This window comes from Lynx canadensis, chromosome A2 (assembly GCF_007474595.2).
Source record: "Lynx canadensis isolate LIC74 chromosome A2, mLynCan4.pri.v2, whole genome shotgun sequence".
In the NCBI taxonomy this organism is placed as follows: Eukaryota; Metazoa; Chordata; class Mammalia; order Carnivora; family Felidae; genus Lynx; species Lynx canadensis.
This window is the reverse complement of record NC_044304.2, coordinates 52,379,491-52,493,145: the sequence shown is the minus strand read 5'-3', so window position 1 is coordinate 52,493,145 and position 113,655 is coordinate 52,379,491. Positions and strand designations below refer to the sequence as shown.

The 113,655-nt window shown below is 46.4% G+C and overlaps 1 protein-coding gene and 1 long non-coding RNA gene across 3 annotated transcripts; one reads left to right on the top strand and one right to left on the bottom strand.

The window, feature by feature from the left end:
* Positions 1-779: 779 nt before the first annotated feature.
* Positions 780-79,691, bottom strand: HRH1 (histamine receptor H1). Of its 2 annotated transcripts, none has more exons than XM_030307409.1 (2): positions 79,602-79,691; positions 780-3,715 (listed from the first exon to the last, which is right to left on the bottom strand). In XM_030307409.1, exon 2 carries the CDS (start codon positions 3,678-3,680, stop codon positions 2,217-2,219), a length of 1,464 nt encoding a protein of 487 aa, XP_030163269.1. In that variant the 5' UTR covers positions 3,681-3,715; positions 79,602-79,691; the 3' UTR covers positions 780-2,216. The 2 variants fall into 2 exon arrangements, with proteins under 2 accessions (XP_030163269.1, XP_030163270.1); XM_030307410.1 differs by lacking the exon at positions 79,602-79,691 and adding an exon at positions 78,728-78,967.
* On the top strand, positions 78,927-87,825 carry LOC115508556. The gene is made up of 3 exons (XR_003967037.1): positions 78,927-79,158; positions 85,672-85,879; positions 87,021-87,825. It is a non-coding gene; the product is annotated as an uncharacterized LOC115508556 (long non-coding RNA).
* Positions 87,826-113,655: the final 25,830 nt, after the last annotated feature.

Below are 113,655 nucleotides of genomic sequence, written 5' to 3'. Positions count from 1 at the left end.
TCCTACTTCTCCTTTTCTGTCTGCCCATTCCTCAGTTTCTTTCTGTGCCTCAGTTTGCCTAGTTGTAAAAATACAGAAGTTTCCCTCATGAGATCCGTGTAAAGGCTAAATTAGATAACAGTGGTAAAGCATGGGGCCTGGCATATGATATGCACAGTATGTTTTAAAACTACATATGAGTCCCCACCATGTACCAGATGCTCTGCATGCACCATAAACACTGTATTCAATAATGCATGGGCCTGGCTTTTTGTGTTCTGACAAGTTATATTGACCATTTCTTCTTATCAGACTCAGATGCAGGTCTCTTTGACCCAAAGTCAGAGCTTATAACCACTTCTCTTCACTAGTTGCCTCAACCATTCATCAACACGAATAATGGGCACTTAGCCATTTGTCTGTGGGAGGTGATCTTTTTAAAGCTCCTTCATTATGAGGGATCTTGGGGAGCAAGCTGAGGGATCTTGGGGAGCAAGTCTCTCACAGGTCTTCTGGGAAAGGCTTTTTGACCTAGAAACAGACCAGCTACAGCTTTCAAAACCAGGATAAAAGTCTCATTAGCTCCCCCAATTTTGACCAAGAAGAGCTTTGGGGGATGCCAAGCAGACAGTGAGGCTTGTTATAAAAAGTTCTTTCCTAAAGACATTTACACATGTGACCAGAAACCAAAGAGCAATCCTGTATCATATCTTATAATATTTGACAGCATGTTTCAATACATCTTCTCAGTCCAAGAGACTCAGAAAGGGAGAATTAAATAAATCAAACTCATAACAAGGTAGTTTCAAATATCATATTTTAGGCAGGTAAAAATCTGTCATTTTCAACATCATGCGAACAGGAACACAGGACACAAAATACCAGCTTGTACACGCACTCCATTTGGCTACATACATTACAGTTTAGCATTAAGTTTTAAAATATAAATCACAACCAGATTGCAATGTAAACACCAAAGAAAACTGTATGTTCCATGCCTTTGCTAGTTTTTACTAAAGAGGTGTGAGTATAAAAGAACATGATGACTTTTCTTCAACGAATACAGCAGAACTCACAAATAAAAATGCACACTGTCCCCTCAAAGTATCACCTTCTGCCGCCTCAGGAATATTCTATGCCAGCTTTTCCTTCTCTCAGCATATCCTTTTGAGAATTGCCACCACTCTTAGGAATAGTTGTGCGTGCATGTGTGTGTGTGTGTGTGTGTGTGTGTGTGTGTGCGCACATGCACATACTTAACAGGACAAATTTTTGCCTTTTGGAGAAAACGTGTTACAATGAGCCAGAACCCCACAGGGTTCTCATTCTAACTCTCTCACATTACCAGCTGTGTGATGTTGGGCACTTTATGTCACCTTGCTACATCACAATTTGCTCTTCTAGTAACACCATCCACCTGCTATGGAGTGTCATGGAGCTTAAGGAGGATAAGCCTGGCCCAGCACTCAAGAGATATAGTTTTCTTCTCCCCATTCCCTTTTTTTATGCTTTCATTGTGCAACCATTAAAAACATGCCTTTTCTTTTTCTTTTGAAGGCAGCTTTTATCATTATTCTGTTAATAGCCAAAAGGAATTTGGGGTTGCAAACAAGGAAATGTACAAGCTGAAAAATTTCCTATCAACTCTAAGATGTGCATGAGTGAGAAATAATAAAGCAGAATTTCCAAGGTGGTTCAGACACTGGTTCTGGAGAAAGCTGTAGGAGAGGCTCAGAGGAGAGGTGTTCTGAGAAGTGACAGTCACAATGGAATAGCTGTCATGCCTATCAAGGTGATCCCTGGAAGGGGACAGCATCCATCTGCATATGCGAGGTCTCTGCACAGTCATATAACTCCATTCCAGGAAGGCTTGAGAGTTCTAATTCTCCAGTAAAACTCTACCTACGTGTCCCTTCAGTTTCCAATTAATTCAAGTCTGAAAGCTTGAATGACAGTGAGAGTCTGAGGCTCCCACATTTCCTGAGGAGCAGGAGAACTCATCCAGGTCTGATTCTCTTGGAAATATCCTGCTTTCTACTCAGAGTACAATCTCTCTGTTGACCACCAACATGTGCTATTCTGCCAATGGGTCTAAGAACCTTCCAAGCTACCTAGTCCTTAAGACTATTCTTTTGACTCTGGAAAGCCCAGGTGCCTGGCAACTCACAGGCCTCATCCTCCATTTTCTTCAGGGACAGCCTAAGTGTCACTTTGGTTGCATCCCCTTGTAGCCTCCCTTAAGAGCGAATGTGGAGAATTTTCTTGAATGTCTTCTTGAAGTTTTCATTGCACAAGGGGTAAATGAGGGGGTTCAGCGTGGAGTTGATATAGCCAAGCCAGATGGTGAACATATGCACATGCTCATTGCAACAGCTTTTGCAGAAGGCAATGACCATGAAGAAGATAAAGTAAGGAATCCAGCAAAGGATGAAGGCCGCCATAATAAAACCCAATTGTTTAGCAGCCTTCCGTTCTCGGTTCATGTGCAACCCAGACACGTACTGTCTGGAATGTGAGCGGAGCCTCTTCCAAGTGTACTTGATGTAATCCAGTCCTGTGCTAGACCCACTTCTAGGTTTGCTTTTCCCTGATGCTGACTCTGGGGGTGTGTCTGAGTCTGTCCGGGAAAAGGATTGGCTATCACCTAGGATTTGATCCTCTGATATCTCATTGGCCACACGCATTCTCAGGCTCTGTTCATCTATCTCCAGCTGGCCCTGGCTCTGGTTGATAGCTACATAACTCCTGCCACTCCCCTCTGCCTCAGTCTGCATCTGCACAATGTTAAGTGGAAAGCAGTGGAGTTTGTCCATTTCTTTGTCCTCTTCTTGGCTGAAGACACCTGGGCATTTCATCTCCTCTGAGTCTTGGGATGGTGGCTTCATGACAGGCTCACCACTGGCATCTTTTGATTTCCTTTTCAGAACCTCCCAGGGAGACTCCTTCCCTGGTTTCTTGGCCCCCACCTTGGGGTTCTCTGGCTTCAGCTTAATTTCAGAGAAGGAAGGGAGGGATCCATTGATGAGCTCTCGGTGCTGACAGTGCTGCCGTACAGCCTTGTAGATCTTGGCATAGAACCAGAGCATGAGCAAGGTGGGCAGGTAGAAGTTGATGATGGCGGTCATGATCTTGAACCAGGTGACATCATAGAAGTCTGTTTCACACTTGTCTTCCCGGTGTCCCGAGGCCGGTGACATAAAGTGATGCCATCCCAGAATTGGAATAACCCACAGGAAGGAGAGAAACCAGGCCCCCAAGATGGTGGCTGATGCTCGGGTCTTGGTACGATACTTAAGATATCGGAGGGGCTGCTGGACAGAGCGATAGCGATCGATGCACAAGATGAAGACACTGAAAATTGATGCGGTGCTGGCCACATAGTCCATGGAAAGCCAAAAGAGGCAGAGAGGGTGGCCCAGGGACCACCTGGACATGAGGAGGTAGAGGATGCTCATGGGCATGACAACAGCTCCCACGATCAGGTCTGCCACAGAGAGGCTGACAATGTACAGGTTCCCCACAGTGTGTAGCTTCCGCTCACTCCGTACAGCGTAGAGGACCAACAGGTTGAGTCCCACGGTGACCAAGGAGATGGCACTCAGGAACACCACCAGGGGCATCAGTTGGGGGTTGGCTATGGTGGTCTTATTCCCCTCGCACATCTTGTCTTCTACGACACAGGAAGAATTGGGAAGGGTCATTGGCACAAGAGCAGCCTCCAGCTGGGGCTCCCTCCCTAGGAAGAAAGACACAAGGATTAAGGCCAGAGGCTTGGAGATCGGTAGAGTCACTTTGGTACCATCAAGTTGATCTAAATGGGGTTGTATGCTGTTGGGAGCAGTAGATACAGCCTATGGTCCAAATCCCCTTCCTTCCTTAGTCATTCATTTCTTCACTCATTCAATGACTATTTAGTGAATTCCTGGCATTGTTCTGGGTGTTGGGAGTATAGCAGTGAACAAAACAAAAATCTCTGCCCCCATGGAGTTTACATTCTAGCGAAGGAGTTGGGCAAAAGCAATGCAAAGTTTGTGTAGGTCCCATGTGGCATGTGTTCTGGGAAGGTGGGCTGCATTATGACTGGTCTGAGCTGGATACGGCACTCTAGTTCCTCTTTGCCAGTGGCTGGTCTAGGATTGGGCACAAGACACAACTGTGGCCAAGAAAGTAGATGGGGAAGTCTCATGGCAAAGCCAGGGTTCTAGAAATTTCTTTCTCTCTGACAAATGATCAAAACAAAGAAAAGTTTTGCTTCTTGCCCCCTTCTCCCTATAGGAGGTGATGCTTGGGGCTTATGGCAGTCATCTTGGGGCCATCAGGGAAAACCAAGAAAACCACTGTGATGCCAACCCAGAGTCCTATTATCACTGAGCTGCTGAACTAACCCTGGAATCTTCTTCCTTCATACTGGTTATTAATGGGAAACAATGAAATGTCTTCTTTGCTTAAGTCACTGTTGGAGTTTTTACTTGCAGCCAAAAGCGTCTCTAACTGATACGGGGGAGGTTACAAGGGTACCCAAAGCATGGAATAAATCTACACATCCCTTTAGACTAATGGTTCTCAAAAGGGAAGGGAGTTATGTTGTTTGATAAAGCATATTTTATCTTTTTTTTACTTATTTTGTTTTTATATTTGAAAAAAAATTCATTGTATAAACTGTGCAAAGTAATATGTAACAACACTTTCTTTGCTAGTAAGGCTACACTGAAAACACATTGTATACTGTTATTGATGATCCTTAATTGGGGTGGGAGGTGGAAGCAGGGAATTAAAACTTCTGGAAGAGGTTGTGAGATTTTGATATTCATCAAAAAGTAGTATGATTCTGAAGAAAATTTAGAAACCCTAATAGAGTGTAAATATCTCTCAGTAACTTAGCAAAAACAGACTACTGTAACATTAAGACAAAGCCAGACAAATTCTTTTCTTTTTTTTTTTTTTTAAATTTTTTTTTCAACGTTTATTTATTTTTGGGACAGAGAGAGCCAGACAAATTCTTGAGAAGAAAGCTAAATTTGTATGATATTTTTAAAAATAAAAAGCAAGACCTTAAGGCATTTGATCCTTGTGGAAGGAACCCTTGAGTTACTTTGTTGGAAAAGCACCATCTGGGTAGCACCAATTTTGCCCCAGCTCTGCCACTAATACTCAGAGTGGTCTCTCAGCCTGCAATTTCTCACGGGTCAAATGTGAAAGATGGCACAGGTGATCGCTACAGGCTTTTTCCAAGTACCCTGTTTAGAGGCTTGCTTTGGGTACTTTTCTATATTCTCCTCCAGCTCTGAACTGCCCGCCAGAGCAACCCTCCACCTTCTTTGAATGTGCCTCTTCTGAACAGCATCATCTTCTATTGTGCCCCAGTCCTGCTCTCTGCTCCTGTCACTCTCCGCTGTCAGCCTGAGAGCCTTCCCCACTCAACCCCGTCCACCCCAGCCATCAGCTCTGTGAGGATAATAACCCCCAAATCGACCGCATCAGCCTGTACCTTTCTCCACTTCTACATCCCAGACCCAGGACCTTGCAGTTTCACCTTCAGTTCTGCCCAAGTTCACACCCCCTGGAATAGTCCGCAGCCACCTCAAGGAGGAAAGAGGCTAAGGAAGTTCATCTCAGATTTTCAGTTTTGATTGGGAGGAAGCAGGAAGCTGTTCCCTAAAACATTCCCACAGCTTGGTATTCTCAAGGTAGCTCCAACCACCCTCTGTTACAGAGATGTTTCTCTTTTCTCCTTGTTACCTTGAGGAAAGTTCTCTCTTATTTCTCTCTCTGCCTCATTGCACACAGAGGGGAACCAAGAATTTCTTTTCACTATGTGTACACTATTTGTCATTCAATAATTGTATTTGACAGAAAATGATTTGTTTTTATATAAAAATCATTACTTTTTACCTTTTGACTAAAAAAGGAAAAAAAAATTTTGAGAGAGAGAGAGAGAAAGAGAGAGAGCAGGGAAGGAACAGAGGAAGAGGGAGAGAGAATCCCAAGAAGGCTCCATGTTCAGCATGGACTCTAATGTGGGGCTCGATCCCACAACCCTGGGACCATGACCTAAGCCAAAATCAAAAGTCTGCCACTTAACTGATGGAGCCACCCAGGCACCCCGAAAAGAAATTAGTGTTGCATATTAAGTGTTTAGGGGTGAAATCTACTGAGGTCTGCAGCTTACTTTGAAATGAATCAAAAAAACAAGTTGGATGGATAGCTGGTTAGAAGAACGGATAAATGAACAGACATATAATCAAGCAAAAAGAGCAAAATGTTAATTTGTAACCTAGGTGGTAGATATATAGGTGTTCACTGTACATTGCTTCCAACTTTTCTATCAATATTTTGAGTGAGAAAATGTTGGGGAAAATTAATATCACATATGTATTTATATAAATAATATATGTAAATATATAAATATATATATAAATTTACACACATATAAATTAATATCACATATATATTTATATAAATAATATATATAAATATATATAAATTTATATATATTTATCTTCCTATCTCTGTAAGCACAGTTCTTTATCACATGTTCTCCTTTGTAGCTTGGACATGTTATTTTGCTTAGACATAAAAGCCAAAGATAAATGCATATTTGGTAAAGGGATGAGTCAGTGAGTGAGGGGCAGGGTGCTACGAATCATTCAACAGATATCTACTGGTGAAAAGTTCCTTTCGGCTCAGTGATCTGCTTCAGAAGTAAGAAAATCCACTTTGTTCTCTGAAACCATGGAATTGAGCAGGATTCCTGGAAAGGCAAATGGAGCACCCACCTGCTGAATACATACCTATCTTGGCACCTGCCTCCCCTGAAGAATGCGGGGTGGGGGTGAGGGTGTCAGGGAGAGGAGGAAGCCTGAGGGAAGCCTAAAAAGTGGGTCCCACAGGGTGGGCACCCAGAGGGTAGAAGGAGCAGCCACATCAACAATGACCTCCTGTCTCACTCAGGGCTGGCTATGTAATTTTCAGGGCCCAGGGCAAAATTTAAAATTAAAAAATTATTAAGAACTTCAAGATGGCAACAGCAGAACATGAAACCGAGATGGGGGCCCTCCTGAGCACAGGGCCTGTGTGGCTGCCTGGGTCACAGGCTCGTATGCCATTCCTGGTCTCCATTCCTCTTACCCAATCCCTGAACATGCCCTACTCGGTGAGATAACTAATGTAAGGTGCTTTCCCTTCCCTCGGACATCTGCATTTTGAAAAACTGATGGTTGAATGGTTTTCTCTCTATAAATGCCAAAGGGACATCAGGCTGAGAGCGGGAAGTATCCGGGGACGTGGATCCTCATTGCACCTAATGCTACACAGGAGGCCATCCATGCTCCCTTCAGGCTGCCCAGACCCCATTGGGTTCTGAGATGCCCCTCTCTGGGATCAAGGCCAAGCCTACAGAGATGGTGCAGGCTAGAGGGTGTGCTCTGGGGGACAGGGAATAGAGGCTGGAGGAGGCACTGTGGACAGGGCAATTGGGGGAGAAAGGTGGGCACCTGTAGCTTCCTTATAGCACTATGTCCCTAAAGAAGCGGGTGATGGAAGGAGAAAGTTCTCACCCGGGCTCTGCCACTTGATGGGCTGTGCAGAGCTTGGGTCAACAGCCACGTCTCCAATTACCTTCCCTGTAAAGTAGGGAAAGCATCATTACCTCCCTGGGCTGTTGGGAGGGTCATTGAGACAGTGGGGTGGGAAAGCTCTGACAATTCCCAGGTGATGAGGACTGGGGGATCAGCAGAAATGAATCCCTTCTCTCTAAGAGGCTTGTGTGCACGAGCAAGCCATTAATTTTGAATTAAGGGAATGGCTCCATTCCAAAACCATTAGCTGCAGTGGGACTTTCTCCAGAAAGATTACAAACAGTGTAATCTAATCAGGCCCATGTGCCAGCAAATAAACAAAGGTAGTCAACGTTCCTTCCACATCCTGGGAATGTTGACGAGAGCAGCTACGATGGTAAGGAGCCAAGCTCTGGGCTTTTCAGATATCAGTTATTAAATGCCTGCCACAAGCACATAGGGAGGGCATGTGATGATCACCAAGGTAGACACGAGGAAATAGCTCAGGCTCAGAGAGGCAAGGCAACCTACTCAGGGTCACACAGCTAGGAAGAGACTGGCGATGTCAAGATTCAAACCTTAGTCATTTCTCAACCTTTGTCCTGTTGACATTTTGAGCTGGATAATTCTTTGCTGTGAAGGACTGTCCTGTGCGTTGTTGGATGTTTAGCAGCATCCCTGGCCTCTACTCACTAGATGCCAGTAGCACCCTCTCATCCATTCCCAGTTATGACAGATCAAAGTATCTCTAGACATTGCCAGATATCCATTGGGAGGCAAAATGGTCCTTAGTTGAGAACTAACTGAAGAATAAGCACCTCGAACTGCCAAAGAATACAGCTCTCCGCTGAAAGCAATGCAATGAATTGCCTTGATATAGTAAGCCCCCCATCATGGGAGGTATGCAAGAAGAGGTGTCCTGGACCTCACTCCAAATCAGAAATACTCCTTTCTCAGTGGCAACTATTTACCTAAGTAGAACTTGCAGATATTGGTTTTAGATAAAAAGAGACCAATAGGTAGGGATCTCTGCTAATGGGAAGGGAAGGCAAGAGGAATTGGTGGGTTTGGAGAGATGCTAGACATTAAATGAGGCTCCCAGTGGCCTCACCTTCCCACTTTTCTAGCCATTTCAGCAATGCTGATTCACAGAAGGCATGGAGCTCACTTGGATGGAAGAATTGGCCAGTGGTTAAGAACCTGAACTTTGTAAACCAGCTAATCTCTGCTCTAATCTTGTTTCTGCTCTAATTAGCTGGGCCAGATATTTCACTGCACCAAGTCTCCATTTTCCTCATCTCTAAAATAGGGTGGAAGCACCTAGTACAGTGCCTGACATATAGGACATACTCAACTAATAGTAGCTGTTGTGTTTTCTTCCATTTCTGGGTAACACAATGATCCCAGAGCTGGCCCAGTCTGACTCAGAGGAATCATCTTTGACCTTGTTTTTCACTGTGGCAAAACCTGTCAATGGTCTTCCATAATTATTTCTCCTCTATTTAGTAACAGACTTCTATTTTTTAGCTGAATACACAGCTGCCTGGAGTATAGACTACATTTTCCAGACTCCTTTGTATCTAGGTATGGTCACGTGACTAAGTTCCGATGAAATGGAAACAGAAGTGTAGTTTGCAACTTACAAAAAGCAGCCCTAAAGGGAGGATGTATTCTTTTCTTTGGCCCTTCATTCTTCCAGCTGGCCAGAATGTTGATAGGATGAACAGGGCTTAAGCAGCCTTGTTGGGACCATGAGGAAGAATCAAAAAACGAGAACATTGAAGCAGCAATTTGGATGGAGCTGAGGTCTCTGATGACTATAAGAGCTGCCAAATAAGTCAGGGCTCTCCACTTCTGGGTAGCATAGGTTTCCTATCACACACAGCCGAACTGAATCTTAACTGATACACTACCCCTGACTTCAAGGAGTTCGTCAATTAACGTGAGAATAAAGACAAAAGATAAATGAACAGTATCAAAAATTTAAAAAAAATTTTTGAAACATTAAAAATTCTAGAATGTAACTGGGACAAAAATGATGACTAAGGTAAGATCAAAGCAGCTGACAGGACAGAGGAAGGAGAAACAGCCACTCTCAAGGTGGAGTATGGATGCCAAGAAGAACACTGGAGAAGGAGTGTTCTGTGAGCTGGGCTTTGAAGGATGAGTAGAAGTTCTCCAGGAGGAAGGCAGAAGAATTTAAGGATGAAGAGAAGAAAGAATGAAAGTACAGAGCTGAGTTCGAGGAATTGGGAGGGAATTGCTGGAATGGCGAGTCTTTACATCTCTATGCCTTTGCTTGTGCTGTTTCCCCCCTCTGGGGCACCATTTGCCTTAAAGCACCCCCTTTGGTGTCCCCACATCGCTTCTAACACTTCCCTTTACATCACCTAGCTTACTATTCTTTCTTTAGCTGATTCTCCCTAACTAAACAGGGAGCATGTCTAGAACATGGAAAGCGTCCACTATTTCTGTTTCTAAAGTGAGACACCGGTCACCATCAAGGGTATGCCTCATCCTTCATGGCGGGGGCAACACCTTTTCACTCACTGCCATTCTCCCATGCTGGCACCAGGCCGGCACATAACAGATCTCAAAAGAAGTCTGTTGGATGGACTCTGGAAAACCACATGGATAAGAGCCAGCAAGAGACACAGGAAGGAGGATCTAACTACAGAAGACATGGGCATATTTTTCATGAGGATGTCTAGACCAACACAAATTTGAGGTAAGATTTATGCTAATTGATGAATATTGATACCTTTCATGTAACTTTTCTACTTTTTGCTGGAAACTTTTTTTTTAAATGTTTTTATTTATTTTTGAAGGAGAGAGAGAGAGAAAGAGACAGAGCATGAGCTGGGGAGGAGCAGAGACAGAGGGAGACACAGATTCCAAAGCAGGTCCAGGCTCTGAGCTGCCAGTACAGAGCCCGATGCGGGCTCAAACTCATGAACTGTGAGATCACGACCTGAGCTGAAGCTGGACACTCAACCGGCTGAGCCACCCAGGCGCCCCTGGAAACTTTATTATTAGAAATTTCTCTCATGCTAATCCAAAAGATGAGTACAGATTCACACACAAGGATGCTTACTGCAACATCATTTATGATAGCCAGTATGAGGAAATAAATCTAACATTTGGAAATGAAATACATTATGGGATAGCTACAGAATAGGATACCATGCGGTCATTGATAATCACATTTATGGAGCACCATTAGTTATACGGAAAAATGCTTATAATGAAATTAAATTTATAACAGATGTTGTTTGTGCAGGATGATTCTATTATCAGGTTTAGAATGAGGGTGAGTCTCTATTACGTTATGTTAACAATGGTTTCCTCTGGGTGGGAGGTGATGTTGATTATTCCTGGCATTTCCCCAGATATCAACAATGAGAGCATCTTAGTTTTGTAACAGGGAAAAAAGCAGGAGCGAACTGCATTTATTTTTCAAAACAAAATAAAATAGAGGTATTCCACTGGAAAAAAATGTTTTCAAAGGAAACTCTTCCACATTCTTAACACAGCTTTTATTTTCTTTAGTGAAAAGTGAGAGTTTGGGATTCCTTTCTTGATGGATTCTAAAGTGCCTCACCCACCACTCCCCATTCCCAACTGTTCTACTTGCTGGGAACCCTTGGCGCTGGATGCTTATTTTAGTCAAGTAAGTCTGAATATTAATTTATTTGCTCTAATTACACAAGAGAGGTGCCATGCATGAAGTACCCCAAGTGCAGCAGATTCTCATCGAATCTGGCCAAGGCATAATTTCCATAAAACACCCAGACTTGGGTGTCAATGCTACTGACACATGGTGCAGAAAGCAGACTGCAAATAGCAAAATCCTGTTATGAACTCAGTGCTGCAGGAACATGTCTGACTTCGAATCGAGGGCAGTGCTGGGTTAAGTTAGTCTCTGGGTAAGATGCAAGAGGCAGATGAGAGCACCCCTGAAGAGTTTTCTGGGGGTGCAGGCATATATTCAAATGTCTCACAGAGTCAGGGAGGGAAAGTTAATAAGAATGGGGGACTAGGGGCACCTGGGTGGCTCAGTCGGTTAAGTGTCTGACTTCAGCTCAGGTCATGATCTCACGGTCTGTGAGTTCAAGCCCCACGTCGGACTCTGTCCTGAGAGCTCAGAGCCTGCAGCCTACTTCTGATTGTGTCTCCCTCTCTCTCTGCCCCTTCCCTGTTTGCTCTCAGTCAGTCTCTCTCTCTCTCTCTCTCTCTCAAAAATAATAAACAATAAAAAATTAAAAAAAAATAAGAACGGGGACTGTGTGTGGAGCAAGAGGGAGTGGCGGGGACTGGGGCACCCTGGAGGGTATATTCTTTGCTCAGATGCCACCAACTGCTGTAAACCCAGATCTGCCTATTTTTAAAATGAAGCATAAAAGCTGGATTTGTACACAAAATCTTTTAGTTTTAAAATGCCAACTATTCAATTGTTTTATTTGTTTTCTTGAGCACTTGAATGCAGGTCAAGCAAAAACAAATTCTGAGGGCGTGACCTGTGTGAGCCCCGAGCTGGAAATGTCAAGCTAGTTCATAGGGAATCCAGAATGCCAAATATAAGATAATGACCCTAGAAATGACCCTGGAATAGACTCCTTGTGGGGGTATTTGCCCAGCTCACCAGCTTCCTTCTCTGAGGACCATCATCCACCTAGGGGTGGGCCCCTGGCAGGGTAAATCTGATCCTTAGACATGTGTTTGGACTAGGGGATGTCCTCTGACCCAGAAGGGCCAAGTCCCATTCTCTCTTCCGGAAAACTGGGACTGGGGTTGTACAGCCAAGAGAGTCTGTTGGTCTCATGAACTGAAGTGACAAGAAAGTGGGGGCCACGGCTGCCACTGAGGAGTGGTGTTGCTCATCTGCAGGCATGCTGAAGTAGAGGAAGGGAGAGAAGAAGGCAGGGGACAAATGAAATGGCTCCAGTGCTGCAATAACTGACCTCTCCATGCACAATAATGAATCTAGACCTTTCCCTCACACCACACACAAAAACTAACTCACACTGACATTAGTCCTAAATGTAACAGCTAAACCTCTTAAAACTATCAGAAGAAATCATAAGAGAAAATGAAGCTTCGAGACCTAGAGTTAGCCGAAGATTCTTAGATACAACACCAGAGGTACAACCCATACAGAGAAAAATTGCTAAGTTAGACTTCATCAAAATTTAAAACTCTTATGTTTCAAAAGGCACCACTAAGAAAGGAAAAAGCTACAGAATGGGAGAAAATATTTGTACATCATATATCTGATAGATTGTATGTCTGATGTATCCAGAATATTTGGAGAATTCTTCCAACTCAATAAGACAAATAACCCAATTTAAAAATGGGCAAAGGATCTGAATAGACAGTTCACCGAAGAAGGTACAGGAGTGGTTCAGAAGCTTGTGGAAAGATGCTCCACACCACTGGTCATCAGGGAAATGCAAATCAAAATCACAATGAGACACCACTTCACGTCTACTGGATGACTATACTTTTAAAAGACAGATAATAATGACAAGACTGTGGAGAAATTAGGATCCTCATATACTGCTGGTGGGAATGTAAAATGGTGCATCCACTGTGGAAAAGTCTGGTAGTTTCTCAAACAGTTAAACATAGTTATCATAATAACCAGTGGTTCCACACCGAGATATCTACTCAAGAGATCCACACACAGATTTGCATGTGACTATTTCTAGCATTATTAATAATAGCCGAAAAATAGAAACAACCCAGATTTTCATCAACTGGTGAATGGATAATCAAAAGACGGTATAGCCATGCAATGGAATGTTAGTTGTCAATTAAAAAAAAAAAAAAACCCAAGTACGGATGCATGCTATAGCAAGGATAAATTGCAAAACCAAAATGATAACTCCTAAAGAAGGTAGACACAAAAGGCAACACACTGTATGATTCCACTCACGTAAAAAGTCCACAATAGGATATCCATAGAGACAGAAAGTAGATTAGTGGTTGCCTGAAACTAGAGGTGGAAACAGGAAGGAATCTTTGAGAGTCATGGCAATGCCCTAAAATTGAATTCTGATGATGATTGTATAACTCTGGAAATTTACTAACAATAATTGAATTGTATGATTTACTTAGAATGGGTGAAATTCATAGTATGTAAATTATATCTCAAAAAAGTTGATTAAAAAAAATTCAGTAGTTCAAGCAAGGGGCTGTCTAGGTTTCCATATCTCTGTCTGTTTTAAAAACCTATCTTCATACACTAGTATTGCTCCCTGAAAATACCTACCAGGCACTAGGATTTTTTTTAAGGGGAGTAAAGAATGTTAGGCAAATAAGGATGAAACTAAGGTGGATCCTAACGGACCACTAGAGTTGGGCCACGGTTTTGACTCTGAGCTTCCCAGGAGCCAGAACAAAGAAGAAAACAGGATCAATTACAAGATTCTAGTGTCGTTTGCACGAAAGCAAAATAGTTGCTTAACAGAAAGCTTTAGCTGGAACTGAGTTTTAGATAAAATAAATCTCGTGGTTTCTTGTGGAAGGGGCACAATGTTACACATAACTTCTTAATCCTTAGAAGTGGAATGGACGTGACTGAGCGACATCACCCGTCTCCTCCTGTGCCTCTGTGATCTTCTCTCATTGATAACTTGGCTTAAGACTTTGGGAGGTTGGACTTGTTTGTCTCTGCTTCCCATGCCCTACCCCTGGTGGGACAGGCTGGGACACTGAAATGAGGCCAGGGATGGGACAATGAAGGATGATTACCACTAAATGGTAAACAGAAGGAGTATAAAAATCTCAGCTCCATTCTCTCTTACTCTCTGGCCTTGAAAAGCAATGAACAAAAAGAAAAGTAAGATTTCAAAGGCTTCCTACATACCAGCATTGGGCTAGGAGGGTTTCCATGTTGCTTCACTGAATCCTCACACTGACTTTATGATAAAGGGATCATTTTTTTTCTTCCATTTTAATGGTGTGGAAACAGAGATTTCTGGAGTTTATGGGGCTTGGTGTCCTGCACTAAGGTCCAAAAATGACTGAAGACCAAGTAAGCTAAAGGCCCAGGTGATACCCACCTTCTAGGATATTTGAGTGGGCTTCAGACCTCCTGCTCTAGCTCACTCACCTTTTCACTCTAGTAAGAAAGAGAGAAGTGAATAGACACTTTAAATAAAGATTTCATGGAATTGGAACTATGAACATCTGTGCTAACATTAGACAAAGACACTGCACACACCACCGGGCCCAGCATACACACATGTATCATTTCAGGACATGATGAATAATGTTTTATTTTTGTTCCAAATCCCTGGAGATTAAGCCTTGAGAAAGGCACTTTCGATGATCAAAGTTATCCAGTCTGTTCTCTTCTTGAGAGAGAGAAAAAAAGAAGTATTTATGATATTGAGGTAAATAAAAGAGCTGGCAGAAGAGAAAGGAGAAGTAGATGAGATGTTTATAAGAGAGTGCTCCTAGGTAATTGGGAGTTTCTTTAATGTCTGTCTCCTTCAGTCAAGTGACCTCACTGCAGCAGTCATCCCAGGACCACACCTGGGGCTCCTCAGCGCCACCTGCTGGCCAAGCCCCCTACTGGTGCTGGGGCCAGGCTTGTGTCTAGCTAGACTGAGGTATGTGTGTATGGGGGCATTGGTGAGAGTGAACCATTCTGGCTGCTCGTTCCATTCTCATATGCATTCATTTATTCATCCATCCACCCACCCATCCACCTACCCACCCATCCATCCTCCCTTCCTTCCACCGATCCATCCATCCAAAAAATCCTTATTGAGGCATCAGGTACAGAAGTTATTACAGGTAAAGAATAGACACAACCCCAGCCCTCATGAAGCTTATGGCCTATATCAGTGGTTCTCAACCCTGGGTACCTGGAGACTTCTTAAAACATACTGACACATCTGGTTCAGGGGGGATTGAGTACAGGTACTTTTCCCTATTTTTCTGCCAAATACAATGAAAAACCCTGAACATTATACTTAAAACAAACATAAGACAAGTCTAAAAGGTGGAGAGGCAAAGGCAGACCAGTTAGGAATCCCAAGACCCAAAGAATGACACAGTGATGAGTTCCCTGGGCTCTTGTTTGGCCCTATATATCTGAGACTTCGAGCTAAAAAGACAGGAAAGGGGCAGCCTAGCAAAATAGAAAACTTCTAAATGAAAACTGCTCTATTTGCAGCCAAACACCACAGAAAACACTAGAGCCGCGTTCCCATCCTGGCTAGCAGAGGCTGGGTGGAGCCAAGATGTCCCCCCTTGCCAGGCTACAAAGTAACCTGACCTTCCTGCTGGAGTGGTGGTCCTACAGTCCCTCGGAGGGACTTTCATCCTCCTCAGGCAGAGACAGGCCCTGTACCCCATCCCTCCAGAGTCAGTGGAGGCCACATGCAGAACAGTAAGGAGGCACCTCTACCCCTCCCAGCCAGGGAGTTATTCCTGGAGGCCTGGTAGGGAGCCAGAACTTCCCCTGCCTCAAAAGTAATGAAGAACCCTCCCTCTTCAGATGTCACAGAAGCTGAGCAGGGAACCTGGACTTCTACCCCCACCTGGAAGTAATGAGGCAGTACACCCTCCTCCCACTGCCCCCTGCTTCCCCTGCCAAAGAGGTGTCTCATAAAACAGAAAACTTAATATGATCCAGAGTCTCAAATGCACCCCTAAAATGCATGCATTTTAGTTGAAAATCATTTCTCATATGGAAAACTGGGAAGAGTTCATATCGAATTTTTTTTTAAAGCAATCATGATACCACTGCCAAGATGACAGGGATGCTAGGATGAGCCGACAAACATTTTAAAGTAACCATCATAAAAATGCTTCAATGTGCAAATGGGACCATGCTTGCAACACATGAAAAAATAGAAAATCTTGGCAAAGAAACAGAAGAAGAAGGAAAAAAAAGAACCAAATGGAAATTTTAGAACTGAAAAATCTGGTAACTGAAATAAAAACTCAATGGTTGGGCTCAACATCAGGATGGAGGCAACAGAGGAAAGAATCAGTAATTGAAAGACATAGAAACGACCCAATCTGAACATCAGAAGGAAAACAGTCTAGAAGAAAAAAAAAAAAAAAAAAGAACAGAGCCCCAGGGATCTGTGGGACTGTATAACAAAAGACCTAACATTCATGTAGTCATAGTCCTGGAAGTTGACAAGAAAAAGAGTGGGGATGAAAAGGTACCTGAAGAAATAGTGGCTGAAAACTCCCTACATTTGGTAAGAGACATAAACCTACAGAATCAAGAAGCTGGGTGAACCTCAAACAGGATAACCCTCTCTCAAAACCCACACCAGGACACACAGTTATTAAACTTTGGAAAACTAAAGGAAAAAGTCTTAAAAGCAGCCAGAGAAAAACACCTTACCATGAGAAAGACAGTAGATTTCTCACCAGAAAATATGGAGATGCAAAGGAAGTGATACAATATTTTCAGATGCCAAAGGAAAAGAAATGTCAACTCAGAATCTCACGCTCGGCGACAATACCCTTACGGAATGACAGGAAATCAATACATTTCCAAAAGAAGAACTTGTATAAGTTCTTCCAAAAGAAGAACTTGTATGCTAAAAACTACAGAATGCTGATGAAAGAAATAAAGGATCTAAATAAATGGGGAGATACGCAGTGCTCACGGATTAGAAGATTCAGCATAGCAAATGTGTCAACTCTCCCCAAATCAATGTACAGATTTAATGGCATTCCTATCCAAATCTCAGCAAGATGCCTTGTAGATACAGAGGAGACCATTCTAAAATTTATAGGGAAAGACAAAGGAACTGGAATAGGTAAAATTATTTTTTAAAAGAAGAATAAAATGGGAGCAATCAGACTACCTGATTTTAAGATGGATTATATAGCTACAATAATCAAGACCATAGCATTGGTGGAGGGGTAGACACAGACCAATGGAACAGAATAGAGAACCAAGAAACACACCTGCACAAATATGCCCAGGAGATTTTTGACACAGGTGCAAAATCAATTTACCTGGAGAAAAGGTGTGTTCAACAGATGGAGTTAGACCAGTTGGATATCCATAGGCAAAAAAGAAAATGGACCCTCACTCGGAACCTCATACTTCATAAGAAAATGAACCCAAAGTGGTTCACAGACTTAAATGTAAAACATGAAACCATAAACCTTTTAGAAAAATTTATTAGAGGAAATCTTCAAGGTCCAGGGCTAAGCAAAGAGTTCTTAGACTTGACACCAAAAGCGTGACCCATAAAGAGAAAAACTGATGAACTGGATGGATCTCTCCTTCTGTGATTTACCTACTCCCATTATAATCTTTGCTGCATCAATGTGTTTTTTGTACCATCATTTACTTGATGTATATTTTTAACAGATCCACTTTTTTTTTAAAGCTCAAGTTTATTTTACTACCATATATGAAAAGCCAGTCTTCTGGTTTTTTGGTTTTTTTTCTTGCCATTTACCAGAAGCTTTATATTAAAATAAATAGGATGACAACAAAACAATGTGATTAAATTCTAGCCAGATATTTTGAGGAAGGTTCTTCATTAAAAAAATAGATGAATACTTGCAATATAAGTATTAAAGATCTACCTGCACTAAATTGAGACTCTCCTGCAAGTAATCAGAAGAAATGAAAACCAACGTGACTCAATATTAATCAACGCCGTGACGGTGTGCAATTTATAGTCACTTCAGGTACCACCTAAAATGTGGCAAGCACTGTTTTAAATCTCATCACACCATCATTACGCTCCTAAATGCCTTTAAGGAAAAGTCCAAATTCTTTAGGCTGCTGGCATGATGTTGTATACTTCAATAATAATGAAACCACTGTCCCCAGACACCCCAAATTCTTTCAGCCTTCAAGCTCTACACATGTTATTCCCTCCTTGTGGAAGAGGATGTACCTTCAGAATGGGGACCTCATTTTCGTACACTATTCTCTCCTTCGGGGCCTACCTCAGAGCCTGCCTGCAACAACCAGGTGAGGAGGATGAAAAGGAGAAAGAGAGGGATGGAAAGGTCGTTAAAGAAGATGGGAAGAAAAGAACAGAAGGGAGGAAGACAGGAAGGAAGAAAAGGATGGAGGAAGGAAGGAAGATGATGAACTTCTCTTTTCAAAGTTTGTTTGTTTGTTTACGTAATCTCTACACCCAGTGTGGGGCTTGAACCCATGACCCTGAGATCGAGAGTCACATTCTCTTCTGACTGAGTCAGCCAGGCACCGCTGAACTTCTATTTATCATACAAAACTCATGTTAAAATTTCCTTCCTCTTTGAAGCTTTCCTATATCCTTTAGCCACATGTAAACATTTCTTCCTGCGGATTCCCACAGTATTGTTTCCTTATCTCCATTAAGGCATTTAATGTTCTGTATTCTAATGGATGGACGGATGGATGGATGGATGAGTGAGAGAGTGAGTGAATGAATGAATTAATTAATTAATTAACTAATTAATTAATTCAGGTATCCTTCGCTTAGACTTTGATCCTTATAAGGGCAGGGACAATATGATATTCACCTATTATTCCAGTACCTAGCCCATAGGTTCTTAACTGTGGCTGCACACTGGAATCCCACAGGGAGACTTAACAAACCAAAAACCACTAATGTCTGGTTCCCACCCTCACAAATGATTCTGATTTTGATTGGCGTGTGGTCTGAGTATCAGTATTTTTGAAAACTCTTCAGATGCAGCCAAGACTATGAACCATTGCCTAATCCAAAGCTGAATGGCAAGAGGAGCTGAGTAAATGATGAATGAGTGAATGGATGAATTCTTTTTAACACATCACAATCCTGACCTAATGTGACCATTTTCAGGGCTTCTTGTTATGCTAATTCATTAATATATTCAGGAACTATTAATTAAGCAATGATGCGGTACCAGGTGTTATGCTAGGCCAAGCTGCTGGAGATGGAAACATGAGTAAGGCTCCCACTTCTCCCCCTGTTCCAATGTGCCTTTGGGAAGGCTGGATCTGTGTCCTTGTTCATCCAAGAACTTTCTGTCCTGCTGGTTAATTGGTCAGTACCAACAGCAATCATCTCCCCAGTGACTGACTGCAAACCTTACATGTGGCTGCTTTCTTCTGCAAATGTAAGGACAGACTCTATAAATTCCCAGAGAGAAACTTCCTGGAGGGTATGTGTGAGTCAACAGACCAAAAAGAAAGTGGTCCTGTCTAGATGTCTCCAAGCACTGCAGAAGTGACAGGCGAGTCTCTCAGGTGAAACCCTGTCCTACTCAAATAAACTTCCTTCCCGGTATGTAGTTACACAAAGAAAATCCAAGGCCCTAGGGTAGGGTATTAAAATCTGAACTACCCCACAGTTAAAGGGAATTTCCTTCCCAACTGCTGGCCTCTCATACTTAGAGCTGCCTTAAGATTTGCACCACAGATTGCTAAAAAGCAGAGATAATGGCCATTTGGGCCACTGCTGCTCTGGTTCAGACGTAGATAATATCTCTGCTCAACTGTTTAACAGCTTCCTAAATAGTCATCCTGATTCTGATCTGGGTCCCCTCAACCCATCCTACATGCAGAAGCCACATAATCTTTCTAAAAACCACACATCCAATCACCTCTTTCTCCCAATGAAACTCTAATGGCTTTGCCAGGCCACAAATAGGACACACAGGATAACCCCCACCTCCCCATTTGGCAACCCAAATGCAACTGGGCTGTCTTGTGTCCAGTCTATCCATGGTACTACATTCAGAAGAGATTCAAGTCCAACATCCAGGAAGAAAACAGCTGGAAAATAACTTAAACATTTACCAAAGATTCTAAGAGAGGTAAAATCAAAAACAAAAACAAAAACAAAACAAAACAACTCCCACAGCACCTCTTCTCCCATCCATTACCCTACTGTGCCACTTCCTGTGTCAGCTGCTTGCCAGCAAATCTCCCTTTCTCCCCTCAAAAACCGTAGCTTGCATTTGTTCCCTCTTCGCATTTTTTCTACCTTCCACACACCAATCTTTCCGACCTAGCTGAAGGGCACCTTGCACTTCTAATATAAATCCACTTTGCTTTCTTGGTGCCTTGTCTTCTTTGCCCATTACTCCGATCAGCACCACAGAAGCCCCAAAGAGAAGTACTCAAAACCATAGTCTACTCTGGAAACCGAGGGAGAGGGCCAGGCAGTGTGGCGCATTGCATGTTAAAACCTTTGACCTCACACAAGAGCCTTTTCCAAGGGGACCCAACTTCCCTCTTCGATACTCCACTTTGTCTCCACAGGCCTGGCTCTCGCACACCCTCATACCTTTGCAAATGCTGTTCTCTCTGCCTGGGCTGCCTGTTCCTCTCTTCTCCGCCTGGCAATACACTCAATTAATGCTTTACAACCAGCTCTGATGTCACTTCCTTTAAGGCTGAGTTCTACTAGACGGGGCTCCTTGGCTTCCTTCCCTAGGTTTTTTCTGAACTTTGTACAGACCTCTGTTGTAACCCTTGTCAAGCTGGGTTGTAATACCTTAATTACTGATCAGACTTTTTCATTAGACCGTGGGTGCCAAATTTAAGTCTGAGTCATCTCTGTGCCCTCAGCCCCAAGAACCAGGGAGCTGCTCAAGAAACAGTTACTGAATGCTCTAGAAATATGCTCCAGCTATGAGTGCTACAGAAAAGCATTTCCCTGTGTCCTCCCCTCTGCTCATTAGCCCGGGAGCACTTGTCACAGTGGGGCTTGAGAGGTCTGCCCTGGCACTCACAGGGCTATGCCTGCGTGCCCTCCCTTGTCTGGCCAGCCCTCCAAAGGGTAGTCTGTCCCTCTCTCTGACCCTGCCAGGCCTGGTTCTCACCTAGCCAAAAATAAAAGGAGCTAAAGGCAGCCCAGCAATTAGGCATGAGAATGAAATAAAGGCATCCAGACTTGAAGAAGTAAAACCTCTCTGTTTGCAGATGACAAGATCTTACATACACAAAATCCCAAGGATTCTATAAGAAAACGATCAAAGCTAATAAACGATTTTAGGGGGCCTATGTCTTCAATCTGGGATGGGAAGGGCCCTACTGCCACTGGATCCACCTTCCTGTGTCATTTGCCATCACACCTTCCTTTCCATGGCTCTTTGCACCAGCACATGGAGTGTCCTGTTCAAGGCTGCCTGCTTTGCCCTCAGGGCGCTGTATCTGGGCAGTGCCTTTGTCTGGAATGTTTCTCTCCCACCATTGCCTTATTTGTAAACCCTAGAAATAAGAGCTACATCTATTGAGGTTAAGTGTTCATCATGTATAATCTCACAGAAACCCCATCAGGAAGGAACTATCATTATCACCCACATTTTTCATATGAAACTCTGTTCCTGTTCCTTGCCCAGACTCCATGGTTCCATGGCCCAGCTGGGCTTTGAATCCAGGGCTTCCAGACTCCAACATCCAAGTTCCTAACTAAAAATCTGGGAAGATAAGAGAGGACCCATTCCCCTGGATAGATGTGTCTCTTCCCCTCCTAATGCCAAGGCTGGCGTTTAGTGCTGACTCTGCAGCGTGGTCATTTGTCTGGAGCTTTTCTCTTTCCTGTTAGGCAGGAGGTTCCTTGGCAACAGGAGCCATGCCATCATCAGCTTTATAGCCTCATATGCCAGCACTGCTCAGCACACAGTAGGTACACATATTGTAGGGCATCAGCAAGGATGGAACAATACAGTGGGGGAACAATACACTAAGGAGAACATATGTCTGTTCCTTTTTGCATGTACAGGAGAGATGACATCACTCATATGTGGGGGACGAGGCTAATCTGGCAGGCACACGTTGTGGTGGGGGGAAGGCTGTCCCCTTCCCTGCTGATGCTCCCCGTGCATCCAATCCCCATCCTCTGCAAATTTGCAGAGGACCAACCCTAAAGAGAAGAGCCCATTCTTCGTGGCACAGGATTTGTCCACTCATGTTTGTTTACTGTGTGTCTGGCCCATAGTAGGTGCTTGGTAAATATTTGTTGAATGAATTTGCTGTGTGACTCTCAGCTTCTCTGGACCTCCTCTGTCAAACAAAGGGGTTGCACTAGATCAGATGCTTTCAAATCCCACACCACTTTCCTTGGTAGTTCACTACTGGTTCTTATATAAAAAAAAAAAAAAAGTTTATAATCAGATAAAAGCAGATTGCTCTGACTAGTGGGGGAGGAATGGGGGTCCCAGAGCCCTATCTGCTTGACTCTTGCGACCTTCTTTGCCCCAGTATGCCCAGAAATTCCTCAGAGTACAGTTTGATAACAATTGAGCTAGAGGAACTCTAAAAGTCCTTATGGCTATAAAATTCAGACTTCTCTTGAAGGAACATCTGCATTTTAGAGACTGGCTCTGAAAATGGAAAACGCTTTCTGACACATTTGGACAACTATCATCGCATGTCTAATGTGCTTGAATGGTGGAATGTGAGGCACCTTGACTGGAAGGGAGAGGTGGAGTTGTCTCAGGATGGAGGATGGATTCTTCCCAGTGCCTTGACACCACACTGGTATAGAGGACCACTTGCTCTGCCTGGACATGTATGTAATTTGGCCCTGGCCACACAATGTGTCAGCAGTCAGCAACCTGAACCACTGTACTTTCTTGTCAGCCTCCCATCTTTTTCCTAAATGGGAATCTGCTTCAATCCTACTTTTTTCCACTGATTTTTTTCCCCTCTTTCTGTTTGCCAGAACTCAGTAAAACCTCCACTGATTGTAACAATTTAAATAGAGCAGTAAACTCAGGAAGTTGAACAAATGGATGAATGACAGGCAAATAGCCTTAGATTTTGGTATTTCAGTTAAAATTCCATACAACTCTTGGGTTTTATAATAACATGGGAACCACTTAGCTTCTTATGAAAACAATCACAGACACTAGGAAATAATCATAGTCTTCATAAATGGTTACCAAGAGAACCTTCCTAATCCAGGGAAGTTACAGCTGTGAATATACAGCATGTTTTGGTTCCTTGTCTTGACCCAACCCTGGCTGTCCCTCACCCCCACCCTGACCCTTGCCTCCTGCTGCTTTGTTATTCCCCCAGTTCCTGAGCCCAGGGTGTAGATGTTAAAGAGAGGTGTTAGCTAACTGCCATCAGAACAACTACACAATAATTGGAATAAAGGATTAATGGACAATTTGTAGGAGAAACTGATATAATCATGTTCAGAGTGGCATCACTCAAAGGGTGGAAGCAATCCACCAACAGATGAATGAATAAACACAATGTGGTCTGTGCATATAATGGAATATCATTCAGCCTCAAAAAGGAATGAAATTCTGATACATACTACAACCGAGATGAGCCTAGAGGAAATTGTACTAAGTGAAAAAGCAAGTCACAAAAGACAAACATTGTATGATTCTATCCTTAGGGCAAATCTGTGGAGACAGAAAGTCGAATGATGGTTGCCAAGGCTAGGGAAAGGGGGAATGGGAAGTTAGTGTTTGATGGGTACAGAGGTTTAATTTTGTAAGATGAAAAAGGTTCTAGAGATGGATGGTGGTGATGGCTGCATGATAATGTGAATACACTTAATGTTGCTGAACTATACACATAAAAATGGTGAAAATATAAGTTTATGTTATGTTCATTTTTCCACAATAAGAGAGAAAGACAGAAAGACAGAAAGAAAAAGAGAGAAAGAAAGAAAAGAAAAGAAATGAAAAAAGAAAAGAAAGGAAGGAACAAAGAGAGAGAGAAAAAGAGAAAGAAAGAAAGAAAGAAAGAAAGAAAGAAAGAAAGAAAGAAAGAAAGAAAGAGGAAGGGAGGGAAGGGGAGGGAAGGGAAGGGAATGGAGAGAAACAGGTCAAACAACTCCTTGCAGCATTCTGGGGTGGGGAGGTGTCTAACATGAAAGGATTTGTCAGTTGAAGGGGATTCTTAGAATCTTCCTGAGAATTCAAGGTAGATTGAATGTGAATGTCTAGTAGATGCCAGTGCACTGACTGAATTATATTTTACATTTTCTTACGAACTCCTATTCACATGTCCAGATATTCAGGGAGCAGCAACCTCAGTGACTCCTCCATCTGACTTAGTCTCTCCTCTCAGTACAGTCAAGGAATCAAGGGTTGGCTGTCTCTTTCCCTGTCCTGAGGAAGCAGGATTGTGAAGGACACTGGCTAGGAAAAACGACTATGAGAGGCAGGGAACCATTCCCGGATCACTGCTCTGCACTTGTCTGTTCTTTAAGCTCACACAGCCTGGTAAAGGCAGTAGAAAGGTGGGAGAGGCAAACAAGGCTTGTGGGAGGCAGCCCAAGCCTAGAAGGGTAAAAGCAGCACTATTTTCCCGACATAAGACAACAGGAAGCAATTTACTGTCTCTGTCTTGTGTCTCCAGCGCATTTTCACCTGCTACAGGCATGCACAGGAAGGCACTGGGGACTCCACACCTCTCACTGCCTGCTGCTTCCTGGGGCCACGGGAGGCTCTGCTCTGTTGGAGGAAAAACAAGTATGAGCAGGCTCAGCCCCGAGTGCCACAGGTCCCAGCAAGCAGCTACCAGCCTCAGTGATAGTTCTTACAGAGGACAGGATTTTCAGGAGAATCAGGAGGCACTGGACCTCAGACAAGCGACTTTGGCAAAATCACCAAGCACGTCAGGGGTGGAGGTGAAGACTTCACCTGGGGCTCCTTACCCCCAGGTCTGCTTCTTTCCAGGACCACCAACTCACATTTATAGCTCTTACTAGAATCCAGGTGTGGTGCTAGGGGATTATACGCATTGTCTTGTTAAATGGCCAGCACAATGCTAGGAGCTAAGTACTTTTAAAATTTCTTTTCCAGATAAGGAAACCAGGGTTTAGAGAGGTTAAGTAATGGTCACAGGTCACAGAGCTGACAGGAGGCAGAACCTGAATTTTTATCTGATTGTATACAATACCTCCTCACTTCTTACTTTAAAAGCGTTTTTTTAACGGAAAAAAAAAAAAAAAAAAAGCAAGCCTGACCAGTCCCTGAACTCTCTGCCTCCTGTGTCTTTGCTCACGCAGTTCCTTTTTGTCGCACCACCATTCTATAAAATGTACTGACCTCCTGACCTGCTGAGATCCTGCCCAACCCAAAGGCCCAGCTCAAGTGCTACCCCTACTGAGGTGCTTTTCTGATTCCTACCACCTGACCCGGTCAGAACCTCTGTCATCTCTCAGCATGACAGCCTTTTGCACACTTCTTTCCTTTTCTTTAGTACATTCTATCTTAATTTTTTGGTCTAAGTAATAATAGTCTAAGGTCAGTTATCACCAGGGAGCACTTGTATTGTGTTGGCCATGCAAAGGACTTACATTTAATATGTAAGCCTCTATTATCATGTCCGTTTTACAGACTTGGAAACTGCTAAGAAGCTCAAGGTCACCCAGTTAGCAAGAAACAAAGCTAGGCATCCATTCAATCAAGTAATCAATCAATATTAAGGGTCTATAATACACTAGACATATACTAGATGTTGGGAAAATAGCAGTAACCAAGTCAGACAAATTTCCCATCCATTCTGGTGGGCAGAGCCAGTTTATAAAAAAACAAAAAAACAAAACAGTAAATAAATACTACATTAGGCAGTGATAAATGCTCTGAGAAAACAAGAGGGTTATTATGGCTGGGGTCAGTGTGCTATTGTATAAAGGATGGTCAGGGTGATGTGGTGGCACTTGGGCAGAGGCCTAAGGAAGTGAGGGAATAAGTTATGCAAAGGTCTAGAAGAAAGAGCATCACAGGAGGCGGGAACAGCCTGTGCAAAGGCCCTGGGGTGGACACATCTTTCACATGTTTGATAAACACCAAGGATATCAGTATGGCTGGAGCTGAGTGACAGAGGAAGGCAGAGGAGTGGCAGGGATTAGTTCACATGGGGCCTTGCAGATGTGGTAGGTACTTTGGTTTTGACTTTGAGTGAGATGAGAAGCTGCTGGAAGATGGTTCCCAGAACCCATGCTCTTCATTACTATGCCATACAGTCTGATTGTTATTTGAATGAATGCCAAAAGGTACTTGTGGACATTTTTTCATTAAAACCAGCATGATGGCAGCTAGATAGCCTGAAAACAACCCCGATCTAACAGGGATGGCATGACCATCCCTTTGGTTGTCAGGAGAGTCTGTGGCCCCCACAGCACAGGACTGGTGAGGTCCTGTGATGGCCTCAGTGGGTCCTCTAACTGGACTCGGCAAAGTGTAAACTTGCTAGGCCTGTCTCTGGGGTAGTCTCAGCCCCTCCATGAAATGTGTCCTTCGCTTGAAAGAAGCAGAGAGAAAAAGGTAACTTCTGTAATGACTCACCAGAGAGAAATGAAAATTGTGTCCAGGCTGGAAAACAATCCATGTGAAAGTCACACATTGGCTTCCAGAATATATATATACAAAGCTTTTTCTTTTTCCTTCTCATTAGAAGTATGTCAGAGCCTTCTCACATAGACTGCCTCACAGCATGACAGAGACCAAGTCCTGAAATTCCTGCCTTTGTTCCTGCTGCAGTTCTCTCTGAGGCAAAAATACAGTCCTGGGGATGTGGCCAGGCCCCTGCCCCTGAGCCTGACTGGCAAGTGCCATCTGACAGCAGCAGGCACATACTCTGGTGGTCCTAGGACAATCCTGGTTGCAAATATTCTCCTGAAGGGTACCCCCCTACGAACCAACCATTCCCCAACTCTGGAGGCCACAGGAACCACTGAGGAGCCTGTCAAAAGGCAGGTTTCGGGGAACTGGACCCAGGAGGTCTGGCATGAGGCCCAGAAGCTGCATTTCAAATAAGGAGTCCCGGATGATTCTGATCTGAAACACTGCCCCAAACCATAGGAACAAGGCCAGGAGCTGCATGCATCTAAGCTTACAGGAAGTGGCCCCAGATCCTTTCTCAAGAAGGATGTTTTGGTTCCTGGCAGGGCTGAGAACTCTCCTGGGCAAATCTCAGCAGAGAAGAATCTTGAAAGCCCACTCCTTGCTGAGGTCCATCCCAGCGCTCTGCATTTATTATCCTGACTTGAGCTTCCAACACTGCCCACGGTTTGCTCTTTGGGTCCTGAGGCCCACGCCCTGGTGTCTGGAGCTGCCCTGCCTACGGCCAGAACTGGGGCGGGTGTCAGACCTGCTCTGGTGTGAAAGGTAAAACAAGGTCTCATCCTGATTATGAAATACTATTTCATTTCTCATTGTGCTGAATTGATGTGGCGGCAATAACGTACTCCCCTAGCAGCTGGAAACAAAAGAGCTCAATGGGCAACGTCTGTGATTATTATAATCACTGGAATAGGGGGCCACTAGCTCTAGCGCCTGGCTGGCACCCCCTTCCTCAGGATTTACAACGTTGGCTTGAGAGCTCTGTTTGCTGCTTGCTTTAGGCACCAAATTTGCTAATTAAAAATTTCCCATGGTGCGTTCATTTTTATCTCTGGTCTAAGGAATTCTCCTCCCCAAGCCTTCTCTTTTGTTATTTCTAATCTCTTCACTTGCTTGCTTGATATTTTCTCTTATCCTGCTTTCTTTTTTTCCTCATAGCACCCAGCACTACTGAAATAGATTTAGTTGCTTGCTACTTTATCTTCTATCTCAATCCCCCTAGCAGGTAAGCTCGTTGGGAGCTGACCTTTTATCTTGTTCATCGCTGGATTTTGATGCTTGGCACATAACAGGCACTGCATCAATATTTGCTGAGTGAATGAATAAGTGAATGAATGATGTTATTATACTGAGAGTCCATGGAATTATCTCTAACTCCATGGTGCTCCATTCATTGGATCCAGGGGTCTTTGGGGGACTAAATGAATATACCAAAAATAGGAAGTTTATTTAGTAGTTACTATGTACCAGGTGCATACATTATTTGTGGTTTTGTCCTCAAAGCAGTTTTTCAAAGTAGAGATTATGAACCCCATTTATGAGATGTAAAGCCAAAGACAAAGCCACAGAGCTGGTAAGGGCAGAGGGGGGATTCAAACCCAAGTCATCTAATGCTAAGGTCTTCACTCTACCCATAAAGAGCTGGACTAGATTCTATCTACCTTGTGTTGACATTGGGATAGGATCCAGAGGCAAGCACGACATACCCCTACCCTCCACAAGTCGGGTCTACAGTCTATCTGGGGAGGCAGCAGAGTGACAATGGGCAGGGAATTGGAGTTAGCCTCCCAATCAGAGCTCCATCTCTTACTAGCTGAGCCTCAGGATCTTCCTCTGTAAAATGGAGTTAATAATTACTTCCCTGTAGGGATGTTCCACTGACACAATACACAAAGAGAGTATACCGGACAGAGCTTGGCATGTAGTAGAGACTCAATAGACAACTGGGCTGATTGGCTACCGCTGGAGAGACAAAACTCACATGAAAGTGCTGATCTAGCCCACTGGTTCCCAAACTTGTCTTCATGGAAGATGCCATGGACTGAATGCGTCCCCTCGATTCATATGTTGAAGCCCTAACTCCAATGTGATGGTATTTGGACATGGAGCTTTTAGGAGATAATGAGGTTTAGAGGAGGTTGTGAGAGTAGAGACCCCATGATAGGATTAGTGCCTTTATAAGATGAGGAAAAGACACCAGAGGGTCCTCTCTCTGCCATGAGAGGACACAGTGAGAAGGCGGCTGTCTGCAAGCCAGGAAGAAAGCCCTTGCCAAGAGCCTGACCATACTGACACTCTGGTCCTGGGCTTCCTACCCTCCAGAACTGTGAGAAGTAAATGTCTGTTGTTTACTCACCCAGTCGATGGTACTTTGCTGTGGCAGCCTGAGCTAAGACAGAAGAGATTCTGGAAGTCACAGGGCTAAGAGGCAAACGCATAAACTACTGATAGATTTAATTCCACCAAACAGACCAGAAGCAGTTTTATTATCAGATCAGATGTGCCAAGAAAAGAATAAAGAGCCTCTACACAAAAATTACCATCACGGGCACCTGTGTGGCTTAGTTAGTTGAGCGTCCAACTCTTGGTTTTGGCTCAGGTCATGATCCCAGGGTCATGGGATCAAGCCCCACGTTGGTCTCTACACTGAGCATGGAGCCTGTTTAAGATTCTCTCTCTCTCTTCCTCTGCCTCTCTCCCTTGCTTGTCCTCTCTCTCTCAAAAAAATTACCATCACAAATAAACAATTTCCAAATCTCTTTGCTAAGTACAGTTGACCCTTGCACAACATGGGAGTCACGGGACCAACCCCCGCCCCCCCCGTACAGTCGAAAATCCATGTATAACTTTTGACTCACCTCAAACTTAACTATTAATGGCCTACTATTAGCCGGAAGCCTTACCGATAACATAAACAATCCATCAACACATATTTTATGTATGTATTAGATACTGTATTCTTATAGTAAGCTAGAGAAAAGAAAACGTGAAGAAAACCATAAGGAAGAGAAAATACATTTACAGTCTTATACTGTTAAAAAATCCATATGCGAGTGGACCCATGCAGTTCAAACCTGTGTTGTTCAAGGGTCAACTGTATTTCCTAATTGGGCTTTTTTATTTTCCTATCAACATGAGCAATCCAAGGCAGATGAATGTGCAGGAAGCTGGCATTCTTACAGCTGTGGTGGTCTAAATTAGGGCTCTCTTCCAGGAGTGCAGTTTGGTAATTTTTTTTGTACTCAAAGTCTTTAAAATATACATCCTTTTCCTCAGCAATTCTATTTCTGAGAATCTGTCATCCCACAGCATACAAAGAGGTGTTCACCAGAGTTGTTTCTATTATTGGAAAACCAGAAACTATATAAACAACAATCATTACGGGATTGGTTAAATATTGGCTCATGTCAACACTGAGAAAAAATGCAGCTGTTAATAATGATGTGGCTTTTTCTGTTGATGTGGGAAGATGTTCACGTCTGTCAAATTAAGAGGGGCACAAAATAGTGTATAATCATATTATGCAAAATTGGATGAGTGTGTATCCTGGGAGAAAAGTTTCCTGAAAATCCCCAGTTTTACCTTGGTAGGATTTTAAGTGACTTTTTTTTAAGCTTTTGATTTAATAAATAGTATTGTGTCAGGACAAAGTTAAGCAAAAAAAAAAAAAGTCAATATAAAATTCATTTAAGGTAAAGTGTTAAGGGAAGAATAGGTACAACAAGAAACAGATGTGAAAAGATTGTGAAGGGAATGTGAAAGTTTGTAATATATACCCTTATACCATTTAATTTTTTAAATATTTTAAAGTGTATTTATTTATTTTGAGAGTGAGAGAGCCTGCAAGCATACGGGGAAGGGGCGGGGGTTGGAGAGAGAGAGAGAGAGAAAGAGGGAGAGAGAGAATCCCAAGCAGGCTCCACTCCATCAGCACGGAGCCCAACAGTCATGACCCATGGTTAGAGGGTCAGCTCAAACCCACTAACCATGAGATCATGACCTGAGCTGAAGTTGGACGCTTAATCCACTGAGCCACCCAGGCACCCCTGAAATACACAGTTTTAAGTTCTTCTTTGCCCCACTCTTGTATACGCTGTACAATGTGGAAAGACTGTTCTCACCTTTAAACAATAAACTTCTGAATGAGGAAACCTCCCCCTTTTCTCTACCCACTGATCTGGTTTGGGTGGTCCACAAAACCCATCCCTCTTGACAGCTGTCAGGGCACAGGCTAGACAGACCCAGTGGACATGAGGGGATGGCCACCCCTGTCCCCTGGCTCTTGCAGTGGCTCCCTATCTCCTAGCCTCCCAAAAGAGGGCAACAGTGTGTGCATATGGAAGGTTCACTTTGCAAAGACGGTCCTGATCCTTTGTGCATCTTCCTACAACCAATCTGGAAGGGAGGCCTTTTGATTACCACCCCCCTCCATTCTATAGACCAAGAAACCAAGGCTCAGAGAGGTAAAGTATTGTCTAAGATCACACAGCCAGTGAGCGGAAAAGCTCAGACTCAAGCCCAGGTCTGTCTGAGTCTTGAACACGTCACTCTAAACCTCTGCCAAGTTCTGACTTGGCCTGGCCTTTGAGGGTCAGTGTGATCTGGCTTCTACCTGCCTTTCCCGGCTCCCCCTCCCACTGCCACTCCCTGCCTACCACCAACTCCTGACCCCCAAACTTCAATACACCCAAGTATCTCATACCTCCATGCCACTGCTCCTGCTGTTCCCCACCTCCAGGAATGCCCTTTCCACTGCAAATCTCCAGAGACTTCCACCCATCCTTCAACTCCCTAACCAAGTGCTCCCCCCATGGGTTCCCTCCGCCACAGGACTTCCACCCTGCTGTTATGGTCTGTCCTCCTGTCTGTTCTTTCCTACAAATCTGCGAGGCCCTCAAAGTTACAGATGGTGTTTTCTGCCCCAGGCGCTGGGCATAGGGCTTGGCTCATGGCAGGCACCTGGGAATTCCCGAGTAGCTTGACAAAAGGCTTAAAAAGTCAGACAGACATAGTTTGAGTTCAGTTCCCTACCATACCAGCCGTGTGACCCTGGACAAGTCACTCTACCTCTCTGAGCCTCAGCTTCTGTGTCTATAAATTGTTGTGAGGACAAAATAACATGATTGTAGGCAAAGAGCTTGACCCAGTGAGCCCTCCACAAATATCAGCTATAATCATGATGATTTCAGTTGAGTAATGTATTTATAAATGAATCTGGCCACAGGTGCAGGGGGAGCCAGGTGGTAGGAGGAGTGGGATCAGGTACTGAAAGAAAGTCCAGGTCAGAGGCCAATTCTGGTATCCAAGGATGGGAGAACAGCCAACCATAAGTGGCAATCCATGTCAAAGGTCAGAGGCTGGGTGTACCCTAGCTTTGCAGCCAGGTGGACCACAGGGACAGGGGATCCAGGACCTGAGTAAAGTCCAACTCCAAGGCGAGAGACCTCTGACAGCAGCAAAAAGAAGTTTGTGAGCCTAGGATTTGGGGGCAGAACTGCTACCCACAGTGGCCAACATCCACATGCCAGAGGCTTGCTAAGCGCTTTCCATGCATTATCTGACTTCATCTTCACAGCGACCTATTTGTGTCCCATTTCACAGAGGTAGAAACTGAGGTCCAGCCAGGTTAAGAAACTTGCCCAAATTGCCTGGGTGGCGCAGTCGGTTAAGCGTCCGACTTCAGCCAGGTCACGATCTCGCAGTCCGTGAGTTCGAGCCCCGCGTCTCTGGGCTGATGGCTCAGAGCCTGGAGCCTGTTTCCGATTCTGTGTCTCCCTCTCTCTCTGCCCCTCCCCCGTTCATGCTCTGTCTCTCTCTGTCCCAAAAATAAATAAACGTTGGAAAAAAAAAAAAATTAAAAAAAAAAAAAAAAAAAAAAAACTTGCCCAAAGACACAGCTGGTGAGGGTGGAGTCAGGATTCGAACCCAGGCAGTCTGGTTTCAGAAAACTGCTTCCGGCCCTCCTACCCACATAAGGGGACCTGGGCAGGGCAGAGCCTGTGCGTGGGGGTCCAAGGGCCCAGAACGAGGTGATCCCCGTGTCAGGGATTATGTGATCTGAGTCGTTTGTGCACAGTGTGTTCTACCTGGGCTGGGTTGTCCTTCTTCAGCAGAAAGGATTGATCCCTGGAGAACGGCCAGAGGCAGCTTGGTGAGTGGCGGTGCATACATTTTCCATATCCTCAGACCCACCTACTGAGAGGAAAGGCACCGAGGAGGGTCCTGTGTCACCAGCCAAACTGCCTCCAAATTGCCTTCTTCATTAACTGTACAAATTTGCATCTTAATTAGGCTTAATGGAATACAATTACCAGACCCCAAGTTTCTCTGTCTGATTCCAAGCAAGGATGCCACAGAGGCAGGCCAGAAGCCAAAAACACGGGGCTGAGGAGCGTGTGCCCGGGCTCTCCCTGCGGGGAATCTTGCACCTGGAAGAGGAGGCTCATGGCAGGCGGGTGGTGTGGGGATGGCAGCTGCTGTGTCCAGGCCCTTGAGGTGAGAAGCTGAGGAGGGCCTGGGCTTTGGAACTGAATGTGGTAGGACGCCCAGCGCCACCTCTGACCAGCTGTGGGGCCATGCTTACCTGCCTTCTCTGAGCCTCAGTTTTCTCCTGCATAAAATGGAATGGCGAAAATATTTACCCCTGGGTGGCTTCCAGGATTGAATGAGATCACAGGTATGACAGGCACAGAACCTAGAATCTAGTTTGCTCTCTTTCTCATGCAATCTCTTTGCTCACTCCGGACTCAGGAGGTCATGTGGTGCTGATCCCCGTCTACTCCTCCCAGGATTCAGTGAATATCGCTTTCTATGACCCTCTCCATGCTCTAGCCACACACACCTCTGAGCCCTGGGAAAGATCGAAGCTCCTTCCTGCCTCAAGGGCTTTGAAAGTGCTCTTCCCTCTGCTTGATCATCCGGCTCCCGACTCTCTGCTTTGTTAATACTTACTCATGCTTCCAATCTGAACTCAAGGGTCACCTCCTCCAGGAAGCCTTCCCTAGCCCAGACTCGACTCTCCTAATACCATTTATGTGTGGGGGTGTTTCACTAGGGTCTCTCTCTCCCCTACTAGACAATAAGCTCCCTGAGTGTGGGCAACACTTACATTGTGTTCTCTGTTGTTTCTCTAGCTCCTGGCTTAGGGTTTATCACACGGGTCCTGTATTCATATTTAATGTGCACATCTCCCTGAGCCTCAGTGAATGCATCTGTCAAATGAGAATCATAACCCCCTCCCTCACGTCATGTTGTTGTAAACAAACTGGGGGGCACCCGGGTGGCTCAGTCAGTTGAGCGTCCAACTTTGTGTCAGGGCATGATCTCGCGGTTCATGAGCTCGAGCACCACATCAGGCTCACTGTCATTGCAGAGCTAGATTCAGATCCTCTGTCCCCTTCTCTGTCTGCCCCTGGCCCGCTCATGCTCTCTCTCTCTCAAAAATTAAAAAAAAAAAAAAAACTTCAGAAAAACCCCACAATTTTTGGCACACAATAGGTCCCAATGGACCATCACCTCCTGCCCCCATTCCTTTTGATTAAGGAGCAGTCAGAAGCATCTGTATAGCTAGCTCAAAAAGCAGTCTGGTTAGGGGATAGCAGAGCGTACACAGCCTAGAGGCTGGCACCACGCAGGATCAGGGTGTTAAATCTGGAAGGAACCTTAGAAAGGATCTAGTTAATTTGTTCCCAAGGGTTCCTTTTCATCTCCCCACCATGAAATAACTCCATCTACCACACCACTACACATATTAAGGAAAAACCCACACTCTCAGCTTTGAATGACTCAAAGGCATTCTCCTCTCTCTGCCTGGTGCCTGCCCAGTGTGAGGGGAGCCATGTGGAGACACCTTGCTGAGGCAATTCTAGCAAAAAGGAAGGCCCGCCGGGGCCTGGGCAGCCAGAAAATGATTTCCTTTAACTTCCCCAAATGTTAACCACAGCCTCTGGAGGCCGGTACAGGGCCAGAGTTAGAGTCGCCATGGGACCACACAAAGGGAAAAGCTCCCTGCTTTCATTTTTCCAAGCTAGACCTGCTTCCTACTGGCAGCTCAGCAGGCCCATGATGAGGCCCGGTTAGGACAGCTTTCTGCCCGGAAGGCTCCTTCTCAGGGGGCAGCGACAGCCTTGGAAACACCTTAAATTTACAGACAGCCCTTGTCCCACAGGGTCTGTGTTGACTTTTCAGCTCATTTCTTGGAAGGCCCATGTCTGACCTGAGGTCCTTGTGAACCTCTGTAGAGACTTCCTGCCCCGATCCCCACTCTTACGGCATGTCCCGAAGTATCCAGTACTCGGCCACCTCCCCTTGGCTCCTCTCCCGCTTGCCATTCTCTGTCCTTTCTGCCGCCCTGCCCCTCCCACCCCCATCTTCCCGGTTTCATCTCTGCTTTGTTCCAGAGGCATAGTTACTCAGTGTCCATAAAAGCCGGCACCCTTTCACACCCCAGGGCATGGGCACGTGCTGTGTACTTTCCCTGCAGGAGGCCTTCTTCATTTGAAAACCCAGCAAACTCCTAACAACCAGCAGGCCTTTCCCCAGCATTCCCCAGCAGCTCCAGTGGTCACCAGGGCCTGCGTGTTTCAGCACCTCTCCAACTGGAGACAAGTGGCTTATTTGCACATCTGCCTCTCCTTCTGCACTGAAGTCTCCTCTGGGGAACACGGTATGCTTCCGTGGCCCCTAGCTCCAGCTCAGACAAGGCTGGAAGGAAGGGGTGGGCCTCTGGAGGCTTTTGTCTAAACTGAATGGATTCCCTAAAACTGCCCACAGATACAAAGAGGGGAGGAGCATCACCCTGGGGAGAGGCCATCAAAGAGATCTAGTCCCCCCACAAAGGTACAGAACCTCCACCCTAGACCCTGAGTATCTCGATGGAAGGAAACCTGTCTAATTCTTATCTGTATTGCAGAGCCCTGCACAGAGCAGACCCTTAACATAAAATGCTACCAAGTCATGGAATTTCTTGGAGCGAGAGATTTAATCTAACCTTCTCATTTTACAGATGGAAAAGCTGAGCCCCAGAGCAGGGAAATGAGTTACTCATTTATCAGCCAGGGGGAATGCTTAGGGGAAATGCCTTCTCTCTTATGAATTAGGAAGAAGCAATATCAATATTACTTGTCCTTCCATTTATTCCCCATTTTCAAGCACCTACTATGTGCAGAGTAAAATTGGGGGTGGGGGGAGATACACAAATAACCGCCACACAGCCCTTTTCTTGGGGAGCTCACAAGCAGCAGGGAGAGAAGATATAGGCATGGTTTATCAAGATACGCAGATAGCAAAGAGCCTAGGGGAGGGAGGAATGACTTCATGGTGGCTGGTGTCGGGGGAATGCTCTGGGAAGGCTTTGTGCAGAAGTGGCTTCCAATCTGTGCACAAAAGATAACCCGGGCCCCTCAATGCTGGAACCAGGGCCCATGTCTCTGCTCTATTCCCTACTCAGTCTGAACTGTTTCACCCATAATACAGGGATAATAATATATGTGTAGCAGGGCATGTGGCTGAAATAAGGTCAAGTCCATAAAGCTCTCACCACAGTGTAATTCTCAATTACCATAATTATTGTATTATGATGATCAGAACCTACAATAAAGAGATGCTCAGAGAGAGATGGGTGGGGCTGAACTGGCTCCTCCCTGTGGTTCTTTAAGGCAGACAGGCTGGACTGGGGCCACCCAGTAAGTGGTCACAGCCACATGTGACTAGTGAGTCCTTGAATGTGGTGGGTCCGAACTGAGATGTGCTCTAAGTGTAAAATACACACAGGTTTGAAGACTTAGCCCCACACCCCCAAATGTAAAATATCTGATTCATAATTGTTTGTGTTGGTTACATGTTGAAATGATAGTATTTTGGATATTGGGTTAGATAAAATTTACTATTGAAATGAATTGCACCTGTCTCTTTTTACTTTGAAAACTGTGGCTACTAGGATATTTCCAATTACATTTGTGGCTGGCATCCTATTTCTACTGGGTGGTGCTGAGAGAAGCATATCGTCCTGCTGCAAAGGGCAAGAAAAAGAAACGTGAACCTGTACCATGCCTGCCTGTGTTCTGTGGCTAGAGAGGGTGCAGTGAGGACCGGGGACACGGCATCAACCCTTGGGCCGGCCCTCCTTCCACTCACTCTCTGCTCGCTTACTCACTTAGCTCGGTGATGTGCTTGTGGTGGCACTCCCCACCACACCCCAGCTCTCTTAGTTTGTTCTCAGATGAGCCTGTCTTCTCCAGGTCCCCAGCTTCCTCTCTGCCTAATGAGCCCCACTTCTTGGAACCACTGACAAGTGGCACTCTCAATACACAGAGACGGAGGGAGGGATGTACTCGCAGTTGATGACTATTCTGTGAGAAGTGAACTGAGCTCTAAAGCACTGGCTTTTCAGCCAGCCCCAGGGGTGGGAGAGGAGTTCATCTGAGGGGTCCAACCAGACCACTGATAATTACAGGCTCTAAACACTTACAAAGACCCACCACCCTTCCAGGGCACAGTGTCAGGAATCCTTGATGCCTACTGCAGTGTCACCATCTTCCCTTTGGGGACATCTCCGCCTGGAAGTCTCAGATGTCTGAGACTCGACCCATCTGAGCCGTGTCATGACCTGTAGCAAACGCCTCTGGTGTCCTGCCGATACCTCCTTGGTCTACTCTGAGACAGCTGTCTACACCACCAGAGAAAGTTCTCTCTCCACCCACAACAAGGAACAGCATGGAAGTGCTGGAGAGTTAACATCCCAGGAGCGACGCTCAACCAGCTACCAGGGACCATTGTTAGGTGTGGTCCAGAGTCCGTCATCAGTTCCCAGGTGGGCCGAGGCACTGGCGCCCGCAGCAGCGACCCGTGCAACAATACACTTTCATCAGCGCGCCTCCTTGCCTGGCTCACTTCCCACCTGGAACACCTCCTTAAAAAATGGCTTACCCAAATCCTTGCCTCAAGCTCTGCTTTGAGGAGAACCCAAACTAAGTCATCATCTTGCCCCCACAAACTATGTCTTGTCCCATGGGTGGCACTGCTCTCCTCTCAGATGCTGCGGCTAGAAAAGGGGGAACCACCTCTGACTTTCACCTCCAGCTCATCGCTGGCATTCCAACCATCTCTGAGTGCTGTCCATTCTGCCTCCTACAGGTTTCTCAATTCCATCCACTTCTCTGGGTCATTTTGCCACTGTTTCTGGGCTGAGCCACCATTGCCTCTCATCTAGACAGCAGCTCTCGCCTTCTGTATCCCTGCCCTCACTTTTGATCCCGGTGGCCCCTAAATCTGCCCAGGTCTGCCCAGCCCCACCCACATATTTAAATGTCTCCTGGACAATTTCTCTTAGAGGTGCAACTCAAACTTGGCATTTCCAAACCTCCTCCCGGGGCACCTACCTTAGGGACTGGGTCCCCCCACCTTATCAGCCAGACACCTGGAAAGCAGGAAGTTACCTTCAGTAACTTTCTTTCCTCGCCACCCTGTGTCTGTTTTGGAAACTTCTAATACATCCACCCTTCTCACCTTTTGTTTTCCTATCACTGCCTCAGTCCAGGTGGCCCATGTCTCCTCACTGGTCTGTCTGCCTCCAGTCTTGCCCCCCACCCCCCGATCCCTTCTCTATGTTGTTATTAGACGGATTTTCCTAAGATGTCAATCAGATCATGTCACCATCCTGACTCTTCACTGGCTCCCCATGTCTAAAGTGTGAATTCCACAAAGATCCCTTATAATGTGGGTCCAAACAACCTTCACTCCCACCTTCCACCACAAACTCCATGGCTGCACCCACCCCCAGACTATTTTTACTTTCTTGCTGGAAGGGTGGGCCTAGGGATGGGGATCTCCCTCCTCAGCTCAGTCAGACATTTCAACAGAAAGTCCCCATTCTCCTCTTCTCCATCCCAGAGAATGGCACCACCATCCCCCTGCACACCCAACCCAGAGGCCAGGCAAAACTGGATGTCCAATCCACTGCAGCAGTTATGATAATAATAAGAGATGGGTCTCGCAGTTATTCATACGCTCTTGTCCCTTAGTTCCTTCTTAAAATCCTGGCTGCAGGGCCCTGAGGAATGGGAATAAGATCAGAGGGAGTGAATGTTTAGAGCATGAGGTATTAGAAAGTGAGGGGGGAACAGATGCGGATTTGGGTGGGACTTTGTAGGGAGGGGCAGCGAACAAGCACAGGGCAAGAGGGAGTGCAAGGTGGAGGGGTGTGCAAGAACAGAAAATGTGACGACACACAGGCCCTGCCACAGCTCTCAAGACCTCACAGCTTTGCAGAAGGCTGAGCCCACGGCCGCCACATCCCCTGTGCTACAGACAGCGGAGGCTACAGGTAGTGCAAGGGGCACAAGACTGAGGGTATTGAGGGTAGGTGAGGGCCCAGCAGATAGCTGGATAGCCCAGCCCTCAGCCAGTTAGTGGAATACATGATGCCAAAAGGCAAGCAGAGGTGGAGAACAGCATCCCCATTTCCCAGGTCAGGAAGTAAAACTGATCACCTTCAATGACCTGTTGGGAAAAGGCAAGGCAGGGACTTTCTACTCATGACCCGATGCTGTATGTAGCATGAGCGACAGTATGCAGCTGGGAGGAAAGTCTTCAATGAGCTGTCTGTTGTTGTTGTTATTGTTGTTGTTTTTTAATAATTCAGCGGATGTATGTCACGACCCTACAGCACAACGGCATACTGCAATACTTTTTAAGACGATCTTCAAAAGGCATGTACGGTGATATCTAGTGATTACAACCGTGAAGTCATACTTTCCAGAAATGATGACTAAATTGGGTTGCATTTCCTTACGCATTGTTCACTGAACCCATTGAGTGACCTCTATAAACATCCAAACTAGCACTGAGGTCATTTTCAACATTAATATACCTCTTCCGGACAGGGCTTATTGTTCAAAACAAAATAACTTATGGAGTATTCTAGAATATGAAAGATGTCATATGGACCCTTTTCTGGGGGATAATTTCAGGGGGAAAAAACCATCCTTGACCATGTATACCAGGCCACACCCCAAGCACTGAGGTTAAGGAGCTGGGCAAAACAGCCAGGACGCCTGTCCTCAGGAGGCTCACAGGCTACAAAGGAAGTCCAACACTAAAGAAGCACTTACAAATGCAAAGAAATCAAGGGAGGATATAGGAACGTACAAAAGGATGTCCTAACCCAGCGCTCCTCAAACCTTAACGTGCACGTGAATACACTTGTTAAAATACAGATTCCTCCTGAGTAGGGCTGGGGTTGGGTCTGAAATCCTGCATTTTTAACAAGGTCCCCGGAGATGCTGATGCTGCTGGTCCATGGGCCACACTCTGAGGAGCTGAACAGCTGCTTATGATTTGGGATATAATTTCCTATGACGGCATCGTACACAGTTTCCAAAAGCGCAGCATCTCAAATATTTTATACGGGCTTGAAACTCGGCTGCTCCGAAAGGCTCTGAGGGATGACTAGGTTCAAGGCTCCAGCAGGAGCGTTGCTGTTATTGAGGAGCAACTGCTAGGTGCTAGGAGCATAAACAGACCTATCCCCATCCTGGTGGAGTGAGCGGTTGAACGGGAATAGACAAATAAACATCCAAAACCCATAACACAGGCAAACACAGCGGGAGGAGGACAATGACCAGATTACATTGTGAAAAGATCACTGGCTCAGGGAGGAGAAGAGACTGGAAGGCCGGATTGTATAGTCCCTTCCTTGGGGGCATGGGATTAGGCCTGACAGAGCACTTCAGTCTCTCTCTCTCTGGGTGGCTGTGGATGGCCACGTTCTGCCCCAAGGATGCTGGAAGCAGGGACAGATGATCTGCTCAGAGCAGGGCATAAATGAGACACACAGGAAGTAACTGGGAGAGGGAAGGCTTTCAGGGGAGGGGGCAGGGAGCTCTGATGCACTGTGGCTCCTGGTTCCAGCCCTTCCTGAGGCTCTGTTGCAGTCCTGCCCTGATTTCCTTGGGATGCCTCTGTATCCTTATGAGGAGTTCTTTGGTTGAGGTGGCTTCTGTCTCTTGCAGCCCAGAGAGTCCTAGAGAACTCTTGCAGCACCCCTGAACTGAGGCTTTCACAAGAGGGACAGCACTACAAAGGCAAGGGGCAGTGCCCCAGGACTAGAGTCTCCAGATACCTCATAATTTAAGGCATGCCGTCGCGAAGGCGGCTTGGCTCCGATGAATACATGTAGATTCCTGAGGTCCAACAGGGCCACCACCCCAAGCCCTCCATTGAGGTGGAGGGGATTTCTAGCTAACCCATGAGTGTGAAGGTGGGCTGGGGTGTGGGGAGGGGGGAGCAGGGAGGTTGTCAAGGAATCTCATGGCAGATATGCCTAAATATGGTTTGGCTGGAAGCACAAATTGGCTTTGAAGGCCCACAGCTGGCACCGTCCAGTCAACCCATTCAAAGTTGTTTACGTTTTCCCCTCACGTTGGAGGTTCGGGTTTGATTTACAAGGGACTGAGATGAATATGAATCTTTTCAAAAGGAAAACAACCTCTCAGAAAGCTGCGTGTTCCAAGGAGCACTCCCTACCATGTTTTTCTCTTTTTGGTTGCAGTCAAGAAGAAGATTGAGGGTCTGAAAGATCCCTCTTAACAAGAAAATGTCTTGGGGCAGCTGGGGGGGCTCAGTCAGTTAAGCGTCTGACTTCTGCTCAGGTCATGATCTCATGGTTTGTGAGGTTGAGCCCCACATCCAGATCTGCGGGCTCTGCAGTGACAGCTAGGAGCCTGCTTGGGATTCTGTCTCTCTCTCCCTCTCTCTTTGACCCCACTTCCACTCACCCTCTCTTTCTCTGTCTCAAAGTAAATAAATAAACTTAAAAAAAAAAAGAAAATGTCTTGAAGGAATGTCAAACTGACTTCTCAAAGGTACTGATTGGATGTGTGCTGTTGAGCGGGAAATCCGTTTCTTTATCTTGAAAAAGGGAGTCATTCTCCTCCCAAATCCTCCTCCCGACAGGACGGCTTGGGAATTAAATTTGGACATTTGGGCGTCCCCAAGTGTGGTGTGCATACCAATGTTGCTTAGCACACTGATTCTTTTCTCCTTCCTTCCTTCCTTTTTTTTTTTTTTTTGGTCTCACACAAAGAAAAGTGTTGTTTTAATAGTTATGCATATGTGGTAAGGCATGTTAGGAAAAAAAGCATATCAAACCTGTAATTTCATGGTTACATTGCTTAAACTAAAAAGTGAGTTGACTTAGAGAGTTATTAGGTAAATATTAGTGCACTGGTATACCAAAAGTTGCGAAATTTGCAGAATACTAGGGAGAAGGGTGGGTAAGCATCCAGCATAGAGTAGGAGCCCCGATGTGATGGCCATCACCAAGCAAGTGCCTATGTCATCAATAATCCTTACAACAAGCAGGGTAGGAGATATCGTTCCTATTTTACAGTTGAAAAAGCTGAGGCTTGGGGAAATGAGATGGCTTGTCCAAATGCATAGTATTACACAGGGCCAAAGTTGGGATCTGGCTGTTGGTCCGTTTGCCTCCAGCTCCCATATTCTCTGACTGCACTGTACCACCCTGGACAATATATCACTCTCTATCACTTCTAGGGAAAACAACTGTCATAAAACACCTCATTAATACCATACTTGGGGCATGGCCAATTTCACTCCAACCCGCTAATGTATGCCACCTGTCTACCTGCATTTGTGCTTGGACAACCCAGTATCAAACCAACAAATTTGAGGACCAGCTCTTCTTTCCACGTAGCTGGCCCACTGCCCTGTCCTCAGGAGCCCTGAGGTGAGCAGACTGGGGCAGCTCTTGGGACAGCGTGGGAGACGACTGGGTCTCTTCTCGTTATTGGGGTGGTAAACATTGGGGCTTGAGTGAGGACCAGGGAAGGGGCCCTTCCAGTCTGGTCTGGTCATGTTCACTCGGGGGCCAGGTGGGTGGGTTTCTGGAGCCAGGGTTGCAGACTGACATTTTGCTCAGTGTCCTCTGGGTACTTACGTCCCCCCTTGGGACCTGCAAGGCAGGACTGGGTGTTCCAGGGCCCTGGCTAAATGCCATTTGGATGACACCCTTCTGCCAACATCCATAAGGTTTCCCAGAAACCTCCTGTACTGCTCCAGAAAGGCTCCTGGCTTTCTGCCTACACACAGTCATTCTAGAGACACATGCTTCCTGCCTGTCTCTCCCCTCAATTACCTGGCTTTACACTATTCTCACTCCCCTAGTGGTTGTTTTTCACACAGAAAAAAAGTATGTGTGTATGTTTTAAGATGATCATCATAATATCATTCCATGTGAGTAGTTAACTTCTGTCTCAGAAAAACAACAGATTGTTATATGTCATGGACTGCTAAGGTCCTTTGAAAATTGCCAAACTACCCATCCACTGATGCCAAGTGTCTCATTAGTGGCCTGGCTAATATGCACTGAGTGCTAACTATGTCCCAAGCACTATGCTAAGAGCTTTGTACGTATTTGTTTATTTACTTCTTCTTGAGGCAGATAGATACTATTATCCTCCTAATTTCTCCACAGATGAAGAAAGTGAGTCACAGAAGGCTTCAGTAACTGGAGTATGAATGCAGAGCCATGCTCTTAATCATTGGGCTGGTCTACAACATGAACTTGAGGGTGTCCCCTGGATCCAGAAGGACAGCAGATTTATCTGACAGTAAAGAATCTGGGTTACAGTTACACACGAGCCATGTGACCTTGGACAAAACACCCCACCTCGCTGAGTGCTCTCTGGCATCTGTGGCATCCAATGCCACCCCTGCCTTCGGGAAGCATTTAGGATCTTATAGCAGAGGAAAGGCAGAGCAGACACGCATTTTCTTCTGTGGACTTCTGCACACGCTCGGGCGAAATGTCTGAAGCACAGCTGGGGCAGCTACCAGGAATGCACTGTGTGATCAAAATAGGGGACGTCCCATCTTTGGGCTTCACCCTTCTTAACCCCAAAATGAGGGCACCTCAGAGGAGATCCCTCTCTGTTTGAATGTCTTCTTATGACTTTGATCTTGTTTCTGAGTTAACATGTTTGTGAAACAACAGACACCTCACGTTAGGGGTTCTTGCTGGCGGGAGCAAATAGCAATGATGTGTCAGGTATGAATGGCCTCTTTATATGCAACATCAAGGGGTGGTCACTCCCAAAGTAATATTTAAAGATGCATTTTTGTCTCTCCATAAATACTGTATTCTAATTTGAGATCTTGAGCCTGGATGTTCCTTCTCATCCTAAACTGAGTACTTACTTCCCCTTTGCTCTACCTCCCTAGCCTCCAACATTCACCTTGCAGAATATATTTTCTTTAAAAATGTTTTTAATATTTATTTTATTTATTTTGAGAGAGAGAGAGAGAGGGAAGTACAAGTAGGTGAGGAGCAGAGATAGATGAAGAGAGAGAGAGAGAGAGAGAGAGAGAGAGAGAGAATCCAAAGCAGGCTCTGTGCCATAAGCGCAGAGCCTAATGTGGGGCTCGAACTCATGAATCATGAGATCATGACCTGAGCCAAAGTCAAGAGTCTGACGCTTAACCAACGAAGCCACCCAGGTATCCCCAGATTATAATTTCTTGTCTAAGCTCCTTTGAACTTGAAACTAGTTTAGGGGGCAAACACTAGGGGCAACTGGTTCACACTTGGAAGAGGAAGAAAGAGAAGAGGGGACAGGACTACCCAGGACAAGATGACGAGATGTTTCCATCTCTCAGCAATGCTTCCAGCCCTTCTCAAGCCCTTCCTCTGGGCCCTTTGGTCACCTGGAGGTAGGTGGGTGGATCACAGCTTTGGAAATCAATGCAGAGAGGCAGCATGGCTTGTCCATGGACCCCAAACACGCCAAGAGTAGACCAATGTTCCTCCTACATTTTTCCCTTCTTCCCAAACCCTGGCACTCTGCAAAGTCCTCCTTCTTGCCCAACATTCATAGGAACAATTGTGGGTCACAATATGTCAGAACATCTGCTCAAGAGGATTCCTGAGAGCTGTTGCTGATCCCCTTACCCCAGGTGGTAGAAGGGGGCTCGAGAAAGATCCCTTCCCACAGGAAGGAATCACCTATCACCCCATTCTCCTCTGGGCTCACAAATGTGTTCTGGTCCAGGCTCTGCCATCCTGCCACTGGTTGACTTTGAATAACTCACCACCCTTCTCTGGGCATTGCTTTACTCATCTCTAAAGTCAACAAGCATGCAGCACAGGCTGACAGAAGGGCTGGGAAGGTGCAGATGACTAAGCCAAGAACCTTACTTCCATGCAGAGGAATAGGTGAAGTAGGGGTCACAAGGACTTTCTATGCCGGCAGCCCAGGCACAGACACTAGGGATGGGGGAAACAAGTGAACCGGGGGGACTGTGGAGACCTGGCACCTGCATGTTGCCAGCAAAAAAACACTTTAAAGATACATTTTCAGTTGACTTTCCAAATGGGTAATCCCAGTTTCTTAGGGGCTCCCTGCATTTGTGTCACAGGAGACAAAAGACTTTTGGTTTGCTAAGATCATTCTGTTGCCACAAGAAAAAGATATCTTTGTCCTCAGTGGCAAGCAGGGCTCACGGTAATGACCCTGAGGTTGATTCATTCCAGGCCTTTGGGTCCTCCTATCCCCCCTACCCTGAGGTTTGGGAAGAAGCCAGGTCTGGAATTACATAACCCTGAGGGTGAATGGAAGGCTAATAAGCACATGATCTGGGGTGGCCTCTAGTCAACTCAGCAGGAGAGGAGCTAGGATGGCTCTTGCTGGAACAAGCAGGAAGCCTTCTGGACCTGCAGGGTCAGGAATCCCCCAACATGAGCTCTAGATGGGCCTACTTTACAGATGAAAACACTGAGGCCGAGAGAGGGAGAGTTTCAGCCACTAGGGCAAACAGGCTGGGCCCTATTTGGGGCTATATGTGGGATGCCCTTAAACAGCAATGATACTATTTCTACTGATATTCTACATTACTAGACTAATGGGCCCCTTTCAAAGCATTGTGTCTTTTGACTCTTGCCTTTGCTGCTCACAACGACCCAGAGAGAATGGCAGTGCTGGAATTTAGCATTCCAGTTTAGCAGAAGGGGAAACTGAGGTTCAGTGAAGGGGAAGGAAACTGATACATTAAGTACCCCCTATTTGCCAGATGTTTTTGCATTGCTTTGTTCATACACACACACACACACACACACACACACACACACACAAATACATCTGTGCCCAGAGTTAGAAAAAAATGATACTAAAGAAAATAGAGTACAAAATTAAACTGTTGGGACTACACCAAAATAAAAAGCTTGTCAACAAAACAAAACAGCAACCTAATGGATGGGAGAAAATATCTACAAATGATATTTCTGATAAGAAGTTAATGTCTGAAATGTATAACTTATACAACTCAATACCCAAAAAACAAAAAATTTGATTAAAAATGGGCAGAAGACATGAACAGACACTTATCCAAAGAAGACATCCAGATGGCCAACAGACACATGAAAAGAAGCTCAACATCGCTTATCATCAGAGAAATGCAAATTAAAACCACAATGAGGTATCACTTTTCACCTGTCAGAATGGCTAAAATAAAAAACACAAGAAACAACAAGTGCTGGTGAGGATGTGGAGAAAAAGGAACCCTTGTGCACTGTTGGCAGGAATTCATAGTGGTGCAGCCACTGTGGAAAACAGTATGGCGGTTCCTCAAAAAGTTAAAAATAGAACTACCATATGGTCTAGCAATTCTACTACTGGTTTATTTACCCAAAGAAAACAAAATCACTAATTCGACAGGATCCATGCACCCCTATGTTTATTGCCACATTATTTACAATAGCCAACATAGGGAAGCAACCCAAACGTCCACTAATAGATGAATGGAGAAAGAAGATGTGAGATACACACACACTCAACAGAGTATTACACAGCCATAAAAAAGAATATCTTGTCATTAGCAACAACATGGATGGACCTAGACAATATAATGCGAAGTGAAATAACTCACGCAAAGACAAATAATAAATGATTTCACTCATATGTGGAATTTAAGAAACAATACAAAGAAAAAAGACCAAAAAAACCCCACAAAAAACAGACTCTTAAACACAGAGAACAAACTGATGGTTACCAGAGAGGAGGTGGGTGGGGGGAGGGGTAAAACAGGCGAAGTGGATTAAGAGTACACTTATCTTGACAAGCACTGAGAAATGTACAGAACTGCTGAATCATTACATCTGAAATTGTTATAACACTGTGTTAATTGTACTTCAATCAAAAAAGAAAAAAGAAAGGAAAAAACTAAGCCCATTCTCCCAGCCACTGAGATCTTATTCCCAGAAGCACTTCTGTTACTAACATCCTGTGTCTCCTGCACCAAACTATGTGCACAGAAGCATATGTGTTGACATAAACTCTTTGCTCCTTCCTTCTCCCTCCATCCCTTCCTTCCTTTCTTTCTTTCTTTTAAACAAATGGCCTTTGAAAGGCATTCTATGTCATTTCATATGAATTGGAATCACTCTTTTCCACAGTTGCAGAGCAAGACATCTATGGCTATATGGTCCTTTATTTAACCAGTATCTTATAGGGGGTATTTATGGTTATTTCCAAGCTTTTGCCACTTCAGACTCTCCTCATACAATCGCTGATTCACCTGGGCGCTAGTCTTCTGTAGGAAGGACTTCTGGAAGTGGCATCGCTGAGTCAAAGGATTTGTGCATTTAAAATCTCGTAAGATCCAAAGCGCTCTCCGTAGGCTGTACCCTTTGTGCAGCATTAGCAATTTCTGAGGGTGTCTGTTTCTGCACAACCTTGATAACAGGATGTCTTGTCTAACTTTTAAATCTTTGCCATTCTGGTAAGTTGGAGTGATATGATCATAGTTTAATTCACAATCCTTCTAATAAGAGAGGTTGAGCATCATTTTACATGACTAAATGCCTTTTGTAATCCCCCTTTTCTGTTCATGTTCTTTGACTGGTTTTTTTTCCGGTGGGGTTGACCTTTTTCTTACTGGCTGTAAGGACTCCTTATATATTAAGAAAATCAGCTCATGTGTGGGATATATGTTTACAAATATTTTTTTCCAGGTGACTTGTCTTTTGACTTTGCTTATAGTATTATAATGAAGACATTTAAAATTTTTAGGTGTTGGAATTTACCAAACATTTTTGGTGCATCTTTGTACATTGTACTTAGAAAGGCCACCTCCACCCAATTTGAGCTTATTTTAAAAATCTCTTATCTTCTTCAAATACTGGTATTTTATCTCTTTTTTCATTTAAGTTTTTGATCAATCTGGAATTAATTCTGGTGAAATGAGTGAGTTGAGGTGCAACTTAGTATTTCCCAGGCAGCTCTCCAACTGTTCCAACACCATTCACTGAGTGATGCGTCTTTTCCCCAGTGATTTGCAGTTCCACCTTACATACACATTACATTCTCCTAAGTATTCAGGTCTACTTCCAGACTCTTCTGTGTGTCGGGCTGCCTACCCCAAAAGAGCCAGACACTTTCATGTATGACCACATTAACCAAAGCACACCTGTGGTGCAGGTGAGGCTACAGCCAGATCTTCTAATCTGTGCTACTTTATTTCCTGTAACTGGTGCTAATGCTCTCCTGACTCTGGGGGTGGGGGATCAGAGAGGCCCCAGATCCTGGTCCCCCAAGACAGGGGGACACCCCAGGCATAAAAGTCAGCCTCTTCTTCCCCTCCACCCACTTAGGGGCAGTGAATGGTTATCAGCCAGCTCCAAGCTGGATCCCAGCTTTCTCAAGAGAGAAGCAGTTTGCCCTTGGGTAAGTTATCTCACCTCTTGCAGCCTCAGTTTTCTTCTCTGCAAAATGATAATAATAATAATAATGCCTATGTCATGCTTCCAGGATTCGGTCATCTGGTAACGGACAAAAGTGCGATAGTAAAAGACACAGTTTTGACTACTAAGTGCACCGCCACCATGGCAGAGCTGCTGTCCCTTGTTCTCAGGCCAGCAATGTCCATCACTTTGATTTATCAGAGCCAAGCTGTGCAGCTTTCTGAAAGCTGGTTAATAAATCTGAAGTTCTGTCTGTGCACACCCCAAGGGTATAGAACTCTCAAGGGAAAGTTCCTTGCAAGATGAAAGGGCCTGACCTTTGGAATGCTAAGCCGACCTTAGAGCTGCAGCACTAAAAAGAACTTAATGTACAGCCCGATCCTGCTTGGCAGGGGTCTAGGGACCCCTTAGGAGCCCCGCAAGGTGGGTAGAAAGAGCAGGAAAACTCTCTCAAGGGAAAGTGGTTGGAGGTCAAGGCTTCCACATAATACCAAACAACCCAGTGAACTGCTCCCTGGTAGTCACACGTGCTCATATCTGGAACTTCCATCTGCTTCCCCTGAGTGCTGTGACCCGGGGAACTCAGGCTCAGAGCCCAGAAGTTGCCATAAGCAGCATCTCTCAGAATGCCCACATTCCAGAACAAGAAGGACATCCTCCTCCTCCTTCACCCCACATCAGCATGGCACCTCAGGTTTACAAACCACCATCACACTGTTTCCTGTATCATCGGAGCTCCCCAAGAGCAAAGCACTAATATGATTCCCATTTTCCAGATGAGCAAACGAGGACTCACATTGAGCACATGAGTAGCCCAAAGTCAAGATGATAGGGAGTCACAAAGTTAGAACTCAGGTCTTCTCAGTCTGTAGGCCAGACCACCAGGAGCTCTCGACAGGGGCCAAAGTATCCTGTCTGCTTGGTCACCTGTTTGTTCAATAAACATGCATCCAGGGGCACCTGGGGGGGGCTCGGTCAGTTGAGCGTCCCACTCCTGATTTCAGCTCAGGTCATGATCTCACGGTTTGTGGGTTTGAACCCCGCACTGGGCTCTGTGCTGACAGCGTGGAGCCTGCTTGGGATTTTCTCTCTCTCCCTCTTTCTCTGCTCCTCCTCCATGTGTGCGCGTGCACAAGCATACATTTTATCACACTTTCTCACAAATAAAAAACCATTTTTAAAATGTTTATTCATTTTTTTGAGAGATAGAGACAGAGAGCAAGAGCGGGAGGGGCAGAGAGAGGGAATACGAAGCAGGATCTGGGTTCCGAGCAGTCAGCACAGAGCCGAACCCGAGCCCCACATGGGGCTCGAACCCACGAACCATGAGATCGTGACCTAAGCTGAAGCTTAACCACTGAGCCGTCCGTGCACCTGATAAATAAACATTAAAAATAAATAAATAAACACGCATCCAGCACCAACTTGATATCCAGCGCTGGAGTCGGTGTTGGATGTGCAGAAGCTGAGAAAACACAGTTCTCACTCAAAAGGGCCAAATAAACAAATAACTACTCTGTGACATCAACTGTAATGGGTGTACCAAGTGCTGTGCAGGGGTCAGGGAAGGAGCAATTAGCCTCTATGAATCAGGAGAGGCTTCCCGGAGGAGGCAATTGTGAGACAAAACTTGAATGATGCTTTCATCATCAATGATAAGCAGGAGTCGATTTCTTCCTCGGTGACTGAAAATGCAAGTTTCGGAGCCCCACTCCTCCCCCAGGCAATGCTCTAGACTCCTGCCCTCTCTGGCTGTACTTCAGAATTTCCAGGGATGCTTGGTAAAAATACCCATTCAAAAGGCTCACACTCCAGACCCCTCAATCTGACTCTATAGTGCTAGTACCCAGAGGCACTTGAATTTTCTCACAATCCCCCAGGTTTTTGTCTGAGGGTGTATAACTGGGGCCTGCTATCCAATGAGCAGCTATCGGCAGTTTTTCCTTATGAGCATTATTTGTTTTAAGAACAGCTAAAAACAGTGGAAAAATAAAGCCAGAAGCCCCAAGGATGAACCCCATGCCCATTTATCCTACCACAATTAGTCTGATTCTCTCATTCGGGCTTCAAAAACAATATCTGGGTACGTTAGGAAAGTGCTTCCTCCGCTCCCATTAGTAATGCCTGACTTGTCAGCTTCTTATGTCTGTCTGGGAGAAAGGTGGCCCCAGAAACACGAGACGGGGAGGGCAGGCTGGGCTTTGCTGGCAGCTTTTAAGAAAGGGAGCAAAATATCCAGTGATAAAGAGCATGGAGCTAGACCACCTGTGTTCAGATTCTGCCTCTGTTGCTTTTGAGCTGTGTGACTGCAAACAAGTTACTTACCCTCTCTGTCTCAGTTTCTTCATCCATCAGGTAGGAATATAACAATAATCTCTCTCTCATAGGTTGTGTGAAGATGAACTCAGTTCACGTACGTAAACGACTTAGAATTGTGCCTGTCAGACGCAACAAATTTGCCATAGCTAGTTGCTTCCATTATATTAACATGTGACTTGGTCGTAAAAGTTGGGAGGTGAGAGGCTGGCCATAGGCTAAGACTGGGGTGGCTCTTAAACCACCAGGAAGTATCTTCTCTGGCCACCAGTTTTCATTCAGCAAAGTCCTGCTACGCTCATGTACTGTGCTGGGCACCGGAGAAAGAGCAATGAATGAGACACGGGGCCTGCCCTCAAGAGGTGCCAGGCTTCACAAAACATGAGCCAACCATTTCATCATCTGCCTCTCTGAGTGGCAGGGACCTGCCCCCTCCCGGCAGGGGAACGGGATCCTCGGTGCTTTAAAACAATAGAGCAAGCTTTCCTGCCGCCGGCCTTCATCACAAGTTTATTTGCAATGTCCAGCCTAGAACATAGGAAGGGGGGCAGGACAAGACAAGGATCCCTAGCAATCAAGTAGAGAAGATCTTCCTTAGCAGTAGTCACCCCCATGCACGCACACACATACACGTGCCCATGCCCCTTGTGGGCCCCTGGGAAAAGCAGGTCCGATCCTGCAGCTGTATTTGCCTAGAACAGAATTTCTCAGCCTCTGCACTGCTGGCACCTTGGGGCAGGAGAATTCTTTGGGGGGCTGCCTGGGCACTCTAAGATGTTTAGCAGCATCCCTGGCCTGTATCTTTGAAAGGTAAGTAGCACCTCTTCCCAACCCTCCCCAGGTCATAACCACCAAAAATACCTGTAGGAAAAAAAGCCCAGTGGGGACAAAATCACTCTCGGCTAAAAACCACTGCTTTAGAATCTGAGCCCCCCTGTCCAAGAGACCCCCCCCCCCCATACACACAACCAGTGAGAACACAGACTTGCCTGACTTCTACAAGGAGAGGCCCAAGGGATCTTTACCTCCCAAAGCCAGCACAGTCTAGGCTCGGGTTGGCCTTGGGGATGGTTAAACTTCTGGCTTCCTCAGGCCACCGCCTCAAAAAGGTGGGTCTCAGCTGGGCCTGGACTACATTCAAAATCTTGCAAGTCTACATTTTTTTTTTTAATGTTTCTTTTTGAGACAGAGAGAGACAGAGCATGAATGGGGGAGGGTCAGAGAGAGAGGGAGACACAGAATCTGAAATAGGCTCCAGGCTCTGAGCGGTCAGCACAGAGCCTGACGTGGGGCTCGAACTCACGGACCGTGAAATCATGACCTGAGCCGAAGTCTGACGCTTAACCGACTGAGCCACCCAAATGCCCCTAAAATCTTGCAAGTCTAAAGATGATGAAAGTATCAGATAGGATCAGAGTGGGAAGTGCGTTTTCCTTTTTCCTCAGGTGTCCTCTGTGGTTATTAGAAAGTTTCTGATATAATCACAATCAATATTAGCAAAGAAAAAAAGGAAAAAGTCCCTTCCTAGGGTGACCCAGGATGGAGTACCCCAGGACACGCGTTGTGGCAGCAAAAGAGAAGACAGACATTGGGGTTAGAAAATCCTGATGCTGTCACTTCCCAGACGTGAGCCCTCAGGCGAGGGACTTCATCTCTCTGAGTATCAGTTTCTACACGTAAATGGGCATGCAGGAACACGTATGACTTTGGGAAGTTGGGAAGACTGAACAAGAAGATGTTCCTGGAAGCATTTCAGGCAATGCTTACCACATAGAAGTTGCTCAGAGCAGGTGAGCTTACACTCCCTCCCTCACCTCCCTTTTACACATAACAACACGGGGGTGCACAGAGAGGAGTAACCTGCCCAAGGTCACACAGCTGGGCTCCATTGCAGATATGCTTTAGGCCATTTCTGAATCCAAGAGGAGGAAGTAACTTTCCTTCTCTGGCATGAGTTGCTTCATCTGTGAAATTGATAGAGGGGAGGGACAGATGGGATATTATCGGGAGGCCTATCTGGCCCTGTGAACTGAGATACCACCGCACACTGTCTAAAGTGGCCGAAACGGCTAAAATTAACAACTCAGGAGACAACAGATGTTGGCGAGAATGTGGAGAATGGGGAATCCTTTTGCACTGTTGGTGGGAATACAAGCTGGTGCAGCCACTCTGGAAAACAGTACGGAGGTTCCTCAAAAATTAAAAATAGAGCTACCCTACGACCCAGCCATTGTACTACCAGGAATTTATCCAAAGGATACAAAAATGCTGATTCAAAGGGGCACTTGCACCCTAATGTTTACAGCAGCGCTATCCGCAATAGCCAAATTGTGGAAACAGCCCAAATTCCAGATGTCCATCAACTGATGAATGGATACAGAGGATGTGGTATACATACACAATGGAATACTACTCAGTGATGAAAAAGAATGAAATCTTTCCACCTACAACCACATGGATGGAACTAGAGGAGATTATGCTAAGGGAAATAAGTCAGTCAGTGAAAGACAGACATCGCATGATTTCACTCCTATGTGCAATTTGAGAGACTGAACAGATGAACACAGGGGAAGGGAAGGAAAAATAAGATACAAACAGAGAGGAAGGAAAAGCATAAGAGACTCTTCAATAGAGAAAACAAACTGAGGGTTCCTGGAGGGAGGTGGTTGGGGGATGGGTTAAATCAGTGACGGGAATTAAGGAGGGCACTTTCTGGGATGTGCACTGGGTGTCCTATGTGAGAGATGAATCACCGGGCTCTATTCCTGAAGTCAAGACTACACAGTATGTTCACTAACTTGAATATAAATTAAAAAAATAAAAGAGCGTTCTATTAATGATAACAACTAACAGCTACCTGGTATTTGTCAGGCACCTTACATACTTTGTATCATAACCTGGGAACAGCAAGTTACAGATGAGGGAACTGAGGCGTCATATACCTGATAACAAGCTAATAATCCAGAAAATATAAGGAACTTTTACGAATCAACAATAAAAAAGCAAATAACCCAAGTAAAAATAAGCAAAGACTCTGAATGGACCTTTCTCCGAAGATCTATAAATGCTCAATAAGGACATGAAAAACATCATTAGCCATCAGGGCAACGCAACTCAAAACCACAATGAAATATCACTTCACGCTCACTGGCAAGGCTAAAATAAAAAAGACAGGTAGGTGTTGTGGAGGATGTGGGAGAAATTAAGACCTTCATACATTTCAATGAGACTGTAAAATAGTACAGCCTCTTTGAAAAATAGGCAATTCCTCAAAAAGTTAGGCAAACCCACAGTTACCATATGACACAAATTCCACTCCTACATATACATACATGGAGTGGAATTTGTGCATGTGTGTGTGTGTAGCCAAGAGAAATAAAAACATATATCCACATAAAAACCTGTTCCTAGCAGGGGTGCCTGAGTGGCTCTCTCAGTTGAGCACCTGACTTCGGCTCAGGTCATGATCTCACAGCTCATGGGTTTGAGCCCCATGTCGGGCTCTGTGCTGACAGCTCAGAGCCTGGAGCCTGCTTCAGATTCTGTGTCTCCCTCTCTCTCTGCCCCTTCTCAGCTTGCTTTCTCTCTCTCTCTCTCTCTCTCTCTCTCTCTCTCTCAAAAATAAATAAAACGTTAAAAAAAATTTTTTTTTAAAGTTGTTCATAGCAGCATTATTCATAATAGCTCAACTGTGGAAACAACCCAAATGTTCATCCAATGATGAATGGATACATAAAGTGTGCACCCTCCATACAATCGATTACTCAGCCATCACAAGGAACGAAATTCTGACCCCGGCCACAACATGAACGGACCTTGAAAACATTATGCTCAATGAAAGAAGCCAATGCCACCAAAGACCGCACATTATATGACTCCACATTAAATGTCCAGAAGAGGCAAATCCATAGAGACAGAAAGGGGACTGGCGGTTGCCAGGGGCTGTGGGGTGAGCCTGGAAGAGGGAGGAAATGGGGAGTAACTAATGGGTCAGGGCTTTTTTGTGGGGTGATAAAAATGTTTTAAAATTAGATCATGGTGATGGTTGCACATCTCTGTAAACATACCAAAAACCATTGAATTGTGCACTTTAAATGGGTGAATTGTGTGGTCTGTGAAGTATATCTTAACAAAGCTATTCAGAAAGAAAAAGAAACTGAGGTCTAGGGAGGCAAAGAGACTTCCTGAAACACAAGTTGGGGCTCCCACTCTCCAGACGCATGCTCTCTGGCTGACTTTCTGAAAAGAAAAAAAAGGAACCACGTGTGAGCTTCCTACATGCCATAGGCCAGGAACCTTGCATCTATTTTATTTAATCCCGCCAACAACCCTAAGGCATAGGCACTACTAGCCTCAAGTTTCGGAAGAGAACACAGAGGCTCAGAAGTGTGGAGGTACCCACCTGAGGAGCTGTCTTAAGCCAGGTTCCCCAGAAACAGAGCCAGAGGGAAGGATTCATAAGTGAGAGATGTGCCAAGGGAAGGGTCTGAGGAGAAAGCCGAAAGGGGGTGAGGGAGAGGGAGCCAAGCAGGTATCCTGCGCGGGAGTTCTGAAGTGTCTGACACAGCCCAGGGGTGGCCCAGCCAAGGCATGGAAGATGGGCTTCCAGATTCCCACACCCAATAGTCTTTGGTCCAGGGCTGCGGGGATGGGAGTGAAGGTATAAATTCTCGGACATTTCTGGATCCCTGCACTTGTGGACAAAATGGCTCATAGCCCAAGAGCAACCCTTCAGAGAAGGGTCACGGTGTGTACCTTTGGAGGCAAAAGCACCGTGAGTTGGAGGAAGGTCACAGAGAAACTGTAAAGGACATAGGGTAGAACACCAACATTGTCCACTGCACGCACCTAGCTAGGAAATAAGGACCTGGGATTTGAAACCAGGTCTCTTCCCTAAGCCCATGAACTTGGCACCTTTCTTTAAGAGGGATGTGCCCATAGACGAGGCGGGGGAATGGACCAAACGTATGGCCCACTGGTGTGAGGAGGACAAGCTGGGTCCTGAAGGAAAGGAGGACGGTGCCCGGAGGTCACAGTCTGGGTAGGACATGAACCTGAACCCCAGGGGAGACAAGAGGAACTAAGTACGCGTGAGGCGGTAGGCTGCGTGACGAAGAATGCTGGCCGGGACAGGCGAACAGCATCTCCTCCCTCCAAGGCCTGGATCTAAATGCAAGCCAGCCCCCTCTTCTCGGCTTCAGGAGGCTCTGGTGTGGGGGTAGAGGGGTCAAAATAACAGAGATGCCTGCAGGAAGCAGATATGTCTCAAAGAACCCCCACAGAGGGCACTCTTTTGGATACATCTCTTCAGAGGGAGGCTGAATTGCTGCAGGGACAGGCTGACTCCTGTCTCTATCTGTGCCAACTGAGAAGCTGCTGTGTTTAAAGAGAAGCCATAAACAGCTCATAAATCCCAGGTGACTGTGACCTGCTCCACTTACTCACCCAGCATGAAGGGTCTGCTCTGTGAGCAACTTAGCAGGCAAAGTGAATTGATTCAGTCAAAGATAAATTCTCTACTTCTTCATGCCTGTGATGGACCTGGATGGCACTGTGTTGGGCACTGGGGGTGGAGGGAAAGAAGCAGACGTGTTAAAACGAATCAGACAAGGTCTCTGCCCTCAAGGAGCTCATCATCAAGTAGAAGAGACAGACACAGCAGGAATCACAACACAGGGTGATAAGTGTCATGGTGAGAGTTAATGATGGGAGCATAGAGGCATAGAGCCCAAAGGAGGGACGACTCCCTCATCCTGGAGGAGCTGGGGATAACTCACAGAGGAGGTAATGTTTGAATTGGGTTTTGAAGGATGAGTAGGAGTTCACCAGGAAAAAAAAGTGAAGGAAGTGCCATTTCAAAGTTACTCAGCTGATGGAGAGTAGGGCTGGGTTTGTACTTGACCCCATACTGTGCTCTGGAGTATATACCATTACCTTAACACTCCCATTACATTAATCTCCCAAATTGCAACCTTAGTTTTTAAAAAGCACAATAGAAATTATCCCCTTTGGGGCACCTGGGTGGCTCAGTCAGTTAAGCATCTGACTTCGGCTCAGGTCACGATCTCACGGCTTGTGAGTTTGAGCCCCGTGTCGGGCTCTGTGCTTATAGCTCGAGCCTGGAGCCTGCTTTGGATTCTGTGTGTGTCTCTCTCTCTGTCCTCCCTCTGCTCACACTGTCTCTCTCTGTCTCTCAAAAAAGGAATAAATGTTAAAAAAAAAATTAGAGATTATCCCCTTTGGAGTCAGTCTTGTCTGAATCTTGGCTTTAGCCCTCATTAACAGTATGACCTTGGGTCTAGCTAACAGTAAACACTCAATATTCATTAATTTCTATTCTCTCTTTCCTACTTGGTTATATATAGGCTCATCCTGCCCAGGTCCTGAGCCAACTTGAGACACTGGCCACCGGAAGGTGTCACCAGCAGGTGGCATCTGGAACTGAAGCCAGAGGCCTGCAATACACAGCTAGCATGGTGGGGTGGGAATCACGGTGCCCATGTACCTCTCTAAACCTTAGACCCCATCACCCCACCGTGCTAGCCTAGGAGATGGCTTTCAACAGGCGGTGGTGGTGGTGACGTCTGGAGGTATCAGCTGTGGAGCATCTGGAAATGGAGGGCGTGTTCTGAATCATCACCATGATTTGGAAGGCACAACTGGCATTTAGCGGGCAGCAGTGAGTGAGGCCTCATACAGCAAGCACTGTCCTTTGCCCTGCCTACTTTTAAATGTTCCCTGGACTCTGTGTAGGTGGAGACATGTGTTTATAATGATCTAAATCTAGAACGCCTCCTTCCATTTACATACAAACACAAGAATTCATTGCGTGGTTTCAATCTGCTCTGAATCGTCTAATACTGCCCTGATCATGCATCGGGAAAGGTGATGCATTGTTTTGTTTGGAGCTTTACCATGGACTGAGTCACCGGGTGGCATTTGACTTGCTGACTCAACACGCCTGTATCTGCCTACCTTTGTACCCGTGCCTTTACCTGATTCTAGATGTGACTGCAGGCATGTGTCTGCTTCAGAAGATCTTTGAGTGTGGGTGTGCCCAAGCATTTATGGAGTGAAACATGTATTAGTATTGCATTATAAATGGCTTTCCTCTTATGTCTCCTTTACCACAAGATTAGTGTATGGCTACTGTTACTACCACCATTTTTAATATTTGTAGGTAGATTGCTCGGTCCATGTATGAACCGCATTTCAGGATGGGAAAGAGGGTATCACGAACTATTAGTAATGAAAGAGAGCACTGGGTCTGAGGGATACAAACCCACTGGTCTAGTCCATATGACTGGGAATCTTTCCCATTTCCTTGGGATGACAGGTAGTATAGCCTAAGGATAGGAACCAGGGTTTGGGAACCAGAAAGACTTAATTTGAAACCCAGGTTTACTACTCACAAGTTACATGACTTGGGGGAATTTGTATAACCCTGCTGGCCCTTTTCTTTCTTATCTGCAAAACGGGGTAAAATAGCCTTGTCCCCCGGGTTGTAGTGCGGGTTAAGTGAGGCTGCCTGTGACAGGGAACACATTAAGTGCTCAGTAACAACAGAAGCTGATTTATCATGATGTTGTTGTCGCCTATCCACAGGATCCTCCCCAGCTGGAACCCTGAGATGTGACCAGGTTTCACGTCTCAACCACACCCGCATCCTGGTATCTCCAGACACTGAGGGAGATCCATATGAACCATGGAACCAAGACACCCCTGCTGGGACCATGTTAGATCTAGGCCTGAATCAGTCCTCACACGCTACTGATGGTTGCCCTGGGTGGTGGGGTGGGGGGAGCATTCTATTGCCCAAAACTCCTCCCGTTTCCACGCTGGCTTTGAGCTCACCCTCCTCACTTGTCTCACTACCACTGGGGCTCTGGCATGCCCTGAGCTGAGTCTGTAGGCTATGGGGACAGCCAGGTGTTGCCTCCCAGCTTCTGGCTCTGGCCTCTGAGCATCCAGGATCAGCCAGGGCCCCTCTGCACTAGGCCCATGCCAGCCTCAGAGTGCTGGAGACAGCTGTGTCCTCCCAAGGTTAGGCAGCCTCAGAGCCCTCACCTAGCTCTACACAAGCCAAGTTTACAGTTCATGGCATACAAACTCTGGAGTGGGCCCTGGGAGCTGGCTTTTCTTATCAACATTCCTTTGTGGGTTTCTCTGCTCTTTCACTATCCTCTTCTCTTCTGTTTATTCCTCTCAGTAACTCCAGTTTTCATCTCCTGCTTCCTGGCTTCTGTTCTCAGAGACCCTGGGCAGGTCTTGAACCATGCATGTGGCCATCAGAGGGAAATGATTCTTTCCCCCAAGGCAATGGGAACCAGCAGAGTTGTCAGGGTGGAGATGTCCTCTCCCAGCCTCAGAAGAGCCAGAGATATCTCTTCACTCCTCCTCTCTTTGGCTGAGTCACAAGGAATTCAGAGAAGGTGATGAATGAAATCTGGTCTTGATGAAGTGTTGTCTGAGAGTCCTGAGATAACACACATGGATTCCTGCTCTGAAGAAGTTCATGGTCTAGCTGGGAGGAGACAGTTACATAACAGATAACTATAGTTAAACGTGGTACATGTTGAGTGTGACATTTGCTCCAGAGGCTATGGGCCTTCTCAAGTGGGAAAGGTCAAGTAATTTTGCCTTGGCAAGGTGGGAAGTCTTCTGAGAAAAGTTAACACTGGAGTGGGTTATTGAAGGATGAGTAGGAGTTTTCTGAGGCCCGGGCCAGACTCTCAAGCCTCACCCCATACTGCTAGCCCTACAACTCTGGCATGGTTAGCTCATGCCTTTCTTCCTGAGTGACAATCTTAGGGGGAAAAGGAGATGGAGAAGGCACTGAGAATGAAACACAACTCTTTATGCCCAGAAAGATCCATATTTAGACTGGATCCTGGTTCAGAGACATTGACTTCTCTAGACTGTTCCCTAAACACAAAAATCAGTATTTCCCAGAGTCCCACAGAACATGAATTTCTTAGAAAGTCCTGTATGTTATGTGAAAAAGGAGACTCCAAGATCAAATAAAGTTCAGAAACATTAGGTTAAGCAAAGTCAAGCAGATTCTACTGCAGGATTTCTCAGAGCCTGTAAAGTTAAAATAATAAGACAGTAATAATTTGTATTTGTATTTATTAATACAAATATTTACACTATTAAAATATCATAATTTTAAAGCTTCTCTTTATTTAGTGTTTCCTAATGTACAAGACAGATGCTACACATTATCTCATAAATATTCCTGATAACTTTATGTCATTGGTACTGCCATTATTCCCATTTTGCAGATGAGACTGAATCAACCCAAGAAGTGGTGGAACTGAGATTCAAAGCCAGGTTCTGTCTGAGCTGAAGTCCTCACGCTTTACTGGGCATCGTGAATCCCTAAGAAGGGGATGTGATATGCCACATTCCCAGACTTATGCGACCATGGAACCTCCTTCTATTGAGGGTTCCACGGAGCGGCTTTGGGAAACACTTTCTCCCTAGTGAGATTCACTGAAGGCAACAAAAGGACTTTGAGGCTGTGTTTCTCTCTCCTCCTCCCCCTTCTCAGCTGGGCCCAGGGGTCCTGAGTCCTCAACAGGCCCTTCCACGTCCACCCCAGGGGCTGGTGTGAGAATTCAGGGGAGTTCCCAGGGGAAGTCGAGAGCCCAGCCAGCAGTTCCTAAACTGTCCAGATCTAAATAGATGACTTCACTGGCCACGTATGACCTGCAGAAGGTTCCAATTTTATTCTCAGTGAGTTCTAAGTGACTGCTTCAAACTTAGCAGCTGCTTCTGTCTCCTGGAGACTAGATGGGTTACAAACTTGGAATTTGTGCAACATTACCCACTGAGCAAGGCAAAGTATGGGCTGGTGCAGTGTGACCAAACAGGGCCACTGGCCAGACCCAGACCTCATCTTTCTCACTTGGACTCCAACAACACTAGCCTCTGCACTGATGTCACCAAGCCCTTCTTGCCAGTTCCTCCCTGCTGGCAGAGTGGTCTTTCAACCAGCAGCGTTCATCTTGTTACTCCCTTCCTTGGAACTCCTCAGTGGCTCCCTGGTGCTCTGGTAGAAGTCCAAACCACTTGGTCTGATTTTCAAGGTCCTGGGAGATGCAAGAGACTTTGTAGCCACTGTCCCTTTCTCAAGAGAACACATGGATGAACAAAGAAGCTATAAAAGTGACACGCACAAGGTCTAGGCACCCTGTCCCTGAAGACAAGCCATCTCAGGGAGGGGGTCAAGTAAGCAGCACCTGCCACATCTCCTGCCCAAATATCTTTTCTTTTGGAGACTGTTGTTAACAAGGAACAGAGAAAGCTTTCCCCTTGCCGAATAAGTAAAAAAGTTGTATTAATATGTCCCACTCGATCCTGCTTGAGACCAGGCAAGAGACTCCAGGGAGGTGGTAAAAGCAGTTCAGACATATCCCCGTTTAGGGCTATCCCAACATCGGGGCAGTGCCCTTGCTAGCCTTCATCTAAGACCAATGACACAGGCCTAATGAAGGTCCTGCACTGCTTGAAGAGCCACGAGCCCACGTTTACTAGGGAGCTGGGAGCAGAGCAGGTGATGTCTGGGTGCTTTTCGGCACTGCGTCACCTCACTCTGTAAGCTGCATATGCGCCACCTTGTTAAAACGCAGTCTGATTCTGCAGCTCTGGAGTGGGGCCTGACGTTCTCCATTTCTAACAAACTCCCAACTTATGCAGTTGCTGCTGGTCCTGGGACCACTCCACGAAGTGCATGTTTCTGGAAAATAAATAAAAAAAACTTTCCCGCCCACTGGGTCTCCCAGGGATGCTGAAACTTTCATTGCAATGAAAAGATTCTAGGTTAGACCAAGGGAGTCAATCCCTAATGACCTGCTTAACTCTCTAGGCATGTCCATCTCCGACCACCCCCTGCCCGTGAGCTTGACTTGATGCTCTGGCAAACCCTAACTCCTTCCGGTTTCCTGAACACACAATGCTATTTGGTTGGGATGCTATTTCCCTCTGCTGAGGCTGTACCTTCTGCCTGTGAGCTCATTTCACCTGATTGTGCTAAATTACATCCTGCTTGTCTTTGAAAAATATGCTAGTGCATCCTTAGGCTGAGATAAGTATCACCGCCCCCCCCCCCCCCCCCCCCCCCCCCCCCCCCCCCATAACCCCACGGGCATCCTTACAGCTGCAGTCCTTGTGTCCATTTAGACCATAGCACATATCTTCTCACGTGGAGACTGACTGTACACGGGTCTGTCTTCCCCACCATGCTGCAGGTTCCAAAGCCTTGTCCCCCATTATTTCCTCAGAACCTAGCACAGAGCCTGGCACATAGTAGGTATGCAATAAATGTCTGGCACACTGATCCAAAGCTGAGAACATCTCCTCCAAGGAAAGCCTTTAGCAGATTCTATCCATCTTAAAGAGAAAGGGCTTAATTTTATAAACAAAGTGTGTCTAGGGGTTGTCTTTTTCTGCTTCCTTCCTTGCTCCTGAGTTGAAAGAAAGGTGTGAAGTGACGAGCACAGTAATGCAGTTTGCTGATGCTCTACCTGGGTCAACTCACTGAGTCCCGTGAGGCAGATCCTATGCTCAAATCCCCTTGAACATGTAAGAAAACTGGGACTCCCAGGGGTCGCTGACCCATCATGCAGTGTGTAAATGGCAGAGCAAGTGGGGATTCCAACACGGCTCTGTACGACTGCAAGCCCTGGGGTCCTCCTCCCGAGTTCCTGCAAAGCTGCAGAGTTCCAAGTGTGCCTTCCGAATAGGGGAGGGGAGCCCTAACAGCGTCCACATGCTGTGGGAAGGCGAGGTGTGGGATGTAGTTCCAGAGGGCTGGGGCATGGAGAAGGGGGAGGAGGACCATTTCCTCGAGACAAGGTGTCCAAAGGGATCTAATTTTTGAAGGACACCTGGATGGGGAGTCTCGGTCTCCAAATGGAGCTGTTCTTGCTGCAAGACAGCGAGCCACTCATTTTTGATATCAATTCAGAGAAACAGTCAGAAGGGTTGTCGGCTTTGACTTGACAGAGATGCTGTGGGGAGGCTGTTTCAAAGGGCAAGACAATGAATGTATTGCCTCTTGAAGGGAGCAGAAGGAACGGCTAGACAAGGGATTCCAGAGTGAGTCACATCCTGGCTCTAGCCTGCTCAAGCCTTGGGGGGCCTGGGAGGTGGCTTCGAGTGGCCCCACAGGTGGTGCCCTGTGTCCCACACTCCCTACAGGAACAAAGCTTCCAATTGAGCCCAGCCAGCCTTTGTCTCCTCCATCACAGCCTGGCTTCCCGCCCCCACTCTGTTCCTCTGAGCCATCACTGCTGTAATGAGCTGGCTGAGGTGGGCCAGAGGGTGAGCAAGGGAATGATGTCCCCTCCCCCCAGACCTCCTCCAGGCCTCTCCTACTCCCCCATCTCTTGGTTTCCATGACAGCATCTGGCAACGAGGCATCTACTTCAAACTGCTGGCAGGGATGCCAGGCAGGAGCCACAGAGACACAGGCCTGGGGGCAACACAGGAGAGGTCTCAGCTGTTGAATGTCTGCTCTATGTGGGTCCCATTGAAGACTTGACATCCAGCACCTTCCTTAGGCCTCACCCCAACCAAGCAAGGAGCCCAGTGTTGTCCCATTTTTCACAGCTAAGGAAACTGAGGCACAGAGAGGGGGAAGGGACGTGCTCAGGACCATACAGAGCAGAGCCAGGATTCAAACTCAGACTTCTGTGGGCCCTAAGCCCTGGCCTTTCATCACTATGCCACCCTGACTCTTGGCCAGGGGTCAGTTGTTCAGGCCCGAACCCCATCACATGCGACAGGCCCTCGGGTGAATCCCTTCACCTCTCTGAGACCCTGCAGAATGGGGCTGTGGAGTTCCATTGCTCTGAGGGGCTGTGAGGACTGAACTAAGTTAGGGCAAGCCCCAGGCTCTTATTTGGATTTCAGTAAAGGGGTCTGTCCCTCCACTTTCAACTTGAAAGGTTCCGACTCCAGGGTGCCTGTCAGAGCAGAACCAGGGCTGCCTGAAGTCCACTGGGAGAAGTCCAACCCAGAGGGGTCCCTTGCATGCTTCCCGCCTCCCGTGTTCCTGAAAATAATGGCCATCACTCACCGGGCACCCACCCACTTTGCACCAGGGGCCCCACTAGGGCCCTGCACGCTCATAATGACCCCAGGAGGGAGGGGTGATTATCATCCTCTCGTTATAGATCGGGAAACTCGTCAGCGGCACGCAAGGTAAGCACCTCAGGAGCAGACAGGAGGCAACCTTTGTGTCCGCCTGGGTGACTGGGGGAAAGTATATCAGGAAAGTATACCATTACGCTCAGTTCTACCTTCACAAGAGACCCAGAAGCCCATTGTTTCTCTTCGTGTCCACACTGTACCCTGGTCTAGGCCACCACTGGCCCTGCTTGTATGACAGCATTAGCCTCCCTGGAACTACTCTTCCCTTCCTTCGGTGTATCGTCCACACAGCAGCCAGGTTGGTGCTTTTTACTGCACATTTGATCATGTCACTGGAGGTTCCCGGGGTCTTCTGGACAAAAGCCAGGTCCTCACAGTGGCCAACAGGGCCTTGCGTGTCTGGCCCCATGACTCTGACCTGATCCCCTACACTTGCCCTTGCATACTCTGCTCTAGCTACTCAGGCCTCCTCCCTCTTTCTAGAACATTCCAAACCACTTCCAGCCCAGGGCCCTGCTGTTTCCTCTGCCCACAATGCTTCCTTCTCAGATATAAGCATGCTTCGGGTCCTCACTCGATTCGAATGCCACCCCTGCTACCTATGGAAATGGACATCCCTCAATCTGCTACCCTGCTTATCACTTACTGCTCATCAACACTGCATTTTATATTCATTTGTTGATTTACGTCTTGCCCGTCCCTCCACTAGAGCATAAGTATTAAGAAGGCAGGACCCTTCATCTCATTCATCCCTTTACCTTAGCACCCAGAACGGTCCTCGACAGTCATTCACGGGTTGTCTGTGGGCTGGCCTGGGGCAAAGTTTCTGGACAACCAGATACTGGCTACCTGAACTAGAAGACTGCCTCTCAAAATGCAGAATGTGAAACATACAAAGCAGCCATAGTCGGTAGAAATCAGGGACAAACATCAAAAGCTATGAGATCACAGAAATGATAACACAACAGATATCACGTCACGGGCCAGCAGAAGCCAGGGACAACAGACACATGGGTGAGCAGAATCCAGGAAGCAGACTATAAGCCCCACCTGGGCAGGAATCTTCGTCTGTGGCATATCCCAAGCACCTAGAGGAGGGCCTGGTACATAGTAAGTGCTCAGTAAATGTTTACTGAATGAATGAAAGGTGCAGTGGAGCAAAAAGAAGAATTTGTTGGCATAAGCAGGAAGAGCCAAAGCCAAGGAGTAAGCAGCGAGGAGCTCAGGCCCCTCGTTGTCTCCATCCTACAGAAGGGAGCAGAGGACACTACTGTAGAGACAGGATAGGCTAATGAGTCTCCAGTGGATCCAAAAAACATTCCAGCTCTCTGTGGGGCCCGGCAGTATGGTGGTGACCCTGTGTTTTGTCTTTCTCACATCCCGCTATACACAAAAAATAAACCCCATTAACTGAGGTTAAACAGGGTGCATCTCTAGTCCCTATAACCCCAAACAACCTGCTAACAGGGAAGCCTTCCTGAAAGAGTCACCATGGAACCAGCATTCCTAACTCCTTTCTTTCTTTTTTTTTAAACAGCTGTAGAGACATAGTTTATATACCGTAAGATTCACTTGCTTTAGGATGCATATTTTATCACAATAAAAAAATCCCCAGAATAAAACTCACCTGTTTTAAGTGTACAGTTCAGTGGGAATTTAGGGCTTGAGTGGGCAGGGGAAGCGGGAGGCTGGTGGCACCATATCTCATGGTGACAAGGAGGGATGAGGCGTGTCTGGGGAAGGGCAAGTTGTCCAGTGCGGATGGGGCCAGTGTGCAAACACCCCATGGACGGAACTCTGGCTTAGAGTCTGGAACTGATGTGAGAACTCTCAGAAAGAGAACAGTCTGCCCAAAGCCTGAGGTGGTGCCCACAGGGCTCACAAGACCTGGGTTCTGGGGCCAACTCTGTCATGGCTCTAGACTGGCTTTGAATCCCAGTTCCTCCACTTTTTGGCTGTGTGATCCTGGGCTCCTCATCACTGACCCAGGGCAACAACAGTCTTGACCTCACGAGGCTATTTAGAGGACCAAATAAAGTGACACATATAAAGTGCTCAGCACATCATCCAACTCAGAGTAAATGCTCAGTGCATGCCATTATGACCGGTGCCTCGTGTTAGGTGAGGCCAATAAGATGTGTGAGGGAAATATTACAAAACAACAAGCCCAGAAGACGAGATCCACTCCCAACTGCACTGTTTTCAAAGTAACATTTAGTGCACAAACACAGAGCTCTGTGTCTGGGATGAAAGGGAGTTAAGATGCATTCATCAGGAAAATGCTTGGTTTCCCCTAGCGACCAGGGATGCAGAGGAAGCCCTCAGTGTTCAGAACAGCCATGGTGAGCTCGCCCTTACGGAACTCGGCACTGACAGGAGACCCGGGTGTCCAAATCCCTGTCCCTCACTCAAGCTCTCCGCTCCAATCTGTGGAGCCAAATGTTCCCTTGAGTTTTCTTCCCTACTTGTCTGTTTTTTCTGCTTGTAACAGAGAGAAAACAGTGAAAACTCTGGGTATTAGTGAGGACTCAACACAGGAAACCCAGGGTTTAGCTTTGTGACTTATTCCTGCTACCTTGCCTGGAACTTGCCCCTAGAAAGATATGCTTTCTATATTTATGGATGACACGAATGGAATAATGCATCCTGAGGTACCCAGCAAAGAATCAGGATTGCATTACACTGAGCAACTTCTAAAAATGTTTTAGGCAGTTACCTCGAGGGGGTTCATGGCACTAAGGAAAGAGGTCAGAGGATCTCAGTTCAAATGCCAGCTTGGCTACCCTGGCTGTGCAACCTTGGGTGAGTCACTTAGCCTCTCTGAGCCTCCCATAGCATTACGCTTTCCCATCTGAGAACCTTGCATCCCGTTTCACTGTGACTTGTCCAGCATCCGTCTTCTCCACCATCCCTTAAAGGCAATGGTGTGTCTGTCCACTGCAACATCCCCAGCACACAGTAGGGGCACAATCCCCCCAAACAGACTCCAACTCCTGCTTTTATCTTCCCATACCTCTGCTGCTGGCCCAGGCAGCACTGCCTGTTTTGATCTGGCAAGGACCCCATTTAGCCCCAAGAACTTAATTGAGAACTTCTTCTTTTGCAGGCCTCTGGTCAAAAGACTGATGTCCGCATCTGACCGAGGAATGAACTGCAAGAGTCCTTCTGTTTCTGGCTTGATACAAGAATCCCATGAAGGAAGCAGAGTCCTATGAATGGTTCGATTAAGGGGAGAAGCTACAAACCCTCTACTCCCACAGAACCTGGAGAGATTTGTACTAGGATCCACATACTGGAAGGCACAACAGAAATCGTATCTACAGCCCTACGTGGCAGAGGAAAGCAGGTGTGGGGGAGGAAATAGCTGATCTTCGTGGGCAAGGAGAGTCTTAGAAAAAAGAGAGAGAAAACATACATTTCCATCTCTGAGGGGTGTGCAGTCTGGAGGTGGAAAGAGACAGATAAACTAGGTATTTATTTTACATGATGCTGAATACACGGCGTCACAGAGGCACCTAAGCCAGTCTGGAGGATCAGGGTATAAATGATGTCCTCAACAGACCCCTTCCTTCTCTGTGCTCACCCTCAATGCATCGACTTTCCTTTTGTTTACACAAGACATTTTTTATGCTCCCTACCTACCTCCCAACCTTCAGGACTTTCTGTTACTCTGGTCACACTTCACGATGTGGTCTGACCAGCCTGCTTGCTCTTCCTGGAGAGTGCATCTTTTCACCTCTTGTGCCTTTGCTCATGCTGTTCCCTCTGCCCAAAATGTCCTTCCTCTACACCTCCACCCATTGAAACCCTATGTTTCAAAGCCCTGCTCACATTCATCCATTCTCCCATTCATTCATCCAACAAGTATTTTCTGAGGGCTTCCTATGTCCCTCCCAATGTGATGGGTACCACGAATCTAATGAGGAACCAGCCACGGGCCATGTCCTTAGGCGCTTACAGCCATGAGTAGACAGAGATGGTTAGTGTATGGAGTAATATGCATAGTAGAAGTAAGACCAGGGGGTGCTGTGAGTCCAGAGAAGAATTCAAACCTAGCCTTTAAGTGGAGGAGAAAGGGGTGTTTAGGCAAGGCTTCCCGGAAGAAGAGACTTTTTTTTTTTTGATAGACAGAGAGAGAAAGAGATGGGAGGAAGGGGCAGAGGGAGAGGGAGAATCTTAAGCAGGCTCCATGCTCAGCTCGGAGCCAACATGGGGTTTGATCTCACAACCATGAGATCATGACCTGAGCCAAAATCAACAGTTGGACACTTAACCGACCGAACCACCCAGGCACCCCTGGAAGAGGAGACTTTTAATCTGAGTTCCGAAGAATAAGATGAAAAGAGAGAGAGGTACCTATAAATCCATGTGAACGTATACAATTATGGCCACGATAATGACTGGCATTTACTGAGTGCTGCTAGGAGCCAAGCACTGGGCTAAGCCCACCTGTAGCCCTCTCAGCCCTATGGGAGCTGAGTACTGCTTTCGTTCCCATTGTTCAGATGAGGAGTCTGAGGCACAGAGGCATTAAGAGTTTGCTCCTGGGGGCGCCTGGGTGGCTCAGTTGGTTGAGCGTCCGACTGCAGCTCAGGTCATGATCTCACAGCTCATGGGTTCAAGCCCCACATTGGGCTCTCTACTGTCAGCACAGAGCCCACTTCAGATCCTCTGGCTCCCTCTCTCTGCACATCCCCCCTCGTGCGCTCTCTCCCCCCTCTCAAAAATAAATACACACTAAATAAATTTTTTAGAAAAATAACCTGCTCCCGGTCACACAGCTACCAAGTGGCAGAGCTGGGGATCAAACTCAGCGTGACCCCAGAGCCCATGCTTTTGACTACCACACTGTGCCATCCTACGTTGTCAGAGCTATTCTGCCATATCCTCTTTTCACTTAATGATACATTTCCCATGGACATCTTTCCAAGTGATGATACTCGAGTTTCACTCTACTTAATGGCTATAAAGGATGCCATTGGATTTTGAGCAGGTAAGTGACATGATCAGATTTGTGCCTGGCAAAGAGTCTTTGGGGGGACATCAGGGTGCTGTCTGGGGGCAGGGAAGATTAGTAGGGGGTCCTGGGGAGGGAGAGCAAGGCTTAAGCCCAAGCTGGGCCTCCGGGAACATGACAGGGCAGTAGGGGCAGCAACTGTCAATTCTGAAGGAGGGAGGAAATGGGAGAGGGGCCGTGAAGGACCCACTTCTTTACAAGGCCTCTTAGAGACCCAAGCATCTTTTCCCTTGGCCCCCAACCTCAGCCCTGTATGTTTTCATTCTCTCCCAGCACGCTCCAGCTAGCACTTCCAATTAAAAGTGAGCGATCATCAGTTTCAGTTCCTCTGAGATGTGCTGATGTGGTGCCTGTGGAATTCTTAATTCTCTGAATAATCTTTGCCCAGGAGGATTACATCTATTCTACCCCCAAACGCAAGAAGCAAGCAGAAAAACCCACGAGTTTACCCAATGGCAGTGCTTTAATACTGACCCCCAAGTAGTGCCCTGGCCAGACTTCCCACGTTCAACCACCTGTCTGTCCTAATCCATTTGCTCCAAAACAATGTCCCCGCCTCCCCACGGCCACCGCCCTCTGGTCCAAGAGATCATCCTGTCTCATCTGGACAACCACAATAGCCTCCTTACTGGTCTCCCCAGTTCCACTCTAGCATAAGTTAGTCAACATCTCAGACCTCAGTTGTTTTTATCTATAACATGGGCACACTAATTCTTATCTCACAGAGATATCTCCCACATGTTTATGAGGGAGTTTGAGAGATGAAATAAGGCAAGTGTTACTCACGCCCTTCTCTGCTTCCCTTAGGAGCCAGCCTACCTGCAGGGAGCATGTATCTGACTCTGCTCCCCACCAGGAGGGAGAAGGGGCCCTCTGCAGGGTCCAGCACCCAGGCAGGCAGGGACACCCGTCGAATTCTGGCCATCAGCGTTAGCCCACCCCGCTGCTCCAAGGTCACTCCAATTAGTGCCAATGGTGACATGCTGTCCTCCTGCCGCCAGCTCTCAGTTGGGCCTGAAGTCAGGCCAGACAAAGGAGTGCTATTTATCGGCCCTTCTAGCCCCAACAGGAGGGAACAGCGAGAGAAACCCTGCCTCCATTCCTAACTTGTCAATGGAGTTTCTCATGGCCTCCGTCAAGCCCAGTGTTGGGTGCTGTGAGAATCAATCAATAAACGACTGACAAATATTGATTGTGCTCCTGCTACAACCATGAAAAGAACCCATATTTGTTCAGTGTTTCTTACTACTCTAGAAATGCCTAAAAGCAATTTTAGGTGTGTGAATGCTACAAAGTACCAGGGACATTCGCCATCTCAATGGTGTTCACTGCCACCTGCATGACTGGGACATGTCCTTGTCTTTACGGCTCTAGCTGTGATCTCACTTTCTTCATCCAATATGTTATTCAGTGCACACCTACTAGGTGCTTGTGCCAATCAATGGAGTCACTGTAGGTATAGCAGTAAACCAAGCAGATAACATCCTGACACTCCTGGAGCTGGCAGTCTGATGGGCACCTATAAGAAAATCAATGGTGAGGAACTGGATTGGGGTGGGGGTGGGGGGTGGTGACCCAAACAGGGTGGTGAGGGAAGGCCTCTCCAAGGAAGGGATATCTGAGTCCTCAGTGATGAGAAGGCATAGTCACTGCAAGTTTGGGAGAAGAGACTCTCAATAATGCTGTGAGAATTATTATTACTAGTATTATTATTCCCTTTTACAGATAAGAAAACCAAGGCCAGGGGGGTTAAAATGCCTCCTCTGAAGTCAGAGAGGTAACCAGGATGTGAAACCCCAACTATTGGCACAACTCACTGCCTCTGAGTTCTAGAATTTTTTATTTTTTATTTTTATATGTGTATTTATTTTTGGTGGGGGGAGAGAGAGAGAGCAGGGGAGGGGCAGAGAGAGAAAGAGACCCAGAATCCAAAGCAGGCTCCAGGCTCTGAGCTGTCAGCACAGCCCTATGTGGGCTCAAACCCATGAAATGTGAGATTATGACCTGAGATGAAGTTGGACACTTAACTATCTGAGCCACCCAGGCGCCCCCTAGCACTTTTTATTTTTATTTTTTAAATATAATTTATTGTCAAGTTAGCTAACATACAGTGTATACAGTGTGCTCCTGGCTTCGGGAATAGATTCCCAAAGCACCCTCAAGGAGCTTCCAGTCTAATCTGAGAACATATCTTCACACAGAAAGCACCAATCACACAAGGAGTCAGAGATTGATATATGGGATGAACTCAATTTCAACTTTTAAAACCCAGTGGGGTTTGTTTTGGAACATGACAAAATGATTCCCAATTTCTTAGGGGAAAAGAAATCCATATAATATATTTATTAATTGGTACTTAATAAACATTTATGAGTTGCCAGACTGTGGTAAATCCTTTTTAAATATTAATTCTTTCAAACTTCATGACTTATTCATTACTCATAGTGATGCTGTAAGCTAATATGGTCACTAACCCCACTCTATACTTGAGGGAATCAAGGGAAAGATGGGGGGGGGTGATTTGCCCCAGACACACTCTGGAAAGTGGTGGACCCAGAATCGAACCTATATCATCTGGCCCTAGAATCTTTGCTCTTGCCCTGCGCTGAATTCTGAGGATCATTTATATGACTTAATGTACATACACAACCACATTTTATCTCTTTCTGTCTCACATGAACTTGCTTTCAAGAGACTGTGATGATCTGATTTAAATGCAGAATTCAGGTTTCCCCCCAGTGTGCTCTGGGGAGCTCGTGGGAAGTACTTTAAAGACCTAAGACCATCCTTCCCCAGGGAGGCGGAAACTAGATCCGCCAGAGGCCCATGTTAGGCCCACTATGGTGGATCCAGTTAGGCAGTTAGGTGCCGTGGACAGAGGAAAGAAAATGAGGCTTCCATCATGGGCTCAGGATCAACAGTCATTGGCAGATGTTCCAGACCACATGTGTGGGCTGGCGATGGACAGTGTTTCATGTAGGGCAGGGAGAGCGACAGTAGGACGGATGTATTTAATGATGGTTTTCTCCAGGAACACAGAAAAGCCAGCTAGCAAATAAACGAAGGTCTCAGAAAGAATAAGCCGAGTGAAAATTGCCTAGAAAAGTTTAAAAGAGAAAAAGAAGAAGAAGCCAGGGGGAAGCAGACGCCTTTGCCAGCTATTAAAAAGTACAGTACACAGATAATCATCAAAGTGACATGGTACAAGCCTCCCCCGCTCTTCTCCACCTGTGCTGTGCCTGGTTGGCATTTCCGCACCGTTTACTGCCATGATCCTGTCTGATGGTTGGCCGCTAGAATCAGTGGAAAGTCCAACACCAGAATAGACAGCCTGGAAAGAGACCTGCTACTAATGACAGGGTTTCCCGGTCACACACCCTGATGCCCAAGACAGGAAACCGTGCAAACGGCACCCCTGGGAGGTGCCCAGTGCTGTGGCTCTGCCTCTGACCATACAGGGTGCTTTGGTATCTGATACAGGGGGCACACAGGTGAGGAAAGGAAGAAAGATGGAGTAAACAGGATGGGGGCAACTGGTTAAATATGGGAAAGGGAAATTAAGTCAGATCTTTATCTTACACTCAAATTCAAACAGCTTAGAGAAGGCTAACTTAGTGTGAAATATGAAACCATTCAAATAATGACAACCAAAAACCTTGTTTTCCTAATGTAAATAATGGAGATATTAGTAACTACCTTGTAGCATTATTACGGGGATTAAGATACAGGATCCAAATTAGGACAGTGCCTGGAGCTTCTGTGAAAGAGGATTGAGGGAAGAATAGGCAGACAAGTTTGCCCAAATCTAGCTATCTGCAGTGGGACAGGGGGAGGGGCAGAACCGGTAGGAGGGGTGTGATCCCAGGTCCTAATTGGGGATTCCAAGTAAATGGATATCACAGAGAGGGAAAGCCTCTCCCACCAGCTGGAAGATGAATGGTCCGTGGAGGCAAGTCCCTCCATCTGTGGGCACCAGGGAGTAATAATTCATTGTGAGCACACTATCTGCAGCCACGTCAATTTTAGTAGCAGGAAGACGCTCAAGGGGAGCTCACAGGCATCAGACTCTTGCCCTAGGCTGAGCTCCATCCATCCAGGATCCCTGGTTGCAACAACCCTACCCAGTGTCCAAGGCTAGGTTCTCCCCACAGCACTCAGGACAGCCGGCTACAGAGTCCCCGAACCCCTACCTGAGGCAGCCTGAACCTCCCACTGGTAGAAAGTTCCACTTTGGACAGAGCTGAAACCAGCTGTCCTCCCCACCCTTCTCTTCAGCTTCCACCCTCTGGGTCCTCATTGCTGAGTTCACCAAACTCCTTACATGAACACCACCCAGCTTGCACAATCTCTTCTAGAGAACTGAACAAGTGGAAACACTGCCCACCTCGTTTCATGAGGCCAGTGTAACCTTGACACCAAAGCCTGACAAGTAAGCACCAGAAAGGAAAATCACTAGTGGATCTCACGCATGAAAACATGATGCTAAAATCCTCAATAACAGGTGAGCAGAAATAGTCCAGCAATAAAGATACTACAGGATGACCCAAGTTGGGTTTCTTCCAGAAGTGCAAAAATCACTGTGGATTACCATGTTAACAGGCTGAAAAAGAAAAATCATGTGACTATCTAAGCAGATGTAGAAAAAAATTATGTCAAAAACTCTACTTCCATTTATGACCGAAGAAGAAGACAAAAACAAAGAAGAAGAAGAAAAAGGAAAAAAAAAATAAACATGTGGCAAAGTGGGAATAGAAAGGAACTTCTTTAATCTGATGAAAATTATCTACCAAAACCCTAGAGTAAACATTATCCTAATTGTCAAATGTGGACAGCTGCTCCATAAGAGTTAAAAAAGGCAAGATGTCCAGTATTTCCTCTTTAATTCATTCTTATACTGAAGTCTTAAGGACTGTAAGGCAAGAGAAAAGAAAAAGAAAAAAGAAAAACCCTGAAAGGACTGGAAAGGAAGAAAAACTGTTACCTGCACCTCCTACAATTCTATAAACACTTCTTCCAAAAGAATGTACAAATGCATCTTTTTAATTAGTAAGAGACATTAGCAACATTTCTAGATACAAATCAATATACAAGATGCTAACATATTTTCCCCAAATGTAACCAACAGAATATTAACGTAAAAATATACATATATATATTTAATTTATAATAGCATGCAAAATATCAAATAAATAGGACTATATCTAACCAAAGATGTGCAAGACCACCAAGGGAAACTAAGAAACTATACTATAAGAAATTAAAGCTATCCTAAATAATGAAGAGAGATACCATGTTCATGGAAGACTAAATACTACACCTTCCCATCCCCAATGGAGCAACAGAGAGCTCAGCAGAAAGAGGGAGCAGATCGGAGTGAACTGGGCTTATAGTCCACCTCCTAGTTATTAGGGGTCAATGGATATGAAAGTACTTTATAGAGTGCTATGTAAATACAGGGATTCTTATGACCAGCATTATTGCCTCTTACTGGTCTGAGTGTGGGGGAAAAAGTCCTCCCTCCCAGATAAGGCCAGCCTCTGCTCATCAATTTCTCATTAAGGGCATTGCTGAGTGCTTACTCTGTGCATAACATTTCCTTATTCAGTCCTCACAACAACCTACAAGGTGGGTGCTATATTAACTCCATTTGACAGATGAGAAAGCTGAGGTTCAATCAAGCAACTTGTCATTCATAGATCCATTTATTCATTCATTGGACATTCATGAACCCCTTCTATGCACCAGGAGCTGTGAATACCATGGTGAATGAGACAGACACGGTCCCTGCTCTATCAGAACGGATAGTGGGAAGATAGCCAAAAGTCATACCACAACTAATGAGCTGGCAGAATGAAGATTCAAACTCAGGTCTGCTGAACACCAGAGTCCATGCTTTTAATCACTCCCTGGAGATGCCTTCCTCAATCTCCTCTACTCCATCCTCTCTGTTGTGATGTAAAGATTTCTAACATCCATTCTGCTGGCAGAGGCAAGTTTCAATGGGCCTTGCCATGCAAGCTGCTACACAAATTGAGATCTGTCAGCTTCGATCCCAGCCCATGTGATCTTCCTGCATTATCACTGGAGAATTACAGCAGGAAAAATGAATGCATAAAAGAGGAGAGGCATCCTGCCCCCCCCCCACCCCCACAGCATCAGCGGCATTGTTCCCAATGAGTGTGTGCCTGAGTCCTCTGCCATCATTAATGGCAGAAGTGAGTCACTTATAAATAAGATACGGGAGCTTTATTGTAATTACATCCCAAGATTCAGAAATGCTCAGCGTCACTGTGAAAGGGAGGGCAGCAGGTGACTGAGGCTTGAATGATCCCTCTGCCAGGTACATCTTTCAGATAAAACGTCTTGGATCAGTAGCAATTACTGCTAAGGCTTGGCCTGAATGCTAATGAGAATTACTTACAATTGCATGTAATTCTTTGCCATTTGTACTATCTGCTTTTTTCCTTCTTTTCTCTGCTTTTCCGTCTTGGTATTAATCCTGAGAACCGGACACTGGGAAATACGATTAGACCATTTTGCAGATAAAAAGACTGATGCCCAAGGTCACTCAGTTCAAAGGTCTAGGGCTGGAGTTCTAACCCTGAGGTTTTGTTTGTTTGTTTTGTTTTTGTTTGTTTTTGTTTCTTCACCTCACTTTCTGTCTTTCAGGGCAAAAAATTTTGGAACTCTGGATGTGTCCACTCCACTTACCTGGAAGGTACACAAAATATCCCGAGTCAACAAGACAGGCTTGAGTAGTGTGTTCTGTTGAGGCCTTTGCCTTAGTGAGGACAGGGCAGCTGGGGCAGATCTTATGAAGCGAACTTCAAACCGACCCTCTGCCATCCCATAACCACCAAGAGGCTCAGGCTTGGGCCTGAGAAATGTTGTGAAGAGAGGATTTTAAGACAGAAGATAGGAAGGTAGGAAAGATAGGAAGAACCTTTGTCCTGCCCACAGACACTAGAAAATTGCCCCAAACCCATGGCCCACGGAACCAAGTCAGAGAATGAAGTTCAAGCAACTGCTTGAAGCAGTGGGTTTCACCCTAACAGTGACAATTATGGGAACGCTTAGCATTTTCTGAGTTCCTAGTGGAGTGCCAGAAGTTTCAGTAAGTCTGCCCTGAGACATCGGGCTTCAGGCTATTTAAAGCTGGAGACCACACTAAGATTTCTGGGACAAACCACTTATGTCTCCCACTTGACAGATGAGAAAAAGCAAGAGGATTGCACTGGTGAGGCAGCTTACAGACGGCAGATCCAGCATATAAAGCTGGGCCTGTTTGACTTTAATACTAACACTCATGACAACTAACGTTTAAACAGCACTTTTATGTATGACATGGCACCATGTAAGTACTCGGTGCATCTGAACGCAATTCTCTCAGCAACCCAGTGAGGGAGGTGCTGTGAACATTCCTATTCTAGAAATGGGGAAACTGAGGAACAGAGTGGCGTAGCAACTGGCCCAAGGCCACAGAGCTCATAAACAGCACTGGAATTTGAGCCAGCTCCAGGATCCACACTTTTGCAGCGTTTGCTATGCTTCCCTCCTCTTTGTTATGAAAAGGCCACTGTGTTTCCACCAGGCACAACTCCACTGTGAAAAGGAAAGTGCAAACATGGAATTCTGAGAGGCTCCAATGGCAGGAGGTTCACATACAAGTTCTTCCTTCCTTGGACACTTGAGGGCCAAGAGGGACCACTCCCAGCTCAGGACTGCCCAAACTCCCCCGGGCTGCAGGCGCCTCTTGAGGCTGCTCCAGTCTCCACCCAGCTCTGAAATCACAGACAGGGAGTGCTGGGCCAACTCTTGCCTTAGAAGGATTCTGCATCACACTGGAAAACGGTACCAGGCTTTCCCTCCCCTCTCCACAGATTCTCTCTCCACCAGGGGCAACACCTCTTGATAGAGCCAGGTAGCCTCAGGTGGCCTTGGGCTTATAGCAGGGTCTAGCAAGTCCTGAATCATATTAATGTATTTACATGGGGTTGGCAGGGATTCCTGTGAATGATGACCCACCCAGCAGCAGGTCCCCTCGAGGACACCCATGAGAGAAAAAGGAGAATGGTGCGCAGGCATTAGGGACCCCATTCTTTAACTCTGCTTCTGCCAGCCACAAGAAGGAGGGACCTATCTGCAGCCTGAGTTTCACTGATAATCTGGAAGGAGTCAGATAAGACTTGTGTTGAAATCCCAATTCTGCCACGGACCAGCTGGGCAACCTCAGGCAAGTCACTTAACCTCTCTGAGCCTCAACAGAGCATCTGTCCAATGAGGTTAGTAGTAATAGTGCCTACCTTGTAAGGTTGCTGTGAGAACTAAATGGGATAATGCATAATGACACTACGGTTGGTGCTCTCTCTCCCCCTCTCAGTCCATGCTGGTTCCTGACTGCCAAGAATGGGCATATATCAGATCCCCAACTCCCCTCTCTTTCCTGTTCTGGAAATACACTCCATCTGTGTTCCACTCACAGTGGCCCACCCCTCACCAAAGAAGGAATTCCCCAGCACCTTTCAGCCAGGCTCAGGACAAGCACTGTCCCCTCATGTCAGACTCCAGGTCTGAGGTGGGAGCCCCCTGCCGGAGAACAGCGACCCTGCCTGCAGCATCTCTGCACTACCAGCTGCCAGGCAGAGAGGACACCTTAAAGAGATTAAGGCGTTGGAAGGGGTCTTCTGAGGGGGGTGGGAGGGGGGTGTGAGGGGGACAGTCACCCAGGGGGAGAAAGCGACATCCATAAAGAACTGCTGCTCTCCAGTGTCTGCTCCTGACTTCGCTGGCTCCTTCCAGAAAAATCCAGAGCAACTTCCAGAATTTGGTCCCCGCTCACTCTTGCCCTGAAAGAGCAGCCCCTTACGCGCTTCGGCCACCAAAATCCACTCCCTAGCAGTAATGGCCACCCATTTTTCCAAAGGATCCTCCCCTCGGTACAATGAGGAGGTGGTCCGTCCCTCCTGGGCTTGCCGAAGACCTCTGGCGGTGGTCTCAATGCTTCCCATTGAGGACCCCGGTGACGCTGAACCAGGGGCTTCTCCGCGTGTGGTTATGTGGTTTGAGTCAGGCCTCCTGGGGCTCAAAACCCTGGTTCTCTCCTTGACTTGGTCTCCCTCCTTGGCACAACTTTCCCTCTCTAAGCCTCAGTTTTCTCCTCTCTAAAATGGGTGTAGTAACACCCGGTTCCTGGCGTTACAGGGAGAATCCCAACAGGCACCGGATGCCCAGCGCCTGGCACAGATAACGCACTCCACAGACGGGCTGGGACTGCGGTTAGCATCGAACTCAGCGCCAGGGGCAGCTCTGGAAAAGCTGGGGACTCGCCCTCTCCGCCCCAGAACCCGGAGGCAGACGCTCTGGGTGCGCGCCCTGGCGAACCCCGGGGAAGCCACAGGTGTCTGCGCGTCGGGGCGAGGCGCTAGAACGGAGTATGAGGGCGGGTGCCGTGCAGCGAGCCGCGCCGCGGGACCCTCCCCGAGCCGCCGGTGTCCCTAGGGCCCCCATGCGCGCCCACCCTGTGCCCGCCGGCTCCCGAGGTCCGTGCTGCTCCGCAGGGATGCCCAGACCCCAGCGGCCAGCGCACAGCCTCGCCCCGCCGCTGCGGCCCCGCTGCGGCCCCTGCCCGCGCCCTGCCCGCGCTCCGTTCTGACTCACCGGCGCCGGCTCCGGCGAAAGTTTGGTGGCGCGGCGGGCGCGGCGGCCAAGCTGCTCGATGCTCTGCGGCGGCGGCGGCGGCGGGGGCGCGGACTGCGGAGGCGGGGCTCCGGAGGAGGAGGCGCGCCGAGGGGGGCCAGCCGGGGAGGGAGGCGGAGACCCGGGCCCGCGGGCCTGCGGCGCCCCCGCCTCCGGCTCCGCGCTCCCAGGGCCGCCCCCACGCCGGGAGGGGGCGCGAGGGGGCGCGAGGGGGCGCCTGTGGCTCGGTTCGGACACCTTCTCCCGCCTCCTACCGCGCACCCCGGCCTCGGGCTCCGCGCAGCGTGACAGCTCCTCGGGTTTGGAGAGAAGGGTGACGGAAGGGTCAGAACCCTGGCGAGAACTCCCCACCGCCCACACTCACCTGAGGGCGGGCGGACGGGCGGAAATAGGTAAGTCCAGACAAAGAAGCAGAGCTAGAAAGTCAGAGAGATGATGTTTGGCAAAGTCAATGACAGACTGAACGACAGACATCTAGTGATGCCCCCACCTCCACTTATTCCTGCTGGAGAGGCCAAAATAGAAACAGATGGACAGAGCCAGACAGATGCAGAAACTGTAAGATTGACAGAGACGCCACCCTAGAGGTTTCATGGCGAACTAGAGAGACACCCCCCCCCCCAAGGTCTAGAACGCCACACCCCTCATCTATTTCTCCTTAGCCCCTCCAGATGAGCTCAAGTTTCAAAATGAAGATGTTTCCATTGGCATCCTGTGCTAGATTGAACCTAGAGTTGGGACCATGGGAGACTGCAAGGGCGGGGGTGGAGGGTGGTTCTTCTACAGGTCCCCCGGAGCCTCTGCCCCGTGACTCTGGGAGCCTGAGAATTCTTACCGGCTGCCTTCAGTTCCAAAACTGGGGAGGAGTGGCAAAGTTTTCTTTCCTCAGTACCGGGAACACTTTTGAACCTCTAAGCAGTTATGGCCTCAGATCTTATCTCAACACTTCAGAAGAGACACCCAAGTTCAGAGGGAGAGAAGAAAGGAACTGTGTGTTGGGGGGGGGGTAGGATGTGGGTTGGGGGCATGGTGGGGGTTCCCCCCCCCCCAGCTTCCTCTGAGTAGAAGGCAATTCCACTCAGTAGTTGTGGGATCACTTAAAGCTAGTTTGAGACCCAGCTTCACAAGCTGTGTGTGGTATGTTAATGATCCCTCTTTCTGGCCTCAGGGTCCACATGTGCAAAATGAGAGTTAATAAAAACAGCTGTCATAGTGCCATGTACTCTTCTAAGAGCTACAGGTGCTTACTCATTTAATCCTCATGACACCCTGAATAAGTAAGAATTGTTATTATTCCTATTTCACAGAGGAGAAAACTGAGGTACAGAGAGGTTAAGTAACATGCTCAAGGTCACACAGCTAGTGTGGAATCCACTCTATGCAACCTGGTTACAAGGTCCAAGGTCACAGTTACTGGGCTGTAATCTTCATCTCCCTGGGACTGCTGGAAAGTCCTATGAGGTCATTTACATAAGAGACTTAGCAAGTACTCCATAAATGGTAGTTCATAGACCATTGAGCCTGTCTGCAAGGTAGGGATTAAAGCGTTGATGGTGATGCCCAGAGATAGGAGACTTTGGGTTCAAGATAGCTGACAAGCCATGTCACCACCCTGGGTACCAGTTCTGACCTTCATGAATCAGAGAGACAAGGGACTCCCCCTTTGTTCCTCTAACCAGACTTCTATTCATTAGCATACCCCTCAACCAGAACTCACTCTGAATCCACAGTTAGCCCCCCTCCATTCCCTGGTGAGTCTCCAGGGCTCGCATATTTTATACTCTACCAGACTAATGCCCCTTTAGGAATTGAGTTAGCACTTGGGGTAGCAACTGTTACAAACTCTAAGGGAAATGCAGTCTATCCCCTACAGCTGTGGGGCTGACAGAAGTAAGAGGTTGGGGGGAGCTTGGAAAAGTCTGGGTCCACTTCCATTCCCTCTCCTTTCTGCAATTCAGCAAAAGTCTGCTTACTTGAAATTCCTCTCCAAAGTTTCACTTCCCAGGCTGGTGTTAGGCCTACTAAGCCCATAGTGATCACCACTTTTAGAAACATCAGCATTTTAGAAAGAGCAGGTCAGACATTATTTGAAGCCCCTGGCGGGCAGGGTGTGTGTTGTTTGTTTTGCTGCAGCATTTGGAACTGATAGATCATAACTTAGGCCACATCCTGGGTGTGTGAGACGGAGGTGGGTAACCAACTTACTAATAACATACAGGCAGCAGAAGAAAAATAATAGTAAGCCCTTTCTCATATTTACCATGTGCCAGGCTCTCAGATCATTAGACATAATCTGATATACCTACTCCTCGCAACAATTCTGTGAGGAAGATATTGTTAACTTCCTATTTTGCAGATGAGAAAACTGAGGCACAAATCAGGGAAGAAACTAGTTCAGCATATACAGCTAGCAAGTCATTCCAAGAGCGGACAGTTAAGAAGATGCTGAACCAGGTCTGGAACCTAGATCAGTCTGGCTCCATGAGCCTGTTCATACTTCTGTCCTTGGTGGAAGAGAGCTAGAAAAGGGGGACTCGTTGAGCCCCTGAGTAGAGATTAGAGGTATGGATTAAGAAGGGGTAAATGAAAAGTATCTGTTCTACCACTTGTTAGTTCAGTGCTTACTTTGCTTCTCTGAGCCTCAGTGACCTCGTCTGTTACATGAGAATAACAATACTTGTGTCATACCCAGGGTTTTAGTGGTGATTCTTTTGGTTGCAGGTAACATAAACCCAATTATAACCAGGTTCAGCCAAAAAGAGTTCTGAACTGAAAATTTTAAGAAGACATTTTAGATTCAGACATAGTCTGTGCCAGAAGCTCAAAGGAAGTTGTCATGAATCTGTTTACCTCTATGTCTTGACTATTTTCTTTTGTGTCTGTTTTATTAGCAGGCTGAGTTTTTCCACAGGAAAGCAGAAATGGCCAATTAAGCCACCTCAAAGCAAAGAGATCACTACCTTAAAACTTCCAGCAAAAATCCCAGGGTTGACCCCCATTAGCCTGGATTGGGTCACATGTCCAGCCCTGAACCTATCACAATTGCTCTGATTGGCTAAGCCTGAGTTACATATCTATAGCTAGAGTCAGGGAGTGGGGTCAGCCCCTCCAAAGTTATAAGGACTAGGATTGTGTGGGGGATGGTTCCCTAAAAGCAAATTAGGGTGCTCTTAGCAGGATAATGGGGCATTGGGGCATTGGTGCTGGGCAGCCACAGAACCCAGTCATAGAACCCATGTCCCTTGAACTGAAACAAATCCCAGTTAAAGTAACAGCTGAAAAGTGTTATATCGCTCACTAACCAAAGGAGTTTTCTTTGCATTTGCACAGGGACACCAGAAATCACAAAGCCTTTAAGACCCAGAGGAAACGAATGCCACTTATGTTGGACTCCCAGACTGTGCAACAAGCTATGGCCCAGGGGACCTGGGAAGAGTGCTCAGTCCAGCTCCCCACACCCATCACATTATGAACTCAGCCATTTCCTCTGGGGACTCTGCACTCTGGGTGCTGAGAGCTCCAACTGGTCATTTTTCAGATAGCTGCCCAAAGAAGGCAAGATGGCCCTTCTCTTGTTATACTTCCGGTTCAGTTTGTGAGAACAGATGTTAGTTCTTCATGGCCAAGTATCGAGCATGTTATTTAGAGTTATCGCAATTGACCCTTTCAACTTGGCCCAGATGCAGTTCCAGAGTTTCTGGCCTTGGGCAGTTAGTGTGACTTCTCCATTATAAATGTCGTTAGACTGGCACACCGTGAAGCTTATCTTTTTAAAGGAAAGTGAGCAAGAATGGCATATGTCAAGCTGGAATAAGACCTACCTACCCCTTCCTTCCCCACTTAAGTAAAGCACATAGGTTAGGAGTGCACACTGCTGGTGGAGTGGGAACTGATACAGGCTTCCTGGAGGGCACTTTGGAAGCAAATGTTGAGGACTTTAAAAATGTTCGGTCTAGGGGTGACTGGGTGACTCGGTTGAGCACCAACTCTTGATTTCGGTTCAGGTCGTGATCTCATGATTCATGAGTTCGAGCCCCACATCAGGCTCTGCGCTGACAGTGTAGAGTTTGTGTGGGATTCTGTCCCCCTCTCTCTCTGCCTCTCTCTCCCAAAATTAAATAAACATTTAAGACAGTTCAGTCTATGAGTGAAATAAGTCAGTCAGAGAAGGATAGATATATGTTTTCACTCATATGTGGAACTTGAGAAACTTAACAGAAGACCATGGGGGAAGGGGAGGGGGAAAAATAATTACAGAGAGAGAGGGAGGCAAACCACAAGAGACTCTTAAATACAGAGAACAAACTGAGGGTGGATGGGGGGTGGAGAGAGGGGAAATGGGTGTTGTGCATTGAAGAGGGCATTTGTTGGGATGAGCACTGGGCGTTGTATGTAAGCCAATTTGACAATAAATTATATTAAAAATAAATAAAAATAAATAAAAAGTTCGGTCTATTTTTCCGTACCCTGTTTTTCCTGAGCAAATAATCATTTAGATATCACCAAGATATACATAAAGATGTTCATTGCAGTGTTGCACACAATAGGAGAAGATGGAAAATAATCCAAATATCTAACTATAGGGAACTGGTTACATAAATTATGGTATATGGAAAGAATGGACCATTCTACAACTGTTAAGGTAATATTAGAGACTATGGAATTACGTGAAAATGGGTTATGCTGTGTAAAGTTAAAAGGGCAAGTTACAAAAGACTAGGTATGCATAAACTCACTTTGTGAAAAAATATACCTATTTGTGTATAAAAAAAAAAAACCCTAAAGTAGTTGCATTAGGCATAGTGGGAAGGAGAGGAAAATTGATAGGTGCTTTTGGTGTTTATTTATCTGTATTACCTAATATTTCTTTAGTAAATTTGTATTACTTTGGTAATTAGGGAAAATGCCCAAATAACTGTTATAAAAGGATCTGTGTTTGGTTTCCTTTTAGAAAAGCACTTTCATTCATCGAAAGATCCCAAACCAGAAGTGAGATTAAATTGACCTATCTGCCTTTCTCTCTCTGTCTCTCTCTCTGTCTCTCTCTGTCTCTCTCTTTCTCTCTCTCTGGCTAGGATGCGTGGAGACGAATGGGGAGCTTAAGCCTGGCAGTGGCAGTAAAGCTGCAAACCAAAAACTGCAGAGACCAAAAACTCTACGTATGGAAAATGTCTGTGAACTCCAATGGACATTCATATATACTCCAGGAGAACACATATGGCCTAGAAATGGGTTCAGCATAAACTCTTTTTGCCCCTCCAGCCCCATATGACTGCTTCTACATTTCTCAGCTTCTGTCTCCCCATCTAGTTACCTAGGAATTGGCAAAGGCCTGGGGGAAGTCACACAGAAGACTGGGCTCACCTCTATGTGTTTCTTTTCATTCTGGGATCTTGATCCTTCAGGTCTTGGCTTCCTGGAGAGCTCTCTGATGCCTTCTAACAGATTTTCATGTTCTTTTTGACAGTTCTAGCCAGGATTTCAAGTTGTTTATTGAGAGAATTGCTCTCTGCAAGCTAGTTTGTCTTGAGCAGAAACAGAAGTTGGGTCATACGTTAAGTGAAAATGGCTAGTTATGAAATGTATGCACCGTGGGATTCTATTCATATGCAGAACATGTATATGTGTTTAGTCAGAAGAAATACTGGAAGACTGAAAGCTACATACAGCATCTATCTCTGGCTAAGTTTTCATTTTTTAATGTTTAGCTGGTATTTTTCAAAGTTTATACAGTGGACTCTGACCATGTCTAATCTAGGAGTGAGTTTTGAAGTCATTTGTACCCATTTTAAAAATGTGGACGCTAAGGCCGAGAACATTTAAATTCATTTCAGTTGAACAATTATTGGAGGCTTACTGTGAGCAGAGAACCATGTTATGGGCCCCTGGGGCATCGAAAGAAATAACACCTAGTCACTTACTCCTCTATCTCAAACATCTCCACATGTGCTTGACTTTGGGATAAGAGAGTGAAGATGACAACAATCTGCCCTCAAGATAATCTAGCTGTGCAGAAAGATATCCGAAGACACCATCCCAGGGATGATGTGGTAAATGCTAAAGCAGTGACGTGGTAGAGACTGTGCTTTGCCTCTTAACAACCATTCTTTCAATATCAAACTACAAGATTGGATTTCCCAGCCTCCCTTGCAGCAAGGTGTGGTCATGTGACTTTATCCATCTTGCACTGTCTATCTCCATACTTCTTTTACATGAAAAAGAAACTTATTTTGCTTATCACCCTGTTATTTTGGATCTTCTCTTTCATACAGATAAACTAATCCTAACTCACACAAATCCCAAAAATAAAGTGCTATGGGAACAAAGGAGTAAAGGGAGGTTGGAATGCATATTTCTACTCTTGAGCATCAAGGAAGTCAGAGGAGGTGTAAAAGGTGTGAAGAGTTCACCAGTAGGATGGGCAGGGATTAAGAAGGAAGAGGATTTCAGGCATACCATGCAGGGAGCATGAGCACCGGGCTCATGCCGGCCGGTGGAAATGGGTAATGCCATGCTGGAAATGGGTAATGGAACGGGCTGGAGATGGGCGCATATGTGTTGGAATCAATCAGCCTGGACTCAAATCCTATCACAACTTCTAGCAAGTCACTTCATTGCTCTATGCCTCAGTTTCCCTGTCTATAATATGAGGATAATAGTGGTATTAACCTCATTGGGTTGTAGAGGAAGTTGGGAGGAGAACATAAGTTAATATGAAAAATGCTAAGAGCAATGCCTAGCACATGGTGAGTACTCAGTAAATGTTGGCTGTTATAGGCTTATCTGTAAAATGAGGTAATCATAGTCTAACCTCATAGGGTGGCCAATGTGTACAATATGGCACAGGGCTTTATACAGAGGACGTGCTCAACTATTTAGCTCTCTTCCTCTTCCCTTCCCTCAAGGAGCTTACAATCAGCATTTGACAAATCTTCACTGAGCCTCTACTGTGTGCCAGGTCCTGGCACAAAAGGTTGCTGATTCCAGGACAAATCAGACCTTATTCCTGACCTCCAGCTGCTTAGTCTCAAGAAGAGGAAAGGAAAATAAAGAGACAAATATAATACAGTGTGAAAAGTACAACAGTGGTCCAATTTCAGTTCATGAACTCAGGTGAGCAAGAAAGGTAACTTTAGTTTTTATTAGGTGAGCTCAGTCTCTGCTCTGATCGCCCATTTCAGGTAGAAATCCTTAATCTCAGGTAAGTTAGGTTTTTCCTATTTCTCTGGGGATAGTAGGTCAGCTCGAGGACTGCTGCGGGGACATCTGGGGTGTGTCATCACTTATCCACTCTGGCATCTGTTAAGACATCTTTGTTCCTGTCCGAGGAGAGGTCACCACCTGCACAGGGCACTGCTAAGTTATCTCTTGTCCCTAAGTCTCATTTCCTCTCTCAGCTGCTCCTGGGTCCTTCCAAATGCACAGGACCCATTGCTCAGCTCCCATGGCCCCTGGGGTACAGAGAACTCTGCTAGACATTTGAGGTTCTTCAGCCCAGCCAAACACAGCCATTTGTCTGTAAGCATAGGCTTTTCTATGTTCAATTTCTTTGAAGGTATCTGGAGATTCTAGGGCTTTACTCCAAGCTCGGATATGTCCAGAGAAGGGGCAGGTTCAAGTGTCCCTTTCCTCAGGAGCTCTTACCACCCATCTCTCCCTTTGCTGCTGCTCCAGCTCTCTCTCCTACTCTTGTCTGTGTCAACCTTTTAAAAGAAAAAGGTAAGTGATTCAGCCAGCCAAATCCAGTTCATTCAGAAATAGCAGAGGAATTGTAATTCAGGACAAGCGAACTGTAAGGGACCATAAGCAAATCTCCAGAACAAAGGAGGAGAGTGTTCTTTATAAAGGAAAAAATGGAGTTGGGTGGGGGTGTTTTGAACCCAAGTTCATTGGAGGAAAATGAGAGTTTGAAGAAGTGGGGGCCTCTCCTGGGCTACAGGCAAGGGCACCCTCCTTTGCCCATCCAGAGGAAAGCTTTCTTCTTCCTGCTGTGCTACACAAGCTTCTACCATGGCTTCCCTACTTCAATTCTGAGTTAGGTTTCCTTAACACATTTTTACATCTGGAAGCTCTTATCTAGTTTCAGGGAGGGGAGCCTTGCTCCTCAATACCCTGCATTTTCCCATATTCATCATGTCATCAGTATACAACAACCTTTTCCTGTTGCTGTCACGATCCTAGACTTTAGAAACTCAAAAGCTAAGAAAAGATTTTGTTTTGTTTTATTTTTTTATTTTTTATTTTATTTTGGCAGAGCCAGAAAAGGGAAGTAGCCTTGAGACAATATCTTAAGATAAGACTTCCGGGTAACAGAAATTAGCAAGAATGAAAAACAACCCAAGGAGCTTCCCCCACGTCCACCATCAGAACAGCTAAGCTCAAGACAAGTGACAACATCAAGTGTTGGCCAGGATGTGGAGCCCCTGGAACTCTCATACACACCTGGCGGAGATGCAAAATGGTACAGGTACTTTGGAAAACTGCTTGGCAACTTTAATAAACAAAGATCGGCTTGAGGTCCAGAAATTCCACTCATAGGTATGTCTCCGAGAGAAATGAAAACATGTCCACAAAAACTGTACGTAAATCTTAACAGCTTTATTCATAATAGTCCAAGCCGGAGACAACCTAACTATCTACTCAAATAGGAGTTTGAATAAACAGTGTGGTAAATCCATAGTATGGGATACCACACAGTAATCAAAGTGGATGAATGATTGCTGCCCACAACAACACAGAAGAAAAAAATCATTATGTTGAATAAGAGAAACCAAATGCAAAAAAAAAAAAAAGGTGAATATTATATAATTCTACTTATGTGAAATTTAGTAACTGGCAAAACCAATCTATGGTTTTACAAGTGGTGACCTCTGGAGGAGAAGGGGAGAACAGGACTGTTTTTGACCTAGAAGGGGCAATGGAAGCAGGTGTTAGAACAATTCTACACTTTGATCTTTGGGATGGTGACACAGGTGTATACAAAGGTAAAATTTTTAAGTTTTTAAAAAATGTTTATTTCTTTTTGATAGAGAGACAGAGAGCGAGCATAAGCCGGGGAAGGGCAGAGAGAGAGAGGGAGACACAGAAATCTGAAGCAGGCTCCAGGCTCTGAGCTGTCAGCACAGAGCCCGATGGAGGGCTTGAACCCACGAACTATAAGATCATGACCTGAGCCAAAGTCGGATGCTTAACTCACTGAGCCACTCAGGTGCCCTGTTTTTTTTAAAAAAAAATTTAATGTTTATTTATTTTAGAGAGAGAGAGATACAGCACAGGCAAGCGTATAGATAAAAATTTCAGTGTTTGTACATTTTACTATATGTAAATCATACCTCAGTTTTTAAAATTTCATTTTAGTTAAAAAACACACAGGCTACTATTTCAAAAGTAATATGCTACCCTCAGCGCTATGAAGAGGTAAGCACATAGCACTCTGTGGGAACCCAGGAGAGGTATTAACTACACTGTGTGTGGGGTGGTTGTGGGGATGCAGAAGTTCCCAAGGAAGCCTTCCTGGGACAAGTGATGGCTCAACTGAACTTCAAAAGATTTGAACTGAAGGTGAAGCAGAAGATGTCAATAAGGGCATTCCAGGCACAAGGAACAGCATGCAAAGGCACTGGGTGAATTCCAAGAGAATTTGACTGGGGTGGGGGTGTTGGGGGGGGGGGATGAGCCTGCAGATGCATGCAGCAGTCAGACCTGACTGAGCCTTATAAGCTGAAGGGGAGCTCAAAGAAGGTCCTGAAAAAGTTGTGGTCAGATTTGGACTTTAGAAAAGCTCTCTAAGGAGGAAGAGAGGACAGTGGTATAGAGGGGGTTGCAATAATCCAAGAGCTGGGGCTATGTGGTCTGAGTTCTGGCAGGGGCAAAAGGGATTGGGGTTGAGAGAAGAGCTTCCAGGGGTTGAGGAAAAACGTTTTGGCAACTGGTAATACTGGGGGGAAGGGGAAATAGTTATGGAGACTGTCAGGATTTTGCCTTTCATGCTAGGGTGGAGCCATTTGCTGAGAAAAAGATCGGAGGAGGTAACATCTTTAAGTGTTGTAGTGGTTGGCCTGATGTTGTTTTGCCTGTCCAGCTCCTGTTTCCCCCTTTCTCTTGTGACAGAACCCTGCTTTTCCTGCAAAAGCTGAGTTCCTTCCTAACCTCCAGCTGTGCACCTAAAGTGGGGGAGACTCCACTTCTCAGCTGTAGGACATGTGACCCTGACCAATCAGCATGTTTGAGCTCTCTGGTGGAATGCAGTGATTGGTTCAGGGATTGGCACATGACCCAGATTGATCCAATGAGAGTTAGCCCTGGAAATTTTCCTGGAATTCTTGGGAAACAATCCTGTCTTTTCTCCTGGGGTTGCTGAGCTGGTGAAATGGAAGTCTGGTGATGCTGACAGCCCTCTTTGCCACCAAGAAGGGAAAGCCTGCCTGAGAATAAAGCCAGAACTTGAGTAAACAGAGCCAAAAGAAAGAGAGCCCTTTTCCTGATTATATTGCTTGGACTCCTAGATCCAGTCATGCCTGAAGACTAACCTATACTTTTCACTTTTGTGAAACAACGGCTTCTCTTCTTGGGGTAATTCTACTTGAGTTGGGCTTTTTGTCACTTTTAGCTGAAAGATTTCACATGACTATAGGCTCCCCTGAAACACTTAATGTAGGTGTAGAGTTTCTGTTAGGGACGATGTAAAAGTTCTAGAAATGGGTAGTGGTGATGATTGCACAACATTGTATATGTATTTAACGCCACTAAATTGTACACTTAAAAGTGACTAAAATGCTAAATTTTATGTTGTGTATATTTTACCACAATAAAAAAGTTAATAAAAACTTGTTAAAGAATATATTAGAGAGACAAGCAACCCACTCCCACACAATAGGTAGAGCGCCCTTTTGATACATATTAGATCATTCTATTGAAAATCGTCCAAAGGCTTTCTACCCCACTTAAAATGCAGTGCACACATCTCTCTGAGGTCTGCAAGTGTCCCCATCATCTACCCTTGCACCCCTGTGTCCTCATCTGCTGCCCTCCTCCCTGGGCTCACTATCCTTCAGCCACTCTAGTCTCCTTGATGCAGGCAAACACAGCAATCTCTTGTCCTGGGGCCTCTGCACTCGATGGTCCCTCTGCCTGGGACCCTCATCCTCTCTCCCACCCCCCATAATCTTTCCATGGTCACTTCACCATCATTCAGTCTGTACTCAGTTCCCACCCTTTGGAGAAGCCTTCCTTAGATAAAGTAGCGCCCCCCTGCCTATCACTTCACCCTTTATGGTTCTCATGGCTTTCCCAAGTGGTCTTTTTCTTTGTTGGTTTGTTTATTGTCTCTCAGCCTACATTGGAATGTGAGGAGCTGGAAGGCAGGGACTCTATCTTGTTCCTCGCTGTGTTCCCAGCACTGAGACCAGTATATGGTCCATAGTATGTGCTTGATAAATGACACTGAATGAACTATTTGCACACGTAAGTTCCTTACAGGCAATTCTGGAATTGAGCCCAGAGAGGGGAGGGGACTTATCAAAAAGGCATCCTACAAATCAGTGTCAAAGACCTAGACCCAGAACTCCTGGTTTCACATTCAGTTCATTTTCTGTAATTCCCCTCCACCTCTTTCCGCCAAAAGAGTTGTGAGACTTCAGTCATTTTCCCCTCTGATGCAAGTATCCCAGAACAGAAAGAACAGCGAATGAGAAGCCATAGGACTTGGAGCTGGATCCAGCTCTGCCATCCACACCCCCTCTAGACTGGGTCTCCTTGAGAACAGGGGCCTTGCCAACATCTAGTGCACTCATAGTACAGTGGGTACTTAGATAAGGTTTGCTGAATGAGCATGTGATTGTTTGCATGAAGAAAACGGATGTTAACAAAGGGTAGTGGTTAAGATCTTGTAGTCTGAGCTAGACAGACTTGAATTCAAATCCTGGCTATGCTACTTTCTAGTTGTTGGACACCTGATCTCACATGAAAGAATATACTCTCATCATCTGTGGTAGTTGGGTCTTCAAGATGGGTCCAATGACATTCATCTCCTGGTATTTATGTTTGTGCATAGCCCATATTAAATTAGGGTTGGCCTGCATTGACCCATAGAGTCTTGCAGGAGTGACAGCATGTGACTTCTGAATCTAGAGCATAAAAGGTATTGTAGCTTCCTCCTTGGATTCTTGGATGGTTCACTGGGTAAGCCAGCTACCATGTTATAAGGACACTCAAGGAGTTCTGTGGGAAGGCCCATATGGAGATGAACCAAGGCCCCCACCCACCCACCCCAACAGCCAGCACCAATTTGGGGACATGTGAGTAAGCCACTTGGAACTGGATCCTTTAGCCCCGTCAAGGCTGCAGATGACTAAAGCCTCAGCCTCATGATGAACCTGGGGATAGAATTGCCCATCCAAGATACTCCTGAATTCTTCATCCACTAAAACCACCAGAGAGAACACATGATTATTGATGTTTCAAGTCACTAAGTGTCGGGGTGATTTATTATGCAGCAATAGGTAACCAATACATCATATTCATCTTTATCACTGACATTTATTGAGAGCTTACAATGTGGTTTTTCATCTAACTCTCCCAGGAATGCTGTGAGATGGGTACTCTTATCCTTGTTTTACAGACAAAAAAACTGAGGTGTAGGGTGGTGAAGTGTCTCCCTGCAGAGCCCCTGCACTTAAGAACCTGATGGTCAGGCCTGAGAGTCAGAAACTCAAATATGTATGACCCAAGGCAATAGGGCTCTAGGATCCCAGGAGGGAGAGAAGAATTTTGGATTCTGGCTCCTGGTAGTTTCTCATAGTTTAAGAGAACATTCAAAAGCAGCAGACACATCCCCTGCCCTTGAGCACCAGACTGGAGGTCATATGCTTATGAAGGGCATATGGTATTCACTTGCCAAGAAACACACACATGCTTATATGGGATTGATGAAAAATAATAACACTTCACAAGGGCCTGGCGTGTTGCATAAAGCCTTAAACCTACAGAATTCCATGGATTCTCACTCAGCAAATAAGCACGGATTTATGGACTGAATGTTTGTGTCTCCCCTCTCTGAACCAAATTTGTTTGTTGAAACCCTAACCCCTTGGAGGTGGGGCTTTTGGGAGGTAATGTGGGTTAGATGAGGTCTTGACGGTGGGGCCTCATGATGGGGTTAGTGGCCTTATAAGAAGAGACACCAAGGAGAACTTTGTCTCTCTCCCTTTCTTTCTCCCTCCCTTCTCTCTCTCCATCTCTCCCTCCCTCCCTCCCTCCTTTCTCCTTCTTCTCCTCTTCTTCCTCTTCCTTCCCCTTTTCTCTCTCTTTCTCTTCCTCCCTCTCTGTCCTTCTTTCTATGCACAAACACAGAGAAAAGGCCATGTGAAGACAGCAAGAAGGTGGCTTATCTATATGCCAGGAAGAGAGCTGTCACCAGAACCCGACCATGCTAGCACCCTGATCTCAGACTTCCAGCCTCCAGAATGGTGAGAAAATAAATTTATGTTGTTTAAGCCACCCAGTTCAGGGTATTTCATGGAAGTCTGAGCAGACTAAGACACATGGCAATGTACATTTTACAGATGGGGACAGTGAGGCCCAGAAAAGGTTATATGATTCTCAAAGAGTCACAGAGGCTTTCAGTGGCAGAGCCCAGGTTAAGACTTGGCAATTTGGTGTCTTTACAAATGCAAAGGGCTGATGGGAGGCCACTGGGGGACCCTCTAGGGGAGGTTCCAGGAAGAGGTGAGCAGGGAGCCGGATTCTGAAATGGGGAGGTGGCCTGGTGGAGAGGAAGGGGCATGGAGGGCTAATGGGGTGGGGTGAGCCCCTGGGAGGCTCCTGGGGATGTGAAGGCAAAAAGGGAGCATAGTTGGAATGGAAAGATTGAGCAAGTCTGGGTGTGTGGAAGAGGCTTGGCTGAAGAATTTGAGTGTTAGATAGAATTGCAGCCAAAGGGTTATGCAGAGTGAGAGATCTTGGAGCTGGGGCCAAGGCCAACCACAGTGCCTACAGCAGGAAGAAGGGCTTATTTTGCTTCTTGGGTGGTTTTAGTATATTCACAATATTTTGCAACCATTGCCACTACCTACCATTACCCCCCAAAATAATTCCATATCTCCTGATTCCCCCTTCCCTCATTCCTTGGCAACCACTAATCCACTTTCTGTCTCTATAGATTTCTGCACTTTCATATATATGGAATCCACTCTACCACATGTTGTCTAATGTGACCATCTTCTTTCACTTAGCATGATGCTTTCAGAGTTTACCTATGCTATAGTGGGACTTCCTTCCTTTTTATGGCTGAATAATATTCTACTGTATGGATATTCCACATTTTTCTGTATCCTTTCATCAGTTGATGGGCACTGGGTTGTTACTTCTTTTGGGCTGTTATGAATAACACTGCTATGAACATTCTTGTACAAGTTTTTGCGTGAATATATGTATTTTGTTTTCTTGCATACACATGTGGGAATGGAACTGCTGGGTCATATAGTAATTCTATGCCTAACTTTTGGGGAGCCACCAAGCTGCTTTCCAGAACAGCTGCACTATTTTCCACTCCCATCAGCGATGTTGTAGGGTTCCAAAGTCTCCATAGCCTTGCCAACACTTGTCTTGTTTTTTATATAGCTGTCCTAGTGGGTGTGAAATGATACCTCATTGTGATTTTGATTTGCATTTCCCTAATGACTAACGATATTGAGCATCTTTTCATATGCTTATTAGCCATTTGTATAGCTTCTGTGGAAAAATGTCTATTCAGATACCTTGTCCATGTTTTAGTTGAATTGCTTGCTTTTAAGTAGTGATTTGTGAGAATTCTATATAGAATCTAGATACTAGACCCATATCACATATATGATTTGAAAATATTTCTTCCCATTCTCTGGCGGGGAGGGCTCTTGTGGGGCTGATAGGGACCTTAACCTCAGTGCCAGAACACCAGACACTCTCCCACCATGAAGACAGAAACGGTCTCCCAGACATCTCACCCAAGAGGACATGTTAGCACTTCAGTACCTTTACAAAGCCCCACGTGCCAGGGGGACTCAGTGCATAATTCTGAAGATAACATGTTCCCCTCCCTCTTGTGTTCCCCTTCTCAGTGAACAATACCTACAATCATTCAGACTCTCAAGCCAAAACCAGTGCCCCCTCAGGCTAATCATCTGCCCCTGTAGTGGTCACCTCCTGTCCTTTCTCCTCCTCCCACTCCCTGGTCTAGGCCAGGGTTACCTGAAGGATTTCAACAGCTCCATAATTATATGTAGACCTCCCAGCTTGCTTCTTCCAGTACATTCTCCCTTCCATCAGCACGGGAGCAGAGTGACTTTTCTTAACTGAGAATGCCGTCATGGGGCTCCCCTCGCCAACCACTTCTCAATGTCTACTGTCAAGACGGAAGACGCACACGGAAGCAGTGGCATTTGGCTCAGACTGCTCTCTCCACCCTCCTCCTTGAAGTGACTCAGCCAGACTGAACCTTTTCCCAATTTTCCAACTCACCTCGTCTCCACACTGGGCAGAAATCACTCACTCCGACATAGGAAAGAGTAAAGAGATGGCAGTGGAGAGTTCCAAAATATGTCATGGGTTGGGCAGCAACAGGTCAGGGAGGAGCTGGGGGGGTGGTGTGTGAGGAAGAGAAAGGGTGTGGGGGAGGGGAGGGAACCTCACTTACGCATGTTCAGTGACGTGCTTGTCCTTGGACGCACCGGCCCCACCTGGTGCTCATAGGACTCACCTGAACCTCTGGGGTGTGTGAGAGCTTGAGTCAGCCCTAGGTATTGGGAGGCAGATTCCGCCAGCCCACCCAGACCCTCCCAGATTCCTCAAACCCCAACACTGAAAAAACCCTCAGAGATTCCGTGGCCCATCCCTCATCCCTTTGCCTCTATTAAACCCCCCTTCTTCCCACCTCATAACTGGAAATAATGACACCCTCTGGGCTGTTGTGGAGCTCAAACCACGTGTGTGCCTGGAAAGCACCTCTAGACTCTTCGGTTAACTTTTATAACAGATGGGGAAACCGAGGCCCAAAGAGACAGATTGGTAGTTTTTGACCTTGGCTGTGGCTTAGGATCACTAGGAGAACTTGTGCGAAATAAGGATCCCTGGATCTTACTGCCGGTTTCTGGTAGGGGCCCTGTCATCTGTATTTTTTTAACAAGTGACCGCCGAGAACCAGGAGAGCCGCTGACCCCTCTGAGGATACACAGAAAGCTGTGGGAGAGCGAGGGGGCCCCATCTTCTGACGAGATCTGGTTCTCCTCCCAGAATTCTGAGATGTGCCTCCAGCGAGAGGTCACTAGGTCCAGGCTGCGTGTGGCTGGCCACCTTACTTTCCCAGACTGGAAGCCAAAAGCTGGTTTTCCTGCTGCCCTGCTGGAAATACTTCTCCCCACTGGATTTGGCTATTAAGGATGTTCTGGGGAGAGAAGCCTCTTGGGGTGCAGTCCCTAATGAGCTGGGAAGGGGAAGTCTAGGGAGGGAGGGAAACAGGAAGTTCCATCCTACAGCAAATAGAACTGGAACCAAATTCGAAAGGAGACAATTTGTCTTGGGGCAGGGTGGGGACTGTGGTGAGGAGGGGATTGGCTGGGGCAGGGGCTTCAGCTGTCCATCTCACTCCTTGTCCAGGTGTGTTCCTTACCGGACCTGAACCTCATCCCCACTCAGGTGCAGTTGCCTAACAATACCAATCTAAAACAGGATCATACTACTTTATTTTCTCTCTCTCTTTCCTCCCTTCCTCCCTCCCTCCCTCCCTCCCCCACCCTTCCAGGGTCTGGCTTTCTAAATTTGCGCCTCCCCCACCCCACCGTCTTGAGCTTTTGATCTGAATTGCTCTCCCCACTGAATTGCTTTTCTTCATTTATTATTTGTGTTTTCCGTACTCGCTTGGCAGAGCCACAGCTCTGGTCATGTCCACTCTCAGCCAATGCTGTGTCCACCCCCCACGCAGCAGCAGCTGGACAACCACTCTGACTGTGCTCACTTCAAAATTCGTGACCTTGAACGTCAAGAGAGCCCTTGGTACTGCCTGGCAATTGGGCTGTACCTGTCTATCCATTGGCTCTCCAGCTCTGTTAGACTACCGTTTCACTCCTCCGCTCCCCTACACCCTTAGTGCCTCCCCCCAACCCCCACCGCCCACACTCTCCACTTCCTATTCACTGACAAAATCAAAGCAGTCAGAATGTTCACACACCCACCATGCACTGACCACTCTACCAGCGTCTCCACCCACGTGCTCAGGCTTCCTACTTGCTGCCACAGGTGAACTGCCCATGAGCTCGTGTACCTCTTCTTGTGCCCTGGACCCCATCCCCCTTCATCTGCTCTCTTTTCCCACAGCATCATTTTTAACCTCTTCTGGATCATTCTCATCAGCATACAAACATGTCATTATTTCTCCCATCTTTAAAACAACAACAAAAATCTGGGCAGCTACATGCACAAGAGTGAAACTGAATCACTATCTTACACCGTCTACAAAAATAAACTCAAAATGGACTAAGGGCTTGGGGCGCCTGGGTGGCTCAGTCGGTTAAGTGTCCAACTTTGGCTCAGGTCGTGATCTTGCAGTTTGTGAGTTTGAGCCCCGCACTGGGTTCTGTGCTGACAGCTTGCAGCCTGGAGCCTGCTTCAGATTCTGTGTCTCCCTCTCTCTCTCTGCCCCTCCCTCACTCATGCTCTGTCTCTGTCTCTCAGAAATAAATAAACATTAAAAAAAATTTTTTAATGGACTAAGGACTTGAATGTAACACCCAAAACCATGAAATTCCTGCAAGAAAACATATGCAGTAATCTCTTTGACATCAGTCTTAGCAACATTCTTTGGATCTCTCTCCACACATAAGAGAAACAAAAGCAAAAATAAACAAGTGGGACTATACTCAGTGAAATAAGTCAGATGGTGAAAGACAAATACAGTACGCTTTCACTTAAATGTGGGACCTAAGAAAGAGAACAAACAAAACAAAACAAACAAAAAACAAAACAAAACAAGACCGGAACAGACTCATAGGCACAGAGAACAAACAGATGGTGGCCAGAGGGTAGGGGGCAGAAGGAGGGGTGAAACGGGTGAAGGGGATTAAGAGGTACAAAATTCTACTTATTAAATAAATAAGTCACAGGGATGTCATGTAGAGCATAGGGAATATAGCCAATAATATTGTAATGACTTTGTATGGTGACAGATGGTAGCTAGGTCTATAATGGTGATCATTTTGTAATATATAATAATATCGAAGCACTGTCTTGTACACTTGAAATGAATATGATATTGTATGTCAATTATAACTCAATAAAAAAAAATCGTGATGCCATCACCATTAAGAAAAAATCTTGACTCCTCTTCCCCCCTAACTACTCCTATGTGTCTCCCTGTTTGGGCTAGTTATTGCTGTGTAGCCATTCACCCCTAACTTAATGCTTTTTGAACAATCACGATTATTTTATTATCTCTCCGTGCTGTGGATTGACAGGGCTCTGCCGGGCAGCTCACCTGCGACATGTGGTAGCTGGGGCTGTAGCCTTCTAGAGGCTCCACTGGGCTGAGATCTTAGAAGGCCTGTGGTTGGTGCCAGCCGCTGGCTGGAGCTTGGTTTGGCCTGTTGAGCACATGGCCATTCTCTCCTCCATGTGGCCTGCCGTGTGGCGTGGGCTTCTTACAGCACGCTGCCTGGGGTCCAGCAGGGCAGAAGCTTCCAGGCCGTCTTAAGGTTTAGGCCTAGAAATGGCACAGTGTGGCTTCTGTCACATTTTGTTGGGTAAAGCCACAGGGACAGCCTAGATCCAGGGGAAGGGACTATACAAGGACTCCAATACCAGGAGACAAGGTCACTGGGGACCTCCAAGTAACAAGCTACCACTCTCCTTTGTGGCAAAACTCCTCAAAGGAACTGTCCATCCTCAGTCCTTCCAATGCCTCCCTCCCCTTATTCATAAACCCATCCCAATCAGGCGGCCATTCCTGCTGCACCACGGGTGCACCTTTAGTGAAGATGGCCAGTGGCCTCCTCACGGCAAAATCCATGCCCAATCCTCAGTTCTGTCTCTTACATGGGTTGGCACAGGTGACTGCTCCCTTCTCTCATCGGATTTCTAGGACCCTGTGCTCTCCCACTCATCCCCCTACCTCACTGGTCTCCCCTTCTCCTTCACTGGTTTTCTTTTCTCCACAGCCTCTTGATGCTGGGATGACACAAGCTTGGTCCTCGAGGCTCTTCTCTTTGTATCACTGTCTTGTTAACCTCACCCAACGTGAGCACTTTAAATACCATTTATGTGTGTGTGCGTGTGACTCCGCGTTTATGTCTGCAGCCTAGACCTCTCTTGAATTTCGACTGCCTGTTTGACATCTCCACTGGATGCCCAGTGCACATCGAAACCTCTCGTGTCCAAAACTGAGCTCCTGATTGTGCCCCTCCCCAAATCCTGGCCTGACCCCAACTGTCCCCATTTAGATTGGTGGCCACTGCTTTCTTGCAGTTACTCAGGCCAAAGCTGCCAGCAGCAAAGCTGATTCCTCTATTCCTCTCACACCCATACCCAAACTGCCATGAGCTCCTGCTGGATTCACCTCAGAAGATACCCACACTCTAACCACCTCTCATCGCTTCTGCTGCCCCCGCTCTGGTGTGAGCCCCCATCCCCTCTTAGCTGGCTGACTTCTCATTGCCCTTTCTTTTTTTTTTTTATGTTTATTTACTTTTTGAAAGAGAGACAGAGACAGAGCGTGAGCAGGAGAGGGGCAGAGAGAGACGGAGACACAGAATCCGAAGCGGGCTCCATGCTCCGAGCTGTCAGCACAGAACCGGACATGGGGCTCGAACCCAAGAACAGTGAGATCATGACCTGAGGTGAAGCTGGATGCTCAACGCACTGAGTCACCCAGGCGCCCCTCTCATTGCTCATGCTGCTTTGAGTCCAACCTCCGGTGGTCTACTGATTTAAAAGAGTGGCCCAAAGGATCCTTTTAAAATCTAAGCCAGGTCACATCCCTCCTCTGCTCAACACCCTCCTGTGGCTCTCACATCACTCAGCAAAAACACCAAAGTTCTCACCATCATGAACAAGGCCTTATGTGATCTGGCCACTCTGTGACCTCTGATCCCCTACTCTCCCGTCCACTGACTTTGCTCCAGGTGCTTGGTCTCTGATATTATCCCTCAAACAGAGAGGCACACTCCCACTCAAAACCTTTGCACAGGCCCTCTCCCCCACCTGGGATGCTCTCCCCCTAGGTCCCTGCAGGGCTCCCTTCCTCATCTCATTCTGGTCTTTGCTCAGAGGTCTTTGCTTTTCTCCATGAGTCCTTCCCTCCTCTCCCTGTTTAGAATGGTGTCCCCTCTTTGGCTTTTCCAGTCTCTCTTTCCCTGCTCTTTTCTCTCACCAATAGCTCTTAGCCGTCTAACATACTCCATATAATTTATTCATTTGTTATGTTTATTGTTTATTGTCTGTTTCATGCTGCCAAAATATAAGGGTCACAAGGGGAAGAATCTTTGTCTCTTGTTCACAGAAGCGTTCTAATGCCTAGAGTGAAGCCAGGTACAGAGACTGCACTAAAATTCCACTTTTCAATTTTATTATAAGTATCTTGAATCTTTTTGAGCATCTCAAATCCTTTGTGACACAAGGCAGGCTATAGACAAATTTATTCTTGCAGTCATTTACCCATCTAACCGTCCATCCATCCATTCATCCATCCATCCAATCTACTGCCCATTCATTCATTCAAGTCCGTATATCTGCTTATCACGATCCATTCACGTCTGTCCATCTGTCTGTCTATCCATTCATCCCATTCAACATATGTCCAAATAATCTTTCAAAAATTTTAAAGCATTTACTTTTGGCCAAGCACAGTGCTGGGCTCTATAGTCAAATCCATGACAATAAGACTCTGACCCCTGAGATGGCAGTAATCAGATAAATAACTGTTACAGGATGTTAGCATAAGAAAAACTCGTATAACAACAGGGCCTCCAGTCTTACAGTAGAGAATGACACCATAAATGACAGCTGGTGAATTGCTTGGGTGGAGATAGACTGGGGGTAGAAAAGAGGGAGGTTGCTGGCCCTTCTCCTGTCTCTGTTTGATGCTCCCTCTGCCCAGCAAAAGATCAGAGCATTTGGATTCTCCTTCAAGTCTCAGAGCCTCTCAGACTCTCCAAGACTCAGAGCCTCAGTGTCGTCACCTGCAAAATGAGACAGCAGCACCCACCAGACAGAATTAACTAACCCACATGGGAAACTTCTTGTATCAGTAGTACCTAACCCCGACTGCACAATCCAATCCCTCGGGAAGCTGAGGCCCAGGATGCACCTCCAAACAATCAAATCTGAACCTTCTGGAGTGGGGCCCGGGCATCAGCATTTTAATCCTTTGGCAGTGGGGCCCGGGCATTGCTGTTTTTAAGAAGCTTCCAGGGGATTCTAATGTGCAGCCAAGCTTGTGTGCTGCTGGAGCTAGAGCCATTGAATCAATGCCCCTTATCTGTTTAATTGATCTTGAATATTGCAGCTGGAGAAAGGCGGATTTAATTAGAGGAGACGAGACATTTGTGGAGATGCTGATGACAACGTCTGGACACTGTCAAGGCCCTCGCAAGTTGTACAGGTCTTCTTATCTTACTCTTACTCGTTTTGATTTAGCTTATGTCACGGGAGAAACTCATGTGCATAAAGCCAATGTTTGAAAGAGGGAGTTAAAGTCAGAGTTGGAGAGAAACTCTCAAAGGTTGAGACCCAGAGAGAAAAAGAGAAAGAAAGAAAGAGAGAGGGAGGGAGGGAGAGGGATGGAGACATTTTCTTGAACTAATTGGTGAAGAATAAGTGGAAAATGGCAAAGAAAAATCTGTGGAAGCAAAACAGCTCTGGCCAGAACAAGAGCAATGAGAGAGTGGGCTGGGCAGCAGCTCCTCTCCTTCCAGAGGAGGTGGGGGTGTGTTTTCATGAGAAGAGAATCGGACCCATGTTACCACCTCATGGTCTTATGGTGACGGAACACTAGTCCAGGTCCCCTGAGAAGCAGACCCCAAGACAAGAGGTGTGCAGAGGACCTTGCGGGGAGCTGCTTGTGAGGAATAATAAAGGGGAGGAGGAACAGAAGGAGACAGAAGAGCCTCACGTCCAAGTGCAAGTCGGACACCCGTGAAAGCTGAGTAGGAAGAGGCCCTGGACTTTCAGTGGCACTGAGAAAGCTGAGGCCAGGCCGATGGAGAGCCCCAGGGCAAAGACTGGCTGACTGTAGGGTCTCCACTGGGAGGGAAGACCAAGCTCTCGTACCACCACCATGCCCTGGAGCCACCTGGGGCAGCCGCTGGAGGCAGTCAGCCAACTACACTCTTCCTAGCAGGGAGTCCTTTTAAATTTTTTAAATATTTTTAAAATATTTTTTTAAGATTATTTATTTATTTTGAGAGAGAAAGAGAGAGAATTTCCAGCAGGTTCTGGATTGTCAGTGCAGAGTCAGATGCAGGACTCAAACTCACGAACTGTGAAATCATCTAAGTGGAACCAAGAGTCAGATGCTTAACTGATTCAGCCACCCAGGTGCCCCTTCTCAGGGAGTGTTATAGGGGCAGCTCCACGGCCACCACAGACACTTACAAAGCAGTAGAAACATTCATTCATCCAATCAGTATTACCGAGCTCCTAATAAGCAGAGAGACAGTGAGACTTTGGCAGTGAACAAGGCAGGCATGTCCCTGCTCTCTGGGAGCTTTTACACCACAGCTGGAGAGACAACATTACACAGTGAACTAGTCACAATTAAGGGATGCTAGAAAGGTCTGCAACGGGTGGATGACCATTTGATTTACCAACTAAATCTGGACCCTTCTGTAAGTGAAAGTGAGTGCTGTTAATAACTATGCCTGGACAAGTGTCATAAACTGGGACTATCTTGGGCAAACTGGGATACGTACCAATCTTGAAATAGAGATGCACCATCTATCCCAGGGAATCAGGGAAGACTTCCTTGACAAAGGGACATTGGAGCTAGGATCTGAAGGATATGTAGGAGTTAACCAGTTGCTTGAGCCTCCAATATATGTTATCAGAGTCTGGTGACCCCTCTTGTATGGCTGGCACACAGATGTTGGTTGGTCATTTGGTGGTTGATTTCTCACTGTTTTAGTGACTCCCATATTGGGGAATGTCACCACTGTCTGGAAGAGCACTGCCTGGGATTCTTTTGATGGCATTTTAATGGAAACATAGGACACGTAGAAGAATCTGTCAACGGCTCCCTCTGCCTTTGATTATGTCATTCTAGTCAGAGAATGAGGGAATCTGTTGACATCTGATTATAACCCATTTTTACCTTTTTTGAAACATCAATGAACGTGCTTTCCTCTCATCTCTTTTTTAAATTGTTATAAAATACATAACACAAAATTCGCCATTTCGACCATTTTTAAGTGTACATTTCAGTGGCATTATGTTCACACTGTTGTGCAACCATCACCACCATCCATCTCCAGAACTCTTTATCTTCCCCGACTGAAACTCTGTCCCCATTAAACATGAATTCCCCATTCCCCACCCCACAGCCCCTGGCACTCACCATTCTACTTGTTGTCTCTATGAACTTGACTCCTCTAGGGACCTCACAGAGGTGGAATCATACAATATTTGCCCTTTTGTGATTGGCTTATCTCAGTTACCACAGTGTTGTCAACGTCCATCCATATTATAGCATGTGTCAGAATTTCCTTCTTTTTTAAGGCTGAATAATATTTTATTGTATGAATTTACCACATTTTATTTATCCATTCAATGGATATATATTGTTTTCACCTTTTGGCTTTTGTGAATAATGCTGCCATGAACATGTGTATAGAAGTGTCTCTTTAAGTCCTTGTTTTTGATTCATTTGGGTATATTCCCAAAAGTGAAGTTGCTAGATCATATAGTAATTCTCTGTGTAATTTTTTGAGGAATTACCTTACTGTTTTCCACAGCATCTGCACTATTTCACATTCCTATTAACAATCTACAAGCATTCCAATTTCTCCACAACCTCTCCAACACTTGTTAATTTCTCCTCTAATCTTTTACGGGCACTTTAAAAAATTTTTTGAGATAATTGTAGATTTACATGCAGCTTTAAGAAATACTGTGGAGAGGTCTGTTATACTCTTCCCCGGATTTCTCTCCATGGCAACACCTTTCACAAGGATAGCCTAATATTGATATTGACAGGATGTTGACATTGATACAATCTTCCGACTATTCAGTTTTAGATGCATTCATTAATGTGTGTGTGTGTGTGTGTGTGTGTGTAGAATTGGTTCTTTGCAAATTTATCCTCCATGTAGATTCATATGACTCTCCCCCCACCATAGTCAAGATACAGAACAGTTCCATCACAAGGATCCACAATATAGATCTTAAAAAACCTTTCATTTTAGAAAAACGAAAGGGGCGCCAGGGTGACTCAGTTGGTTAAGTGACTGACTTCGGCTCAGGTCATGATCTCACGTTTCGTGGGTTCGAGCTCTGCATTGGGCTCTGTGCTGAACACTTGCTTAGAACCTGGAGGCTGCTTCAGATTCTGTTTCTCCTTCTCTCTCTGCCCCTCCCCTGCTCACGCTTTGTCTCACTCTGTTTCTCAAAAATAAATAAATGTTAAAAAAAATTTTAAAAACTACACACAAGTAGAGAGCATAGTGTAATTGACCCCACATGCCACCAGCCAATTTCAGTAACTCCCAATTTGTGGCAACCCATTTCCTCTGTAGCCTTGCCCACTCCCATATTATTAGGCAGCAAATCCTAGTCCTTTTATGGCTTCAACTGCAAGCTTTTCAGAAAATAACTCTAAGAAACAAAGACATCACTTTTAAGCAGAATCACAACACTACCCTTATGCTCTATCCCCTGCCCCTGACCAACAATAACCCCCAGAAGAGCTTCACAGGGAATTTGTAGATATTGTAGCTTCTCCTTCCCGAAACTACATCTTAGCAAGAGTGCACATCAGCCATGAATAAGTTGCTGAAGGATAACAGACAAGACTAACAAGTTCTTTTGCTCCCAGACCCCCAAACCAATCCATCAGAAGAGCCTGTCGCTCTACCTTCAAAACAGAATCAACATCCAACCGCATGTCACCACCTCTGCTCCTGTCACTCTGTCCCAGGCTCCACTGTCTCTCACCTGGGCTGATGCAGAGCCTCCTCTCTGCTCTCCCTGCCTCCACCTCTGCCCTGCTACGCCTCATCTCTGCACTGAGCCGGAGGAATCTGTCAAGACAGAAGCCAGAGAGGGCCCCTCCTCTGCTCAGCACCCTCCCAGGGCTCCTCATCTCAAACACCTAGACAATCGCCTCCACCCAGCCTCCTGTTACCTTCTGATTTCATCCACTGCCCTCACTCCGCTCCAGCCAGAGGCCAGTCTGCTGTGGCATAGACGCCCCAGTCACCCTTCCACCGCAGGACCTTTGCTCATGCTCTTCCCTCTGATTGGAATACTCTTTCCCAGATGTCCACTGGAATTTATCCTCTTTAGGTCTCTGCTCTAATGTCATTGTGTAGCTTCTGTTTGCACGCCTGGATCCACTCTCCACCGACTTCCACCCTGCTCCATCTCCTGGGTGCTGACTGTAGGGACTAAATCAACAGAACCTTCACCCACTGGCTTCCACTGTGTTTGGCCTACAGAGGGCACCATGAAAAGCAGCGAGGTCAGGTATTTATTCCCGGGGCTGCTCCTAGGTGACTGTTGAAGGCTGGTGGTGGCCCTGTCAGGTGCCCTCCCTATATAGTCTCTGCCTTCTGTCATGTGTCCCTCCCCTCCTCCCACTGCTGCTGCCAGCCTCAGGGTCATAGTAGTCTCACTCCACTGTTCCTGGTTTCTCCCCATCCTGCTCACATCATGGTAAATAGTCCCTCCGCTAATTCTCCTCCAATGACCCACTTCGGTGTGCCAGCTGTTCCCTGCTGGGATGCTGACGGATGCAGTAATCTTCTCGGTGAGCTTGTCCCTGGCAGTGCATAAAATTGCACCCTCCCACATGTCCACACCCTCTCTGTATTCTCTGCTTTATGTTCCTCAGCATTTTTCACCATCTACTGTGACACATATTGTACTTCCCTATGTTGTTTATTATCTGTTTCCCCCAAGTGGTGCAGCTGTGGTCTGTGGCACAGGGTGTGCACTGCACAGTTCCAGAAGTCACTATTCACACAGACTTCAATGTGATAGGACAATGGCACCTCCTAGAGTTGTGTAGCAGGGTGGCACCATCCCCCATCAGAATAGAAGCTCTGACTTTTTTTTCTCTGCACTATTCTTTTAAATTTTAAAGAATATTTTATTTATTTTTAAGAGAGAGAGAGAGACAAAGTGCAAGCAGGGGAGGGGCAGAGAGGGGGTGGAGGGAGACAAAGGATCCGAAGCAGGCTCCAGGCTCTGAGCTGTCAACACAGAGCCTGATGAGGGGCTTGAACCCACAAACCCTGAGCTCATGACCTGAGCTGAAGCTGGACCTTAACTGACTGAGCCACCCCGGTGCCCTGCTCCACTATTCTATCTCAAGTGCTTAGAACAGTGCTCAGCACATAGTAGTTCTCACGAAATTGTCATAACGACCGTTAATCTCTTCGACTTCCCATGAGAAGCATAAGTGCAAGGATCCTTACAGGGCAGCATCAGCAGGTCTAGGCGTGTTCCTTGATACAACGGTCCCTTGCAACTGCAAGGCCCTGGAAGTAGGAACCGTGTTTACCTCCTGTGCTACCTACTATAGGGTGTCCCCTTGGTGTCCCTCCCAGTTCTTCTGAGAATTTCCCTCAGCCAAATGGGAGTCCCCTTGCTTGCGAGGTCCTGCCTTCCACCCCTGGGAGGGTCTGTGGCCCATGACTGATACAGGTCCAAAATCCTGCCCCTGGCCTCAAGGTGGGACCAGCTCAGCTACGCACCCTTGAAGGGCCAGAATAAAGCCGGCCTCCCTGCAAAGGTCTCATCCTCACTTAGCTCCCACCCCACATGTATATTAGCATCCCGACTGGGGCTCCCCTTCCCGGGAACCTGCCCTAAGATGTCTGTGTACTCTCCATGCATGGCATACTGTCCAGCACACAGCAGGTGCCCCCTCACTATCATCAGTGAATGAATAGATCACTGTGGGTTGCCTTCCCACCCCTGCCACTCACTACCTGTATAACCTTCGCCAAAGCGGTCCTGACCTTGAGCCTCAGTTTCCCCAAAGGCCAGGTGGGATAATCCCATTCATGGAGATGAATGACCCTGCATGCTGTGAGGGACAAACACTAGAGAGGTGTGGCACACCCTCGCCCTGTCCTGCTTAGCTCTTTCCCCCCCTCCCTGAATGTTACATCTTGTCTGGCTAGCTTACTTGTTAGCTCCTGGTGGGGTGGCTTTCTGTTTCCTGGCCTCTTTCCTCCAGGGGACAGGGCTCAGAAGCACTCACTCTGTGGATGCTCTTTGCTTGATTGAAAGTGCTTTGGGAAACAGGAGGAACTTGAGGAAAGACAGCGATTAGAATAGACCATTAGGTATTAATGCCACCCACCATCAGTGCAGCGGCCAGACTGGCTTCCTTTGAGTCTGCTGGGCTGCAGTTAATTAGCTTTTGGATTTCTTAGCTGTGGGGTGTCGCTTTAATCATCTGCCACCTGGCCCCAGCTCAGCCCTGGTGGGAGAGAGGCCTCTAGAAGCATGAGCTGAGGAGAAGCCAGATTTGCAGAATGAGAGCCCATCAGGGCTGAAACTGTGCTCCAGTGACGGGACTGCCCACCTGCTTGCTCCATTGGAGGGAACTGAGGCCTGAAGAGGCTGGAACCAACCCTCAGCTTGTGGCAGAGCTGGGATTCACGCTCAGGTTTCCTGTGTTATGATTTGGAGCTTTGTCCATTTCAGAATCCCTCCCTTCATTCCACAGACCCTTCTCCAGCACCTCCTCAGGGTGGGACACTGGGATTTCATGGATGAGGAAACCAGAACTGGTCCTTTCCCTCCTGGGGCTTATACTCCTGTAGCACCGGGCAAGCAAGCAGATACAGTGATAATGGCATATGGTGACAAGGGCCATGAAGGAGACAAACAGGGCAATGAAAAGGACTACCATGAATTACCCTATACAGGGATGTCAGGGGAATCCTCTCTGAAGAGATGACTTAAATTCCCTAAGATGACAAGAAGTTTCTCTCTCTCTCTTAAATATGTGTGTGTATATAATTTATATTAATATATATATATATTTAATTATTTAATTATTTATTTATTTTTGAGAGGGGGGAGGAGGGTCAGAGAGAGAGGAGACAGAATCCCAAGTAGGCTCTGAGCCGTCAGCACAGAGCCCAATGTGGGGCTCGGGCTCATGAACTGTGAGATCATGACCTGACCAAAACCAAGAGTCGGACGCTTAACTGACTGAGCCACCCAGGTGCCCCAAGAAGTTTCTCTTTATAGATGGCAGCTAATAAAGAAAGATGAAACAATAGCATGAGAATATCAGAATTTTGCAACCACTTGTAGATTAACGCACCAGGCTTTGAGCGTCAGTGGCCGCAAGCATCACAAAAAGGGAGGCCAGCAGGCACTAAGTGCCTCCAGATGGAAGAACACAGCATTGCCCAGAAATTCCTGGAAAATTGAACCTAAATCTGATCAAGCCCTTAGCTCAGGACTATTCAGTGAAATACACACAAATGCGAGTTACCCAGGTCACATATGTAATTTTAAGTTTTCTAGAAAGTACGCTGAAAAAGAGTAAACAGAAAGAGGTGGAATTAATTTTAATAATAGATCTTATTTAACCCAACATATTATCATTTCAACATATAATCAATACAAAAAATAATCAGTGAACTCTTTTCCATCCTTTTACACACATCTCAACCTGGACAAGCCACATTCAAGTACTCAGCAGCCACGTGTGGCTGGCAGCTACTATCCTGGACACCACAGCTCTGATCAACTACCAGTTCCTAGGAAATTCAGAAGACAGAGGAATGTGTGAATATCACCACGCTGATGCAGTCTGCAAAATCCACAAACTCTGATTTTCTGGAGAACTCTACAGAAAAAGCAATCCAGCTTTTTTTTTTTTTTTAAATACATTTTAAAGGGGAAAAGTAATAGAGAGAAAACCCATAAATTACTAGAGTCTTTAGAAACATACATATCTACCAATCACAGTGTGTGAATCTTATCTGATCCTGTTGAAGCAAACAATCTGTAAACAATCTGCAAAATGTTTTATAGTGATTATGAGATAATTGGACATCTGAACACTGAAGATTTGATGCTACTGAGAGTTATTTGTTCTACATGTGATCATGGTATTGTGGTTATTTATTCTTTTAGAGAGTTATTATCTTTTGGGGAGACATACTGAAATATTTATGAAGGCACGTTGAAATAATATGGAATCTGGAATTTCCTTTAGCGTAATATGGGAGGTAACAGAGTAAAGGGGTGGGGTGGAACAAAACAGGAATGATAATGGGGGGTTCCAGGTGAAGGACACATGGGTCTTATTATGCTATTCTGTCTACTTGTGTATATGTCTGACATTTTCCATAAGTAAATTTTTTTTAAATTTTTGATGTTTTTATTTATTTTTGAGAGAAAGAGGAAAAAAAGAGAGAGAGAGAGCATGAGCAGGGGAAGGGCAGAGAGAGAGGGAGACAGAGAATCTGAGGCAGGCTCCAGGCTCCACGTTGTCAGCACAGAGCCCAGTGTGGGGCTCAAACACTTGAACTGCAAGATCATGGCCTGAGCCGAAGTTGGACGCTCAACCGACGGAGACACCCAGGCGGACCTATAGTAAAAAAATTTTAAGGAGGTTGGGATGATTTGGAAAAGGTTGCAGATAGCAGAGGCCACAAAACAACAGATTCCACAGGGTAGGGATGTTTGCCTTATTTATCAGCGTTTCCTAGCATCTCCCATGAAGGTGACACATGGTAGGCACTTAGCACATTTGTCTTTTGCAGTCATTTCTCTCCTTAGGGCTCTTCAGGTATATCCCACTGGAGGTGTACAGTCAAATTACTCTATCTTTAATCATAATTCTTCTCTTTGTGGTTATATCAGCAAAGTTTTTTTTTTAAGTTGTTTTATTTGCGAGAGAGAGAACGAGAGAGAGACCAAGCAGGGGAGGGGCAGAGAGAGAGGGAGAGAGAATGTCAAGCAGGCTCTGCACTGTTAGCACAGAGTCTGACACGGGGCTTGGTTTCATGAAACGTGAGATCATGACCTGAACCCAAACGAAGAGTTGGACGCTTAACTGACTGAGCCACCCAGGTCCCCCAACAATGGTTTTTTCAAGGCTTGTTTTATTTTATTTTTTACTTTTAGTGATTTTTTAAACTTTAATTTTATTTTATAATCATGTAAAGTAGTTGGATGTTTCCCAAGTCAAATCCACAAAATTAGGCATATCAAAAAAGTCTTACTCCAATCCCTGACAATTTTCTTTTGAGGACTTCCCTCTACCCTTTGGTATAGCTAATAGGAGTGAAGGCGGGGGAGGGGGGGAAACCTCCTCCTGCCTGGAAGGTTGACTGAGGACCCATCAACAAGCGCATTGATCATATCTCTTTGGAATCTGAAACTCTAACAGAAGGACAAGGACATGAAAGTAGCTGGACTTTACTCATCGGTGGTGGCACACTGACCAGACTGCCCTCACTACAGTCCCACTCCAGAAGTCCTAGCATCCTTGCCTTCTGGCACTGCTTTGGCTCCTGCCTCCATCCCAGCCAAGTTCTCCAGCCTTCTCTTAGTTCTGATCCCCCGATATGAATCCACTAGGTTCCTTTTTCTTATGTTAGCTTGAGTCCCTTTCTGTTGTTTGCATCCTAAGACCCCTAGCTGAAGCACAGATCTCCAGTGAATTCCTTAATCCAAGTTCCTATAAGACATGCCTAGAGTGAGAGCCCAGAACCATCTTGGGGGGTGAAATGAGCTTAGAGAATGCCCTGAATTGGGCAAAGCTACAGAAGCAGATGCGGCAGCCAGGACACCTATGCTGGAGGCTTGACCGGGTTATTGATGGTCCTCAGGGCCCCCCACCTGGTGATATCAGCCTGAGGGTCTCCAAGCCTGTGTTTAGGATGGTGCTCCCTGAAGCCTTCACCCCATCTCTCGCCAGCGTATACATTTCTATCTATAGCATCACCAGAGCAAGGGCTGTGATTTCCACCGTGGCGCCGCCTTGTTAGCTATTCAGAGGATAGACCTTTGAGGTTGAGGTATTTTTTTGCTGTCTTGAGTCCTCTTGACCCTGCTCCTGGCAGGCTGATTGAAATGCCTGGAGGAGCTAGGCCAGGTGTAGGGTAACATGGAGCAGCGGGAGCTGGAGAGAACTTGAGGGGTTCTGCTGCTAGGTTCTAGCAACTGCCACCATGAAACTCAGGGACCAGATCCCCTTATTTTTCATGAGAAACTAAAAACTAAGAATTTCATGTTAAGTGTTCTTATTTTCAAAATACTCTAAAAACAGATCAATGGGATGAACTCATCCCACAGGCCATCAGCTGGGAACCCCTGGTCTACCACCTACATTGTGTGCTCTCCTCTCTGTGGGGTCATCATCTGCCTGTCTGTCTGCCTCTCCCATAAGTCTATGAGTTTTGAGAAGGTCAACATCATGATTCTCTTGTTTACAGCTGAATCCCACACACCTTGCTCACTCCCTGGCATGCAGCAGAGTTCAGTACGTGCGTGGGTGGTCAGACGGATGGATGGATGGATGGATGGACCGACAGATGGGAGGGAGGCCACACCACTCGTGGAGGATGACAGTGCAAAGATATGAATCAGTACCATAGCAGGCAGAGGGAGGGAGAGAGGGAAGAGAGGTTATCTGGCTTCTCAGCTTGGACGTGGCTGCACCATTAGGCATTATTAGCAAGCTCTTCTGCCCACGTCCACAAGGACCAGACCGGTCCCTTGTCAAAGCTGCCAGATTCTATTCTCGGAAGAGTGCTTCCAGAGCACTCACTCCGCCCTGGGCGAGGGACCTGCTTTCCTGGCTCCACAAAGCTTACTGACTGCCCGTGGTTACTCAGAGCTGAGGGCCTGAAGGTACGGCTCCCGTGCTTTCCCCTGTGCCTGGCCTCCGAGCACCTCTGTGCCCCCAGCCCCAGCAGGGAAGCAGCCTGCCTAGTGCCCTGCTAGTCTCAGGGCATAGAAGTCACGGCTGTCAGGCCAGATGGGGCAAGGAGGGGGATGTCCCTTGGTCTGCCCCCCGCTTCCCACTTTCCTTCCTTGCTGGCTTCCTATCTGGAGCTTCTCCTCCCCTGCTCCACCGCCCACTTGGCTGTGAGGACACAGAAAGATTCATCAGTTGCTATAACAACACCTACCACCTTCCTCTGCACTTAACCAGGCTATTTAGTCCCTGCCGGATAATGGATCTGCCTGTACAGTGACCGGTCCCCTTTAAACTGGCCAGCCACTGGCCCAGCCTTTGGCCTCAGAGTTGCGTCTGAGGGAATTATTACTACCACTATTAGCAGTGGTGGTGTTGTTTCTGGTTGCCAATTACGGAGTGCTCACTGTGTGCCGTTGTTACAATGAAGCCTTTACAGGCACTATCTCATTTAATTCCTCAGTGACACTATGAGATGGAGAACATGGTTTTAACTTGTGGCTGAGGGAAAAGCCAGCATGGTCTAATAAGAGCAGGGACCCTGCAACCAGACTGCCTGGGTTCGAATCCTGACTGCCAGATGCTACCTGTGTGGGCAAACCACTCCTCTGTGATTCAGTTTCCCCATCTGTAAAACAGATATATTAAAACTGCCTAGAGTAGTGTCTGTCATGTTGCAAGTGCTTGTCTTGGTTGCCCCAGAAGGGGACCGTGAGATGAGGGACCAGCAGAAATAGTTTGTTTGGCAAGATCGGAGGTAGGCAATAAGGAGTGAGCAGAAAAAGGGGGCACCTAGGAAACTGCTCTGTTAAGTTACCAGTGTGGACAGCTGGAGATGAAACCTGTCTGGAGCCAGTATAGATGCACCCCTTCGAGTTACCCCATCTGAAGAGTGATGGAGTTGGGGCTTAGCCACTAATTGCACCAGCCCTGGGTTGAGGGTTGCTCCTGGGTGGGTGTGAGGTCCCCAGCACTTCTGTCCTACTCTATGGGCTCCACGAAGTCACTCTGGCATCTGGAAAAAGCTTGCAGCCAGCTGATGTGGGTGCCGGCGGTGGGGAGCTGGGCTGGCCATGCACTGACAGCACCTGATGGTATCTGCTACAAGGCTAATAAATACTCGCTGCATAAAGGAACAAAAGAAACTGTGGAAGGCAGAACAGGCTCCCAAAGATGTCAATGGCCTAATCCCAAAGACACGTGACTATGCTATGTTACATGGCAAAAGGACTTTGCAGACGTAGTTAAACATACAGATCTTAAAATAGGGAGACTGTCTGGTGGAACCAATCTAATTACATGAGTTATTAAAAGCAGAGAGCTTTCTAGAGCTGGGGTGAGAAGGAAGCAGCAGAAGGAGCAGCTGGAGAGATCCAAAGCATGGGAGAGACTGGACCAGCCTGAGAAGGAGAGCTGGCAGCCCTTGGGAGCAGAGGCTGGCTCCCAGCAGACATCTGGCAAGGAAACAGGACCTCAGTCCTGCAGCTACACCATCTGAATCCTGCCTACGACCCGCCTCCACTCCAAAGTGGGTTCTTCCCCAGAGCCTCTGGGTAAGGGCCCACGCTGGCCAACACCTTCACTGTAGCCTTGTGAGACTCCAAGCACAGTGCCCAGCTGAGCTCCTTGGACTCCTGAGCTGCAGGCTGTCAGATAATAATTCTGTGTTGTTTTAAGCCACTGAATTATGGTAATTCATTACATCAGCGCTGGGAAATGAATACAGAAACTGAGGCTCAGAATGTGCCAGAAGTTTGCTCAATGACACACAGCCAGTAAGTGTGAGAGCTGAAAGGTAAACACAGTATCTTCAATACGCAGGTCCCTGACCTCTAGGTAATGCTGCCTCCTGCTCCTTCCGGGGCAGGAGAAGAGAGGGAACCCCTGAGAATGGCTGTGGAAAGGGAGAGAGTAAGAGCATAGATTCTGAGTCGGACATGTTTGGTTTGAAGTCTGCTCTGTATCTAATTAGCTGGGTCACTTTGGGCAAAATCACATTACTTCTCTAAACCTTGATTTCCTCATCTGTAAAACGTAGGTGATGATAGCGCCTCCCTGGTGGAGTGTTCTGTGAAGATTACATGAGATTGTGCTTATGAAGGGTTATTTATGATGCTGGGCACATGGGAAATGCTTGGTAAAACTTGCCTACTATGGTCATATATTCAGCATCCATTTTGTGTCAGGTACCACAATGGTACCCCAAAGCACACAGTCACGCCCTGAGGTAAGTACCATCATGCCCTTTCTGCAGATGAGGCAACAAGGCGTATGGAGATGAAGGGACTTGTCCAAAGTCACACAGGTGGTGTCAGAGCAGGACTTAAACCCAGCTCAGCCAGAGTCCTGGGCCCCGTGTCTCTGTCCATCCCTCCCCAGTAGTCCTGAAGTTTGTGCTGAGGACTTTTACCAGTGAGCCTGGGGAATTAACCAGAACCTTCCTCTCTCTGCCCCGAAGGCAGTCTTGCCAATTCCAGATGCTCAAAGAAAGCTTTCTCCTTCTGGTTTCATTTTCGTGTCTGATCTGATGCCTGTTCCATACCTGGTGCCAGAAAGGGACCCCCCTGGCTTCACTAAACACATACTTACAGGGGTCTTGGCTTTGTCAGACCCTGTCTTGGGCACCAGGACACGTAGCTCAAACAGCCCTGAGCCCAGGACTGAAGAACACCTGATGAGGAAGACAGACGTGTGAATGACTACAGCATAGCATGCCCAGGTTATAAACCAGTTCTGGATAAAACAGGATGACGAA

What these genes read in the sequence shown, in the direction of transcription:
- HRH1 (XM_030307409.1), bottom strand. Translation starts at nt 3,680, where the DNA reads ATGACCCTTCCCAATTCTTCCTGTGTCGTAGAAGACAAGATGTGCGAG.